Source organism: Bubalus bubalis, chromosome 9 (genome assembly GCF_019923935.1).
Source record: "Bubalus bubalis isolate 160015118507 breed Murrah chromosome 9, NDDB_SH_1, whole genome shotgun sequence".
Classification (NCBI taxonomy): Eukaryota; Metazoa; Chordata; class Mammalia; order Artiodactyla; family Bovidae; genus Bubalus; species Bubalus bubalis.
Genome location: NC_059165.1, coordinates 29,330,390 through 29,474,153, shown reverse-complemented (window position 1 = coordinate 29,474,153; position 143,764 = coordinate 29,330,390). Strand labels below are relative to the sequence as shown.

The 143,764-nt window shown below is 41.4% G+C and overlaps 4 protein-coding genes and 1 long non-coding RNA gene across 16 annotated transcripts in view; 4 read left to right on the top strand and 1 right to left on the bottom strand.

Moving 5' to 3' along the window:
* The window catches only part of RASGRF2 (Ras protein specific guanine nucleotide releasing factor 2), a 260,971-nt gene extending 228,730 nt beyond the window's left edge, over positions 1-32,241 (top strand). For 4 of the 5 annotated variants that reach the window (XM_006065110.4, XM_006065111.4, XM_006065112.4 and 1 more), the window contains 9 exons: positions 521-633; positions 9,371-9,431; positions 9,750-9,853; positions 12,825-12,909; positions 16,724-16,921; positions 22,214-22,293; positions 23,906-24,023; positions 24,593-24,661; positions 27,659-32,241. In XM_006065110.4, coding sequence (XP_006065172.3) covers positions 521-633; positions 9,371-9,431; positions 9,750-9,853; positions 12,825-12,909; positions 16,724-16,921; positions 22,214-22,293; positions 23,906-24,023; positions 24,593-24,661; positions 27,659-27,751 — 921 coding nt within the window. In that variant the 3' untranslated portion in view covers positions 27,752-32,241. The remainder of the gene's footprint in view (positions 1-520; positions 634-9,370; positions 9,432-9,749; positions 9,854-12,824; positions 12,910-16,723; positions 16,922-22,213; positions 22,294-23,905; positions 24,024-24,592; positions 24,662-27,658) is intronic. The other variant, XR_006553204.2, reaches the window with a different exon arrangement.
* Positions 32,242-35,820: 3,579 nt separating this feature from the next.
* CKMT2 (creatine kinase, mitochondrial 2) lies at positions 35,821-62,679 on the top strand. Its single transcript, XM_006065113.4, has 10 exons — positions 35,821-35,922; positions 48,126-48,297; positions 49,614-49,812; positions 51,672-51,767; positions 52,220-52,441; positions 54,072-54,157; positions 55,102-55,225; positions 57,859-57,993; positions 59,396-59,521; positions 62,417-62,679. Exons 2-10 carry the CDS (start codon positions 48,146-48,148, stop codon positions 62,534-62,536), a joined length of 1,260 nt encoding a protein of 419 aa, XP_006065175.1. The 5' UTR covers positions 35,821-35,922; positions 48,126-48,145; the 3' UTR covers positions 62,537-62,679.
* A 19,673-nt stretch (positions 62,680-82,352) lies between these two features.
* ZCCHC9 (zinc finger CCHC-type containing 9) lies at positions 82,353-115,841 on the top strand. 6 transcript variants are annotated; one of them, XR_006553201.2, is made up of 11 exons: positions 82,353-82,511; positions 84,255-84,661; positions 86,605-86,755; positions 87,076-87,168; positions 89,289-89,357; positions 90,614-90,717; positions 91,875-91,926; positions 101,217-101,367; positions 106,774-106,986; positions 109,649-109,993; positions 115,279-115,841. XR_006553201.2 is itself a non-coding variant. In XM_044947341.2 (8 exons), exons 2-7 carry the CDS (start codon positions 84,278-84,280, stop codon positions 91,890-91,892), a joined length of 819 nt encoding a protein of 272 aa, XP_044803276.2. In that variant the 5' UTR covers positions 82,353-82,511; positions 84,255-84,277; the 3' UTR covers positions 91,893-91,926; positions 101,217-101,378. The 6 variants fall into 6 exon arrangements, 4 of the variants coding, with proteins under 4 accessions (XP_044803276.2, XP_044803277.2, XP_044803275.2 ...); XR_006553202.2 differs by lacking the exon at positions 109,649-109,993; XM_044947341.2 differs by lacking the exons at positions 106,774-106,986; positions 109,649-109,993; positions 115,279-115,841 and having other exon boundaries at positions 101,217-101,378.
* Positions 100,768-141,699, bottom strand: ACOT12 (acyl-CoA thioesterase 12). Of its 3 annotated transcripts, none has more exons than XM_006065115.4 (15): positions 141,452-141,699; positions 133,238-133,307; positions 129,341-129,401; positions 126,036-126,137; positions 123,179-123,314; positions 118,866-119,022; positions 117,210-117,329; positions 115,223-115,373; positions 114,657-114,712; positions 114,314-114,377; positions 113,573-113,656; positions 105,901-106,034; positions 103,320-103,448; positions 101,251-101,377; positions 100,768-100,986 (listed from the first exon to the last, which is right to left on the bottom strand). In XM_006065115.4, the coding sequence occupies exons 1-15, from the start codon at positions 141,582-141,584 to the stop codon at positions 100,837-100,839; spliced, it is 1,674 nt and encodes a 557-aa protein (XP_006065177.3). In that variant the 5' UTR covers positions 141,585-141,699; the 3' UTR covers positions 100,768-100,836. The 3 variants fall into 3 exon arrangements, with proteins under 3 accessions (XP_006065177.3, XP_044803274.2, XP_025148052.2); XM_044947339.2 differs by having other exon boundaries at positions 141,351-141,473; XM_025292267.2 differs by lacking the exons at positions 129,341-129,401; positions 141,452-141,699 and having other exon boundaries at positions 133,238-133,288.
* A 29-nt stretch (positions 141,700-141,728) lies between these two features.
* Positions 141,729-143,494, top strand: LOC123335003. Its single transcript, XR_006553203.2, has 2 exons — positions 141,729-142,745; positions 143,206-143,494. It is a non-coding gene; the product is annotated as an uncharacterized LOC123335003 (long non-coding RNA).
* The last annotated feature ends 270 nt before the right edge of the window (positions 143,495-143,764 follow it).

Genomic DNA, 143,764 nt, shown 5'->3' with positions numbered 1-143,764 from the left:
CTTCGGGTCAACTCAGGAAGGCTCCTAGGATAAAGCACATCACCTCCTCACGCTGAAAGATGAACAGAAATAAACCTGGGGAGAAGGCAGTGCTCCAGGATAAGGGAAGCACACATCCTTTAAGGAATTCCTGTCTCTCAGGGCTCCCCTGGTGGCTCAGACAGTAAAGAATCTGCCTGCAATGCAGGAGACCCAAGTTCGATCCCTGGGTGGGAAAGATCCCCTGCAGAAGGAAATGGCAAACCAGTCCAGTGTTCTTGCCTGGAGAATCCCATGGACAGAGGAGCCTGATGGGCTGCAGTCCATGGGGTCGCAAAGAGTTGGACAGGACTGAGCACAGTCAGCAGGGCCCCACCCCAAACCAATTAAGTCAGGATCCCAGGAGGGGGAAGCGTCTAGTTTCCATACATTTTAATTTCCATACGTAGCTTCTAGAGAATTTGTTACGAGGAATGGTGTCGTGTGTCATGGAGCTAAACCCTTCGGAACTAAAATCTTAAAAATCCACTTCATTTTTTAGGACTTTGAACTCAACAACGAACTAAAGATGAACGTCTTAAATTTGCTAGAAGAAGTTTTACGAGACCCAGATCTTCTTCCCCAAGAACGGAAAGCCACAGCGAATATCCTAAGGTAAAAAGCACTTGCGGGTGCCTGTTAATTACCCTGGCTGATTTGTGCTGTGTTCACAGATGATGGGATCCTATCAGTCTGGAAGCATGTGTATTAGACTTCTGAAGTGCAGCTACAGTTCTGTCCTCACTGGTAAAGCTCCCTTGGAAAGACTTTGGTCTGGGCGACATACCTGTGTGCAGGACAGTCGCTCCTGTCTGTCGGGCAGACAGTAGTTTACTGTAGAACCAAAAGCCTGGAGGATAGTCTCTGGAGGGTCCGGCGGGTGTTGCAGAGGTGTTTTCCCCTCAGGTGTGTTCTGTTTATCACAAGCTCACGGTTATGGGGGGTGGTGGTTGGTAGCATTTCTATAGGAGTCTCATGTAGCTGGTTTGTGGCTATGCCATCATAGAGCCGCTATACATTTTCTTCAGCTTATTTCATTGGTCCCGAACCCATTTTACCATGAGTGTCTTCGTTTTTAATACTGTTTATTTTTTATTTGACTGCAGCGCGTCTTAGCTGCGGCACTCAGGGACACTCGCTGCAGCGCCCGCGCTCTCTAGTTGTGGAGCGTGGGCTCAGTAGTTACGTCGCCCAGGCTTAGTTACCCAGAGGCATGTGCGACCCTAGTTCCCCGACCAGGGATCTAACCTGCATCTCCTGTGTTGGAAGGTGGATTCTTAATCACTGGACCACAAGGGAGGTCCCTACCGTCGGCTTCTTAGGTGGAGATTTCCACATCCTGCAGGTTGTATGAATTCAGACCCTGCACTTGTGTGTGACAAAGTCTTCAACTTTGGGTTTTGCTCTGGAGGCTGCTTGTGTCCCATTACACCCAGTGGCCAGGCAGGTAACAAACTTTCTCGTGCCTCCTGAACTGATGAGTGAGCTTTTTCCAGTCCATTCTACATGAAGAGGGCAGCCATTAATGTCTCTGTGCGGACACTTCAGTTACAGCTTCCACCTCACTTGTGGCTGTGTGTCTGTCCCTGCATGGGGTAGGAAGCCTGGGCCTGCTCCTCCTTTATACCATTCTGACTTTTAGCTCCCTCTGCATCTGCAGTGGAAAGAACCCTTCCTTTCGTCTATACTTGGCTCTATTGTTTCTTCATTATCCTGAATGCTTGTGTGTAGAGGAGAATCCAGTTTAACTGAATCCATCGTGCTTTTGGAGACCTCTCCAAAAGAAAGAAGGCCGTGTGGAGATGGAGCAGAGCTTGGAGTAATGCAGCTGCAAGCCAGAGAGTGCCAACGATTGCTAGAAAACTTCCAAAAGCTGGGGAAAAGCAAGGAAGCTGCAGTCCCCAACCTTTTTGCTACCAGGGACTGGTTTTTTTGAAAGACGGTTTTTCCACAGACTGAGGGTGGGGTGGGGTGGGGATGGTTTCAGGATGATTCAAGGGTATTACATTTATTGTGCACTTTATTTCTATTATTATTACATCACCTGCACCCCAGGTCATCAAGCATTAGATTCCGGAGGTTGGGGACCTCTGCAAGGAGGGATTCCTCTTTCAGAGGTTTCAGAGGGAGCATGGCTCTGCCAACACCTTGTTTGGACTTCAAGCCTCTAGAACACTAAGACAATGAATTTGTTGTTTCCAGTCACTTTGTTTGTTGTACTTGTTTAGGGCAGCCCTAGGCGTGCTGCAGTCCATGGGGTCGCAAAGAGTCGGACACGACTGAGTGACTGAACTGAACTGAACTGAGGAAGCCGTTAAGGGTCTTCAGTTTTTCCATTCTATGAAAACATCTCAGTAAACTTTGAGACTCTGTTACTATGCTATCTTCAGATTTTAAAGTTCTAAATACATCTTCAGATAAAGCCTGGTGTTGGTGGATGAGTGGTTACGTCTTTGAGTGACTGCTGTTCTTCTTCTCTTCGTATAAACTGTTGGCTATGCTCTTTGTATTTAAAGCATGGATGATTGAAAACTAGGTTCTGGAAGTGTGGACCCCTAGTGACATTTGACCAAATAGCTGGCAGGAAAATGGAGGTGATCAGACTGGAAAGGCTGTCAGGCCTGGGCGATTTGAGGCCTTCGTGTTGCTTGTCCCCTCCCAGCACCCATGCCAGGCATCACCGATCAATCCTGAGCACTCTCTGCCTGTGCCCACACGTGAGCTCAGAACTCAGCTGACTGGCACTTCTACTTCAGACGAACTTTATTTACCATCCCAGGTCTTTATTAGTCATCAGGCTTAAGATGTACAATTTTTTGTCCTGAATAAGTGACCTAAGAATTAGAGGTGTAAAACCAGTAACGAATGGAAATTTTAATAGATGGTGCAGCCTGGGATTGTAACATCTAGCTGTCTGATTCTAGCTTTTGCAGGGGGGGTCACAGGTTTAAATCTTGGCTCAGCCACTAATAACTGTCGAGTTTCTTAGTCAATCTTAACCTAATTTTTCTCATTTATAAAATGGGGCTCTAAATACCTACCTCATGGGGTTGTTGTGAAAATCACATGATGTAATATGTGTGAAGAGGTTATACCTGAAACATACTTAGCACTCATGTTACTGCTACAGGCATTATTATTAGAAAACACTGACAGTAGCTCTTGGGAAAAATAGTTTCTGCTATCAGGGCTCTACAGCCCAAGTAAAACCAGGCTAGATCTTTAGTCAAACTCAATTTGCCTTGAGCTTCGTTATCGTATCTGTAGAAAAGACATCATAATAATTTTGAAAACCTATAATAGAATACAATCTGCAAAAATATTAAATCCCTATACCGTAGTATACCTGAAACTAACACGATATAGATCAACTACACTTCAATTAAAAAACTAATTTACTATTTTACAATAGTAAATAAATCAACAAGTGAATGCAATTAAAAAATCATTAAATATATACTTTAAATGGGTGGATTGTTTGGTATGTGAATTATATCTCAAAGTTCTTACCAAAGCAACCTCCACAGTCATAACCTACTTACTGCTATTTTGTAAAAGAAAAAACAAGTTAAAAAAAAAAAAAAGCAATTCCACCGATGGGGTGCCCCCTAGCTGCTCACGCAGAATTCTAGTTTCTTTTTTTTTTTTTCTTCTCTGAAGGTACACTGCTATTTATTGACTATCTTTCTTTTTTTTTTTTTTAATTTTATTTTATTTTTAAACTTTACATAACTGTATTAGTTTTGCCAAATATCAAAATGAATCCGCCACAGGTATACATGTGTTCCCCATCCTGAACCCTCCTCCCTCCTCCCTCCCCATTCCATTAAAAAGAATACATTTGAATCAGTTCTAATGAGGTGGATGAAACTGGAGCCTATTATACAGAGTGAAGTAAGCCAGAAAGAAAAACACCCAGAGGGATAGAATTCTAGTTTCTTGTAGAGTCTTTTCAGGTGTTCTGAAAGTCCCAAGAAATGTGCTCAGGAACGAACCCAGTGATTTTTCTGCCTCAGCACCTTTATTCACGCTCACAGCTCCCAGGCCATTTGAGGAAGACCCCTTCCAGCACCGCCACAGTTTCTGTGGAGATGCTGCCTGCAGTCTTGTGAAGTCACCATTTCCCTATTGAAAAGCTGAGAAAGACGCCGCCTGCCCCGTCCCTGTGCCCCTGGGCCCCAGAGCAGCCTCCCTCAACCCAGAGTCTCTGTCTTTTGTGAAAACAGCTCTTCCCACGTCTTTCCTAGTTCCACATCTTTCACTGTAAGAATTCAAAAGTCACTCATGGAGCCTAGCAGGGAATAGATGTTACACTCCCCTGTCCATTTTCCCACTTCTGACCATCTTTCTTCCCATGAAGCCCAAACAAAAGCCTTTGTTTAGCCCTTAACATAGGGACATATCAACTGAAGCTGACAGATACAGATACTGGTCGGTCACCAGCCCATCAGCTGAGCCAACAGCCAGATCCTGAGTCCTAGTTTGGGTCAGCTGAGCATCTGGGGCACTAACTTATCTTCCCAACAAGCTAGTGAATAGATTTGTGCAGTAAACCCTGCTACAAGAAAACAACTGGTATTTGATTGAATTTCTCCTGCCAAATAATTCATTCCACTTGCATCATGTTTGAGGATCCCTGGAAAATCCCATGGATGGAGGAGCCTGGTAGGCTATATAGTCCATGGGGTCGGTAGGAGTCGGAGACAACTGAGTGACTTCCCTTTCACTTTTCACTTTCATGCATTGGAGAAGGAAATGGCAACCCACTCCAGTGCTCTTGCCTGGAGAATCCCAGGAACGGGGGAGCCTGGTGGGCTTCTGTCTATGGGGTTGCACAGAGTCGGACACGACTGAAGCGACTTAGCAGCAGCAGCAGCAGCAGCAGCCCCAGCACATGATTATAGGAGGAATACATCATAGATTCGTTTTTAGGGTTTTTGATAATTTTCCATATCAAATACTTATGTGTGTGAAATTTATGTTTTTAAAAATCATACCAGAATAATTAGAAAGCATAGTAGGAAGTAAGACCTAGATAGAACCATCAACTGAAGGAATGTTATCGTTCATGAAATCTCTTTATGAAAAAAAAAGTGTGGGGTATAGGAGAAAGAAACAGAAAGCAAAAGGATTATTTAACAACTCTGAAAAGTGTGAAGATTTTCCTGTTCATTTCTTAATTTGAAAATAAACAGGGAATTACTTTCAGCTGAAACCGAGAGAATTTAGTAATAAACATTTCATTGCATTTATGGACAGCTGCCTTTAAAAAATGTATCAGAGCATGGATAGCAATGGGCTCAAGGAAGCCTGGCAGGAAGGAAAGTCATGCCTGAGAAAGCACGGGAAGGTATGAGGTGGTCTGGTAGGTCCCAGTAGCAACATGAGATTAACCCATTCACAAGGTGGGGAGGAGCAGTCTGAGGCAGGCCATGCCACGGACCCAGGCATCCAGTCACGGCAGCAAGCAAGCAGCCCAGAGGGTGTGGAACGCTTTGAGGGCAGAGGCCGGTGCTCTTGACTCTGTTTTTAAGACTACATGATTTCTACATTTGAAAGAGAAATTTTCTAGCTGTAAAACTTGCATAATCCCACTTCCTCTTAAGTTTTTTTTTCCCCTGGTATTGCATTATAGGTCCACAAATATTAAAATGATCATACTGCATGATAGAAACCCAGGATCCCGGAGTACTCATCAAACTCCAAAGTAGTCAGAAGACTAAGCAAATCCATCCTCTATTGGAACTGGACAGAGTTAGGGAGGCCTTCACATCCGACAGGAACTTTTCTGAACATACGTCCCAGCGAATATGTTAGGATTGGGAAAGGCAAAAAAAAAAAGTCCTGATATTAAAGATTTAGATGTATTCAAGTCATATAACAGTGAGACATGACACATGTATTTAAATGCATGATACATTAATACAGTACAGTGAAAACTTTCTGTGACGAACCATCTCCACCTCACACAGGGTCATGGAGGTTACTTTATGATGAAGAAGCTTGATTGGCATCAGTAGTGTGTGGCCCTGATTGTGAATAAAAACCTCCGCTGAAGACTTTCATATTCCTCCAATGTTGTCTGACTAGCTGGCTTCTGAATCTATGTAGTATAGTTTTTTGTAGACAACTAGCATGCCACTGAATGAAAAGAAGCAATGATTGACTTCTTGGATGGTCAACTGGAATGGCTTCAGTCATGACAAGGGGACCCACAAACCTCACACAGACCCTAGTAGCATCAGACTTTTTTGAAGAAGAACTACTTTATTCAGATTGTTTCATACAGTAAACCAGATATTCAAATGAACAGGCCAGGATAAATGTTTTCCTTGGTTTCATTGAATCAGTTTACCAGAATCAAAGGAAATTCAGGAGACTCTGTTTCTGTGAAACTTTTACATCCAGCTAAGGTACTCACATGTGGAGGTTTACACGTTACAGAGCAAGAGTATTTTACGTGTGGGTGTTTATGTCTAGCATTTATTTTGTTGAGACGCATTAGAACTTTTACACCAAAATGACATCTTGCCCCTATTCCAAATGGTTGTCAGGGGTTACCTCTCTTACTAGACAGAGTCTGTGCACCTCCTGGCTTGAGAATGTCTTCAAAGATAATCATCCATTAAGTTTTTTACTTTATAGTCACTTCTAATTTTGGTGTAAAGTGTTTTTTGACAGCTGGATCATCCTCACTTATTAAACACATTTCTACATTGTTTTGAGCTATTTCCTTGGTTCACATCTACCTTAAGAATTCAAAACTTGCCATCACTGATGAATTTATGGGTGGGCATCAAATTCTGGGGCTGGTTCCTTAATGATAACACAAAAATCTTTTGTAAAACAGCAATGTCACATGCTGTTTTATGGCAGAGTATACATTTCTATTGGATAAGGCAATGGCACCCCACTCCAGTACCCTTGCCTGGAAAATCCCATGGATGGAGGAGCCTGGTAGGCTGCAGTCCATGGGGTCGCTAAGAGTTGGACACGACTGAGCGACTTCCCTTTCACTTTTCACTTTCATGCGTTGGAGAAGGAAATGGCAACCCACTCCAGTGTTCTTGCCTGGAGAATCCCAGGGACGGGGGAGCCTGGTGGGCTGCCGTCTATGGGGTCACACAGAGTCGGACATGACTGAAGCGACTTAGCAGCAGCAGCAACAGCATACATTTCTATGGTTATCTTTAATCTTGTTGGGGATCACAGATTCCCCAAAAGAATATAATGTAAGCCATATCCTTCCCCAAAAAAGAAATGCATGAATATATGCACTCATTTGTATGTCATTTCAAAAAGGTTTATGGACCCTTAGAGATTATTTAGTGATACTCTAGGGTTAAGAGCTTTTGTTCTAAGGGGCCCTTTCGAAAGAGATAGCATTTATTTTGATCTATAGAGCAGAGATTCTTTTGAAGAGAGAAATATTAGGTAACTTAATGGGACCAGACATAGCTTGGAACATTAGGGTAAGATCACTGAGGAAAGGAACATTTGAAAGAAGTGAAATAACTTCTGGACCATTTCTTTCCAAGTAAAGAATATTGCCCAACCTCATAAAAAAGATCTTTTCCACAGCGACGCATAGTTATGTGGCCACTGATCTCTCTCCAGGAACCTAGACTTCAGTAGAAAGAATGACATGCACTTTGGGAGAGCTTTCCCCCTGTGTCTGACCCTTAAGTGTGAGGTAACAGTCTTTGGAGAAGGAGTTGTGTTTACTTATTTTTTCCTCACCTTCATCTGCCCCTTAGCATATGGTGACTTTTTCTTCTCACAAATGATATGGCTAATTGCAGACAAGAGGATTGCCACTCCTCTGAGCTAGGAGGATTCTGCTCCCTGGTAAATAGCCTAGAGCTTTTGTTAGAGAGAAGGAAGACAGAGGAAAGGGAACTGACCTTTTTTGGTGTGTGTTCTATGCTGGACTCTGGAAGCAGTGCCTTTCATAAGCCTGCTCATGACAAGCAAGAGCAACAGGGAAGCAAACTGAACCAAACCCTGAGCCAGTTAGTCCATTTCATTAAACTTTTGTTTCCTCATCTATAAAATGGATATAATAAAGCTTTACTTAAAGCAATTTTTTATGATACAGGAGAGAGTGTGTGTCAGATGGTTAGCACATTCCTGGCACATAATGGGCATGCAGTTACCCACCTCAGTTGATTTTGTATTTTTAAGGGGATAGTTTTGTTTTAATCCATTCAGAACACAACAGAATATCATATCATTGTTGCTTTTTAAAACTAGCATCCTCCAACAGACAGGCTACACAGCTGGGCAGTGTTTAAATTTTTTTAATACTTTTAACACGATTGTGCCTTCACTTTAGGACACCTAAAGTGTTTGGCCCAGATAAAAGTTATATAATCAGGATCTCTGATATATAATCAGGATTAAATAACCCTGGACTCTGAACTCCTGTCGGACACGAAGTGTCACTCTCACTCTGAAACCAGCACCTGCCTTAACTTAGGAATTCTTTTAATTCATTTGTCGCTGATCAAAAATATATTGGCTGACAGCTGAATAACACCAAGTGTGGGGATGGATACAAGACCAAATGTGTCTTGGGAAAGCCCAACTGGGAAGCAACAGGGAAGAGTTTGCCTGCTGGTCTTTGCCTGGCATTGTTCAAACTCTTGATACTTGGAAACTCTCCTGAGCTTCTGTTCTGCCTGTGCCTGGGGAGGGGGCAGCTCTGCATCTTCTGCCTCAGCACCAGCGGTGGGGGGGGGGGGCGGTGCAGGGCAGGGGCTGGAGGAGTGTGGACGGAGCACTCAGCCTGTTAGAAACCCTGACTGCCGGCAGCGCAGGGTGCCCGGATTCCTGGCGCAGGTCCTCTCAGTAAGGCAAAGCCCAGGTCACCCTCTGCTTCGCTCTCACGGTGGGTGTTTTACTTACAACCTTGGGCTTCCCTCGTGGCTCGGATGGTAAAGAATCTGCCGTTAGTACAAGGGACCCGGATTCAATCCCTGAATTGGGAAGATGCTCTGGAGAAGGGAATGGCTACCCACTCCAGTATTCTAGCCTGGAGAATTTCATGGACAGGAGCCTGGCGCCATCCATGGGATCCCATTGTCGGACACGACTGAGTGACTAACACAGAACTTTTGTGTACAGCGGGCTGACTCCTTGTTACAAGTCAGCTCTCTTGATGATCTTCTTCTGCCTTTAACATGTGCATTCTCCTGTTTTCTGGACCCCATGTCTTCAAATCAAGTCCCCACAGTCTCGTAGACCCAAACCCTCTGACTTTCCACCCTGGGGGAAACTGAACTGCATTTTTGTCGTTTCATTCCTGGCCTGTCTATGTTCTTTTCATGGAGGATACTTTGACTTTTTTTAGGGCCCTTTCACAAGATGATCAAGATGACATCCACCTAAAACTAGAGGATATAATTCAGCTGGTAAGTTGAGCCATAGTCTTATCCTGCACAATTAATTATGTGTGAGACTTAACCTCGCAAAGGCAGGCACTGTGCCCATGGCTGGTAACTGGGGTCCGGACTATATGTTCTATCCCTGAAACTGTGTGAAAGGGACCAGATTTGGCTCGGTGTTTAGCATCATGGTCCATGATGTTATTGCTGCCTGATATCTCTGAGCTCTCCACCTTTTTCTTCAGAGCTGGAATCCGGGGTGGACTTTGTACTTCAGCAACTGCATTGAGCTGACGGGTACCTGGCTTCTAGGTGTGTGCCATTCCCTGCCCTCATCTCTTGCAGACGGACTGTCCGAAGGCCGAGTGCTTCGAGACCTTGTCGGCCATGGAGCTGGCTGAGCAGATAACCCTCCTGGACCACATCGTTTTCAGAAGCATTCCCTACGAGTGAGTGTGCACCCACGGCCGCAGTGCCCCCCCCACCCCGCTGCAACCCCATGTGTGTGCACAGAGCTATGGCTTTTCATCTTATGATGGTTTGGACCCACTTGAATGTCTTTGGGTTCCAGTTTATGTTGAAAATATCAATACAGAAATATTGGAGACTCTCAAGATGGTCACTCTTATGTTACCGTATGTACTGCAGTTAAACATAGAATGTGAGTTTCTCTGACCACTCACATCCTAATGTTATAGAAACTTTCATGCAGCTGTAACAGTGGTTCTCAGACCTCATGGTGCCTAAAATCATTCGGGAGACTTGTTAAAAAAATGTACATTCAAAAAAAAGAAATGTACATTCCTAGGTGCCTCCCTCAGAGATTCTGATTGTGGTAGGTCTGAGGCCCAAGAAACTTCATTTTCAATGAGAATTCCAGGTAATTCTGTGTGATCCAGGACTATACTTTGAGAAACACGGATGTTGGGTCAATGCCATAAATTCCACATCCGTAAATCTTCAAGTACTGCTGACCATGGCAACTCCACAGCAAGACAGATGCCCAGGACAGTGCTTAGCACAGAGCGCATGTGGAGTGGGTGTGTGCCGAGTGGATGCTGTCACATAACAAGCATCATTGCCTCATGTATAGAGGATGGTGGCTTTTTCAGCCAGCCACCTCCAGCAGTCCTCCAGCAGGTCCACACACAAAGCTTCTGTTTGGACAAATAACAACTGTTGGCCCAAATCCTCTGTGAAGTCATAGCTAAATGGAAGGCAAGGGAGGGGCTGAGCAAGAGGTCTAAGTGTGGTCCATGTCGTGTGTAGAGCAGAGGGCACCCGTGATGATGGAGGCTCTAGCGTAGCAGGATGGGGGTGGTCAGAGTTACAGCTAGGTCAGAGGGGCATAAAGAGCAGGGCTAGGGATGCTCCTGCAGACTTTTCTGTTATACGTTTGTCTTATTTCTCACCTCCTCTTTCAGCACTTGTAGACCTGTCCATGACAGGGTGAAGTAAGTCAGGAAGAGAAAGACAGATATCATATATTAATGCATATATGTGGAATCTAGAAAAATGGTACAGGTGAACTTATTTGGAGGGTAGAGATTGAGACGCAGGTGCAGAGAACAGATGTGGACCCAGAGGGGAGGGGGATGAACTGGGAGATTGGGATTGACATATGTTCTGCCATGTGTATAACAGAGAGCTAGGGGAACCTGCTATATAGCACAGGGAGCTCAGTTAAGTGCTCGATGATGACCTAGAGGGGTGGGGTGGGTGGGGAGGGGGTCCCGGAGGGCGGGCTTGTATGTATACATATAGCTGAATATACATATTCACTTACGTTGTACAGCAGAAACTAACACATCGTGAAGCAACTATACCCCAATAAAAAAAATTAAATAGCATCTGCCATTTAAAAAAAGGAATGTGGCCCCATGGCCGAACAAATGAACCCATTAACTATTTGATGACTTGAGTTAGGAGCCTCTTCGCCTTCCTCCTGACGGCCCTCCTGTGCAATGAGGATTCAGGAGGGAGGGGGCATGACCTCTGTGGAGGAGGAGAAAGGGCAAAGCCTGGACCTTTGTGGCTGACTGTGTTGTGGAGTCTTCCTGGGGCATGTCGCACCTCTCCTCCTGTCCCCTCTGTGCCGCTGTGAACGGGTACCAGTTATTTGCCTCCATGGAGTTAGCACATCTTGTATGCAACGGCCTTGTGGGGCGGGAACAGCAGTACCGTCCACATCACGGGACAAAGGTCGTTGCCCAGGGGCTCAGTCAACGCTTCTGGATTGAGAATGTGTCAGAGTAATTTCATTTTAAGTTATTTTTGGTAGTGCCCTGACAAAATAATTCCTTTATGCTCCAGCTTGATTGTCCCTTGCTTGCTGTGATCCAGTGACCTGCTCATGAATGAAATGAAGAAGCGGGAATGTTATTTAGAAGACAGACTTTCCACCAGGCTGAGCTCCCCCTGCCATAACTGCCTTCCTCAAATGACCAGGCTGCAAAGTGCTAACACTGGTGTTTGTTCTTTTAGCCCTTACCACGTGTACTGTTCTGGGCTCTGGGGAGAGCAAAGGAAAGTCCCTGCCCATGGAATTGACATTCTCCTGGAGAATGTCAGAACAAAGTGGAGGAAAATATGCTGTTGCTGATTAATATTTTTGGTAGTGATGAATTTTTTGAGCCTTCTGCTAAGCCTTAAGATTTTTTAAGCTGATCCAGGGGAAATGGTCTTGGTTTCTGAGTTAGTACTTAGCCTCTTTATTCCTCTTGTCATTGTTTTCCAATTTCAGAGAAGCCTTTATTATGATCCTAATAGGGACCCAGTTGCAAACACTTATCCCCTGGAGAAGGAAATGGCAACCCACTCCAGTATTCTTGCCTGGAGAATCCCATGGACAGAGGAGCCTGGCGGGCTACAGTCCATGAAGTTGCAAAGAGTTGGACACGACTGAGTGACTATCACTCACTCACTCTAAACATTTATAAGAGAAAGCTGAAAACCAAAAAATCTCTTTCTTTTTGGCATCCAGTGGTGAAACAGTAGAATTGGGCTAAAATTCATTTGAGATGAAGCAGCAGCAGTTGAGCAGTGTCAAGTTTAATTTATATAATATTCATAATAGTTATTCAGGACCATACTGCTAAGTCACTTCAGTCGTGTCTGACTCTGTGCGACCCCAGAGACAGCAGCCCACCAGACTCCCCCGTCCCTGGGACTCTCCAGGCAAGAACACTGGAGTGGGTTGCCATTTCCTTCTCCAATGCATGTAAGTGAAAAGTGAAAGTGAAGTCGCTCAGTCGTGTCCGACTCCTAGCGACCCCATGGACTGCAGCCTACTAGGTTCCTCCATCCATGGGATTTTCCAGGCAAGAGTACTGGAGTGGGATGCCATTGCCTTCTCCAATTCAGAACCATAGATACCCTTAAAAAACTTAATTGATTTTGTGTTTTGCTTTGAACTTTCAGAGAATTTCTTGGGCAGGGGTGGATGAAGCTGGATAAAAATGAAAGAACACCGTACATTATGAAAACCAGCCAACACTTCAATGATGTGAGTAACCATAACAATGAAACCTTGTGCCGGAGTGTTACAGGAAGATGAGTATCAGGGACTTCAGACTCCTTCTCTAAATTAAAGGAAGTCTGCCACTCACTTCTACAGCAAAATTGATGGAATGTTAAAAAATAAGCTTAAATCTCTTCTATGAGTTGTAATAATGATGTGATAACTTCCAGTTACCTTTCAGTCCTAAGAGGTTCACTTTGATGATACACACATCCCATGAATGCTTAGTGATGCATAGGTGGTGGTGTTCAATTGCTGAGTTGTGTCCAACTCTTTGTGACCTCATGAACTGTACCCTTCCAGGCTCTCTGTCCTCCAGTATCTCCCAGATTTTGCTCAAATTCATGTCCACTGAGTCAGTGATGCCATTCAACCATCACCTCCTCTCCCACCCGCTTCTCTTCCTGCCCTCAATCTTTCCCAGCATCAGGGTTCTTTCCAATGAATCAGCTCTTTACATCAAGTGGCCAAAGTACTGGAGCTTCAGCTTCAGCATCAGTCCTTCCAATGAATATTTGGGGTTGATTTCCTTTAGGATTGACTGGTTTCATCTCTTTGGAGCCCAAGGGACTCTCAAGCATAGGTCGTTGCTTTATTTTTATCATGGTCGTCATTACTTCATGGTCGTAGATCGACTAATTCTGACTGCACTTTGTCACAGGTGGTGCTGGTGATAGTAAGGCTGTTTGGGTACAGTTCTTCTTCGTTATTACTGAACGTTCAGTACATTCCAGGGTGGGAAGGGACCTCTTTCATAATCACAGTGCTTCTGAGGCTGTGTGCAGTGGTTACCAGCTGTCGGTTCGTCTCCTCTATTCTTCTGCAGCAGTAAGATGGAGTTGCTTTTATACCCTCCAACTACCTGTTGGTGCTGTTCTAATGGTCTTAGTCCTGTGGAAGAACCACAGATGTTGGAGTATCTTCAGGTCTATGCGGGCAAAGGGAAGGCTACCGTTTCAATTCTATTAAACTATAGTAAAAGGGATAATGGTAATTAAAAAAAAAAAAAAAGACTGCCAGGGACCCTGTAGGTAAATTAGTAAATGATTCAGAATCAAAATACAAAACCGTGCAAATTCTCAGTACAGTTTTTCTGTTTTCTGAGGGTACATGTGTGTTAGATGTTATCACATAATGAGCATCAATGCAGCTGCTTCCTAAAGGATAGGACACATGACCTGTTTGGATCACTCTCTGAGAAACAGAGGCCCTGCTGTGGACCATAAACCTTTTTTTTTTTTTTTTGCCTGTGTTGTACATACACTTGGGATGTAATGCCTCTTAAATCAGAGGTTCAGATTGTGGGTCCCAAACTGTGTGTGCCAGGCTCCAGACCCACAAGTCTCTACTTAAAATAACTTGATTGGCCACTGTGTCCAGATTGCATGTAGAACTCATCACCAGCCCTTCCCAGACCTGCCAAACCTGCTTTTTCATCTTATTCTGTATTCTTGGTCATGGGTAATGGCCCTGCCAGCCACTCACTCACTCAACCTTGGGGTCTTCCCCACCCTGCTCACCCCTCAGGATACCAGTGAGCCCTAAGTCTACCCATGTCTCGGGTCCTTCTTTCCCCTCCTTTCCTATGGCCATAACCTTGATCTGGCCTTTCATTCTCTTCTCCATGAGCTCCTAACTCACCAATCCCCACCCCCACGCCATCTCGCTGCCACCCAACCCTTTCTTCACACAGTGTCACAGAAATAACTTCTAAGGCCCATCGAATTGTAATCCTGTCTGTGATGACATTTTGTCCATGGCCTTTCCTCTCGCCTTCTTGATTTGGCCGCAGCCTCTCAGCCTGGCCTGCAGGAGCCTGCCCACCTGTCGTCCTTGTCTCTCACGGTCCCCCGAGCTCCTCACACAACTGTCCGGCCAGGTCCCCCACGCCACCACACCTTCTCTCCCTGTCCCTTTGCAGATGCTCAGATGGGAGACAGTGGCTCCTCCTACTCCTCTTTCAGGGTTCAGGGCCAGGGCGGGCATGACCTGTTTCCAGAAGCCAGCATCTGTCCCACGCTGCCTCCAATTCTCAAGCTGCCCCCACCCCCACCCTTAGCTTTGCCTCTCACTGTGTGATATTTACTTGAGTCTGTCTGACTTCCCCTCACCTTCCCTCCTAACCAGGCCTAACCAGGCCCAGCACCCTAAGGTCAGGGAGACTGATTTATTTGTTTTTCCCATTCTCACAACCTAAAAGAATGCCTAGTCCTTAGTAGGTGCTCATTACAAAATAACTTATCAATGAATATGCACATGTGGAGACCCTGTGACCTAAGATGCTCGTGTTTGGGCTCAGTCATGTCTCCGACTCTCTGCAACCCCAAGGACTGTGGCCCACCAGGCTCCTCTGTCCATCTCTCAGGCAAGAATACTGGAGTGGGTTGCCATTCCCCTCTCCAGGGGATTCTCCCAAACCAGGATTGAACCTGCATCTCCTCCTTTGGCAGATGGATTTTGTTTTTGTTTTTTTTTTTTAATTCACTGAGCCACCTGGGAAGCCCATGACCTAAAATACCTATGGAATTATCAAAGAATGGGTGTACTCATCAGATTTAGTGTATGGATAGGAGATTATGGATCTTTTATTCCCCTTGTTAGTTATCAATCCAATTCTATCCTTTTCCTTTCCATTTTCTAAGTCTTAAGCATCTTAAGGTGCCTCTTTTTTCTCTTGGCTTTAACTAATAGGGGATTCCCTAATAGCTCAGTTGGTAAAGAATCCACCTGCAATGCAGGAGACCCTGGTTTGATTCCCGGGTTGGGAAGATCCACTGGAGAAGGGATAGGCTACCCACTCCAGTATTCTTGGGCTTCCCTTGTGGCTCAGCTGGTAAAGAATCCACCTGCAATGTGGGAGACCTGGGTTCGATCCCGGGGGTGGGAAAATCCCCTGGAGAAGGGAAAGGCTACCCACTGCAGTATTCTGGCCTGGAGAATTCCATGGACTATAAAGTCCATGGGGTCGCAAACAGTCAGACACGGCTGAGCGACTTGCACTTGCCCTTAACTATTAGAGTTATAGCGCTTAGCTTTGAAACTGTAGGTCCCTTTCACTGCTGGTGGAAAAAAAAATCAGCAAGAAGGTGAAAATGTTCTCTTCCCCTGCACGAAGCGTTTCTGGTTTGAGAGTTGGTAGGTTAGAATTTGATTTGATTGGAGGGAAATGTGTTTTCTTTCTCTGTGATGGTTGAGGTTTCTAGAGTGACTATCCCCACGTTGTTGGGACCCAGGGAACATGGGGAGAGGCCCCAAGAATTGAAACCTTTGATCTGCAAAGGCTGCCATTCCTCAGGGGAATAGCTCATCCTATGCCTTTCTTTCAATAATTTTTGGAAATGACTTCTTCATCAAAATTACTGATTAACAAAAATCACCTCTTCCCCCATCAAGATGATCCCAAACAGTTCCTTTCTTCACTCTCAGAATGAGCATGATTACTGTTAATAATGTTAATAATAATAATGTTATTATTACAGACTTTAGTCTCTTCAGAATCTGGATCTACAACGGACCATGTCCCAAAGGAGAAATCACAAATATGTACTTGTCAGTTCACTCAGGGCAAATTCTGTTGTACCTCCTCCTGAGGAAAATATACATTAATAAACACTTATACATTAATACCTTTCATTGAAAAACTAAGACTCAGTTAAGCCACTCAGAAACAAAGATGAACCATGACCTCGCATCCCTTGACCCTTGCTTTCCTGACGTTCCTGTAGGTGATTTGGGTACTGTCCCTGCATGAATGGCTTTGGCTCTTAGCTGGCCTCTCTTGGCTTTTCCATTGTCTCAGATGAGTAACCTGGTGGCCTCCCAGATCATGAATTACGCGGATGTCACCTCCCGAGCCAACACCATCGAGAAGTGGGTGGCGGTGGCGGACATCTGCCGGTGCCTGCACAACTACAACGGCGTGCTGGAAATCACCTCAGCCTTAAACAGAAGTGCCATCTACCGGCTGAAGAAGACCTGGGCCAAGGTGTCCAAGCAGGTGAGCGCCAGCGGGCGACACCTCCCGCTGCCGGGAGGAGGAGAGTCTGGGAGACCAGCGCCAAGATAAATATTAGTGATTAGGAAATAATTAGCTGAAATGAGCAGCTCCGTTGGCAAAGAAAGGTGCCAACATGGGTGATTACTGTGTTCTTACCACTTAATTGATTCCTCTCATGCGTGTTTCTAAATGGTTAATTTAAGGAGGGGAAATACAAACCAAAATATTCATTATAACATGTTTGGGGACATCTTCAGACACTGTGGTTGACAGTTAGGAGCTGTTCACTGAATTGTTTAGGGAGGGCACATTGACTCCGGGTGAGCACAGTCATGTCTCTGGATCCATTCTTTGTCCCTCAAGGTAAAGGTACAAGTACCTTAGGGCCAGAGACCAGGGACGGAGGGCCTCTGTGTTCACCTTTTTATTTGTCATTCTTGTAGTCAGGTTGTTGCATAATGACATGGGTGTGAAGAGATATAACTTTCTTAATTTTCTCTTAATTGGGCTCAGCTTGTTCATGCTTTTTGCTTTCATTCAGATAATTTGAAGATTCGAGTGACATCACCATTTTCCTCCTGGTCTTCGCCATGGTGTCCGTGGATGTCGGGTGTTGGGGAGGGCTTCTCTGGGCTCGTGGGAGGCTGTGTGCCCCCACTGATTCCCTGTTGGGTACAAGCCACTGTGAATTGCCTGTGCCTGGTGTTCGGATGGCAAGCCTACCCCATCAGGAACATGGCATGGTTATTGTACCCAGGGAGCTTGGCTGATCTCACCTCAGCTCTCACTGGCGCTGCTGATTCTCTGAGGTGGGGTGTGTATCACCTCTACTACAGGCTGCCCTCCCCCTTGCTGATCCCTGGTGGGCAGGCTAACTCTTCTTTACAATTAATAAATAACTTGTTTGACCCTCTCAAAGGGTGTTGGGGGAATTTTCTAGGCTCCTCTGTGTTCTGTGGGTACCAGAGGCTAGGAGTGTCTTGCCAGGGCCTCTCTGCATATCCTTCTTCCACAGACCACTATTCCCGCCTAATTATGGTTGCCTAGAGTTGGTGAGGGGCGTCTTCAGGGCGCCCACCTCCAGGGTTTCAGGCAGGAAGAAGAGCATATATTCTGTGACATTTCCTCAAAACTATCTGGTTTCTGTTGCTCCTGAGAGTTCAGTCCCCTCTCAGAGACACCACTTCTTACTCTATTCTATCTTCTTTTCTCTCTCCAAGCCTTTTAAATTCCTCCCTGTGTAGCAAGAAACCAAGCCTAAGCTATATCTTTTATTCCCTTCCCCACCATTCCTTAGAAAAAATGGAGTGCTTTGAGAATCTCAAATTTGGCCCCTAGAACTAGCGGACTCTTCTTCTATGAAAAAAGCCTTGCAAATAATATCCACAGCTTTTTAAAAAACTGTTTAAAAAAAACTTTTAATGTTGAGATCTTTGTAGGTTCATATGCAATTGTAAGAAATAGTAGAAATCCCCTCCACCCTCCACCCAGTGTCCCCAGTGGTTACGTCTTGTGTAACTATAGACAGTATCACAACCGCAAAATTAACCATTGGTACCATCCACCAGCCTTATTCAGACTTCATTTGTTCCACCTGTACTCACGTGTGTGTGTACATGTGTGTGTTTACTTTTACGTGCCTTTATTACAGGGGTAGATTCACTACAGTCAAGAGATTGAACAGTTCTATCACCAGGATACCTCCTGCCACCCTTTCATAGCCACAACCACCTTCCTCCCTCTCGCTCCCTAACTCCTGGCAACCACAGATCTGTTTTCTATCTCTATAATTTTGTAATGTCAAAAATGTTATATAAATGGAATCATATAGTATATGACATTTTGAGATTGCCTTTTTTTTTTAATTCAGCCTAGCTCCTTTGCGATCTGTTCAAGTTGTTACACATATCAGTACTTAGTTCCTTATTTGGTTTAACCATTCACCCCTTGAAGAACATCTGGGTTGTTTTTAGTTTTAGCTATTACAAATGCAATGGCAGCCCACTCCAGTCCTCTTGCCTGGAAAATCCCATGGACGGAGGAGCCTGGAGGGCTGCAGTCCATGGGGTCACTGAGGGTCGGACACGACTGAGCGACTTCACTTTCAATTTTCACTTTCATGCATTGGAGAAGGAAATGGCAACCCACTCCAGTGTTCTTGCCTGGAGAATCCCAGGGACGGGGGAGCCTGGTGGGCTGCCGTCTATGGGGTCGCATAGAGTCGGAGATGGCTGAAGTGACTTAGTATAGCATTACAAATGAGGCTTCCCTGGTGGCTCAGACGGAAAAGCGTCTGCCTGCAATGTGGGAGACCCGGGTTCAATTCCTGGGTCGGGAAGATCCCCTGGAGAAGGCAGTGGCAACCCACTCCAGCACTCTTGCCTGGAAAATCCCATGGACAGAGGAGCCTGATAAGCTACAGTCCATGGGGTCGCAAAGAGTCGGACACGACTGAGCGACTTCACTTTCATTTTATTACAAATGAAGCTGCTGTGAATATTCATGTGTAGGTTTTGTGTGACTATAACGTTTCATTTCTCTAGGATAAATGCCATAGAGTGCAGTCGCTAGATCATATGGTAATTGTGCATTGAGTTTCATAAGAAACTGCCAGAGTCTTTTCTAGCGAGGTTGTACCATTTTACATTCCTCTCGAGAAGGTATGAATGAACCAGTTTCTCTACATTCCTATCAGCACTTGGTGCTGTCACTGTTTTTAATTTTAGCTGTTTTGATATTTCATCACTGTTTTAATTTGCATTTGCTAACGGCTAATAATGGTAAACATCTTTTCACGTGCTTGTTTGCATCTTCAGCAAAATGTCTGTTCATGTTTTCAGATCCGTTTTTAATTAGGTTCTTTGGGTTTTTTTTATCTTTGAGATTTGAGTTCTTTCTAGACTCCTCTCACTTTATTCTTCTCTTTCAAAATTTTAGCTACCCTAGATGCTGTGACCTTCATATACATTTTAGAATAAAAACTGTCTTAAAAACTTAGCTGAGATTTCCATTGGAATTCCATTCAGTTCAGTTCAGTTCAGAGGCACTCAGTTGTGTCCAACTCTTTGCGACCCCGTGAATCGCAGCACGCCAGGCCTCCCTGTCCATCACAAACTCCTAGAGTCCACCCAAACTCATGTCCTTTGAGTCGGTGATGCCATCCAGCCACCTTTGAGTCGGTGATGCCATCCAGCCATCTCATCCTCTGTCGTCCCCTTCTCCTCTTCTCCTCCTGCCCCCAATCCCTCCTAGCATCAGTCTTTTCCAGTGAGTCAACTCTTCGCATGAGGTGGCCAAAGTATTGGAGTTTCAGCTTCAGCATCAGTCCTTCCATTAAATCAGTCAATTTGGGGAGAATTGACATCTTTACTATATTGACTCTTCCAGTCCATAAACACAATTTTTCTCACTAGTCTTTAGATTTTCTTTGAATTCTTAAATCAACATTTGAAATCTCCAACATATAAGTCCTGTATATATTTCATTAGATTTATGCCTAAATATTTCATTTTCATTGGAGATATTTTAAATGTAATTGTGGTTTTAACTTGGGTTTCCATGTATTCATTGTTAATATATACAAATGTAATTGATTTTCCTCTGTTCTTATATCTGTAATGTTGCTGAACTCACTGTTATTCCTTGGGACTTTTCTATAGATTCCGTGGGATTTTCTACATAGGCAGTTATGTCAGTTGTTTATTTCCAATTTATATGCCTTTTATTTCCTTTTCTTGCCTTCTTGCTCTGGCTAGACTTTCCAATGCTATGTTGAATATGATAGTAAGAAAGAACATTCATTCGTATTCTTGACCTTGGGGTGAAAGCTTTCAGTTTTTCACCATTAAGGACAATGTTAACTATATGTTTTTTGTAAATGCTTTTTTATAAAGTTGAGGAAGCTACCCTCTCTTCCTAGTTTTTGAGAGATTTTATGACAAGTGGGTATTGGAATACTATTTTTTAAATAGACTTCAAAAAGCTATATCAGAATCCAAAACCTGGACACTGATGCCTTTGTCATGGCTGGGTCACCTCATGCGAAGAGTTGACTCATTGGAAAAGACTCTGATGCTGGGAGGGATTGGGGGCAGGAGAAGAAGGGGACGACAGAGGATGAGATGGCTGCATGGCATCACCGACTCGATGGACATGAGTTTGAGTGAACTCCGGGAGTTTGTGATGGACAAGGAGGCCTGGCGTGCTGCGATTCATGGGGTCGCAAAGAGTTGGACACAACTGAGCAACTGAACTGAACTGAAGGCAGCGGTTGCCTCAGCCATTGGGCACTGGATGCAAAGAGCCTATTATCTTGTCATACATGCCACACTTCATCAGGGTCAGCAGGTCACTCCTCTGCCTGTTCTTTTCTGCATTCTGTTTCTTTTTTCCTCTGAAGTTGGCACCTCATTAAATCTTCTTTAGGCCTTCACTGTGGTTAACTTAAGCAATCTTCATGTCTTTGGCAGGATGCAAGGTTAGGAATAACTGAACTGACTATGGAATAGAGATGATAAGGCAGATGTTGAAATTATTTTTAAAAATTTGAATATATTACTTGTAGAGACATTAAATAGAAGCTACCATTTCAGTCACATATACAGATCACTCAAAGCAGCTTTCTTGTGAATAATGGGCTATACTCGAGGACCCAGTGCTTCAGACCTGTCATAGGCGGGGCCTGGTCGCAGAAATGCCCTGCTTCGGTCGCTTTTGTTAATATCACCAGCTGTGTAGCTGTCTTTTCTGCAGAACTGAGTCTAGTCTGGGAAACATCCAAAAGGCCTGGTAGAATATGTTCTCTGAAGCCCACCAAATTTGGTCTGTGGCTGTAGGACAGTTATTTCTGCAGCTTCTTTGAGGGAAGGGCCAGCCAGGGACCAGGCAGGAGGCCTGCCCAACCCCCCAACCCTCCACCGCTGTTCAAGCCATGCTGGCTGTCTTTTCCCAGAGCCCTCAGGAACCAGGATGGGAAGGTAGCCCTCTGAGTCACTCTGGAAGCTCTCATAGTGCCTTGAAGCTCCTCTCTAGACTGAGACAGAGTTGTCTGAGGAGCCTCACTCTCAGCTTCATTCCAGATGCTTCTCACAACCAAGCTGCCTGGATGTGGGTAATACCGGGAGTGAGTCTTTATCTCCAAGGCTCACCCTACCATTCTCCATTTCTCTAGAAGAACCTTTAGACCAATGTCATCAGCAACTGTATTTCTTGGTAAATACTAATTATTCTTTTCTAATAAATTGATGAAGATAGGGGTATTTTCATGACATACTGTTATTTGTTTCCTTCTAGACAAAAGCTCTAATGGACAAGCTTCAGAAGACTGTTTCGTCTGAAGGAAGATTTAAAAACCTCAGAGAAACCCTTAAAAAGTATGTCTATTTTGTTAAATTATTCATAATTCAGAAGTGTATTTATACAATTTTTATAGTATACAAATAGTGGCCTACCTCATACTTTGCTTTGAAAAGAAAACCAAATGGGACACAACTTCCATCATCAGGTGTTTTTCTGATTTTCCTTTTCATTTGGAATACCACGCATGTAGTAAGTGTCATGGATATATTCATGGTATGCAGAGCATTCCAAATAAGAAGAAAATGTCACCATAGTAAATCTTACTATATTTTACTATAAAAAGTTTCTTTATTTGGTATTTCCTAATCTAAATACACTGATTTCCTGTGATTCTTTATTTGAATATTCCAGTCCCTGTTGCTTTTGTTTGTTATTTTTGGCTTTTTATTGCTGGATCATTTTCTTGTTCTTCAGACACACAGAGAGAGGGAGGGAGAACAGAGGATATCCTCCTGCAATTAGTTTTCTTATGACCTGCCACATGGACTTCACTTACTCTGGAAAATTTTGTCCTGTGATGCCATGACAGAAAGAAAGACTTAAAGTAACAACAATAGTATAAGAACTATTTACTGAAGACTGAATAAATGATAGACTCTATGCTAAGTGTTTGATGTGTTTTATTTAAGCCTCATAGAAAACTAGAGATAAAAGTTTCATTGTCTCCATTTTACAGACAAGGAAACTGCAGTTCAGAGAGTTTGCCCACCACCACTTAGGAAGTAGGCAAGTGGGGACTCAAACTCAGTTCCCCCTGCATTAAAAGGCCGTGTTCTCAACCTCTAGACTCTGAGAATGCACCTTCCAAACAAAGAAGGTCTCACTTTAGTGTGCAGGTGTGATATTAATCTCCACCTTCTAAGACATTTAAATACTAACTAAAACAGAAAACAAGTTTTACAAGTTCTAGTCACATTGATTTTTCCACCCACTTCTTCAAGGTTGAATGTTTGCACTTAAATGAGGTGAGGGCATGGGGTTTCCTACATGCTTTTACGTCCCTAACGGTGTGGCCATTGGACAAGCACTGCAGGCAAATGCTTGGAGAAGGCAATGGCAAGCCACTCCAGTACTCTTGCCTAGAAAATCCCATGGATGGAGGAACCTGGTAGGCTGCAGTCCATGGGGTTGCTGCAAGTCAGACGCGACTGAGCGACTTCACTTTCACTTTTCACTTTCACACAATGGAGAAGGCAATGGCAACCCACTCCAGTGTTCTTGCCTAGAGAATCCCAGGGATGGCAGGGCCTGGTGGGCTGCCGTCTATGGGGTCGCACAGAGTCGGACATGACTGAAGCGACTTAGCAGCAGCAGCAGCAGCAGCAACAGGCAAATGCTACAAGCAAGTCGCATTAGCAAATGTTTTGTATTTGTCTATAAGACATCCTGTTGTTTGAAGTACCACTGTCTCAAACACATAGTAAAGCATGAGCTGTAATTTTGTATCACACTCTATTGTAAGACATAATTAAACCTCTGCATATTATGAGCATGCTTCTGAAGATGGAATTAAAAGAGTTTTTTTTCTTCAGGAGGGGAGCAGCACAGCTGCTTCCTGTTGAAACGGGGGAGGTGGGTGGACACCTGTGTGAATGAGCTTGTGAACAGTGCCTCTTGTTCTTTCAGTTGTAACCCCCCTGCTGTTCCTTATCTGGGGATGTACCTGACAGACCTGGCGTTTATTGAAGAAGGAACACCAAACTTTACTGAGGAAGGCCTTGTCAATTTCTCCAAGATGAGAATGGTGGGTTCGAGTTTTGTGTAAGCAGCCTGTCTTGGTGACCTCAGTGGGTTATAGAGAAGAGGCTATATTATGGAAGAGTGACTGTTTGCTTTTTCATCTTGACCTTTTTATCCGACACTGGGTCTGATACCTGATGTTGGCTGATTCAGGAGATTTTCACAGTCCTCTTTCAGCTGGCAGTCTAGACAAAGAGGGTGGGGAATAAAGCCGCAGGGATGACTTTCTGAGACTAAGCAGTGATAGACAGATGCTGAAGGCTTCTTGTTGGACAGCTGGGTTCTGAGCACTTAAAAGTGAGGAGCCCATGGACACTAGCACCCCATGCCTGTCACCTGAGGATACCCCGTGCCAGGTGTTTCCCTGATTGGGAATTCAGTATCTTCTTGCTGTTAGGGTTTCTTGTGGCTCATTGAAGGCAAAAAAGCCCTAGGGCTAGGTCATGATGGAGCAGGGCTCCAGGTACCTCATTGGATGGAGTAAGGGACTGACTGCTCTGGGACAGGCTCCCACAATACTGTGCTGCAACCCAGGGCAATGCTTATGCTTTGCTTCTGTTGTTCCTCCATCAGATATCACACATCATCAGAGAGATACGCCAGTTCCAGCAGACTTCCTATCGAATCGATCATCAGCCAAAGGTAATCTTGTATGGTTGTCAGGGAACTTGAAGAAGAAAAAAGTGGAAGTTAGTTAATTGGAAACAGCAGTAGAGTAGACCAATAATACCAAAAGCTAACTCAAGAAAAGACCAAAAAGACAGACAAACCTTTGGTAACTCTGATTAAGAAAAACAAGAAAGAAAGCAAAAAGAATATCAGTTCATTATCAAAGTCTATCTATTTTATATCCAGTATTTCTTGTGAAGCTGTCCACACCACCACCACCACCCCTGGTCCAAGCTACCAATATCTGGTACCTGCTGTACTGAATGCAAATCCATTCTACAAATTTACAGCCAAATAGGACTCTCTGAAATACACAGTGGGAGTTATTTGCCCCTTGCATAAAATATTTTATTGGCTTATCTTTGCTCTTAGGCTAAGGAAAGAAAAAATTTTTGATATATCCTAGAAATCTTGCATTATGTGGTCCCTACTCATCTTTCAAGATTCATCTCATGTCTTTATCCCCTTCTTCTCTCCATCCCAACAATAACTGATGTTTATTACCTTTTTCTTTCATCCTTTTCTTTCTTTCCTTTCCTCTTTTCTTCCTTTCTTTTTTTTCATTTTGTAATAGATGTTATTTTTTAGAATCATTTTAGCTTTACAGAAAAATTGAAATGGTAAGATAGAAGATTCCCATTTAACACACAGTTCATCATCCCTGTTATTTCATGGAACTTGACATACTTATTATGAAACTCATAAGGAAGCTTTGATAGGCAAAAAAAAATGGTAAGAACTTTTTGAAAAATAAGAAGAGTAAGGGAGAGCCTTCCCTACCAGATACAGACACTAACACTGCAGTGAATAGAAGAGGACTATCTTGGCAGAGGAATACAAACTCAGTGGAGTAGGATAAAGTCCAGATGCAGATTTTGTCTATATGAAAATTTAATATGGGATAAAGGAGACATTTAAAGAAAGTGACAGAAACTGACCATTGTGTAAATGAAATAGGGATTTTGGTTCTCCATCTTATACTATTCAAAAAATAAATTCCAGATGAATTCACTACCTTATTATAAAAAGAAACATTACATTATTTTAATGAAATAATATAGGACAAAATATTCATGATCTTTGGATTTGAAAGACCTTCTTAAACACAGAATGCGAAAGCTATAGAAGATGAGATTGATAAAGTTTGCTGAATCAAAATCTAAAACTTCTATTTGACAAAGGGCAATTGTTTAAAAAGTCAGAGTACAAGCAGTAGACTAGGAGACAATGTTTGTAACATAAAAAACAAAGATACAGAATAAAATTATTCCTATAAATTAAAAAAATATTCCTATAAATCTATAAGAAAAATCATAAACTACACAATATTGACAAAGCTATAAACAGGTGATTCACAGAAGAAGAAACAAAAATGTCCAATACATATTTGGAGAATGTTCAACTTCACTAATAAGAAAAATACAAATTACAAAGCATCATTATCAGCTATCAGACAGACAAATTTTTAAAATATTGTTAACAGCAAACATGAGTTAGGATATGGGATAACAGATACTCTCTGTACTATAGGCATAACAGTTTTGGAGGTTATTTTATATATTTTTTTTTTATTAAAAATTGATATACCAAGTAACCAGAATTCTCATACATTGCTGGTGAGAATAACATGGTACAACCTGTTTGGAAAAGTGCGTCCTTTGGAGGTTTCTGAAAATGTTAAATATGCATATTTAACTTAAATACCTTATGACCCAGGTATTTATCCAAGGAGGAAGTGAAAACATGCTCACAAAAAGTCTCGCATAAGATGTTGATGGCATTTCTTAATAATAGCCAAAAATTGGAAACAGCCCAGGTGTCCATAAACAGATGAATGGATAAACAAATTGTGGTGTATTTATACAGTGGACCACTACTCAGCAGTAGAAGATGACAACCAGTGAAACACACCACAACACAGATGAGTCTCAGCACATAATGCAGAGTAGAAGAAACCAGACACAGACGAGTACCTACTGTGTGATTCCACTTACATGAAGTTCTAGAGCAGACAGGACTAACACGTGGTGATAGAAATCAGAGCAGCGATCGCTTCTGGCAGTAGGTTAATGGGGAAGCTGCATGAGTGAACTTTCTGGGGTGATGAAATTATCCTCTAGCATGCTACATATGTAGCTTGATTGTTATTGTTTAGTCACTAAGTCGTGTCCAACTCTTTGCAACCTCATGGACTGTATCCCTCCAGGCTCCTCCATCCATGGGATTTCCCAAGGAAAAATACTGGAGTGGGTTGCTATTTCCTTCTCCAGATATATAAGTCACATGGGCATTTACTTTTGTCAAAACTAATCAAAGTATTTAATTTTACTTATATCTGCTATCTCTCAGTAAAAATAAAGAGATATTTTTATGGTGCTGACCCCTGTTCTAACCTGTTCATTTCCGTGTCCTTTCATTTCATTTCTGGTGTGGAACCATTCATGTGTGAGGACTAGGGAGTATGCTAACAAGGACTTCACCGTAACTTTGTGTCATAGTGAAATATTGATGGCAACCCATCAATATGAGATCATTAAATAAACTCTGATATGTCGCACTTGTAATACAGCACAGCAGTGAGAGCTCTTTGTATGACATGAGGAGCACTCCACAACTTCTAGTCTGATGAAAGCAGAATAAAATATACCCTTGTGATACCACGTATTAGAGGAAAAATGATTTCTGTAAGTACGTGGTAATGTCTGGAAAGATACTGAAAAATATCTGGGAGAATACAAGCCAACTGGTAACAGTGGTGCTTCTTGAGGGCAGTGCTAGGGTAGGGAGTGAAGAGGGGAACAGAGACTTTTTTTATATATACAGTCAGAATATATTCCTAATGTTTTTTAGTTACATAAAGTATTTCAGTGCTTGGGAGAAAATGTTGAATTGTGTCAGGCTCCATTCAGAAAATGTACATCTGGTGTTGTGAAGGAACTCAAAGCGGGTTTCTTCTTCTTTCTTCTCCAGGTCACTCAGTACTTGCTTGACAAAGCCCTCATCATAGATGAAGATACGCTGTATGAGCTGTCACTAAAAATTGAACCTCGGCTCCCTGCTTGATGATCTGACCTTGCCCCGCATCCGTGGAATTTTCATGGAAAGCAGAGCGGACAGAACTGTGCATGCCATGCCTCCCGCAGTGCTGAGAGGACAGGGGGATGGAGACAAAGCCAGTCTCCTCTGTTCCCCAAAGATGACGGAGCCAAACCAGAATTCTGTCTCCAGCCAGGGAAGCCCAGCTGGTTGGGATCAAGGATAGATGCTTCAGACTTGGGTGGGAAGCTGAAGAGAGTGGTGTTTGGTAAACTGAGGGCACATTTGCATGAGGGAGTATAAACTGGGAGGTGCTGGTAGCCATTTTAAAGAAGCAGGTTAAGAAGGGGAATTTCAAATTCTGCCCCGTGTTCTGTTAAGAACTCAGGGACAAAGGTCCATGAAAAGGCTTGTGATGTTTCACTGGCACTTAACTGGCCTGGGGCACCTCCCAGTTTTCTCCTAGGATTTAACTGCTTCTCTTACATTTCCTTTGTTACAGGCTTCCAGAAGAGCCGAGGCTGTCTCATAGGGATGGGCCAACACATAAGCAATTTCAGTCCTCAGCATGTGCATGGTTCTCAGTGCATCATAGATATTTATATTGGAGGAATGGCATGTTCTGAAGCTGCTCTTTCAGTCTTTAAGCAACAGGACAGGAAAGACATGTTGAAAGTTGAATGGATTTGTATGTAACATTTCCATAATTTAAAACCCAATCGCTGTGCCCCCAAAGAGTCCAGCCACGTGGGGGACTTCTTCCTGAGGCTGTGCAGTTCAGGAAATCGATGCCATTGGAGAGGCAGGTGCAGGCTTTGCAAAAAGATGCCCACGTGCCTCACGAACAAAACTGTGGAATACAACAGAAGGCCACCGAGGGGAAGAGTGGGTTTCAGTGCTAAGTGAAAAGATATACTTAAAAATCGTCTCTGCGCCTTTCTGCGCTTCTTTTCATCCCCTCCACCCCCTTGGTTATGTGGGAATCTGTTCTGATTTACAAGAACCATGTTTAGGCTCACTATGAACATTACTTGTGTTTTTTTTTTTAAGTTGTCTAGTGCAGTGGCCCCCAACCTTTTTGGCACCAGGGACCGGTTTCATGGAAGACAATTTTTCCACAGAGTGGGGCAGAGGGAGGGGACTTGGTTTCAGATTGATTACGTGCATTACATTTATCGTGCACTTTATTTCTATTGTTACCACATCAGCCCCACCAAAGATCATCAGGCGTTAGACCTTGGAGGCTGGGGACCCCTGATTTAGTGGGATTTTCTTTTTAAAACCCACCCTTCCATGTGCTATTAGTAGACAGTTCTTCTCCAGTCATCTTTGTTTTTAAATTTTGAGACATTTCTGAGTGAAAATATTATTAAGTATATGGGAAATGGGCCCAAGCACTCATGAGCTCTTGTGTCAGAAAACCAAATGCAGGGGTTCGTCCTCCTACCCTAGGCTGGGAAAGCGACTGTGATTTCCCCAGGATTGTTGGTTATTAAAGAAATAGGGCTAGCTCATGTTCTCGTGTTTACCTCCCTCTTCTCTTCTCAGGGAGACCTCTGCTTTCAAAGAAGAGAAAAGATATTGTTACCTGAGCCTATTGCATCTGGCATTATTTCTTAGAGGCATGAAGCATATTAATGCTGACATTGAAAAAAAATTGATCTTTTTGGCTGCTTTCTCTCTTTGCACTTTAATTATGTTGTTAGAGCTGACAGCTGACTAATAAATTCAACTTACTGGCTCATAAGACCCAGTGGAATTTATAATGTGCCACAGAGGTGAATGTACATTTTTCCTGCATGGTAAGGGCCATCTATGTACATAACTATATAGTGAAATATCAAGTAAGTAAAAGAAAATATTTATAATATTTGAAGACCATTCCAAAAATATTTTCAATAGCTCATATTATCTAACAGGATAGCACTAAACTCAAGGAGGGTGACTTATGGATGCTTAATTTTTCTTTCTTTCTTTTTTTTTTTTTAAATTGCTTGTTTTCTCTCTTTAGTTTCAAATAAAAAGTTGATGCATCTTGATGCATGATAAGAAGCATGAGTTCTTTGGATCCTAACAGTGCATAACTTATTTATTTCTCAGTGTTCAGAAACAAAGTTTGAACTAATATATGTCAGTTGCACCAAGCACCTCAAAGTCTTGCAAAAGAATAAGAAAGTAAAGGTTAACTTTCTTGGTGCAAAGACACAGTTTTGAAAGTGAATTAAAACCAGGACAGATCAGTGAAAAGACCACACAGATAGCAGTTTCAGGCAGAGCAACACGTGGAAATGTTGATATATCAGACTCTGGCCTTACGAGTCTCCAGAGTCTTCCAGAAGGGAGGGTGTGGGTCTGTGGGCCCTATCCCTGGAAGTTTGGACCCTTAATTCTCTGACCCAGTGGTTCCAGAGGCACTGCAGCCGTTCTTATTAGAGAAAAATAGAAACTAGAGGAATTTCCAAATGCTCCTTCCCTTTTGGCATACAGGTTTTCCTCAGCCAGTGACAAAGCCGGCAGGCCTATTTCCCGCAGAATGTTGGAAGAGCGCCCCCTAGCGGTCAACTGTGGGCACTGTCCGTCGTCTCTGCGGACCTTTAAGTATTTTTTTTTGCTGGTTACACACCTTTCCTGCTTCCTAGAGTGGGAAGCCTTTCCACCTCCAAGGGAGTTGCTTTTGATGACCTGCACCATTTCTGGGCCAGCTGGGAGAGGAAAGCCCATTTTTAAAAAGCTCAATTTGGTCACATTTAAAAGCCCCAAGAGCAATTTGTGGTTTCCTTTTGATTCTTTAAAGCACCCATCCTCTTCTGCCTTGCAGGCTCTGTGTGACGGTTGGAATGAGCGCTCCTGGCTGGGTCTGCTTGTATTCTATTACACGAGACCCATTTCTATGAGCAGATAGGAGGTCAGCCTCTAACAGCCAAATAGGGAACACCTGTATTCTTGCAAAATTAACCTAGAAAATCAGAAGTAAAATCCAAGTTCATGCTTTCAGATGAATACTCACATTTTGTACAGTCAATGAAATTATCTTGGGGATTTTACAGGGTGCCTTTGGTGATTAACTCAGACATCCAGTTTTGCTACAAGGACAAGTCTCTTATTTAAGGCAATATATTATGTGACTGATTCAGGCATGAAGTAGAATGTTGTCAATTTTCCTTAGTGTTTCTCTGAAGGAATTTAAAGAGGGAAATTCAAACTTACTGTTGCAGTATTTTCAACTGACTCTCACACCAAGTCCCTATTACTGTTTGTTAAATTTCAGTACAGATGTTGAATAACTTGGCAGAGAAAAATCCATGACGTTCCAGTTTGGAGTGTGTGTGATAATGGACCCACCTCTCTTTTTTTCTCACAGTGTTGTAACAGACAGGACCTAGGGTCAGCAATGATTGGACCGTTTTCAAATCCTTAACTAAAAAGAGTAACGCAATAGGGGGGTTGTTCCCAATAGAATTAAGTTTTATTTTAAATAAAGGATTTAATTTAGCTTTTCTTTTCAAAGGTTGATCTTATTCCCCCTGGAAGGGGTGGGGGGGAAACTTTCCCTTCATTTTAAACCATAAGATTTTTTTAAAACTAGCCTGTGAAGTTTATTATTTTTTCTGCTATTGAATGGTATAAAAGATAATATTTATGGCTAAACAATATAGCTATGCTAATGTCCACAGCCAGAAGGAATAAGTGAATAAGATTCATTTTCACTTCAGAAAGACAACAGATTGTAGCTTTAAATGACTTGATTACTGACACCACTATGTGAATCCTGGTAATAAGACTTGAATCAATGAAATCTAATCAAAGTGTCTTTTCTTGGTATCTGTTAGTGACTTAAAATTAAGGCAGGGAGGAACTAAAGTAGAAAACAACCATCTTGTAGGTATAAATACATGAAAGATCAGAAAATTATTCATCTTGGCTACCATCCCACATGATGTTAACATCAGGGTTGATTTTATTGTACTTGATTGCATTTGCTCAAGAAAAATACTAGTTCTACTAAATGATGTTGAACCACTGTCTTGTTACACCACCATTAATTTTTCTCTGGAAAGGCAGTTGTGAAAGAGCACTGGACTAGGCATCATAGCCCTAGACTCAGATCTACCCAGCTAAAGCTGGGAAGCCTTAGGCCAGTGCTGAAACCTCTCTGATCCTCAGTTTCCTCATCTGTGAAATGGAGTTAACAGTGATGCCCGTGCTGCCTACCTCACAGGCCTGTCATGAGGACAAAGTGGATCCGACTGTAAAGTGCTGTCCAAATGTGAGGTGATGTGATTACCATCCTCATTTCTCTTTTGCAGAGGATTTAAGTGTATTTGTTTGTTATTTGTGTGTGTGATGGACAAACCCATGTATTTCTTGGAGTACTATATTGTTTGTGTCCAGTTACTTTGCACATCTGCTGACATCTGTGACTCCGACAGAGGGGTTTGTGCTGCGGCCTAACACTTGCCAGGTGAGGTGTGGGTTACGCCTGTATGCAAATTAAACTTTGCCTTTTTCAAATTCTCCAAAATCTCCTTAGTCTCTTCATTTGATTGTTTCAGCATTTTTCTATATTGTCTTCTTCATAGCTGTGGGCTCCTTCAGATATTCTTTTACTTCTAAAGTTCAGGGAGGAAAAGGTTTAGAAGAAACCATGTTGCAGGTACTAAAATATCAGAGAATTTGAAGGACCTAGGGCTTCCTAAGTGGCACTAATGGAGAAGAATCCGCCTGCCCATGCAGGAGACTCAAGAGACACAGGTTCGATCCCTGCGTCGGGAAGATCCCCCGAAGGAGGAAATGGCAACTGACTCCACAATTCTTGGTTGAAAAATTCCATGGACAGAGGAGCTTGGGCTAAAGCTTGGACAGTGGGCCAAAGTCCATGAGGTCTCAAAGAGTCGGACACAACTGAGTATGCACGCAAAGATGACATTAAAGGTCTCCTAGCCCCACTGTCTTTCCAGGGTTTACAGCTTTCCCATGCCATCACCAGCCCAGGTTTGATTACCTCCAGGCACACAGAACTCGTTACTCTCCAATCAGCTCTGTTCACCCAATGGCAGCTCATGAACAGGCTGTGGAGAGAAGAGCTACTGAGGTTAGAGGTGGAGGTCTGAGGCTGTGCTCCTCATCTAAAATGGAAGCCTCATATCTGCCCCTGGAATTACTGCAGTGGCTGCATGGAATAATATATATGCAAACACTTCACTTTTGTCCAGTAGATGAAGTTGTCCTAATGTTTAGAGCTGAAGGACACATGATGTTGCTGTTGAGTCCAGGAGAAAACTGAGAAAAGGGAGAATATGGGTCCCTTCTGTCTCGTAGGCTTCCTTTTCCACTTCTGAAATGAGCAATCAGCCTGGTAGGGATTTGAGAACCCATGTTCCTTTCATTTTGTTACTTGGCCGTTCCTCATGGCGTTGACCTTGCCTGCTGGTCAAATCTGGGTCCTGTTATTAATACATCCAGGCTCTAGCCAGATTCAGGAACAGAAAAGAGAATAAGCCCACAACAGGAGGTTTCCTTTATAGCAAGTGATAGGGCACTTACACGCTTCGCTTCTGTTCCCATCCCTGTGACATGAGCTAGCCATGTGAACACCTGGCCACTAGGTATGGAAAGAGCCCCTGAACTTTGAAGGGAATTGGAGAAGATGAGAAGGGAGTATGTGGCCTATGACAGAGATCATAATTTGAAGAATTTTCAGAAATCTGGGATTTCTGTTGAGTTATCTATGGAGGTGGTCACTTCATCATCCCACCTTTATCTTAAGTATGAGGATAACTAGGCCCTCAAAAAAGGGGTGCCACACATTTTCCTCGAAAGTAGCCCAACTTCCCTTCTGACCTTACTAACATAAAATTACACTATAAAAGATGAGGAGTTGAGGTAAGGCATGGGGTGGGTGAAAGTGAAAGTGAAGCCGCTTACTCGTGTCCGACTCTTTGTGACCCCATGGACTATAGCCTACCAGGCTCCTTGGTCCATGGGGTTCTCCAGGCAAGAATACTGGAGTGGGTTGCCATTTCCTTCTCCAGGGGATCTTCCCGACCCAGGGATTGAACCCAGGTCTCCCACATTGTAGGCACACGCTTTACCATCTGAGCTACCAGGAAAGCCCTAATCTGGGCTTCCTGGTGGCTCAGAGGTTAAAGCGTCTTCCTGCGTCTACCTGCAATGCTCGAGACCTGGGTTTGATCCCTGGGTTGGGAAGATCCCCTGGAGTAGGAAATGGCAACCCACTCCAGTATTCTTGCCTGAAGCATCCCATGGACAGAGGAACCTGGTGGGCTGCAGTACATCAGGTTGCAAAGAGTCGGACACGACTGAGTGACTTCACTTTCACTTTCATGGGGTGGGTACATGCATGCATGCTAAGTTGCTTCATTTGCCATTTCCTTCTCCAGGGGATCTTCACAACATAGGAATTGAACCCATGTCTCCTGTATCTCCCATATTACAGGTGGTTTCTGTACTGCTGAGCCACCTTGGAAGTCCATGGGGTGGGTAGGTGGAGGCTAAATGTCTACTAATAAGGAACTGGAAAAAAAAAGGAAGCAGTTTCTCATTGTAACCACCATCTTTTAAATTCTATATCTCCATGCTCTTCAAAAGCCTCCCCATTCTCTGCGTCTGGGATCTGGGCTATTTCAGGCTCACTGGATTTGTTTCACCTGGTGCCTGAACTGCCATGAAACAGTTTGGTCAGCCCCACAGACCTCTAACTTGCTGCCTGTTCTGCCAGGGGAGCAGGAGGGACTATGGTCTGTTAGGACAAAATGTGCAAACTGGGAGCTCTAACTCTTTACAGGATCATGCAATTAGTTTGGTGGGTCCCCATCTGCAAATGTTCAATGAGATAACATAGGAGAACCTAGAAAATATCTGAGCATATCATATCACATGCAAAAAGGGTAAGTATCACTTGTATGCTAGGTTATAATGATAGCATATATATTAACTGAGGCCAATACACAGTACAGTGCTTGAATCTTAAGTATACAGCTTGAGGAATTTTTACACGTGTGTACACTCATACAACCACCCCTAAATCAAGAACCCTTCCAGCCCCAGAAGGCCCTCTGAGGCACTCTCCCAGTCAGTACCCCCATGCAAAGGTAAAATATTTTTTTTTTCTTTGGGTCATATTTAAAAGAGGTGGAGGCTCTGAAAGAGAACCACTCTAGGTGGGCTCCATGCCCTGGTCCATCATCCCCTCCTCGCATGGCTTGGGTCCTGAGAAGGAAGGGAAAGGAATCAGCTGGTGATGTGCACCTGGACATAGAAGCTGGGTACGTGACCGTCACCAGAGGCCTGGTCAGCTCCCTCTGAAATGCAGGCTGTGCTCCAAAGTCCTGGTGGGTCAATGCTATTTACAGTCAACCTTTCCGGTTTGCAGTGGATGTTCCAAGGAGGGCTATTTTTAAGCAGGTTGATGGCCTGCAGGACCTTCTGGTAGTAAATTAAGCTGTTGTGGATACAAAGTGTATGGTCTAGCAATCTACTTCAGACGACCTGATCTAGAAGAGAAGGGTGATTGCGCCTGATTCCAGCCCCCAGATAACTAGTTGGAAGGAGATGCCCTGGTTTCTGGTTCAGAATGTGATTAGAAACTGAGGGAGCTTTAGATGTCTTTCTCAGCTTGGAGGGGAAAGGGGAGGGTCCCGGAGAGCAGGGACCATTCTCCACAGCTAACCAGGAACCCAGGGATGGGCTCCTGAGGGAAGATAGAAACAAATTCCCAAATAGGTGCAGCAATTTTCCCGCGGTCCTCCCACTCCCAACGCAGGAGCCTGCAGGTCTGGGCAGCCAGTTAGCGGGCTGAGGGCCCAGGAAGCCCTCGCAGAGCCCTGGGAGAGACAGCCTACAGGACTGGACTTGGGGCAGGGAAACATTTCAGAGAAAAGATAGGAGCTAGAAAGAGGACAGGGCCCACCCCCTGACACTGGTGTAAGAATCAGAGGCCGGTGCTACAAGGGCAAGGCTAGGAAGCAAGTGCGTCTTTAGACCTGATCGGGATTGGCCGAGGGGGGCCCCGCCCCGCCGTCCCGGCCCCGGGCCTCCCAGGAACCCTTTCAAGGCCGGCCCCGCCCCGCCCCTCCGGCCCCGCCCTCTCAGGAGCCCTTTCAAGGCCGGCCCCGCCCCCACCCTCACCGTCCTTGGCTGTTCGCGAGCGGCGGGACGCAGGAGGCTTCGGCTCCAAGGTCAGTGTGGCTGTGAAACCCGGCTTTATTCCTCCAAAACTGGGGTCATTGCTAGAGCCAGGGTAGGGACCTTGTGAGCGGTGGACCCAGGGCTGTGGGCCGGGGTCTGGGCGATGCTCCTGTGTGAGGAATTCGTGGTAACTCTTGAGAAGGGCCGGCAGCGCGTCTGTCCTTGATGGAGCCGCTCCGCACCCAGGCGCAGGTGACCATTCCGTAGGCCAGCTCCGCGCAGGGGGCTGGCACCCTGTCAGCACCCTGCTTGCAGTGCCTGTGTTTGATAGTGAATCAGGACTTTTTCTTGATGGAAGAAAAATCTAAATGCCACAGAGTTGGGGACTGTAACTTTCAACTTTCTTACCGTTGTAATCTGTAGAAACTCATTAGTTTGAGGGATGGCTTCCCTCAGCAGCATCAGAAGAGATGCAGACCTTTAACTTGCGAAAAACTAACTGAAAAATGGATAGCTTGAAGCCCTGGAAAGGAGCTAATTACAGATTGGCCCAGGAGCTAGACCTGATTTAAACTGGTTAATATTATTGCTACAGAACTATTTTTAAAATCTCTACTCCATTAATAAATTAATAATTAAATAACATTAAAAATAATTAATTTAAATATTTAAATAAAGCAATTAAAATATTTATAAAATATTTTAAATTTTATTTTAAATCATTTAAATAAAATTTAAACAAAATAGCTAAAATAATTAAAACAAATAAAATGAATAAGTAATTAAAACCCAAGTAACTATTTGCACCACCCACAACCCCCCCACTGGAGGTGAAAATGCTACAGAGTTGGCCTACGTGTGTTTCATCTCTGGCAAAGGGCTGTTGTTTGCTTGTTTGGTTGGGTTACTGTCAGCCCTGTTTTTGTCCCTTGGGTAGGTGACATCTCTGCTGGGTGTGGAGAGTGACATTCAGCAGAATGAGGCAAAACCCTCTGGCCCTGCTCAGCGCTGCCCGGGGACCTTCCCTTGAGCGGAGCCTCCCTCCTTTGAGGGAGCCTCTGAGGCACCCTCCTTCACAGGGTCAGGTGGAATCAGCAGAGGTGGCAATCAGTGGCCTCATGACACGGCTTCGTGCGTTCACCTGGTGTGTTGTTTCCAGAAGTGCTGCGTTTCCTATCTGCAGCCATCCCGCTGCCTCTGTGTCAGAGCTTGTGTCCTTGGTCAGTTCCCCCTGTGCTCAGATAGAAGAACATGGCTGCCAGCAGAACTTGGCAAGGGGCTTCCTGAGCCTCCCAAGCTGGCTCTGGGGGTTATTAGGCTGTGTGAGCCCTCCGCTTCCTCTTCTACTTTTGTGGGCACCTTTTCCAGCCTGCCCCCTCAAACCTTTTGTGGGTTAAGGCACTGTTCCAGCAAAGGGCACGAGCACCACATGCACCCACAAACTCTTCCAGCTTCCTGAGCAAATCTACCCTTACAGCATGGACCAGGGGCCAGGTCAGTTTTCCTAAAGAGGAGGCTGAGGAAGGTCCTGGAAACTTGGGCTGGGGGACAGAAGGAATGGAGCATCCTGCGTGTTCCAAGGCAGGAGGAGGACTGGTTTGGAGACAGACTTTGCCCCTGGCTCAGAGGCTCTGGGACTCCATCTCTGCCACAGCCTAGAACAGGAGCCATTTGCCTTCCCAGAGGGGACCACATGGGACCTTGCATCAGCATTCTGGGAGTCCCTGCTCACTGAGCCAGGAATCCCACAGGGAGCCCATCTGAAGGTGACCGCTGGAGGTCACACCCACTGCTGCCTAGGAGGCCACAGTGCTCCTTCCCTTGGGCAGGGAAGGAGGCTTCCACTCCTGTACAGCATTTCAAAGAACTAGATGGTTCCTAGCTTCCTATTTTCTTGAAAGCAACTTACCCTTGAGAGATGAGCTTGTGATGGTTGTATGTCTTCATCACCAGGAGGCCTAGGAAAGGCCTCTGTTTTACAGGGAAGGACCATAGATTTCTCTGCTTATGACTTTCTACTTGTTAAATAGAATGGAGATGCCCAAGGGTGCCTCTTAGGGTGCCAGTACATTTGGGGGTGGAGAAGTAACTTGAACCCTTTGCTCCCTTAGAATTGGGATGGGACAGCCGGTCTCTGCTGGCCACGAGTGACATCAGGAGAATTTGTTCAGAGTGTTCTGTGGAGTTAGTCCAGCCTCAAGGACGCCCTCTATTTTGGGGTCACTCTCTCTGGAGGGAACGCCAACACGTGGTCCGACCCCTGGCCTTCCACTGCCCTCCAAGGAGCTCGAAACGCAGACGCCCTGTACAGCTGGACCAGAAATAACTCTGAGTCAGCAGAATGGCACCCATCGCGTCTCCCTCCAGTTACTCAGGACAACCTCCAGGAGGTCAGAACTGAGGCAGTGACAGAACTCAAGGCTGGGTTCTGTCCATAGCCTAGGATGTGACAGAACCAGACCAAACCTGATCCAGACTCCCAGTACGCCTGCCTGAGACAGACGTGGGGGGCTCTTGGGCATGATGACCGAAGGGCTTAGTGTCACGGTTCTTGTTTTTTCAGTGGAGAGGGCAAGTATATAACCACAGCACCATTGCTTTTTGGCTGTAATCTTGCACCCATTTAGAAATCTCACTGGCTTGCAGCCCAGCAGTTTGGCCAGAGTGTAGCCCTAATGATAAAAATCAAATCAGGAGTCATGAAGTGTTCCAAGTTAGGGAAACTGAGGCACGTGACTTCTGTGGGGTGAGAGCTAGAGACTACCTCCCTCCTCATCCCTGCAGTCCCTACTTGTGTAGGAGGGAGGGGAGAAGAGAGGAGGAGAGAGAAGAAAACCCCATGTCCTATCTCCTCTGAGAAAGGCAGGCTTGCCCAGCATCCCCGGCATGCCTGGCAGGCACTTTGGGCACCTGGCGTCAGAGTGGGGTGGGTGAAGTGGCACCTGGCATCTCGGCCACTTCAGCAGAAGCCTGAGGACAGGAGAGAGGACAGGCTTATAATATTCTGGGACGCTGGGGGAGTCACATGCTCTCAGGTGACAATCCCATGTCTAGAAGTTTCTGTGGTAAGTGCATTTCTACCGTCTTGTGGGCCTGAGTGAAGTGATCTGTGGCTCCCAGGTCCTGAAGCACAAAGGTGGTTTCTCTCCAATTGCTAATCAGTGCAGGGCTGCCTGTGAGGTGCTGTGGTTTGCAAGGAGCCTGGATCCAGGGCCAGAGACTAGCCTGTTTCAAATCCCAGCTTTATCAAGTGTTGGTTGTTAAGTCCCTTAACCTCTCTCTGTTTTCTCCATCTGCAAAATAATGCCTACTTGCCAGGATTGTTTTAAAGACTGAGAAAAACATTTGTATGGGCCTCTTGCATGATGCATGGCTCATGGTGGGAGTTTGGTAAATGGTAGTTAAATGAAAAAAAGATAGTATGGTGTGGTCATGCAAAGATGGAAAGGACATTCTAGGTGGAAGGAAAGGCCTGGGTAAAGGGTCAGAGTCTGGAAGAAGAACTTGGGAACCCAACTGAGGAAATCGACGTTGTGAGCCCTGACATTGGTTTTCAAAGGATGATCCGTGGATGCCGGCGTGCAGCCCCGGCTGATCCAGGGTATTCGAAGGAGAGACGGTGTAGGCAAGGGTCAGGAAACAACTGCTTAATTAAACGTTAATTAAGGATATAAAGAGTAATAGAATGAGGATAGCTCAGTAGGAAAATTCAGTGGAGAAAAGAGGCTGAGTAGCTTGGTTTACGCGGGAGACCAATAAAACTTCAAGACAAGAAGTTTGCACCACTTACGTAGGCCACAGGCGTCCTTCCGTTCTCCCGAAGGAGAGGAGACGCTGAGGCCTCCCCGGTCGGATCTTAGAAGCCCAGGCATAATTAGCAAGCATGGCGGGTTCCGCGCTCCAGATGGAGACTCAGCCAGAATTTGAAAGAGAGCGCGACATGGGGAGACCAAGTTTCAGTGAACAAGGCCCGCACTTTATTTTCCAAAGTAGTTTTTATACCTTAAGTTGTGCAAAGAGGATAATGGGGGAAGGAGTGGAGTCATGCAAGGACAGCAGTTCCTGGTCCTAATCGAAGCCAGGCTTTCAAACTTATCATATGTAAAAGTTCAGGTGAATTACATCATCTTCTGGCCTGGAGGCCTGTTAACATTTTAAGAAACTTATTTTTCTCTAAAGGTGATTATTCCAAAGTCAGGCACCAGCCTCCAAAAAAGCATTGGACAAAGCTGCATTTTACATTTCTATACACCCATTATATCAATCAATACACCGCCAAGGACACAGTAGGTAAGGAGTATGGAGACTTAGCAGCAAACATTGGCTCAATAAGTGAAAAACCCTTCACCAATACAATTTCTAATCAATCTTTTAACTACTCAAAAGAATCTGTGTTTAGACAGTTTAGAACATCTCCTGCCTCTCACAGTTGGGAGGCTCTGAACAATCACATGTGGCCGGAAAAACCTATTCAGGCAGGCTAGAGGATTTCCAAAGGAGTTTGTAGGTTAAACACTGTCACACCCAGGAATTATTAACTGGAGCTGTAAGCTAACTCTTTTTTTCAGAGAGAGGTAGTGGGGGACAGCCCCCTGTAAAGTCAGAGGTGTAGGTGAAAGCACAAAGCAGAAAGTAGGCAGACTCTGGTAGATGCTCGAGAATTTCCAGGGGGACTCCTGAGGCTCGATCCCGCCTTTGCATATGCCAAGCCTCCTTCCTCATGACCTTTGCCATGGGCGGAGTGCCTCACACTGGCTCCCGGCAGTGATAGAATTCCAGTTGAGCTATTCCAGATCCTGAAAGATGATGCTGTGGAAAGTGCTGCACTCAATATGCACTCAATATGCAATATGCTGGCTCCCGGCACGTGGATCTGAACATACATGATGGGCTCCATCTGGAATCAAGGCTTGTCCTCAGAGAGATTACAGAATAAAGCAATTAGATGAAACACTTTGAATGGTAAAACTGAAGTCAACAAACATTCAGAGAAGGGGCAGACCAGTGCTGGCTAGGAAAACCAGTGGTGGTTGTGGGAAGAGAGTAATAACTCCTGTAGCCTTAAGATCACTAGAGGGGAGAGACTCACATTTACTCAGGGCGTACTGTAGCCTGTCACTTAGTCCTCACAGTAGCTCGGGGAGGGGTCTCATCGTATACAATGGAGGAGTCCGTTATATAGAGGGGGTTGCTGAAGCTCAGGTAGGCAACTTGCAGGCTCCGTAGACCCAGCAGGGCCTGAGAATTGCCTGCTTACTTAATAGACATGTTGACAGTGCCATTCTTGCTACTCATTCAAAAGATGGAGCCTGAAAATGTGACTTTTTAACACACCTCACAGCTGACTTTTGTTTTAGTTTTAAATTTAATTTTTGATCATAAAGACAATCCATGCTGGTTTTTACAAGTGATGCAATAATACAGAATTCTATTAAGAGAAAATAATCTGCCTACTTCAAGTCTGTGGCTCTGAAGTAATGCTTTTTGCAGTTTGATGAGTAACCTTTAATACTTTTCTTTATGTTATACTAATATATGCAAATACATACATAGATACATCATTGTTATAAAATTGGAGCCATTCATATTCATTACTTTGAGATTTTTTTTCCTCTTTTAACCTAAGAATAGAGCATAGACATGCATCTAGGTGAAGTGGAGGCACTTTAAACTGATTCTTTAATAGCCATGGAATATTCCATTGTCTCTTTTATCACATTTCATACTGTCCTTCTTCCTCTGATAGACAGGTTCTTCTAGGTTTTATGCCACCGCACACAGTGCTTCACTAAGTATCGTTGTGCCTCTCTCCTTCTATGGGGCTTCCCTGGTTTTTTGGATGGTAAAGACTCTGCCTGCAATGCAGGAGACTGGGGTTCAATCCCTGAGTTGGGAAGATCCACCTGGAGAAGGGAATGGCAACCCACCCCAAATGTTCTCAAACATTCTGAGGGCAGCACCTAGAGGTGACCTCTAGAGTGAAGCAAAGTGCTAGTTACAAATGTGTGCATATATTCAGCCCTTCATAAGTGCCAGGCCTCATTCAGATTTGTTCCTAGTAGCTGCAAATGTTCTGGAATCTGGAATCCATCAAGGTTGTCCCTAGTCATGGCTTTTCTCTGCGCCTTTGGGGACAGGCAGCCACTATACCTCCTGGGCAGACTCAGTCCCACTGGACTTCAACTCTCCACATTTCAGGGAATTATTTTCTATAAATTCTCTCCAGAGCCAGATTTGGATGAGTGACAGTAGTCAAGGAGTCTGTGTCCTCATCTGGAAGATCCTGGACCAAGGCATAGAACAGGGCTAGTCAGCCCTTCTTCCTCTCTTTCTTTCTGCTGTATTCCAAAGTAGATTGAATGTAGTGTGGGCTGAGTGCAGTGGAGGTTCTCCCACCTGGAGGATGGCTGGAAGGCAGCTGGCCAGAGAGGTGATGCAGCAGGCCTCTGTGCTTATCTGTCTATGCACACGGGTGTGTGGTGTCAGGGCATTGTTTCTGCTCTCATCTTTGGTAGTTTGCGTCCTGGTGCCAGTCCAAGGGCAGCTGGAGGTAAACAATAGCTCAGACTGATTAAGACCAGACCAGCTTCCTGAAACAGTATAGCTGAATGAACTGGGCCAGTTCCAGTCCCTCCCAGGGGCTCCCACGGGGCTCTGGTTCCCCTGGAAGAACACTGACATTATAACTTGTAGTTGCCCAGGCAGGTGCTGGTTAAGAGCAAGGACTGTGAAAACAGACCACTAGTCCTAGACCACTAGACCACAATCCCCACATTGCCACTCACACACTGTGTGCTTTTGGACAAATGATTTTACCTTTTTTTTACCTCCATTTGCTTGTCTATAACATGGGGATAATAAGAACGTCCTCTGTTGTGAGGATTTAATGGGGGAATAACCATAAAGCTAATGGAACCATGTGCCCCCGCATGTAGTAAGTGCTATATGAGAATTTCCCCCTCAGACTATGAGCTCTGTAAAAGCTGCCACATACTAGATATCTAAATATTAATATTTATCAAACAAGTAAAAAGATACCTCTCCTTACCCTTTCATCACCAAATCTTGCCTCTCCCTCCATTGCTGCCCGCTGTGACTCCTCCCTCCATGAAGCATGTCAGTATCGTTCATGGTGATCATAACCTGCACTGCCTGATGACCCCTGGAAGTCTGTGGTCAGTGGTGTTCCTGGAGGGTGGCGGAAGCCCTGAGGGCCCACCCTCTGATTGCACTGCCCTTCAGAGCTGCCCAAAATGATGCCTGTGTGGCTGGATGGCAATTTGGCCCCATAATTATCCTCTGTCAAGCCCTTGGTGGAAACCCTGATTGAGAAGAACCAGCCAGGATCCCTGAGAGACCATGAGGAACCAGAGGCAACTAGAACTGTCTGGCAGAGGACTCCTTGGAGAGGAGAGGTTGACTCCATCCAAACATACTATAATATCGTTACTAAACCTTATAAGTGGGAGAAGGCGATAGCACCCCACTCTAGTACTCTTGCCTGGAAAACACCACGGATGGAGGAGCCTGGTGGGCTGTAGTCCATGGGGTCGCTAAGAGTCGGACACGACTGAGCAACTTCACTTTCACTTTTCACTTTCATGCATTGGAGAAGGAAATGGCAACCCACTCCAGTGTTCTTGCCTGGAGAATCCCAGGGACGGCAGTGCCTGGTGGGCTGCCGTCTATGGGGTCACACAGAATCGGACACGACTGAAGCGACTTAGCAGCAGCAGCAAACCTTATAAGTAAAAACAGGATCTTCCTTTAAAGTCAGTACATGTGATTTCCCTTAACTGACCCTTGGCTGTCAGTTAACCTCTCTGTTTTTGAGTTCCCTCATCTTTTTTTTTAAACTTTTTATTTTATATTAGAGTATAGCTGATTAGGTGGCTCAGTGGTAAACGTCACCTGCCGATGCAGGAGACCCAGGAGAAGCGGGTTTGATCCCTGCATTGGGAAGATCCCCGGAGGAGGAAATGGCAGCCACTCCAATATTCTTGTCTGGAAAATTCCATGGACAGAGGAATCTGACAAGTTACATTTAGTGGAGTTGCAAAGAGTCAGACACAACTTAGTGACTGAGCATGCACACACAGAAACTAAAATATGGATATGATAACATTTTAAACATGAATATTTTGAATCAGACACCTAGCCACAGATCACCTTCACAGGGAGAAGACCTTTAAAGACCACCAGTGGTTGGTGGGTTGCACGTGGACACCACCCTCTCCGCTTCCTCCTGACTCTGCCTTTTTGGATTTATCTTCTCAAACACGCTGATGTGAACACACATCAGTGCTAAACCAACTACAGCTGCTACTGCTAAGTCACGTCAGTCATGTCCGACTCTGTGCGACCCCATAGACGGCAGCCCACCAGGCTCCTCTGTCCCTGGGATTCTCCAGGCAAGAACACTGGAGTGGGTTGCCATTTCCTTCTCCAATGTATGAAAGTGAAAAGTGAAAGTGAAGTCGCTCAGTCGTGTCCGACTCCTAGCGACCTCATGGACTGCAGCCTACCAGGCCCCTCCATCCATGGGATTTTCCAGGCAAGAGTACTGGAGTGGGGTGCCGTTGCCTTCTCTGAAAGCCAACTAAGGAAAGAAAAATAAAAATCAACTGTTTGAGCCAAACTCAGAAACAAATGCACTTCTTGTTAACTTAGGGAGTATGTCTTGGCTTAAATTTTGACCCATATATAGTCTGGAAAGAGCTTGGGCCATGCTTCCCTTATTTTGGAGAGTTCTATGGTTAAATCAGAGAAGAAAGTATTGCCTCTCTGCTTAGGAAGCAGATTGGAGGATGTGAAAGCGGATACAACAGGTTTCAAAGATATAAGTTAGTGTCACCTGCTGTGTACAAAAGCCAGGAAGAATGGGTGTTGTTCCTTGAGGAACACTGACCTACCCTTGGAAGGAGATAGACAGCAGCCCAAAGTCTAGTAGGGAGCAAAGAAGTACATGTGTTCAGATGAATGTTGGGCCATTACAAGTCCCTGGAACAACTCTAAGAAATAGCCCATTTGTCTTGCCTGCTGATTACTAAAGTAATTCCTGTCTTTAGGATTGAAGGGGATTCTTTTTAGACATGGCCAGAGGAAAGGCTGTCTGACAATTTGATTTCCTGGGCTAACATAGGAAAATAACTCCCTAAATTTTTTTCAATGACTTTGATGCTTTAGGTGAGATGTTCAAATTTCTCCCTAGTGTTGCTCAAAAAGGTGTTAAATAAAGACTTCTAGGTGGCGATCCTGGAAGAATAACTGGGAACTGGGAACAGTTCCCAAAATGCAGTCAGATAAGAAAGTGGTCTGCAGAAGGCTACTGTTAGAATTGTGTGTAAAGCCATGCTGACCTTACCCTATTAGAGGAGTTTATTGTCTTCAAGTTTTCATCCTAGTTCACCTAGGTTTACATTCCATATCCATACTCTCAAGAGCCTCCTTGCAGCCATCCAACCCACCTATGCTTGGAGAATCCTGTAGCAGGGTCCTGATAATCTAAACACTAGGGGAAAAAATCCCACCCTTCGTTTGGGTATCACAGAGACCAGTATAATGAGAGGGTACTAAGAATTGCCTGCTGTATTGTTTTCCACTCATCAACCCATGGTAAATAGCTCCCCCATCCTGGATGATGCTGTGGATTAATATTCCATTCTGATCTCTGGGCAGTAGTAGACAGGATATCTGATTTTCGTCCCTGATGACTTTATATATTTATCTTGATTTATACATGTTCTCTACTTTATCTGGATCTCATCCTATCCATCTGTTGTCTATTTCCTACTTTGTAAAGCATACACTCCAGTACTCTTGCCTGGAAAAATCCCATGGACGGAGGAGCCTGGTAGGCTGCAGTCCATGGGGTCGCTAAAAATCAGACATGACTGAGCGACTTCACTTTCACTTTTCACTTTCATGAACTGGAGAAGGAAATGGCAACCCACTCCAGTATTCTTGCCTGGAGAATTCCAGGGACGGGGGAGCCTGGTGGGCTGCCGTCTATGGGGTCACACAGAGTTGGACACGACTGAAGTGACTTAGCAGTAGCAGCAGTAAAGCATATATTTTAGTAGTACCTTAAATTGCCGTTTTCATTATCAGGTTTGAAAGATACTTTGACTATATTCCCAAGTCTGGTTAATAATTATTATCTCTTAGCCCCTTAAAGACACCATTTCTCTGTCTTCCATTATTCACTGTTGAAAAATCAGCTGATGTTTTTTCTTTATAGATGAACTGTCTTTTCTCTTTAACTTCTTTGGATATCTTTGTTGCTGGTAATCTGCAGTTAACTATTATTCATGTATGTATGGATTATTTTAATTTTGCTTGGTTTATGTCATACCTCTTGAATCGTGGATTTTTGTTTTTCATCAGTCCTGGAAAATTCTCAGTCATTATTTCTCCTTAAATATGGCTTCTCTGTTTTCTCTATTCTCCCTTCTGAGGTCTCCATTAGATGTATCTTTGATCTTGTCATTCGATCCTTATATCTCTTATGTCTCATATTTTCCATTTTCTTATTTTCCTGTGCAACATTCTGGATAATTTATTATGTATATCTTCCAATTCATTTATTCTGTCTTCAGCTGTATTATTATCCGTAGTTCATTCTGGTTCTCTTTCAGATCAGGTTGATAATTCTTAGTAGTTTCCTGTTGATTGCTCATCACTGTGATTCCTTGCTTGCTCATCGTTTCTTTAAACATTTTATATAGAGCTACTCTACATTCTTGTCTGAAAATTACAGTATCTTCAGTCATTGGAGGCCCAAATCTGTGGCCCTTTATTCTGTTGATTCCCATTCATAGTACCTCCGTGTGCTTAGTGATCTCTGAGAGCTTGTTATGGTTTGATCTTCATCTATAGGAGAGTAGGGCCTGAACTGAATATACCTTAGAGCATTTAAGTGTGCTTTTGCTGGGAGGACTCCTGATCTTGGACCACTTTAGCCCCTCTCAAGGGTCCTAGTTCAGCTGGAGAGTCTTAGACTCAGCTTGCCCTTTCCCTGCTGATAGCCTGATCCTAGTGTGCAAATGGACATCCACACTCAAGATAACCCAAATCTCCTGGCTTCTTACCCTGAGTTCTGACACCAACTCACTTGGGGTGCGTGAAGTAGGAGAGTGCTCTTCAGAGACTTTGAAACTGTGCATAATGATTAGTGAAATTCATTTCACCTGCCTTCACCAATCAAGGTCAATTTAAGGCTTGTGTGTCTGCCATGCAGTTTCTGGCCTAAACAATAAGGTGTTTGCCCAAGTTATTTTCCAGGAACATGGACTCAGCTGTGTCCAGTTCGAGCTGAGCCGGTTAAGACTGGAAGGACCACTGACCTCGCAACTAGGCATGTGTGAGTGCCAAGCTCAGTGACCTTTTGACAGTGCAGGGCTGGAAACTCCACCCTCAGACCCTACAGAGGTAGCCTAATTACACCTGTGCTAAATGACAATTACCACACCTTTTCCCAATCACCTTTCTGCACACTCCCCACGCACTCTATGCTTCAGAGCGCCATGCTTCTTTGTTATCCCACAAATACTCCAGCCCCTTTACTTTCCAGGAGGTGAATTTGTGAGTTTTTTCTCCCATCTTCTTCCGTGGCTGCCTTGTGAATAAACCCTCCTAAGGGTTGCTGCAAACCTTAGTGTCTCAGCACTTTGGATTCCTGCGTGTTGGGCAAAATGAGCCTGGTTCAGTAACAGCTTCCTCTATCTCTCATAAGCCCAGCATGCCATTCTGTTCAGGGTCTAGTTGTGCAGTGGCAGAGCCCAAAGAGCACCTGGTCTGTCAAGCTGCCAAATGTGGAAAGCCTCCATTTTTTTCCTTGATATTATATTGGTGTAGAAAATGACATGGACTTCAAGCAGTTTGACATTCTCTCCATCTAAAACTAACCAGATTTTTCCAAGCAGTGTGAGGAGGGTGGGGAAAAGAGGGAGAAAGAAAAAAATAAAACAAAACAGAGGCTAAGTCTCCTGCAGTTTTTTCTCTCCCCTATTGATCTCTATACTGTGGTTCAGGGCCGTCCTGTGAGGCTGTCTGATCTTTAGCTTTTCAGGAGTTCCCTGGTGGCCCAGTGGTTAGGACTTGGAGCTTCCACTGTGGTGGCCCAGGTTTGATCCCTGGTCAGGGAACTAAGATCCTGCAAGCAATATAACACAGCCAAAAAATTCTTTTAAATATATATATATATAAATATATATATATATATAAAATAATCCTTAGCTTCTCTGTTTTCCAGACACTCATCCAAGAGGAAGGATGGCCAGTACCTTCTCAAAGTTGCTGACTGGCCGCAATGCCTCTCTGTTATTTGCTACCTTGGGCACCGGTGCCCTGACCACGGGGTACCTGCTGAATAAGCAGAACGTGTGTGCCGCGGCCCGGGAGCAACACAAGCTATTCCCACCAAGGTAAGTCCTCTTGGCTTTAAAATGATGCCAAATGCCAGCCAGAAATACACTTTGCCCTGCTGAAACTGTCAGCAAGGGCCCCGCTTTCATCTCTAAGGATGAGTAAATCAATGTGACTTGTGATGCACAGTGACCTGTGGTGAACTCAAGGAAGTGTAGTCTCATCATTCCTGCCCAGAGCGTGAGGTCTAGTGGAATAGTAATAACAAGACCGAACCTTTGTTGAACATGTCTAGGTGTGATGAGCACTTTACACAGAGTGTTTTATTCCTCTTAGCACCTCTCTGTGATGAAACGGAGGCTTCAGAAAATTAAGTAGTGCCTGAGTTCACGCAGCTGGTGTAGCCAGATATGAATCGAGGGCCCTTGATTCCAGACCTGTGCCTCGTACGTGCTGTACTGCCTTCTGGAAGCTATGATGTGATAGCAGTGATTTGAAGTATCAGCTTTAAAGGGACTTGCAGAAGGGAATTAGAGAAGTGGAATGAAGATGGAGTGTCTTCTCCGCTCTGGGGACCTTACCATGGCCGAGAGGTCTCACACTGGGTAGAGTTGGAGCACTGACTTGAAGGGATTCCGTATAGGCAGGTGTGCATAAAGACATGAGGAAAACCTGAGGTGTTTCTCAGAAATACTTACTTGGCTTCTGTGGGAATCAGGATCTCTGAGGAAATTGCTGGCACCCACCAGGTACCTCAGGAATTCCTGAGGTGAGAGTGCTTATGGTGGTCCTGAATTCCCTATTCAGTCAGTGCATATCCCAGGGTAAGATTGCACCCCCATTTGATTTTCCCCTATGTATTACTTTAACAGATATTCCCTGAATGCCTGTGTCTATAGGCAGGCGCTGAGCTCAGCATAGCAGATAGCCATAAATTTTGCATCATTGAGGACAGATAAATAAATGAATTTCTGTGCAGTTACGCCTGCAGGGACTTTAGCCTCTCTATCACAGACCTAAGGGATCAAAATGTGACTGTTGTAATTTACCGAACCTTCTGGGTTTAAAAAAAAAAAGCCTGCATATGACTTTAGTTTCTTTCCTAATTATCTTCATTCTATTTCCTCTGTTTATAGACATAAGTCACAGTCTGTGGGCTCCTGCAGCCAGCATCATAAACCTCTTTAGGTGGGGCTAGGTCCATTTCTTTGGCAGTTCAGGGATGTATGTTTTTGAAATCTGGCTTTCTTGAATCATGACCTAGCCAGTTTCCCTCTGCCCCCTGGCTGAAGAGAGCCTGGTCAGAAACAAAGCTCTTGTCTAGGCCCCGTCCCCGCGGGGCTGCTCGCTGAACCCCTCTCTCCTCCGCGGACAGCGCAGACTACCCTGACCTGCGCAAACACAACAACTGCATGGCCGAGTGCCTCACGCCGGCCATCTACGCCAAGCTCCGCAACAAGGTGACGCCCAACGGCTATACCCTGGACCAGTGCATCCAGACCGGAGTGGACAACCCTGGCCACCCCTTCATAAAGACCGTGGGCATGGTGGCTGGCGACGAGGAGTCCTATGAGGTAAACTCGCAGCTGCCGGATCCACAGTGTGTGTGTTGGGTGGGTGCTTTGGGTTCCCTCTGTGGGGCTGCATTCTCAGAACAGGTTCCCATAAAGGGGAGCCAACTTCAGTAGAACACCTGCGGTGCTTTCTGGAACAGCGAGGTCTATTCTTCCCAGGCACAAGGCTTCCTTTGCGACTGCTCTAGTATCCCTCCCCATAGAGGGATGAATCACATGACTCAGTTCTCTGAGCTCGTCAAGGGGTGAACTGGCACAGAAAAAATAAAATCTTTTCATTTTTTGTTGTTTCATTGTATTGGTGATGTGTATTCACCAGTGAGGCTTTAGGAGATGATATGTTTGTGGCTGAATTTTATTGAGGGGAGAGGATGGTTCCATGGGTGTTCGGTTTGGGAATTACTGATGACACAGTCCACTGTAGTCTTAGTGAATCATTAAGTCTCTCGGGGTTTCCCAGGTGGCGGTAGTGGTAAAGAACCTGTCTGCCAGTACTGGAGACGTAAGAGACAAGGGTTAGATCCCTGGATCAGGAAGGTCCCCTGGAGGAGGCTATGGCAACCCACTCCAGTATTCTTGCCTAAAAAAATCCCATGGACAGAGGAGCCTGGCGGGCTACAGTCCATGGGGTCACAAAGAGTCAGACACGACTGAAGTGACTTAGCATGCACACACTCAAATCTCCTGAAGAAACCCCATGATCCGCATCCCCATTCTAGGGGCAGAAGCCCAGGATGGTCCCCTGTTCTGGAGCTCAGCCACCGGTGCAACTTCTTTGTCATGGCAAACACCTCCAGCCCATCTCCCTCAGGTCTGCCTCCTTTGCACCTTCTGTTGCAGGAAGTGGAAGGCGGTTCCTTGGGAAGGCAGCCGTCAAAGGGAGTGAGGGGGCCATCTTGAATAGGCTAGATGGGCAGCTAACTCAAGAGTAGCAGCCCAGCTCTGAGCTCCCAGAGTCCCAGACTGGGGCTGACTCCTGGACTGACATGCCACAGCTCCCAGAGGCTGCAGGGTGCTCTGTTTGACCTCTCTTATCCTTATTTTACCTAAAGGATGTTTCCAGAAATTTATGGTTTTTTAAAAAGTAGATTCTACTCGAGTTAGTTTGGGTGGGAAGGTCCTCAAAGGGTAAGGGGTCCCTGCTTTGCCTTAACTGCTGCTGTGCACTTTTCTTTCTATGCAACTACTTTTCTACAAATGTATTGTGTTACTTAAACTCGAGAACCAGTTTTGACCACAAAACTGCTTAGCTTCTGATCTAGCAGCTTCTTTTATCCTTCGGATTCTTAAACACAAAATTTTCTTGCTTCATCTGCTGGTAGTGAACTTGGCAGAACCACTAGGGAAGAGATTACCATGACAGAGATCTGTATCTCTGCCCTCACCCAAGGGGCAGTGTGCCTGAGAGAGGTTTCCTCTGGCATTTGCCTACTACTACTATTGGACTACCTGAGTGGCTCAGTGGTAAAGAATCCACCTGCCAATGCAAGAGACACAGGTTCGATCCCTGATCTGGGAAGATCCTCCAGAAGAGATCATGTCAACCCACTCAGTATTCTTGCTGGAAATCCCTATGGACAGGGGAGCCTGGCGGGAAACAGTCCATGGGTTCCAAAGAGTCAAACACAACTTAGTGGCTGAACAACAACTGCTACTACTATTATTATAATTAGCCATCAATGCAGTCTCACACCTATTTCCTGCATGGTTGCACTGAGAATTTCAGAGAAGGAGGGCATCACCTTTGGCTTGGCGCTTAAGATAAAAAGAGCAAATGATGAACCAATTAAAGTAGTTGAACCAAGAAACATCTTCCTTGGTCCTTTCCAAAGGAAACAGGAGCCTCTTCCCTCCTGCAGGTGTTTGCCGACCTTTTTGACCCTGTCATCAAGCTGAGGCACAATGGCTATGACCCCAGGGTGATGAAGCACCCCACGGATCTGGATGCATCCAAGGTAGGCTCCAGCCACCTCTGTACCCTCCCATGAAGCTGGCACTCCAGAACCCAAGACGGAGAGAAGGAGAGAGAAGGGTCCCTGGGTCCAGCTGCCCTTGAAAGCTCTGTGATGGCCTTCCCACACCATGCTCCCTGGAGGACCACTGACACCATCAGGAAATAGCCAAAGTCAGTTTTCCTTGCCTCCTACCACCAGGTTAGTGGTGGTCACCGAAAACCTTCAGCCTTTCCTGAAACAGTTCCTTTTTTCACCCCAAATCTAGCCGGGATAAAGGACTGCAGAGGGCGCCCTGTGAAGTAGCTCCTCCGTTGACTTCTAAGACCCCAGCCCCCAGAGTGGCAGGATGGCTCCAGCATGCACACGTGCTCTGTGCCCGGGGGTCCCCTGGTTGGCGGGGTGGAGGCCACTGTGGCCACAGCCCCACAGTGACCCCGCGCTCTGCTCCGCAGATCACCCAGGGGCAGTTCGACGAGCACTACGTGCTGTCGTCTCGGGTGCGCACAGGCCGCAGCATCCGCGGGCTGAGCCTGCCGCCCGCCTGCAGCCGGGCAGAGCGGAGGGAGGTGGAGAACGTGGCCATCACGGCACTGGAGGGCCTCAAGGGGGACCTGGCCGGGCGCTACTACAAGCTGTCCGAGATGACGGAGCAGGACCAGCAGCGGCTCATCGATGTGAGTGGCTTCTGAACCACCTGGGCTGCCAGGGGCGGGGTGGTGCTGAGAGGGCCCGGAGTGGCTGCTGTGTGGCCTCTCCGGAGCCCAGGACCCTGCCCTGGTTGGGAGCTTGCTGGGGTTTCAACCCGGTCAGTCGAAGGCAGAAAGAGCAGGCCTTAAAAGTTTAGGTCAAAAGTGGAGATGGTCTCTGAATGAAGTCTGCAGAGGAAACCATAGGGTGGGCTGGGATTGGTGGGTGGGGGTGGATGGAGGATCCCGGGGCTTGTTGATAAATCGGAACAATTGGGCATGGAAAATCCTGCCTGTGTCTCCGCGGCCACACTCAAATCCAGAAAGCCCGGAACATCTGGAAGGGGAATCATCCAGGTCAAAGGCCTGCCCCCAAACCTGCCTCACACCAGAGCCCGCCTCTGAGATTCCTGCTGCCTCCCCAGGCTCTCCATGGCTTTGGTCTCACACTAGGGGAGACAAAACCCAAGTCCCTTTTTTTGGCCTGGCATTTTCACAAGTAACTTTAAACTCCAAGGAAAAGGAGAAACAAATTTTCTGTTATTTCAGAAGATGTGATACCAGAAAAGATGCCCCATCTCCAAACGAGATGGGCCAACTGAGGCCTTGCCTCAGTCTCCTGGTTCTCTCCACTTGCCCTGTTACAGAACAACTCCTCGGCCTCAAGTAGCTGCTTCTGGTCTCCAGCTTAAAGGCCACGCTGTTTCCTGGGCAATAACAGTCCCTAAACCTGTCCCAGCTCTTCCACTTAGAGACTGTAGAAGGACTCCCCTTCCCGTGTCCTCTTGATTTCTGACTGCAGTGTGATCATATTGGAATATATGGAATCCACATTCATATTCTTACTGTGTCCACACAAGCAAGAAAAATGCCTGTCTCTGGACGCTGATTTTGATTTGTGGCGTGGTATATTGTAGTTAGAGGCATACTTGGGAGTCAGACAGGTCTAGGTTTGCATCTAGATTTTGCCGTTTCCTAGCTGTGTGATAGGTTGTTTTATCTGAGCCTCAGTTTTCTTTTCCTATCACATAGAACGATTACATTTACTTCAGAGTGTTGTTGTGAAGATTAAAGGAAATAAAAAGTACATAGCATAGAGCCTGACACCGAGTAAGCATTAGACGAATGGTGATTATTTTTATTTACAGATCATTATTTTACATCTCGAGTAGTTTGTAATGAAAAGGATAATAAGAATAAGTAAACCTACAACATTAGAAACATGGAGAATGCAACTGTGTGGAACACTTCTTGGGACAGCACCCCCCTGCTCACTGCCCACTCTGCCATTGCACGGGGTTGGCGCTGGCTGGATAGACACACTCCATAGTGATTAAGGATTTCCGTCTGGGTTAAGCCAGGGGTTTTCAACCTTAGCTGTACACTAGAAAATACCAATGTCCAGGCCACAGCCAATAACAAGAATCTCTGAGAGATGGGAACTGGGCATTAGAATTGTTTAAGCTCTCTGATTATTATAGTGAGCAGCCAACACTGAGAAGCACTGCCTGAGAGACCTCAGCCATTATTAGTGAGTTGGAAATTGACCACCTGGCACTTGCCATCGTGTCTGATCTCATTAGTGTTGTCTTATTGCTTTGTCCTTTTTGGCCTGCAGGACCACTTTCTATTTGATAAGCCAGTATCCCCTTTACTAACTTGTGCTGGGATGGCCCGTGACTGGCCAGATGCCCGGGGAATCTGGTATGGACTTAGCATGTTCACATTTGCAGCGTGTGCAGTATTCTCCTTCACATCACTGCTTGTCCTAACGTAAAGTTGCTGTGACCTGCACTTGACAGCATGCCTGGCTTGAGAAGATAGAGTACTTAGAAATGGAGAAGATAGAGTTCGTAGAAATTGGTGTTTGTGTGTGTGTGTGTGTTTAATGTATAAGTATAGTAATGTTTCCAAGATGTGCAGGAATGCTAGCTGGTTTGCATGAATTATGCATGAGAAAAAATTGTAAGAAAAAATTAGCTTCATATTATTTGACTTTAGAGAATCTCTGTTTCATGCCATTAAAACAGAAGAGCAGAAAATGAAAAATAAATATTGAGGATTTAAGCAAAATCCTACAAGGAAGAGTGGCTATGAGTGTACACATATTTTACCTTGGCCAACTGTCCTCAGGCAACTTTGATTCTTATTCCTTGGTAGTTATTATGGCACTACCAGAAGGAGCCCAGATCAAAGTGTTGGGGAGCAGCCGTTCAGTGCGAGTTCAGAGGTAGGATCTATACAGCAAACATGTGAAATCTGTATCCCAAACATGTTGGGCTGCAGGTAAAATCTTTTATTAAGTGCCATATGATTTTGGTTGAATCTATTAGGAGACAGGACACTCTTGTTAGCAACAAAGCTGAAAGTTATCATGGCTGAATTATTGTCATCCTAGTCTGAAGAATGAGCGAGATTATGTTATTGTTTGTCAAAAACATGACATGAGGGTTGGAGTTGGTGTTACTCTTCATTCTGTCAGGGTAACATTATTTTGCAGTACTTGTGCGGGCACAGTGAAGAAATTAGGACCATCTAAGGCAATGAGTAAGGTGAAATGATGCAATCAAGTTACAGAGGTAATAGGAATTTTCATGTGTTGAAACAAATGTAATTAACACTCAACACCATATTTCTCACTTCATTAGGCATAATTATGACAAGACATTTCTCATCTGGATTAATGAGGAAGACCACACCAGAGTAATCTCTATGGAGAAGGGAGGCAATATGAAAAGAGTATTTGAGCGATTCTGTCGTGGACTTAAAGAGGTAAGATGTCATCAGAGAATTCTGAATATTCACTAAAATAAAATCTCTATATTTTTCATTCTTGAAAAAAAGTACTGTGGTGACTTCCAAGACAGGGCTAATTTTTTTTTTCTAGGGATCGTGGCACTCTTTTGGGTTGCGGCTCCCAGCAAGCTCCCATGCTTCCTGCCCCAATGCAGGATGGTTTAGAGAAGTCTGTGGATCATTAGCTATTTTCTGATTTCTTTAACAGAGCTCTTGGCTGTTCTAAGCATAGAAACAGTATAGGATGCATCTATGTTCATATGTAACCAGGCGATCCTAAAGGAAATCAACCCTAAATAGTCATTGGAAGGACTGATGCTGAAGCTCCAATACTTTAACTACCTTATGCAAAGAGCCGACTTACTGGAAAAGACCCAGATGCTGAGAATGATTGAGGGCAAGAGGAGAAGGGGGTGACAGAAGATGAGATGGTTGGATGGTATCATCGACACAATGAACATGAGTTTGAGCAAGCTCCAGGAGATAGTGAAGGACAGGGAAGCCTGGCGTGCTGCAGTCCATGGGGTCGCAAAGAGTTGGACACAACTTAGCGATTGAACAACAAAAACAACACGACCACAGCCTTACTTGCTGAGAACTACTATATCCTCCTACAATGCTCATATGAAAAAATAAGAGCAACTGACATTTATTGTTTAGTAAACCTATATGCAGGTCAGGAAGCAACAGTTAGAACTGGACATGGAACAACAGACTGGTTCCAAATAGGAAAAGGAGTACGTCAAGGCTGTATATTGTCACCCTGCTTATTTAACTTCTATGCAGAGTACATCATGAGAAACGCTGGACTGGAAGAAGCACAAGCTGGAATCAAGATTGCCGGGAGAAATATCAATAACCTCAGATATGCAGATGACACCACCCTTATGGCAGAAAGTAGAGAGAAACTAAAAAGCCTCTTGATGAAAGTGAAAGAGGAGAGTGAAAAAGTTGGCTTAAAGCTCAACATTCAGAAAACTAAGATCATGGCATTTGATCCCATCACTTCATGGGAAATAGATGGGGAAACAGTGGAAACAGTGTCAGATTTTATTTTGGGGGGCTCCAAAATCACTACAGATGGTGACTGCAGCCATGAAATTAAAAGATGCTTACTCCTTGGAAGGAAAGTTATGACCAACCTAGATAGCATATTGAAAGGCAGAGACATTACTTTGCCAACAAAGGTTCGTCTAGTCAAGGCTATGGTTTTTCCTGTGGTCATGTATGGATGTAAGAGTTGGACTGTGAAGAAAGCTGAGCACCAAAGAATTGATGCTTTTGAACTGTGGTGTTGGAGAAGACTCCTGAGAGTCCCTTGGACTGCAAGGAGATCCAACCAGTCCATTCTAAAGGAGATCAGCCCTAGGTGTTCATTGGAAGGACTGATGCTAAAGCTGAAACTCCAATACTTTGGCCACCTCTTTGGCGAAGAGTTGACTCATTGGAAAAGACTCTGATGCTGGGAGGGATTGGGGGCAAGAGGAGAAGGGAACAACAGGAGATGAGATGGCTGGATGGCATCACCGACTTAATGGACGTGAGTTTGAGTGAACTCCGGGAGTTGGTGATGGACAGGGAGGCTTGGCATGCTGCAGTTCATGGGGTCTCAAAGAGTCGGACATAACTGAGTGACTGAACTGAACTGATGTCCTAGGTACTGTGTTCAGTGCTTTACATGGTTCATCTAATTTAATTGGACCATTTTGATATAGTGATAGAAGAGGTTTAATTTTCTATTAATGAAGTACTATAGAATAAAGGATTGAAACGTTACCATTTGCAGCAACATGGATGGACTTGGAGGGCATTATACTAAGTGAAATATCAGAGAAAGACAAATACTGTTATGATCTCACTTATGTATGGAATCTAAAAAGTACAACTAACTAATGAATAAAACAAAAAAAGAAGTAGACTTACTGCTATAGAGAACAAACTAGTGGTTACCAGCGGGGAGAGCGGATGGGGGAGGGGTAATAGGGTAGGAGGAAAAAAAGGTTATTATGAGAATATATGAAATCACGTGTATGAAACTTTTGAAGATTGTAAAGCATTATAGAATTTAAAGAATCTTTCATTCAATAAAAAAATATTGGGCTTCCCTGGCAGCTCAGTGGTAAAGAATCCGCCTGCCAATGCAGGAGACATGAGTTTGATCCCTGATCCGGGAAGATCCCACATGCCGAGGGGCAACAAAGCCCATGTGCCACAACTATTGAGCCAGTGCTCCAGAGCTTGGGAGCTGGAAGCAATGAGCCCACATGCTGCAACTATGGAAGCTCAAGTGCCCTAGAGCCTGTGCTCTGCCGCAAAAGAAGCCACCGCACTGAGAAGCCCACATACCCCACTCACCACAACTAGAGAAAAGCCCTTGCAGCAATGAAGACCCACAAAAAATAAATAAAATTATTAAAAGGATTAAAAATAACTTTAAAAAAGGAACTGCAGTTAGTTTTACTTTTTCCTTTCCAAATATAGAAGTAGTACTATAAATTTACCTAAGTTTTATTCATGGCAAACTTACAGTACGCACACCTCTCTCTGGTGCTGGGGGCATGCTGAGTGAATGGCTCTCTGAGAACTTCATCATTTGCTCCCTGTTGTAGGTGGAACGCTTAATCCAAGAGCGAGGCTGGGAGTTCATGTGGAATGAGCGCCTGGGGTACATTCTGACCTGCCCTTCGAACCTCGGCACAGGATTGCGAGCTGGTGTCCACGTCAGGATCCCAAAGCTCAGCAAGGTACTGTCACGTAGCCTGTGGTCCTGTTGGGTTCCACCAGGATGAGCTCACCTGGGGCTGCTTTGTGGAGGGGAAAATGTCCCAGTCCATTCCTTAACCTTTACTTTCTGACAGATGAAAGAAAGTGACAAGAAAAGGTTGTTTGCTTGAAAAAACACTTGTGTCCATAGGATAAGAGGTTAAGGGGCTGTAAGAATGGGATGTGACTTTAGGAAGTTTAAATCCTCCATCATATCACAAGTAGAGATGGACAGGAAGGCTTCTCTGCTGCCTGGCCAGCCTTCCATCTCCTTCTCTCTCCTAGTTCAGATGCTCTCAGGCTTGAACCTGCAGCAGAATCACGTGGAGGGTTGTGAAAACCCAAAATACAGAATTTGCATTTCTCATAAGTCTCCAGGTGATGCCGATGCTATTGGTCAGGGAACTACACTTGAAGCACCACTTCCTTAAGGCCTGGTCACAGTCAGACCTCATGTTCAGTTTGTGGGGAGGCGAGAGAGCATGCCAGTGTGTCCGTGTGAAGATCTAAGGTCTAGGCCTGGCAGCGGCACTTGTCACTTTTGCTTGTTCCATTAGTAAGAACCTAGACAGTGGTTACTTCCTCAGCTCACCTGTTAAGATAGGAAAATGGATTCTGGTGGGCACCTGGGGGTTTCTCTGTCATAGCACACCAAGTGAATCAAATACTTTAAAACAAGTTTAGAAAATGTGATTTCGGCCCCCCCCACCCCAAAAAAAGTATGATGATATTATTCAAAATTCCAGTTCTAAGAAAATTATTTGATGTGACTTAATGTCTTGATTTTAATTGTATCAATAACAACTGTTATACAGATGAACAATAAGCTCACCAAAGGGTATCTAGATGCAAAAATAGGGGTATAGAAGTTAATAACAGCTCTGCTACCTTCTAGCTATGTTCTCCTTTTAGGCAAGTTAATTTCTCTGAGGCTTAGTTCCCTCATCTGTGAAATAGGGGTAAAAGTAATACCTTCTTCATGGGATTATTATAAGTTTTAAAAGTTCCAGCACAGGGCCCTGGTACATAGTAAGTATATGTTTGTGTTTGTGCATGCGTGCTCAGTCACTTCAGTCGTGTCTGACTCTGCAACCCTATAGACTGTGGCCTGCCAGGCTCCTCTTGTCCTTTGGATTCTCCAGGCAAGAATACTGGAGTGGGTTGCCATGCTCTCCTCCAGGGGATCATCCCAACCCAGGGATCAAACCCGCATCTCCTGCAGTCCAGGAGGATTATTTACCCATTGAGCCACCTGGGAGGCCCAAATATATGCTTACTAAATATGCATTGTTATTACTTCTCATTTTACATCTTTTCTATGTGTGCCAAGGATGATGAATCAGTTTTGCCTCTTATGACATCAAGTATTCTCCTTTGTCCCAGGATCCACGGTTTTCTAAGATCCTGGAGAACCTGAGACTCCAGAAGCGGGGCACAGGTGGTGTGGACACTGCAGCGGTAGCAGACGTGTATGACATTTCCAACATAGATCGAATTGGCCGATCGGAGGTAACATTTCTCTCACTTTCCAAAAATGAGCTAACAAAATCAGCCTAAGAGGAAAAGAAGTAACCTCAACAGCCCTTCCTTATTCCAAAATTCGAGACCTCCTCTAGGCCCGTTGAGTCCTGTGCCATGTTAGCATTTCATTCTGTAGCACTGGTCCTCCATGGGAAAGCACTGCATAAAGGTAAGAACCACGGGATCTGAGAATGTATAGACAAGCGAAGGAATTCACAGTGGGACTGCTGTCAGCCGCCTGCCCCCAGAGCTGTTCCAGCAATCGTGAGTGGCAGGAGCTCTGTTTTGCTAAAGGACAGCAGTCTTAGCACTGTGAAGTCAGAGAACACATGTGCTCTCCCTGAGTGGAGTGAAATAGTGGATTTTTCTCTTGATTCTGAGTTGCCTTTGATGAAGATCACATGCTATCATCTTCACTTGGGCATTTTTAGCTACTTGGTAGTTTGTAAAATTTTGTATTTAGTGCTCAAGATGGCAAATACGGTATGCACCAGATATGTGTAAGATTGTGCTCAGCAGATGGCCCTTAGGATTCTGTGAATATAAAGGATAAATGAGATTCATAAACTATAGGTAGGCCTGGAGTGACACGTGAGAAGAAGCACAAAGAGCACACATAATGAACATGCAGCAGAATCCTAAGCAAATCCCAATCTCTGTAATTCCTCCCAGTTTATCTCATTGAATATATGTGCTTGCTAAGTCACTTCAGTTGTGTCCAACTCTTTGTGACCCACAGGCTCCTCTGTCCATGGGATTCTCCAGGCAAGAATACTGGAGTGGGTTGCCATTTCCTTCTCCAGAGGATCTTCCTGACCCAGGGATAGAACCCACGTTTCTTTCATCTCCTTCACTGGCAGGACGGCTCTTTACCACTAGCATCACCTGGGAAGCCCTGAACATACTGTGCCCATCATTAATTAAAAGGCTCTTATACAACTCAGTGGCATCACTGACTCAATGGACATAAGTTTAAGCAAACTCCGGAAGATAGTGAGGGGCAGGGAAGCCTGGCATGCTGCAGCCTGTGGGGTTGCAAAGAGTCGGACATGACTTAACAACTCAACAACAACATACAACTCAATAACTCAGTGGCTGGTTGTTAAACCCATGGATCACTGATGCTCTTTCTTCTTTCTTGCCATCTTTTGCGTATTTCATTGTTAGTTGGTATTCCTACCAGCAAACTGAGGGAAGGAAGAGGGAAAACAAAACAATGAAATCAGCCTGCATGCTACCAGCTCTGGTAAAGTACTTGAGGAAGCAGCAGCTATAAATACCACACCTTCTGAAATTAGCTAAATAACGTATGGTGTAGTGAATAATAAAGAAAATCTGGGCCCTAGCCCTGTTTGCCTCTAATATTAAAACTTGATTTTAATTACTGGAAAGCTAGGTGGTCATCATTAAAAAAAAAACAACACCTATGATTTAGTAAGTGATCTTTTAAAAGGACTAGAAAAATTCCCAGAAGTGTTAAAAAAAAAAAATCCACTTATTTAACCAACAACCCTGTTAACCATTGTGAACATTATTCTAAATTGCCTTCCATTCTTACAATTATTCAAAAAAAATTTTTTTACTAAATTTAGTATTATTACATATGTTGGATATAAAACAGCTTTTTCCCAATGTATTTTTTTTCAACATGAGCATTTTTCTACAGTATTAAATATTCTTCAAAACATATCTATTTAACATCTCCCTGATTTTTTGATATTATGCTTGACCATCTCTATGTATAACTTTGATCACAACTATGATTAGTTAGTTAGGATATATTTCTAGAAAGGGGATTCTTGGGTTAAATATGAGAGTCCCGTACTTATGACCAAGTTTTCTATCAGAAGATTTATACCAAGAGAGTTCCACTGGCAGTAATGACCCCTCACCACATCCTCATCAACAATGGAATGGGTCAGTTGGATAAGTAGAAAAAATAAGTTTGTTTTTTTTTTTAATTAGTAATGACTAGCTTTTTGACCCAACCCTTTCTTAGAGCTTCCATTTCCCTCTGTATGAAAAGAAATGGGGAGGACACTAGACTCCATCATGCCTAAAATATGTTCAGCTGTAACACTTAACCATCTCCTCCATTATTGCTTGGCATTCTTGAGTTATATCATGTATTTTAGTGATGTCTGGAACTAAATAGTAATTACTTACTACCTTAGTTGGGTTTTTTTAGGAGCAGTGCAAGAAATTTGTTTGAGAGGTGATTCCCAGGGGAAAAATCATAGGTAAATGTACTCTAGTTTAAGAAAACCAATTATTTGTAAATGAAAGTTCTAACTTATTTTAAGCAGGGGTTTTTTAAAAAGTATATCTTAATGCAATTCACATAGTTTCCTTAAGTAACAAACTAGCCTGGTACATTGCAAACATTCTTTAATTGCCAAATATTTGAGTTGAAATATTGTTCAGAAAGCCATTCACTGTGTAAATGATAATATCTGAACTGTAGCATGTTTAGTGCTCAGGTAGCTTAGTGGCAAGTCAGAATTTAAGTCTGGGTCAGAGAATATCACGAGGGTGTCACTGTGTAGATATACTTTAAGACAAACTGTCATTTTTTAGCAGCGATTGATGGGGAAGAAATGTCTGAAATGCAAACTAATGGTTTTCATATTTTTTAAAAAGTTCTCACACACAAAGTAGTGACCTTATCTTAATGACAGAAAGATCGAGAGTAACCCTGTAATATCTCTGCTAGCTATCAGATACCTCTCTTCCCACAAAACTTTAGGGAAACAATGAGAAGAAATTGTTATACAGTCCATCTAACAGGGAAGGTTCTCATGTGTCCCAGTATTGTTCCTTTTGATCAAAGCCTTGCATGTGTCTTCTGTACAAATTAATCTTTCATCTCTTTCACTGTCAAAGGTCGAGCTTGTTCAGATAGTCATCGATGGAGTCAATTACCTGGTGGATTGTGAGAAGAAGCTGGAGAGAGGCCAGGATATTAAGGTGCCACCTCCTCTACCTCAGTTTAGCAGGAAGTGAACTTTCCTTTCCCTGATTTATAAATAACCTGTCTGCTGGTATGACAGACAAAGAAATTTCTACTCTGAGAGTTTTTGTAGACTTGGAAAAATATAAAAATTATAGGTCCTGTCTATCTTTACAATAAAACTCTCCTTATTATCTTTGGTGTGTTTTCCTGATTTTTTTTTTTTTTGATGCTATTAAGATGGGTAAACACATCCAATTACAAGTGGCAGGAAGTAAAAATATTTTAGGACAATGATAAATCTCATATTTGTAAGACCACTTCACACAAATCTAAAAACCCTCCAACTATCTAGATGCTAACCTTTCAGCAAATCCCTACAGACACCACTGGAAAATGAAGAACTAATGTAATCAGTTTTCTGGTAAGTAGAGTGAGAGGAGATTCATTTCTCTTGAAATAAAGACTATATGCTGCTGCTACTGCTGCTGCTAAGTCACTTCAGTCAGTGTCCGACTCTGTGCGATCCCATAGACGGCAGCCCACCAGGCTCCCCCGTCCCTGGGATTCTCCAGGCAAGAACACTGGAGTGGGTTGCCATTTCCTTCTCCAATGCATGAAAGCGAAAGTGAAAGTGAAGTCGCTCAGTCGTGTCCGATTCTTAGCGACCCCATGGACGGCAGCCTACCAGGCTCCTCCATCCATGGGATTTTCCAGGCAAGAGTTCTGGAGTGGGGTACCATTGCCTTCTCCGAAAGACTATATAGATGAGGACAAATAGAGGCTATTTGTGCAGGGCTTGCTGTAGCAAGGGAGTCAGCCACCTTCGCCAACTTAAATTTGGCAAAAACTCAAAGGCAGGCATAGGAAAGCTTTCTGGTGAAAAAGAAGGGTGTGCTCAAGTGTGCTCTGAGTGGTGTGGTAGGCCTGGGGAGATTGGAGGCAGACTAACTAGAAGCTGGATATCTAAGTAAGTGGTTGGGAAAGTATTATTTGGCTTTCTCTGGCTGGTCCTGAATTGGAAGCAGGGGCAAAAATGAGGGGAACTGGGAATCACTGACCAAGCCCAGTCTCAAAGCTGATGGCTTCAGAGATTGCGGTCTGGCTTCTTGAATTGGTTGCTGCAAAGGTTGTGAGTCAGAGTTCAGTTTTCATGGACAGTCTGGCCATTGTCTATTTGTACATTCGGTCTCAAAAACAATCCAAAATTTGATGTCTCAAACACTGAAAACATATTTAGTATAATTCGATAACTGAATTCTTCCCTCAGCATGCAGATACTTATCTCTCGAATCTTGTTATTCTTTTCCATCCATCCTGTGATGTCTGTAACCTGAAGAGCACAATAAGAGTTAGTGGGAGCAACTAACTCTGTAACTCTAAAACTGCTCCACATGAATAGAAAAATACCTTGAATTAATAGGAATGAGATCACGTTCTGCATTTTGTGAGTACTGTAGATGCTACAGTGAAGATATATCATTGCTATAATATAAGCATTGTTGTCCCTCCTTTTTATAAAGTATAAAAATAATCCACTTGTGCTGATGCTAATAGGCACCATACTAACTTTTGAGTGACAGACTGATATGTGGTCGAAATTTAGAAGAGGAAGGCACACCCAATTAGTTCAGGATATTGTGATATTCCCCTGAACATCCTCTGAATGGGATGGGTTGGAGGGCCATTCTACTCACCAATGCCCGTAGACGTAAGAGGGAGCATGACCTCGACAGTGAGTGGCATGCTGGGGACGAGGGATGGAGGGCTGAGAGGACTGGCATCATGGCCGAGCATGTTGACTCTACAGCACATTTCTTGAATACAAGTCCCAACTCTCCCATTATATGGCATTAAGTAATTGACTTAGTCTCTAAGTTCTTCAAGTTCTTTTGTGTAAAATGAGAACAATGATGCCTCTTTCCCAGGGTCGTTGGGAGGACAAAATATTTGTAAAATTCACTTAGGAGTGCTCAACACATTTTAAGTACCATGTAAAAGTTTGCTTGTTAAATAATCAAAAAGGAATCATTATTATGATAATAATCTATCTCTGAATATACCTTAAAACCATTCTTTAGGGCAAACAAACCAACAGATCTGACGATCGCTCCTCTGAAAGGTCTGATGAGATATGTGGTAAATGAAGGCAAATTCATGCATCTGAAGAACATAAGCATAAATGAGCTTGAAGAGATTAGATAGAAGTATATACCAGTTTTTTTATTTTTGTTTTATAGAAGAACTAAACAATAAGCAATGGTATAAAATTATATGCTATATATTAAAAAGAAAGCAAGCCTTGTCATCTATACTATGACATCCAAAGCAACATTATTAACAACAAGAATTAACTGAGTAAGCTAACATCTCTCTCCTTTTTTGTTGCATTTTTACCTAATTCATTGCTCATCTTTATTTCTAATCATCAATAACCGCACTGTTTGCATTTAATGTTGGCTTGACCATAGACTTGCTAAGGTTTAAATTATCTTGTTTACATTTGAAACTCTTGATTTGTGGGTCAGTACCCTTTATTGTATTACCAGGAATGTTCTTACATGTGACTTTACTCTTTCAGAGCAGGATATTCATAACTAAAGGCAGTCATTTAAACAAAGCTAATGGATTCCTAAATATTCAACCTAGCACCTCAGTTTTTGTTGACATCTTCCATATTCATCAAATATCCTCCTCTGACAGCTCTTCAAACAGTTTTCAGAGCATGTAATAGCACTTAAATTGGATACAAGAATATCCTTTCTCCTCAAATATTGCCAACTGTTTGAGTGATATGATCCTCTTTGCAGAAGTTGTGGTCTCTTTTGCTATTCAAGAAAGAAGCGCATTGGCAGTGTTACAGTGAAAATAAGAGATTTTATGTAAAAGATGAGTCAATTGAAAGAGATAAAAAGACAACTATTAATTAAAATTCTAATTGAATGCCATATCTTTCAGCTGAAGGCATCAGATCATGCAAATAGTTTCCATTTACTAAGTCTCCTTAAATCAATATTCATCAAGCAATGATGTGAACAGAGCGTGGTTTTGTGTCACGGGGCTTTTAAAATTTATGATGTTCCTTGTATCTGCGGCAGAATGCAGCTGGAGTAGGCTTTGAGGCCTGGGAAACCATTCTGGCTCTCTTCTTTGGGTCCTTATTTTTGACTTCTGTGCTGCCGCAGTATGTCTCCTTATGCAGAAATGGCTATTCTTCTTCAGGCCAAAGTTTTAAAAGAGCATGTTGTGAAAGCATCTGGAAGAAGTTTTGAGGTCAAAAGATCTGCCTTGAATTCAGCCTCAGCCACTATAGCTGTGTGACCAAGGGCAAATTATCTAACTCAATAGAGTCTTGGTTTCATTTGTAAATGAAGATAATTTGCCTTACAAAGTTTTTATGATGATTAAATAATATAAGACAGTGACTTACATTTTTTTTCTTTCACTGTAACCTCTGGGAAGAAATATATTTTTACCTTAGAATCCATTATAGATATTTTTCATATATGAGTAAGATAGTGAGTGTGTATGTTTATGTATGTAAAACCCAAATAAAAGTTTTAGGTAATAATACTTACCCTTACTATGTGAGATGCACTCTGATATTTTTCTATTCTGTATTATTCTTTCAGTTAAAAAAAAAATGCTGATTGTAGTACTCTAAATTGATCTCACAACACATTAATGGACTGAAATTCATATTCTTGAAGACACAAACCTAATTACCTGACTTGATAAACATTAAATTCTCTACTTTTACCCCCTTCTTTCAGCTCTAGTTTGTTCCACTGTTTTCTGACTTCTGTGGTTTTTGGTGGTTACCCCTTTCACAATGGTGATTCTTCTCACCTGCTGGTCCCCAGACATAAAAAGTCTTTTATTCCTTTTTGAATGTCAAAAATGTTTCATAACAACTTTTAATAATTTGACATTTAGGGACTTCCCTCGTGATCCAGTGGTTAAGACTCCGTGCTTCCACTGCAGAGGGCATGGGATTGATCCCTGGTCAGGGAACTAAGAATCTTGTATGCCGTGTGACCAAAAAAATTAGAAAATTTGATATTTAAGCAAGGCTAATATTTTTAATGTGAAAGGATATATAGTTGCTAGTAATTTTAATGGAGAAAAATTTTGGTACAAATTATGCAATATCTACTGTATTTAATCTAATAATCAAGGTAGAAATGAAATAATCACAATCTCTCTATGGTAGAAATACTCTTCTTCTCATGTGTAGGGAACTATACAAGGATTTAAAATTTTATTGAGGAATACAACATATCAGAGGGAGCCTCAAAACCCTCAAAAAAAGAGAAAGTAAATAAAGCTGCCCTCTGAGAATTAAACTAGAAAAATCTGCACATAATAGAGATTAGCCATCTGGAAGACTAAAAGACCTGCCTGGGATCTGAGACAAAACCAAAGAACCTCTATGCCCTACATTGAGAATATGGAGTCTTAACCACTGGACTGCCAGGGAAGTCCCAAGAAGTTTTTCTAAAAAGAGTTTTTTGAAACAGAGTTACAATGGAAATGCAGAACTGATATTCATTTACTTTTTAACATAGACATCAGACTCCCAACTTTTCAAAAATGCATTTGACTCATATCTATATTCTATATCTGTATTCAGTCTGAAGGTTTGGAGAAGAAATGTCATATTTTGGCATCTCCACAAAATCTTTTTTGTTGTTGTTTGCACAAAACTCAGTTTTTAGTATAAAGGCAGCTCTGAAAAATAAAAATCTCTACAGTAAGAGAAATTAAAAAAAAAGCCGCTCGGCTCCTGGAATGTAAAAGCTGTGCTGCTGAAGACATGGGCAAACAGGCCTAGAGTAGATGTAAACAGAGACACATAATTTGTGATCACTCTGCAGCCCTGGCTTGAATTACTTGGAGCTCATCAGAGCTGATGAGGCACTAACTGCATTCAGGTGCACTTCAATCAGAACTAGATTATACTATTAAAATTAATGAAGCACTAGAAGACTTTAGTGAGTAAAAGAGCCTTGGTTTTAAAGTCTTTAATGCATTTTACTCACATGACAACAATTTGGTTGACAGTGCAATCACATCTCTTTCTGCTAGGCAGGTAAAAAGTTTTGGCTATTGAAGGTTTAAGGTTTAATACATTGTGTTCAACATATTCCCTGGCACATCTCTTCAACCTTTACTTAAATGGCCTATGGGTTTGGCTTAATGAAAACAGAGGTTGATTTATCTGTCTTTTGCTATCCTGTTTTATTTTTTGTAATAGAAACTAATAGTTCTCTCTCAGATTCCAGATTTTCTTATTATACTACTGAGATGGCATTCTCCCCTGTTTTATGCTGCTAGCACTTTTATAAGCCAATGAGGCCTCTGTTTTTTTTATCTTTTCTAGGAATGTAGTCATCATGTCGGGTAGGGGGAGTTCCACCACCTCCAAATAGGACTTTACTATGAGATTCAGCAGAATTTGAAACTGAGAAGCAAAGATGAATGTTTACCGAGTGTCTATGCTTATTTTAATATTAGCCTGGCAAATACGAAATATTAGGCAACTATAGGAGGGTCATGTCTCTGAGTGGAGGAGAGGGAACAGATGTTTTAAAGCCTGGATACAGTTTTGACAAATTTAATGTTAAAAATTAACATTAACAAATTTACCTCTTAAGATACTAGTTTTTGTATCTAAGTTTCCCCCAGATGTCAATGAGTATTACTGTGCATGAGCATTCAGTTCAGTTCAGTTCAGTCACTCAGTCGTGTCCGACTCTTTGTGACCCCATGAATTGCAGCACGCCAGGCCTCCCTGTCCATCACCAACTCCCGGAGTTCACTCAGACTCACGTCCATTGAGTCAGTGATGCCATCCAGCCATCTCATCCTCTGTCATCTCCCTCTCCTCCTGCCCCCAATCCCTCCCAGCATCAGAGTCTTTTCCAGTGAGTCAGCTCTTCGCATGAGGTGGCCAAAGTACTGGAGTTTCAGCTTTAGCATCATTCCTTCCAAAGAAATCCCAGGGCTGATCTCCTTCAGAATGGACTGGTTGGATCTCCTTGCAGTCCAAAGGACTCTCAAGTCTTCTCCAACACCACAATTCAAAAGCATCAATTCTTCAGTGCTCAGTCTTCTTCACAGTCCAACTCTCACATCATACATGACCACTGGAAAAACCATAGCCTTGACTAGATGGACCTTTGTTGGCAAAGTAATGTCTCTACTTTTCAATATGCTGTCTAGGTTGGTCATAACTTTCCTTCCAAGGAGTAAGTGTCTTTTAATTTCATGGCTGCAGTCACCATCTGCAGTGATTTTGGAGCCCCAAAAAATAAAGTCTGACACTGTTTCCACTGTTTCCCCATCTATTTCCCATGAAGTGATGGGACCAGATGCCATGATCTTTGTTTTCTGAATGTTGAGTTTTAAGCCACCTTTTTCACTCTCCTCTCTCACCTTCATCAAGAGGCTTTTTAGTTCCTCTTCACTTTCTGCCATAAGGGTGGTGTCATCTGCATATCTGAGGTTATTGATATTTCTCCCTGGCAATCTTGATTCCAGCTTGTGCTTCTTCCAGCCCAGCGTTTCTCATGATGTACTCTGGATCTAAGTTAAACAAGCAGGGTGACAATATACAGGCTTGATGTACTCCTTTTCCTATTTGGAACCAGTCTGTTGTTCCATGTCCAGTTCTAACTGTTGCTTCCTGACCTGCATATAGGTTTCTCAAGAGGCAGGCCAGGTGGTCTGGTATTCCCATCTCTTTCAGAATTTTCCACAGTTTATTGGGATCCACACAGTCAAAGGCTTTGGCATAGTCAATAAAGCAGAAGTAGATGTTTTTCTGGAACTCTCTTGCTTTTTCCATGATCCAGCGGATGTTGGCAATTTGGTCTCTGGTTCCTCTGCCTTTTCTAAAACCAGCTTGAACATCAGGAAATTCACGGTTCACATATTGCTGAAGCCTGGCTTGGAGAATTTTGAGCATTACTTTACTAGTGTGTGAGATGAGTGCAATTGTGTGGTAGTTTGAGCATTCTTTGGCATTGCCTTTCTTTGGGATTGGAATGAAAACTGACCTTTTCCAGTCCTGTGGCCACTGCTGAATTTTCCAAATTTGCTGGCATATTGAGTGCAGCACTTTCACAGCATCATCTTTCAGGATTTGAAATAGCTCAACTGGAATTCCATCACCTCTGCTAGCTTTGTTCATAGTGATGCTTTCTAGACCCACTTGACTTCACATTCCAGGATGTCTGGCTCTAGGTGAGTGATCACACCATTGTGATTATCTGGGTCGTTCACCCAGATAATCACTATCTTTTTTGTACAGTTCTTCTGTGTATTCTTGCCACCTAGCCGGTGCCAGCCAGCAAAGTCGATCAGGTCCCGAGAACATGCACGGCGGGGCTGAGAAAAGAAACGAAAGCAAGAGAAATCTACAACAAAGATGAGGTCGAGAGGTTCAGACAAGTCTCCACGAAGGGACGCAGTCTGACACCAACTTTATTCAGCATCTCATATTTATACAGAAGAGCGTGAGAAAGACAAGACAGTTAACATTTTCTTTGTTTGACCTACACATCTTACAAACAGTCACAAGAAATCTTGAGAGCATGGGAATGGCACCCTGTTATTATTTCTTACACCAGATAACATTTCTCTGTGCATGAGAAGTTTGCACAGAACTCCAGGTGCCTGCAGTAAATAAGCGCCCAATCTCTGGGGTGGCGGGACAGAGAGCTATGTTTGCAAGCAAACCCTCAAGGACTGAGGCAGCTCCCAGAGCTGTGTCCTTCGGACAAAGGACCCCGTTCTCACGGGCAGCTCCCCACACCACCTCTTCTTAATATCTTCTGCTTCTGTTAGGTCTATACCATTTCTGTCCTTTATTGAGCCCATCTTTGCATGAAATGTTCCCTTGGTATCTCTAATTTTCTTGAAGAGATCTCTAGTCTTTCCCATTCTGTTGTTTTCCTCTATTTCTTTGCATTGATCGCTGAGGAAGGCTTTCTTATCTCTTCTTGCTATTCCTTGGATTAAGCATTAGTATTATATATTATGAATATTCATGACTATTTGGAAAGTTTTAGAGCATAAGATGCTTACTAATAATGGCTATATTTATTTTAAAAATGCTTTGTGCTCCACAACAGAACTTTCTAAATTTAAGTTGATGGCTGACTTTATGATTAGAAAGGAAAATTATACATGGATAACAACTTGCTTCTTACATTTAAGAACAGCTTCTTAAGTAGTAAATAAAAATGTAAAAAGTAAACTTCAAGAGAATCAAGGTCAAACATAAAAAGGTCAAACAGCAGTTTTTCTGTTTTTTAAATTGTGATAAAAATACATAAAATGTACCACTGTGAAGTGTACAGTTCAGTGGCACTAAGCACATTTACACTGCTGTGTAGTCATTGCCCCTATCCTAAATATAATTTTAAAACAAATACCCATTACAGGAAAAGCAGAAACACCTATAGATTGAAGACTGTTGAGAGGAAGAGCAATTTTGCTCTCCTTCCCTCTTAGTTCTTTTGGCTGGTGTCAACTTAAAAATGCACAAAGAGTTATATATTTCTTTTATCCAGGGATTTTTACTGAGAACTACAGCCTGAGATGGAGAAGGCGATGGCACCCCACTCCAGTACTCTTGTCTGGAAAATCCCATGGACGGAGGAGCCTGGTGGGCTGCAGTCCATAGGGTCGCGAAGAGTTGGACACGACTGAGCGACTTCACTTTCACTTTTCACTTTCATGCATTGGAGAAGGAAATGGCAACCCACTCCAGTGTTCTTGCCTGGAGAATCCCAGGGACGGGGGAACCCAGTGGGCTGCCGTCTATGGGGTCGCACAGAGTCAGACACGACTGAAGCAACTTAGCAGCAGCAGCAGCACAGCCTGAGACAGCCTCTCAGTAGCTCTGAAGAATTGCTCCAAATACATATAGGAAGAAATAAGTGCAAATATTGATACATGATTTTTGAAAAAGGAATCTGTCAAGCATATATGTTGGTAAAGGAATAATGCTAGTCACAAAGTACAGGTATCACAAGTTAATGGTTTTAGTGTATTTCTATATATGGGAAGATGCAAGACTTGAGATGTACCTCTAACTATCCATGGGGCCTGCTGTCCAAAGCATAGAGCATCCTGTTATCATCTTAATTCCCTCTGTCTGAGGCACAGAGTGCATCATCCTGTTATCAGCTTAATCTCCTCTCAGAGTACAGAGTTGGTCAGGGACTGCAGCAGATTATGACTTAATCCTAGCAGAATTGGGTGATGAATAGAAACGCTCTTTGTTCTTCTCTGTTTACACTGGTAATTAAAAGGCAGATGTGGGCAGATTAATATGAGAAAATCAAATGTATTGCATATGCATGGAAAAATCCTCATAAATATGAAAAACTCCAAAGATGGCAAGGCAAGATGAGGTAACACTGTTATTCTGGACTAAGGAGAAGTAGGTAGGGGTCGGGGACTTCAAAGGGAAGTAAGATAATTTGCAGGATGATAAAAAGACTTAATGTTGGGTGTACAAATGTTTGCCGGGCCATGCAAAGACAGGGGACACGGGACTTTGATCAAATGGGCCTTGCTAGGTTTCTTCCTGTCTACCTCTCTTGTTTTACAGGCCAGAGAAGTTAAGTAATTGTCATAGGACACACTGCTAGTGTATACAGCATACTTACGATAGTTGTTACTTATGGTGATAACTCCTCCTTCCCGGGACAGGCTGCCTATCCTAAATTCTTTTGGACACTATCAGGAATGTTCAGAAAATCTTCTCAAGTCTTCTGGGGCTTCCCTGTTTTTAGCTGAAAATAATCAGGAGGCCAGAGTGGAACATCTTGGCGCAACCTTCCCTAAACCGCATCACTGTACATTTGGAGCAGATCTTGAAAGAAATCGCTTTGTTGGTTTGCTCTCCTGCTCCAAGACACAGTTTAGATATCTAAAGCAACATACACGCTATGGCCAATTTCTATTTGAAAACTGGCTAATAATTTCCATATTGCCCTGCCTTGGGCACAGCTGGGTACAGCTCCACATTTGCCCTCTTTCATCTATTCCTTGGGGTACTGTTGGCACACCTTCCTATCTCCTCCACTAGATTACAGATTCCTCTGGGAATATGGGCGGTGCCCAATTCATCTTCATAGAGCTCGCCATCATATACTCACATCTTCCAGAATAAGTATAAATATGATGGTACATTTTCCTGGCCCATAAATGTTTCTTAAAATATTTGTGGAACCTCCTTTCCCATGATCATTTATTTGCCATGCCATACTTTTTGGAGGACTATTTCCCAACTCTGTGGTCCTCTTAAATTAATTGTTATTTTTTACTCAGTGATTTATAGGTAGATTGCTTATAGTAGTTAGTAAATCTGTTCTAAATATTTCAGTCATTTTATTGTGTTCACTTTGGTCCTGTATCAAGTATTGGCTTAAGTCTGTGCATGTGTGTGTGTGTGTGTGTGATTGTGCCTTATTTACACAAAGCATTTCAGCTTATTGAAGAAGATGGGTAGATTTTTTTCTTTTTTATCGACTCCTCCCCATCACTTCCCTAATCCCTCTTTCCAGTTGTCTGCAACACATTCTATTGTGAGAGTTTCCAAAAATCTCCCAGGAAGAATGACCTTATCTGTAATCTGTACTCCCAGGGTAATTCATTATCACCTTACTAGTGATTTACAGGTCTTCATGTCTTACCCTTATAGGTTGTTGGCTGCTTAAAGCCTAGGGCTGTCATTTTTATATATCTAGTCTTTAACAAGGTATTGGCAAACAGTAGATATAAAAAAGGCTTCCCAAGTGGCGCAGTGGTAATGAATCCACCTGCCAGTGCAGGAGATGCAAAAGATACAGGTTTGATCCCTGGGTCAGGAAGATCCCCTGGAGAAGGAAATGGCAACCTACTCCAGTATTCTTGCTGGGGAAATCCCATGGACAGAGGAGCCTGGCAGGCTACAGTCCATGGGCTCGCAGAGTTGAACACAAATGAGCACAGCATACACACACACACACACACACACAGAGATATCAAAAAATGCTTCTTCCTAACTATCCTTTTATAGAATTCCCTTTGTAACTACAGACCTCTCAGTGCTCCCTTAGAACGTAGGGCCGTACCTGGTAGCATTTCCTCAGGCTTTAGGAGAAGGGGAGGAAGTACTTCAGAGAGAAGAGCTTACAAATCTTACCACTTACTTATAATTTAGGTTTAAGTATTCATTTGAAGCACTTGACACTCTAACCACTAAAATTCTTGATTAGGAACTCAAGCTTGAGAGACACACCAGAAGAGGGTGAGAAGAGCGTCAGAAGACCATATCATTTTTGTGATTAATGTTTCCAGTGCTACTCTTTTTTCATGTTTAAACAAAGAATACGAAAACGATTCAAGCTTTTTCAGGGAAGAACACACACTTCATATTATTTCTTTTCCTTATTGCTTAGCAATCTCAAGCAACTTCCACTAGTGGGTTTCTGCTGTTAGGCACTTCAGGTCCTGCTTGTAATTTTGTTATTTAGTGAGAAAACCAACAATCAAATGAAAAACTAAAAATATAGGGCCATCTCCATGTGCGTGTCAGGTAATAAAACTGTGTCACTAGCAGGGTATTCTATGGCAATCACTTAACTTCTCTGACCCGTAAAACAAGATTTTTAAAGGTATATATTTCTATGAATCTATATATAATTGGAAATTCTCATGGGTTTGTCTCAAAACTTCCATGGATTAAAAAAAGCTCTTTAGTAATAATATTAAAGGTAATTCTTGTTCATTAAGGAGTAGTTGTAAAATAATATTTAACGAAGAAAAAAGGAACTCAGTTCTGTTACCCACTGGCCTTACTAAAAGGGCCTTCAGTCAGTTCAGTTCAGTTGCTCAGTCGTGTCTGACTCTTTGTGATCCCAAGGACTGCAGCACACCCTGCTATCCATCCAGCACGTCCCTGTCCATCACCAATTCCCAGAGCTTACTCAAACTCATACCCATAGAGTCTGTGATGCCATCCAACCATCTCATCCTCTGTCGTCCCCTTCTCCTCCTGCCTTCAATCTTTCCCAGCATCAGGGTCTTTTCAAATAGTCAGTTCTTTGAATCAGGTGGCCAAAGTATTGGAGTTTCAGCTTCAGCATCAGTCCTTCAATGAATATTCAAGACTGATTTCCTTTAGGATGGACTGGTTGGATCTCTTGTAGTCCAAGGGACTCTCAAGAGTCTTCTCCAACACCACAGTTCAAAAGCATCAATTCTTGGCACTCAGCTTTCTTTATAGTCCAACTCTCATATCCATACATGACCACTGGAAAAACCATAGCTTTGACTAGACAGACGTTTGTTGTCAAAGTAATGTCTCTGCTTCTCTGCTTGTTAATATGCTATCTAGGTTGGTCATAGCTTTCCTTCCAAGGAGCAAGCGTCTTTTAATTTCATGGCTGCAGTCACCATCTGCAGTGATTTTGGAACCCCGAAAATAAAGTTTCTCACTGTTTCCATTGTTTCCCCTTCTATTTGCCATGAAGTGATGGGACCAGATGCCATGATCTTAGTTTTCTGAATGTTGAGCTTTAAGCCAACTTTTTCACTCTCCTTTCACTTTCATCAAGAGGCTCTTTAGTTCTTCTTCACTTTCTGCTATAAGGGTGGTGTCATCTGCATATCTGAGGTTATTGATATTTCTCCCGGCAATCTTGATTCCAGCTTGTGCTTCTTCCAGCCCAGCGTTTCTCATGATGTACTCTGCATAGAAGTTAAATAAGCAGGGTGACAATGTACAGCCTTGACGTACTCCTTTTCCTATTTGGAACCAGTCTGTTGTTCCATGTCCAGTTCTAACTGTTGCTTCTTGACCTGCACACAGATTTCTCAAGAGGCAGGTCAGGTTGTCTGGTATTCCCATCTCTTTCAGAATTTTCCACATTTGATTGTGATCCACACAGTCAAAGGCTTTGGCATAGTCAATAAAGCAGAAGTAGAGGTTTTTTTGGAACTCTCTTACTTTTTCGATGGTCCAATGGATGTTGGCAGTGTGATCTCTGGTTCCTCTGCCTTTTCTCAATCCACCTGAACATCTGGAAGTTCACTGTTCATGTACTGTAGAAGCCTGGCTTGGAGAATTTTGAACATGACTTTGCTAGTTTGTGAGATGAGTGCAATTGTGCGGTAGTTTGAGCATTCTTTGGCATTGCCTTTCTTTGGGATTGGAATGAAAACTGACCTTTTCCAGTCCTGTGGCCACTGCTGAATTTTCCAAATTTGCTGGCATATTGAGTGCAGCACTTTCACAGCATCATCTTTTAGGATTTGAAATAGCTCAACTGGAATTCGATCACCTCCACTAGCTTTGTTTGTAGTGATGCTTCCTAAGGCCCACTTGACTTCACATTCCAGGATGTCTGTCTTTAGGTCAGTGATCACACCATCATGATTATCTGGGTCGTGAAGATCTTTTTTGTACCATTCTTCTGTGTATTCTTGCCACCTCTTTTTAATATCTTCTGCTTCTGTTAGGTCCATACCATTTCTGTCCTTTATTGAGCCCATCTTTGCATGAAATGTTCCCTTGGTATCTCTAATTTTCTTGACGAGATCTCTAGTCTTTCCCATTCTGTTGTTTTCCTCTATTCTTTGCATTGATCGCTGAGGAAGGCTTTCTTATCTCTCCTTGCTATTCTTTGGAGCTCTGCATTCAAATGGCTATGTCTTTCCTTTTCTCCTTGCCTTTTGCATCTTTTCTTATAAGAGCCTTAAAGCAGCTTAAAAAAAATTACGACAGAGTTTTAAGAAGGAACCTGTTAGAATGTCACTGGTCTGGATCTTATTTTTTATTCTCAACAATAGAATCATTATTTTTTTTCCTCTCCTGTGCTGTATTTGTGTTTAGTATAGTATATATTCTGTATGTATATTTGTCAATAAGTATATTGTCCAGTGTTGGAGAAGACTCTTGAGAGTCCCTTGGACAGCAGGAGCTCAAACCAGTCAATCCTAAAGGGAATCAACCCTGAATATTCATTGGAAGGACTGGTGCTAAAGCTGAAGCTCCAGTACTTTGGCCACTTGATGCCAAGAGCTGACTCACTGAAGAAGACCCTGATGCTGGGAAAATTGAAGACAGGAGGAGAAAGGGACGACAGAAGATGAGATGGTTGGATGGAATCGCCGACTCAATGGACATGAGTTTGAGTAAACTCTGGGAGTTGGTGATGGACAGGGAGTCCATGCGGTTGCAAAGAGTTGGACATGACTGACAGACTGAACTGAACTGGATATTGTCCAGAGGCTCCTGAGCACTGCATAAGATATTAAAACATTTTTCTACATCCAACCCTCTTCTCTCGACCTATTTTATGGGATCTACTGTATAATCTAAAAGACTATGTGAAGGTCTTCATTGTTTAAGCTCTAAAGGATAAACTATAAACACTTTGATTTGGCATTTAAAAAATCCTTTAACTTAGTAAAATCTGGTCCCAGCCCTTCTTTTTAGATTCTCTAACCTTCATTACAAATTACTCTACAGCTAAATAGCTGCTGGTGCTATTGTGAGACTCAGCTTGAGGGCTGGCTTATTCCTGTGGTCCTTGGACACTCCCAGCCCTGAAGCACCTACAGGTGACTTTACTCAGGCCGACAAGACTTCTTATTCTGAGAGAATCCAGGCAAGAATGAGGATTTAAAATTCTAATGGTAGTGGTTCCAATTCCAGGTAAGATGGAATGGGTACACTCTCCCCTGTCTCCCCATGATTGCAGCTGTAAAACACAATGCAGACATCAGCTCTTTGAGGACTCTGAAAAATAGTAGCAGGCAAATTAGGGAAGATCAGAATTCAAAGTACCGCTAAACCAGTGCTAAATTTACATTCTGGACTTTATCTTGGACATTATGGATGCGATTATATATATATTCTGAGTTCTGTTTTATTCCTTAGGGAAAAAAAATTAAGTGGGCAGTTAACGTGTTTAGACTATGTTACAGGCTTTGCCTCACTTTCTGTCAGTGAAAACTCAAATTTCAGTTCATTCTTTTAGCCTCTTAAGTTTGTCCTGTGCATGTGGGTTCAGGGACCAGCCTGAGACTTGTGAGGGATTCATAGACATATTGTGGGTCAGCCATAAAGTTTGTTCACGTTTTCCATAAGCATGAATGAACTTTTTGGACAACCCAATACAAACTACATACACATACAAAGAGAGCTTCACGAGCACTCTTTCTTCAGATTCTTCTCTCCTCGTTCTCCAGGAGTGGCTGTTGCATGCTTCTTTCCCCTGGTTCCTCATGCCAGAAAGTTGATGATAGGGTTTCTACTGCAGTTCTAGCTGCTCATGTACTTTGTGACTGTGGCCCTATCTTATGGCAAAGACACAAACACACATAGGCACACACAATCATGTGCTAATTGCTTCTTCAGATTTCTACTCCCCTCCACAAATGTCTGCTTTTATTTACTCTTCAGAATCCTCAGGTAGTTGTTTTATACATTTTGTCCAGAATTTATTGTTATCAGGATGAGAGATGGTTTGTAGAAAGCTTATATTAATATCATAGCAAACAATTTTTGTTTGAAACATTAAAAGGTACTGCCTCTGCAAAAATATTTACATTAATATGATTTCAAACAGTATCTGGCAATTGTCTGCTTCTTAAACTTGGCAGTGTTTATATGAACATGTGCTTTATAATTACTTCATATGTTTTATAACCTTTTCTGTATGCACTATATACTTCAAAATTTTCTAAAAATGAGGTACTTCAGTCCTTCGTAACCAGAACTTCAGTTTCTCACTTAACATTTACCCTTTGGATCATATTGTTTTGAAAATAACACATTTAATCAGTATTTTAATGATATCTGAATGAAAAATTTTAATTAAAAAAAATCTCTTGAAGTGTAAAAGTGAAAACATTAAAAAAAAAAAAAAAAGGCTCACATGGGCAAGGGTGAGTAAAGTCTGTTTTAACCCACATTAAGGGTTCAAGCCAGCAAACAATCCCCTGTAGTATTAATATTTCAACATACTAATGGAGCTCACACCTTTGAATTGAGATCTTGATATTTAAATCCTGACTCTTCTTACCAAATATGTGACCTTGGATAAGTTACTTTAGTTCTCTGAACTTGTTTTTCATTGTAAAATGGAGAGCATAATATTTTCTACCTCTCAGGATACTGGATGGATTAATCAGGTTATGAATGTAAAGCATTAAACACAGTTCTAGGTACCTATAAAATGTTCAATGGAAGTTAGCTATTATTAATACTAATACTTTCTTCTGAATCTCAAAGGATATCTATGGCCGATTTACTCAATTTCTAATTTTTATTTGATGCATTTCCACAAAAACAAATTGACATCATTTTCCTCCACTCCTTCACTTCCAGGAATGTACAACCTTCTACAGATTAAAATTCAGTACAATACTAAAGACGAGTTTTAGTTGAATGCACCCTCTAGTGGTATACACCATGTGCAAGAACCTGGTGTCTACAAAAGAAAACCTCTTATGAAATGTCAGGTTCTAGGTTAGCATTTCCTGATGGCTCAGCAGGTGAAGAATCTGCCTGCTGTGCAGGAGACACAGGAGACACGGGTTCAATTCCTGAGTCAGGAAGATCCCCTGGAGAAGGAAATGGCAACCCGCTCCAGTATTCTTGCCTGGAGAATCCCATGGACAGAGGAGCCTGGAGGGCTAGTCCATGGGGTTGCAAAGGGTCGGACACGACTAAGCACACAGGCATGGCAGGTTGACATTTAGAGCCTGAGACAGCTAGTTAAGAAAATGGTGATATAAACAGCACTCTCATACATCTTTTAGGCTTCCCTGGTGGCTCAGACAGTAAAAAGTATGCCTGCAATGCAGGAGACCTGGATTTGAGCCTTAGGTTGGGAAGAGTCCCTGGAGAAGGGGATGGCTAACCACTCCAGTATTCTTGCCTGGAGAGCCCCATGGACAGAGGAGCCTGTGACAGTCCATGGGGTCACAAAGACTCGGACATTGCTGAGCGACTACGCATGAATGCTTTCATCTTTAGGGAGGCTTCTTCTCTTCCAGAGCTGGAGGAATTAAAAACAATTTTTTTTAAACTTTTACCTTCATAAGACTTAGGATATTTGTGATATTTACCATATCAAATAACAATATTCCTGTAGCATTGACTTTAATCTTTCCTCTTAAAATAGAGTAATTTTCTAGCTTACTTTACCAAGCACTGCAAAATACTTAAGTCTTCATTTAGTTAACAAACCATACTGAGCATCAACTATGTACCAGGCAATGGGGATACAGCAAACAACTTATTACACAATTCACTATGAATTACAAATATGAAAAGCACTATTAGGAAGTATATATAGACTGCTGTGAGTGTGTATTAGGAATTGATCTAGGTTGGAGAGAGGGGCTTTGGAAGCCTTGCATGCATGCTCAGTCACTTCAGTCATGTATGACTCTTTTCAGTCCAGTGGACTGTATCCTTCCATGGGTTTTGCCATGCAAGAATACTGGAAAGGGCTGCATGCCCTCCTCCAGGGGATTGTCCCAACCCAGGGATCTTCCTGACCCAGGGAATTATGTTTCCTGCACTGGCAGGGGGGTTCTTTACCACTAGTGCCACCTGGGAAGCCCTCGGATGGCTTACTTGAGAATAAAATATTAAAAGTCTTGAAGGGTGAATGGAAATTAATTGGAAGAATAAGAGGAGGAGTACCCTACAAAGAGAACAGAATATATATAAAGGCTTGGAGATAACAAGGTGAATGTTAGACTCCTGTCATAGAGCTCAAAGAAGAGAGGGAACTTGTACAGGTGAGGCTAGAGAAGGAGGCAGGGACTTAACATCTCTTTGAAGTGAAGTGAAAGTCACTCAGTCGTGTCTGGCTCTTTGCAACCCCATGAACTATACAGTTCATGGAATTCTCCAGGCCAGGATACTGGAGTGGGTAAGCTGTTCCCTCCTCCAGGGGATCTTCCCAACCCAGGGGTCAAACCCAGGTCTCCCGCATTGCAGGCGGATTCTTTATCAGCTGAGCCACATTGAAAGCCCAAGAATACTGGAGTGGGTAGCCTATCCCATCTCCAGGGGATCTTCCCGACCCAGGAATCAAACCGGATCTCCTGCATTGCAGGCGGATTCTTCACCAACTGAGCTATCAGGGCACCACCTCCACCCAGTAAAAAGTGAAAGTTAGTCACTCTGTCATGTCTGACTCTTTTTGACCCCATGATCTGTAGCCACCAGGCTCCTCTGTCCATGGAATTCCCCAGGCAAGAATACTGGAGTGGGTAGCCATCCCCTTCTCCAGGGGATATTCCCAAACCAGGGATGGAACCCAGGTCTCCTGCACTGCAGGAAGCTTCCTTACTCTGAGCCACCTCCACCTAATAGGGCCCCAAACGTCTTTTTTATATTTTCATTACAGTGATCCATTCCCACCGTGCTAATAGTTTTACTTTACTGCTGCTTAGGAAAATGTAATGTCCTGCGACTGCATGTCCTAATTTCAGGCACAAGTCTCAGATTGGACCACTTTTGATCACAGGTGCCTGGTCCTGGCCCAATCAGCTGTGAGGAGTTAGTCACACGATATAAACATGGCTGCCAAGGGCCCACTCCTGGAGGTTGGGAATACTCAAGGTGTGGGAGAGGCCAGACATGCCAAAGGTCATGTACTTCTCTATCACCCTGCTTATTTAATTTATATTCAGAGTACCTCATCCAAGATACCCAGCTAGATGAAGCACAAGCTGGAATCAAGATTGCCAGGAGAAATATTAATAACCTCAGATATGCAGATGATACCACCCTTATGGCAGAAAGCAAAGAGTAATTAAAGAGCCTCTTGATGGTGAAGCAGGAGAGTGAAAAAGCTGGTTTAAAATTCAACATTCAAAAAACAAAGATCACAGCATCTGGTCCCATCACTTCATGGCAAATTGATGGAGAAACAATGGAAACAGTGATAGATTTTATTTTCTTGGGCTCCAAAATCACCGCAGATGGTGACTGAAGCCATGAAATGACAAGACATTTGCTCCTTGGAAGAAAAGTTATGACAAACCTAGACAGCCTATTAACAGGCAGAGACAATACTTTGCTTACAAAGATCTGTATAATCAAAGCTATGGTTTTTCCAGTCGTCATGTACTGATGTGAGAACTGGACAATAAAAAATGCTGAGCACTGAAGAACTGATGCTTTTGTACTGTGGTGTTGGAGAAGCCTCTTGAGAGTCCCTTGGACAGCAAGGAGCTCAAACCACTGAATCCTAAATCTTAGTTAAAGGGAATCAACCCTGAATATTTACTGGAAGGACTAGTGCTAAAGCTGAAGCTCCAATACTTTGGCCACCTGATGCCAGGAGCTGACTCACTGGAAAAGACCCTGATGCTGGGAAAGATTGAAGGCAGGAGGAGAAAGGGACGACAGAGGATGAGATGGTTGGATGGCATCACCTACTCAATGGTCATGAGTTTGAGCAAACTCCCGGAGATAGCGAAGGACAGGGACGCCTGGCCTTCTGTAGTACACGGGGTAGCAAAGAGTCAGACACGACTAAGCGACTGAATAACAACAAATGAAAATGTAAGTCCCTCCCGCTACCAATTCCAAGAAATGTTTGCCTAATTTTACGACGAAGTCCAGTACAAAGACCATTTCTTAGGGAAGCCTTTTGGGCCTTTCCCATCGCCAAGGATCCTCTCATTCGTCTCCCCCCATTATGCCTTGCGTTCTGCACAGCACAGATCGTACACTCTTCATCTTCGCGTCCCCGGCGCCCAGCGCGTGCCCTTCAAACACTGCGCCCTCCACATTTACTAATTAGCCACTTTTCCCAGAGCTGAGGTGCACCGCAGCGCCGGACAGGGACACGGCTGCTAATAAGCCAATTGCTCGCCGGAAGTGACGCACTGCAGGGACGACGTGCTTCCGGTCCCGGGTGTCGTCGTCTCCGCCGCAGGGGGAAGGGTTTTTTCTGGCCTGCTAACTCCGCTGCTCTGGAGGATCCTTTCCTGGTAAGAAGCTGCGCGTGGGGGGAGTAAGGCCCGTTCCCTGGGGCCCGGCGGGAGGGCGCAGGAACTGGCAGCGAGGGCCCCCAGCTGAAGCACCGCGCTTCGCGGCGGGCCCAGGCGGAGCGCGGGGATCCGTTTCAGCTGTAGTTGAGTAGCCGCTTGGGCCTCACTGGGGCCGGTCGGGAGGAATGGACGCGACCGACTGGATACTCAGAGCTCTCCCAGTTCCTTGTTCTCAAGAGAAGGATCATCCATCTCCCCTTGAACGGCCCCATTCCCCACCGTGACAGCCACAGGATCTGCGGCGACGAGTGTGCGCGCGTGGTGTAAAGTGGCGTGCAGAGTCCCACGCCTGTTTATTGGCTCCTCCCCACCGCTTGCGTTGAAAGGATGTTGTGGCCAAAGCTGAGGTTTTAACACTGGTTAGTGCAGGGGATCGGAGAAGGCAATGGCATCCCGCTCCAGTACACTTGCCTGGAAAATCCCATGGACGGAGGAGCCTGGTGGGCTGCAGTCCATGGGGTCGCTAGGAGTCGGACACGACTGAGCGACTTCACTTTCTCTTTTCACTTTCATGCATTGGAGAAGGAAATGGCAACCCACTCCAGTGTTCTTGCCTGGAGAATCCCAGGGACGGGGGAGCCTGGTGGGCTGCCGTCTCTGGGGTCGCACAGAGTCGGACACGACTGAAGTGACTTAGCATAGCATAGCATAGTGCAGGGGATGCTGCCCTAGAAGGGAGCGTGCTAATAGTCGGAAACGATGTGAAACAGCTGGGTTGCTGCTGCTGCTAAGTCACTTAAATTGGAAGTAGATTATACTCTGATTTCAGGAGACAGAGACAAGAAACAGACTTTTGGACACAGTAGGGGAAGAAGAAGGTGGGATGATTTGAGAGAATAGCATTTAAACATATACTTTACCGTATGTAAAGTAGGTAACCAGTGAAAGCTTGCTGTATGAAGCAGGGAACCCAAAGCCGGTACTCTGTGACAACCTAGAGGGGAGGGAGGGAGGGGATGGGAAGGGGGTTCAAGAGGGAAGGGACATATGTACACCAATGGCCCATTCATTTTGATGTATGGCAAAAGCCATCACAACATTGTAAAGTAATTATCCTCTAATTATAAATAAAATTTAAAAAACGAGGTAGACTCAGTATTATCATGTGACTGTAAACGAGTATGTTTTGCTTATCAATCTTCCGGAAGGAGTTGTAATGACAACGTCATGCTTAAGGACAAGATTTGTGTATACTTACTAATTTGCTGTACAAATTATTTGTGATGAAATGGCAGATGGTGCAAAAAGATTGGAAGAAAGTAGACCTGGGACTTGGAGATAGGCAAATAAACTAAGAAAACTGCAAAATTTGGGAAAAGTAACTTAATTTACTATTACCATGTGATTTCATTTTGGAAATAATTTGGTTTTTTGCTGAATTGTTTTCCAGTTTGAAGCAAGTATTTATATCTGTGTTTTTTTTGTTTTTTTTTTTAATTGTTGCTTTTTTTTCTTTTTAACTGGAGTGGTAGCTTCTCTGGCAAGGGCTAGATTTACATTGCAGGTATGTCTATGCAGCATGTTACAGAATTAAATATATAGATCTCTAAGTTTTTAAGTTAAAAAGTCTTCTAATAATTAACACTCAACATATGGATATCGTTGATATAGTGATATAGCATATATCTTTAGTTTCATTTTTTTCTTTGAAATGATGACTAACTGGCCATGCTTGTCTTAAAGATTGATACACCTCTGATGAAGCTATGACCAGGTGGGCACGAGTCACTACCACACAGAACAAACGACCCTTTCCTGCAACATCATGGGAGGACTTGAAGAAGGGGTCCTCTGAGGGACAAAGCCAAAATCTTCCAAAGAGTAAACAACTTGAAGCCAATAGGCTGTCCCTTAAAAATGATGCCCCCCAAGCAAAACACAAAAAGAATAAAAAGAAAAAGGAGTATTTAAATGAAGATGTGAATGGATTCATGGAATATTTAAGACAAAACTCACAGATGCTTCACAATGGTGAGGTGATAGCAACAGACAGTCAGAAAGTAAGGGAAGAAATTGAAGTTGCTTTAAAGAAAGACAGTCGCCGGGAAGGAAGACGATTAAAAAGACAAGCAGCAAAGAAAAATGCAATGGTAAGATTATCACTTCTCTCACATAATGTTGTATGGTTGGAAACTTATTCATATGCTCATATACATATTTTAGCAAAGTGTGATTGTGGCTGTATGCTAGACTTAGATGGCCTCTTTTTGGGGGCTAGTAGTAATTCTAGGATTTTTGTTTATATGCTCATATATGCTACACACTTGATGTACTGATGAATTATCACAATACACAAAGATGGTGGCATTATCTCCATATTTTGAGTAGAAAACATGAGTGTGCATATATATATATTTTAATTTCTGCATTCCCAACACCTAGATTCTAAGGTGTTTCAAACACAGGAAATTAAATACTGGTATAATTCTTTCCCTTCTCTAGCAAGAGATTCTTCTAGCAGGGTAATACATAAGAATCTACATTTGTTGCTATTTTACATTTTTATTTTTTAATAGACTTACTAAATGTAGAGCATTGTTTGCAACAATGTAGACTTGAAATGTTGCAGCTTCCATAAATGTGGTTTCTATTTGCAGGGTTATTTTTATGCAGTATCATATTTGGAGAGTCTTTTATAAGATTCTTTTATAAGCTAATACTGATAAAATATTCCTTATGAATAAATTGGGATAGAAAAGAGAATCATTTCTATTTGGATCAAGATAGTCTTGTTTAAATTGTGCAGTTATTTTAAAATATTTTAAAGTCAAGTTAATTTAACATGAAGATAATTTTAAGATAATTTTAGGACTTTTCTGGTGTCCAGTGGTTAAGACTCTATGAATCAATGCAGGGGGCCCCAGGTTCAAGGTTTGATCCCTGGTCAGGGAATTGCATCCCACATACCCCAACTAAAGATTCTGCAGGCTGCAAGGAAGATCGAAGATTTCGACAGCTGCAGTTAACACCCAGCACAACCAAATAAATAAATAAAATTTTTTTTTTAATTTAAAGATAATTTCTTTGACATACGCAGTGTGATGAATTGCATACTTTTTGAAAAAGTTTAGTATTATGACTTTAAGGGAAAATTTATGTTTTTAATTAAGGGGAAAGACATTGTTTTTCAAAACAAAAAAGGAATTCTCTATAGTAAAGCATATGCTTTAATACTATAAGGCTTGATGAGACCTTTCAATTCATTTTCTTACTTTTCTTAGTATCTCAGACTAAGCATCGGTTTTTAATTGTTAATTAAAAAATGATGAACTGTTTTATCCAAAAACTTTTTCCAGTTTAAATAAAATGTCTTAATTATCTACCATCTTCGATTATGACTGATACTTCTATTCATTGCAGCAAAAAAATCCTCCAAATTGCTAGGTATTATGTAAAGCATCGAAACCATTGTTCAATGTTATGCTGGAGGCAAATAATTCACCGTAGAATTATACCTTTAAAATGTGCATATATTTTAAGATGAAACCTCTGTTATAAATATTAAGGAACATGTATAAAAGATATAAAAATTATAAAGTATAATTTTTGGTATGAAATATATCTTATGATTTGAATCACAACTTAAATGGAATCACTTGACCCAAATTCATTCTATGATGTGAACTTTAAAAAGTGAAGGTATTAATTTTGAGTGATAATTTTTATGCTCATTGCCTGTCTCCTCCAGAAAACTCAGTTTAAGATACAGGCATCCCCATTAATGAAATGAAATGTAATGAGTCCATATTTGCTTAATTCTTTTAAGCAATTACCTCCTGCAAAGATTTATAACTTTGTCTCCTAGACTGATAGATTTATGAATTGAGGGTTTTCAAAAGCAATGAAACCTTTTGATGAAAATGACATTTCTTACAGTTTAGGAGAATGTGAAACACTTTTTTCTACAGATGAAATACGGAGAGTTCAAAAAACAGAACTAGACAACTTTAAAATGGGATAGTTTTTTTGATGACTAGAATTAATAAAGCCAGTGTCGTGTTGCAGTGTGGAAACTCACTTTTTGTTTTCTCAGGTATGTTTCCATTGTAGACAACCTGGCCATGGGATTGCAGATTGCCCTTCTGCCCTTGAGAATCAAGAAATGGGCACTGGAATATGTTACAGGTGTGGATCCACAGAGCACGAAATAACCAAGTGCAAGGCTAAAGTAGACCCAGCTCTTGGTATGTTGTTGTTGTTTTTTTCCTATCAGTTTTTTTATTTGGTTAATGAGCAAAGTGGCCAGTAAGTAACCAACTGGTTTTTTCATTGCTGACAGGGTTTGTTATGAGTGTGTCACTTAATAGTTTGAAATCAAATGTGATTAAACTTTAAATTACGTAACAACAAATATGTTTTCTTCTCAGAGTGTTTTAAAGTAATATGAATTACACTATATATATATAGATAGATACAGATAGGTATCTGTATCTATCTATGTTGATATATATACACACACATCCATACATGTATATAACTAAACAGGAACTGTTGATCATTACAGGTGAATTTCCTTTTGCAAAATGTTTTGTTTGTGGGGAAATGGGGCATCTGTCCAGATCTTGTCCTGATAATCCCAAAGGACTCTATGCTGATGGTGAGTACTGTTACTCTTGTATGTTGAAAATGGTGGTGAGTTATCATGCGGTTGTGATTTAATTTACACTTAAACAGTTTTTAAATTCCTGAATAAGTGGCAAAATCTCTAGAATTTCATTATTTTTATCAAGCATTATCCTATGGTGGCTTAGAGGTAAAGAATCCACCTGCAGCAAAGGAGACGTGGGAAATGGGGTTTGATCCTTGGGCTGGGAAGATCCCCTGGAGAAGGAAATTACAACCCACTCCAGTATTCTTGCCTGGAGAATCCCCATGAACAGAGGAGCTGTCCATGGGGTCTCAAAGAGTTGGACACAACTGAGCAACTGAGCACACATTCTATGTACTAGACTTGGTGTAATTTTAAGTTGATACGTCAAATCAGAAAAAGCTGACCTCTATATTTCAAACTATTTGTACTTACTTCAGTATCATTTGTGAGAATATGTTATAAATATCTACTTTTAAACCTAACAAGCAAAAAGATTATTTCTTAAACTAATATAAGATTTAAAAAATAGTGTGGTGAATTTAATCTCAGTATAGTGTAATATTTTGGGTAGAAGGGTTGGTACTCAGTATTCTGGATTTTTTTTTTTTTTCCTGAATGTTTTCCTTAGTTTATTGTCTGGCATGGACCATGTAATATTCTTACCTTTGGCTCAGCTAATGTCTTAAGGTGCCCACAATAAAGTCTGTGATGTTTAAAGCTTTAAGGAGGAGGTTGGCATCTGTTAATGTGAGTCATTTATTAATGTGATGCTGGTACCATTAGGTTCTAGACATTACACTCACATATCCTGGGTTCCCTTGCAGAAGTCCAGGAAAAACCATAGCTTTGGAGTTAACACTAGTTATAGTCTCAGCACTACCACTCACTAACTGTGGGACTTTGGCCAAGTTATTTAACTTTTCGCATCTCAGTTTCCTCACCTGTGAAATGGAGATGAGAAAATTTTATTTCACTAATTCTAAGATGCATGTTTTTTTTTTCCACATTTTAATATATCTGAACTCAATGTATCTTACTATTGGTGGGTGTTACATAATAGGCAGTTTTTTTTTTTCCCCAGAAAGGAATGAATGATATATCTTATAATCAGTGGTGTCTTAGATTTGATGAATTATGATATTTTACCTTGAAGAGTTATGAGGATTAGAGTAATTATTAAAGTGCCTCCTCTCTTTCACTGTGGCATCTACAGCAGTAAAGAGTCTTGGACCTGAAAGAAACTCAGAAGTGTCTTTCAGTTTTGAACTTAATAAACAGGCCATATAATATGGCTAGTGAGCAAAAATGCCTTTGTATGGTGAACCAAAATGACCAGATATAAAAAGTGTGGCAAGGGGAGTAAGTCACAGAAAAGCGTGAGTTCATCCAAGTTTATACCCTGTTAGGGTCATTTTTTGAGAAGTCATTTGATATTATGAGCATGATCATGACAATGCTTGACCATTAAGCAATAGTGTTTGACTATTCAGTGAAAGATTCCTTTTAGAAAAACTCATTTTAGGACTGTATTGTAACTCAGAGTCCTGGAATGTTGCTTAAAGTAGGCAAATAGGCAGTTTTACTTGAGTTAGGATGCCTGGTAGATAAAGGCACTGATATAAAAGTTAATTTCATTCCTTTTGTAACTACTCACACCCATCTGACCTGTATAGCGGGGCAGTGGTTTGTATACCTTTTTAGGGGGAGGGGACATTGATCACTAAAGAATCTGATTAAAAACTGTGGTCATTCTCCTCAAAAAATGCATCTGCACACAAATTTTTTATAGTTCACGAGCCCATGCCTTTCTAACTGTGGTTAAGACCTAGGCTTCCATGCCGTGGCTCCTGGACACTCTAGAGAACAAGTACCTTTTGTCATTTCTCACTTTCCCACATCTCCTTTGAAGGTCAGGGACAAGAAATGGTGGGTTGATACAGTTTAGTGCTCTATGAGATTAAGAGGAATGGAGAATAGACTTATTAATAGGAATAAGTCGTTCCTGGCTTCAGCTACCTTTGCAGCTAACAAGGTTATGAGGACCAAACAAGATATGAAAGTGCTTAGAGACATTAAATGCCCTACGTAAGTATCAGAGGTTTTCAGTGACTTTGTTTTTTTTATAGGTGGTGGCTGCAGACTTTGTGGCTCTGTGGAACATATGAAGAAAGATTGTCCCGAAAGTCAGAACTCAGGTGAGATCTCTGGGCCTCCTTTAGAAGGGGTGAGATTGAATATTCCTATGAGTTTTTGTTGAATTTTGTTATTAACAACTCCCTGAGGTACAACTGGTTTTAAGACTGTCTGGTTTCCTGTTTCAGTAATGACTTCATCATTTCTTTATCAGCAGTACTAAGTAAACATTAGCAGCTGTTCTCAGGTGGGAAAAAAAATGATCAGTAAGCCCCAGAGGACCCTGATTTTATAAAGCATCTTATTCATAAATATTTGTATTTGCTAACTTATGTGTTTAATAATAACAGCCAATTATGTTATTTAAAAATATTAATTTACTAAGAAATTGAATAGAATAAGTTGCAGTATTGTTATGATTGAGAATCCTCATGTATGTTCTGAAGTCAGAAGGATTACAAGTTGGTTGCAAAAACTTCCAGAAATATTCAAATTGTGTAATCCACATAGTATCTGGCCAGTTTATATTTTTTTCCTGACAAATACTACCGTTGGTCATCTAAAACTTCATAAATGTTCAACAAACCTAAGACAGATACTGGGGATTGTGGAGACCATTGTTAGATTAGTTTGCCTAGATTAGAATGATGACAATCTGTGTGAAAGGAGGCAAGACAGTAGGGTAGCCCAGTAGTGCTTCTTGGAGAAAAAGCACATTTCTTTCTATATCAAATGGTCATGGTACTATACAAATAAGTCTGCCCACTCTTACTTCCTACCCCTAGCATTTGAATTTGAAAACCAAGAGTTCTTGTTTAGACTCTTGTCTAGAAGAAGATAGTCTTTACTACATTATAGGCAGTGAGATTGAAATGAGAAGTGGAATTTGAATTCTCCCTCCTGGGAGGATTGCCACTTCCCAAATGACAAGACTGACAAGCAGATGTTGTATAATTTCACAGGTGGAATCTTGTGCATTTAAAACTGATGCTTCATAAGTCTTGCTGTTTACGGTCTCTTGGAATTCATTGACTCTATAATGATGAACTCTGGGAAAGAATGAAAGAGCTTTCTCATCAACTTGTGCATTGCAAAGCAGTTGCTGCATTTCCCTAATTGGGATGACAAATTGCCCGTGTACTCTGAAATCAAGGGTTATAATCAATTACAGAATTGCTCACTTCGCTTTAGTGATGGATTCTTCTTTGTGATTATTCATGTCAAAACTAGTTCCTTTGCTAAACCAGTACCAGTCAATCTAGGTGGGTGTATTTGATCACTGTCTTTCTTACATTTTGAGTTTTCTGTGTCTTTACAGATCGAATGGTCACAGTTGGTCGCTGGGCAAAGGGAATGAGTGCAGACTATGAAGAAATTTTGGATGTGCCTAAACCACAGAAACCGAAAACAAAGATACCTAAAGTTGTTAATTTTTGATGATTAGTACTGTTGTTTGTTCAACATTCTGAACTGGGCCTGCTTCACAAATTGGAGCTAGACTGTCCCTTGGAGGCCTGTATTATAGATATCAGTATAATTTAGGTGTGATCAAACCAGTTCCTGAGTTCTGTCCATCAAGGGGCACTTCTCCCATTGTTTGGAGAAGATCACTGAAAAAAGTGTAAGAGGTTTAAAATGGATTTTCTAAAAGAATATATTTTTGACCGATTGAACTTAGGTGTAACTAAGTGATTATATACCTGATTGTAACAATCATTTTTTTCTTAAAAACAAAATTATGCATTAATATGAACTATCCCTAAACATAGGGTAACTGCTTTGCATTTGGAAGGGAATTTGTGGCCCTGTGTTGGTTCAAAGTATCAATTTATCATTATGTTAGAAATTTATTTATAATTGCCACAAAATGTATTTTTAAAATAGTAAATAAAAATTCATTTGCTATTTACCTAGTTTTATGAATACCTAATTTTGGATTGAATGAGCCTTGGTAATGTCCATGTAACAATCTCTTTGGAAACATGATCTTTTATGAATCCTAAATGAGATTAATTTTGATTAATGTTTGTTTTAGTTTTGGCATAAAGATTTACAAATTATTGAGGTTAAAATAGAAGAGTACCTCAGCTTAATAGCAGCTTTCTTTGCCCCTGGTTTTCAAGAGAGAGATTCCAGCCAAAATTCAGTTTGGGATATTTAACCAGAATGATGATGGCATGTAACAGACTGTCTATCAAACTTAATAGCATTTTGTTCACATGTTTTAGATGAGTCAGGGTGAGATTCAGGCATCATCATAATAGAGTTAGAACACTAATCAGAGACCCATTAGCTTCTTTGTTTGATTTGATGAATACATGCATACTTAATACATACATTTCACAAGGCTTAAGGCTCCCATTGTACTGTATAATGGAATGACTTCGTTGGATTGTGTGTTTCATTTGGAATTTTACCTGATTGGATGCATTTTAACAAAAGGAAACAGCTGTGATTAGTTACTGATGTTTTCAAAAGCAAAATATTTACCAAATAAGAAAAGGAACACTTTTCTGTTTTAATGTCTGTACATCTCAATATTTCTAATCTTAATAAGAGCTGTTCTTTTTTTTTTTCAGCAACAGAGGAAAACATAACCCAATTTGGCTCAGCATACCAGAGCTTAAGGAAGTGAGTGTCATTTTAAAGGAATAGCACAAGCCATGCAGCTGGAAAAGGATAGGAGTGCTGTCCTAGTCCTTCAGCCTGAACACACCCAGATTTATCTCACCTATCCTATCTGGAGCAAAAGGCTCTGGAAAGTAAAAAACCCATCAGCTGCAAGCTAAGTCTGATGTTTTTTATATAGTCTTCAATGCAGGGATGTCCATTTTTGTTTTTTTTGTGGTTACTTTGTTTCCATTTTAAGGATCTATCTACAGTGAAACTAGAAATACATTTCAGGGCCCAGTGTAAGGTTGGAAAAGTATGTGGATGCTTTGTTAAAGGAACTCACCAGAGATGGAAATTCTGATGTCCTGAGAGATTGCAGGTTGCTTACTGTTGGTTATTTTCCTAACGACAAACGCTGAACAAGGAAGGCACACATTTACTTTTTCATTGTAGATTTCCCAAAGACAAGGACCTACTACATTCTTGGTACTCTTTGAGGCACTTGAGATTGTGGCAGTGAATAAGACAGATAAGGCCCCATGCATTCTGCTGAGGCTGAAGAATGGAAGGCAGACTTAGGCACAAAAAATACATATCAGAACTATCAGTAAAAATAATATCAGAATGTCAATGTTTATAACATTTTATAAATATTTTGTTGAATTCCCTAAGACTTAGTCGTTAGCACTCTTCTTCCTTCTAGTCCTTTGGAAATGTCATCTCTTCTTACAAGCTTGTCTTTCACTTCTCTAGGACTGACTCCTGAGTCTACATCTAGTCCTAAGATCCTTGGTTTCAATTCTGTGTGCTCACCTGCCTGCTGGACATTCTTAATTGGATGTTGCACTAACACCTCAAACTCACAGTAGCTTTAAATTGAATCACTTCCGCTGAGGGGAAAAATGAGCAAATTTTCTTTCTTGTCTCCATTTTATTTAGTACAATTATATTCCAAGCCTACAGGCTCGAATCTCAAGTTATTCTTTTCTTGACGTTCCCTCACCACACCCCAGATTTGACCCTCTCTGACTTTCTTTAGGCCTCTACTTGGCAGTCTGCATAGTAAAGAGTCTTATGACTAGCCTTATAGGAAATAGCTTTTTCCTCATCCCAATAACGTTTCATTCTCTTACTCTAAATTTTCTCCATAATGTAAGTCCCTGCCTAACACTATTTGTCCCCTCTCCACTGGATTATAGGTTACATGAGGGCAGGAATTTTGAGTCTTACTCATTATACTCAGCAGTGCTTGGTGCATACAAAGCATTCACCCTTGTTGAAGGAACGAATGAATTAAATGAATATGTGACAGAATTAGACTTAACAGAGAGATGACACGTGGCTGGATAGCTACTTTAGATTGGAAAATCAAGGGAAGGCCTCTGAGGGGAAGACTTTTAAGCTGACATCTGGATGACAAGAGGGAATCTGTTATGAAGATAAGGAAAAAGAATACTTAGGGACAGAAAATAGTCAAAGCTGTGAGCTTGCCATATTTGAGGGTCAGAAAGAAGATGTGATCTTTTTGAATGACTTCACTTAGCATAATGTTTTCAAGGTTCATCTGTAATAGTCCATTGGTACATAGGTGTACAGGGAAGTATTAGAAGCCTTGGACATCTTGATGTGAGATATTAAGTAAGGGCAATGATACTGAGGAAGGAGCCTGGTTGGTGTAGTTGAAAACTAGCAAAGAGGCCAGTGTGGTTGGAAAAGAGTTGGGGATAAGGTAGTAAAGATCAGACAGTTAACAGGGGTCACATCATACAAACTACCAGTTTCTGCTACATAACCACCACAAATCAGAAGCATATGGTAACAGTGTTTATTTAGCTCATGCCTGTGAGTCAGATCTCAGTTCAGTTCAGCTGCTTAGTGTGTCCAACTCTGAGAACCCTGAACTGCAGCACGCCAGGCCTCCCTGTCCATCACCAATTCCCGGAGTCTACCCAAACCCATATCCATCGAGTCAGTGATGCCATCCAACCATCTCATCCTCTGTTGTCCCCCTCTCCTCCAGCCCTCAATCTTTCCCAGCGTCAGGGTCTTTTCAAATGAGTCAGCTCTTTGCGTCAGGTGACCAAAGTATTGGAGTTTTCAGCTTCAACATCAGTCCTTCCAGTGAACACCCAGGACTGATCTCCTTTAGGATGGACTGGTTGCATCTCCTTGCAGTCCACAGGACTCTCAAGAGTCTTCTCCAACACCACAGTTCAAAAGCATCAATTCTTCGGCACTCAGCTTTCTTTATAGTCCAATTCTCACATCCATACATGACCACTGGAAAAACCATAGCCTTGACTAGACGGACCTTTGTTGGCAAAGTAATGTCTCTGCTTTTGAATATGCTGTCTAGGTTGGTCATAACTTTCCTTCCAAGGAGTAAGTGTCTTTTAATTTCTAGGCTGGGCTTATCTGGACAGCTCTGCTAATCTCAGTGGGGCTTGCTTATATCCATAAGAAGCCTGGTTTGGGGTCAGCTGATCTAAACTAGGCTCAGATGAAGCAGCTCTATTGCTTGTATCTCTCTTCCTTTTTCTGGGACCAGCAAACTAGTCCTGACTTGTTTTTCTCATGACAAAGATGTAAGAGGGCAGGTCCACTTGCAAAAACATCTGCAAGACTTTGATTGCATCATGTCTGTTGATGAAGAGGTAGAATAGTGCACTCCATTGGCAGAGCTGGGGATGGTGGCAAGGGAGTGAATATTTTTGAAAAATAATTGAATATACCATATCATACCCCAGACTGTTATAAATCTTTGGCTTTTACTCTGTGATATGCAAAATTTTTTACAGGTTTGAAAAGAAATGTGACACGATCTGATTGCTGAGTTGAGAGCGAAGGGAGGAGTAGGAATAGAAACAGGTTATATTTCAGATGATAGAAGACGATGTTTTGAATTAGGGTTATAGAGTTGATTAGAAGGAATCAGGTTCTGATTATATTTTTCACATAGAGTTGATAAGATTTCCTGAAGGAAGGATTTATGAAGGGAAAGGTGGCAGAATTAAGGGATCTGTTCTGGAAGTGTTGATTTTGAGATGACTATTATCTTAGTGGAAATGTCAACTAAGTAGTTAGATATACAGATGTGGAGTTCAGGAGAGTTTAGGGCTTGAGACTTAGATTTGGGAGTTATTGGCAAGTAGATACCTTTTAAGACCCAGTGACTGTGTGGACTCAATGAGGAATAGAGATAGAGGAGAAGAGACCAAGATGGAGCCCTGGGTGTCTGGTGGAGGAGGAAGAACCACAAGAGGAGGCTTTAAAAGTGTGATGTAGGAGGAAATCCAAGAGTGACATCGTGGAAGCCAAGAGGAGAAAATGTTGCAAAAAGAAGGAACTAGTCAGTTTTGTTGTTGCCGTTAGTTGTGGCAATGAGAGAGGTCTGCGGAGTAGTGGAGGGAGAAGTATGATTCATTGAATGAAATAAGGGTGTGAAGGCCACATTTATAGATAATTGGAGTAAAAATGGGTGGCCTTTAGGAAATAGGATCAGATGAAGTGTTGTTTGCTTTATTTTAAGATAAGAGATAATAGTGGTTATGATAATTATCCAGGAAAGACTTCTGAAATAGAGAAAAAAGAGAATTGAAGGAGTGAAGCCTTGGAGAAGGTTAGAGAAATAGTTCTTTGCTAGGGGTGGTTGTTGTTCAGTTGCTAAGTTATGTCTGACTCTTTGTGACCCCATGGACTACAGCATGCCAGGCTTCCCTGTCCTTCATCATCTTCCAGAGTTTGTTCAACCTCACGTCCATTGAGTCGGTGATGCCATACAATCATCTCATCCTCTGTTGTCCCCTTCTCCTCCTGCCCTCAATCTTGCCCAGCATCAGAGTCTTTTCCAGTGAGTCAGGTGGCCATCAGGGGCCAAAATATTGGAGCTTTAGCTTCAGCATGAGTCCGTCCAGTGAATATTCAGGGTTGATTTCCTTTAGGATTGACTGGGGGTAGAGATGTTTCATTTATTATGATAGGAAGGATGGCAAAGAATGGAAGGTGCATAGAGGGGGAAATGAGATGGCTCCTGGCTAAGAGTTTGTATTATACTCAGTGAAGTATTTTCTAAAGTTTATTAACTGGGAAAGAGTAAGACACATGAAAAACTTGAAGGAAGGGAGGGCAGTGTGAAACAGCAAGCTTATAGGAAACGTGGTAGGGTTATCAGAGCCCTTTTGAAATTTGTGGTCATAAATCTCAAGTGAGACCAGTCCACAGTTTTCAGGTGCTCAGTGCAGGGTTGAGGTTTTACAAATACTTTAATTCAACCACAGTTTTGTATTTGCCAGACAAGCCAAATGAAAGGAAAAGGTACAGGGAGTGAGATTAATGATAACCACGGACTCTAAGCCAGATAAGGAAAGGGGTGGGGGTGGGGGGGGACATGGAGAGGGATAATGAGCTGTGGGAATGATAGAAATATAATTTTGAACCTGTTTTCAAGTGTCCCTAAAAATGTCACAAAATGAGGAAGGAAAAGATGGCATCAAATGTGCAATTTTTATATGGTACTTTATATACTTGCAAGTGTACAATGAGAGAGGCATTTTATAATATTTTTCTGACTTTTGGGCTTCCCTTGTGGCTCAGCTGGTAAAGAATCCGCCTGCAATGTGGGAGACCTGGGTTCTGTCCCTGGGTTGGGAAGATTCCCTGGAGAAGGGAAAGGCAACCCACTCCAGTATTCTGGCCTGGAGGATTCCATGGACTGTGTAGTCCATGGGGTGGCAAAGAATCAGGCACAATTGAACGACTTTCACTTTTTCTTTTCTGACTTTTGGAGGTGGGTTACTATCAAGAATTATGAAGGGTCTGAGATTATTAATCTAGTCTGTTAACAGTTTCATGGATGTCAATAGAAGGCATGAGAATCCTGGTTCAGGGACAAAGGACATTATTACTCATGACACAGCAAACAGCATATCATGAGTATCAACTTATTTGTGTTGCTTCCATTTTCCTTTAGTCCCCAGGGTGACATGATGGGCCCAGCTGGATGCTGTGGACTTGGTGGGTTTGTGTCACAGCTGATGAACACGGGGCCAGCACTCTGAGCAAGTGGCAAAAATTGTACCACACAGCACGCAAGCCAGTCTTCTGCACCCTGAGAGTGAGCCGTTACGCTGAAGTCAGGCTGTGGTCACCATGACCTACTGAACTGCCTGTGGGACTAGCATATTGCCAGTAGATAAGTCTTGCAGTTTGGCACACTGAGCGAGAACATGCAGGACTCCTCTGGGCCCATGGTGAATTGTCTGATCCAGTAGTTAAACTACTTTCAAATGGGCAAAATGAATCATGAGCAAACTTCATAGTTTACATTTTAATAATTTATTCCAAACCATTAAAGTTACTCCTTAACATATACATTTTCAACACATTTTCAAAACTACTCCTACAAATAGACCAATAAAAATTTCCAAGGTTTGAAATTTGCAATAAAAAATATGAATAAAACCACATGGTGAGTATATATAAGAATACACTGGATTTCTTTAGATTTTTATTAAAATTATTCATTATTTCCTAGTGGTATTTGCCAGAGAAGGCAATGGCACCCCACTCCAGTACTCTCGCCTGGAAAATCCCATGGACGGAGGAGCCTGGTGGGCTGCAGTCCATGGGGTCGCAAAGAGTGGGACATGACTGAAGCGACTTAGCAGCAGCAGCAGCAGCAGTGGTATTTGCATATAAGGGTAGATATATTCTAAAGTATACAGATCAGTTTTCACATTTTTTTCTCTAGAATTCTTTAAAAATATGATAGGAAAACTGAATATAGATCAGAAACTCTGTTGCATTAAAACCAGGAAGAATTAATAGGGAAGAGTTTCCTTTCTTAATCAAAAAGCTTTCAGTCCTGTTAGAAGCACTTGAAAACCCTTACCATCAAGAAGGGCATGAAATCTCAAGTGTTCCTGGAGGATATTTTAGCACTCCAAAGGAGAAAGTAAGTCTGACTACATTTTTATGTTCCCTCTGTCCTTAAGTCTCCAGGGGCTTGAGGATGGCTGCTGATGAACCAGCTTCACTGCTTACTCTTGGATCGATCATGTTTGCTTAAAGCCAGGGCACCAAAGAAAGCCGAGGAAGGTTGTACTCAAGTCATCTGTTTTTAATTACATTTCACTCTATTCCAGCCTCTCCAGCATCTGCTTTCCCTGAAATATGGCAGAAACATTCCCATCTCAAAGACTTTGCATGGGCCAGTCATTCTATAGGAAACATGCTACATCCTCAAATCCTCATGGTTCAGTCCCTCTCTGCCTCCAGATATTCACTCAAATGTCCTGCAGTAGAGCCTACTCTGACCACCCTATTTTTTTTTAAATTTTTATTTTTTTCTTAATGTTTTCTTTATTATTCCTAAATAATCTATCAGGCCATCAATAACCAAAGCCCAAATCCTGGATGTATATATTTCTGTATTCATTATATAGAATATTTACTATCTTTCAATGTGAAACACCCACCCCCCACACACCTCCTTGTTGTTTAAAAGTCATGTCTCATGGCCAGAAAAATGTTATTAAATTTTACATCTTTAACTTGCAGTGTCTGTAAGGAGTAGATGGGAAGCTTCAGACTTCTGACCCCTAGTTCACATTCCTGCATTCTCAGGTATGAGGGCAACTCCTGGAAGCCCTCACCAGGCCCCTCCAGCCCTGGCCCAGCTGGAGTGAGGATGGCAGAGGTAAGGAGGGTGGGGGAGGCTCTGCAGCCCCACCTGCAAAGGACACACTCAGTGGGGCTGGGAAACCCCGGCCTCTGCACTGAGCCGCAAGCGCTGGCCTCTCAGCCCCAGGGGAGGGAGGCCAGAAGCTGTAGAAGCATTTTCCTGCTGCTTCTGGCAAGTGACCACCCTGTTTAAAATATGCCACCTCCAACACCTCCCCAGCATGCACATCGTTTACCCTGCCTTGTTTTTCCATTTAACACTTATCTCCTGAAAAGTAAAGTGAAAGGGTTAGTTGCTCAGTCGTGTCTGACTCTTTGTGATCCCATGGACCACCAGGCTCCTTTGTCCATGGAATTCTCCAGGCAAGAATACTGGAGTGGGTTGCCATTCCCTTCGCCAGGGCTTCTTCCCAGCCCAGGGATCAAACCCAGGTCTCCTGCATTTCGGGCAGATTCTTTATCATCTGAGCCACCAAATATCCTGTATTATTTATGTACTTTATTATGATGTGATCAGTACCCTTCTGTTACTTGGTGAACCCACAGTGCCCAAAAGTGTCTCATACAGAGTAGGTTCTTAATATTTATTGAATGAGTGAAAGAGCAATCAAACAAATTTCCATTAAAAAAGGAAATATAAACGTAAGGGCTGTTGTTGAATTTTACAATAGTAATGCCTTAGGCAGTTGTGTCATGGTTTCAGGCAATAAATTTTAAACTTTTTGAGATCCCCTAGGTAAAGCCTGAATGCATTGCTCTCTTTTCCAGTGTCATGCCCTCTTAAAGAATCTTTAGTCCAGTAGTCTGAAAGTGAGCAGTTCGGATTAGGCCATGATGACCTGATAATGTCATGTGACTAATAATATTAAAATGAGGCTAGTGTAGCTGATGATTAAATTTTATTTAAAAATTTAATGAATTTAAATGGTCTCATGTGGTTAGTGGCTACCATATTGGACAGTGCTGGTATGGACTGTGCCTGTGTTATAAGTTAGAGTGGGCAACATCTTTGTATCTAAAAGTAATCCAGCCAAAGTTACTCTATTCTTTGATTCAGAAAAAAAGTTTCAAAAAAAAAAAATACAAATTCAGAGATGTATGAAAGACAAAAGTGAAAAGCATTTCAGTTGTAGAAGAGGGCTGAAATTTTAGCATACAAAAAAAGCCCTCTTTACTGCTCATTTTTTAACCTTTTTTAAAGTCTAAAAATATTCTAAAAAATCTGCTTTTGGAATGTAATGTATAAGCATTTAAATCTGCCTGTCCACTCTTCTTATTGTATTTAAATGTTAATTCATAAGATTGGGACATAGTCCAAAATTCATATAAATGAAAACCTGTTGGCACAGATTAATAAAAATAATTACAACCAGGTCTGGACAGAGGTAAAGATTTGACAAACTAAAGCAAGATGTTTCTAATCTCTTAAGTGCTCTAAACTCTAATGTAGAATCCCTTCAAATTTTAGAAGTTGTCCCGTAGAGGAGGTTAACTTGATGTATGCTGGTTTGTCTTATGAGTCAAGACAAATCACAGAGTAAAATAATACATGTAAAGTCTAGGGAATAAAGTTCTAATGTAATGATTATGAAAGAAGAGCTCAGGTCATTCTTTCTCTACAATATCACATTTTGCAGGTACTTTGTGAGTGTATATAGCAATCGATACTAAATGGGTCAGCTACGTTGATATATGTTAAATGACACCAGGAAAGTAGTTCCTATTACTACAATTGATTGGATTCCATTATGTTTTAATGTCTTTCTAATTTAAAGCTCTAAAACATGTAATACATCTTGTCAGGTGCTTCTGACACAGTGATACCTGCTGTACATGGAGCAACCCCATACTACTAATCACCTAGCCAACGTATCATTTCGGATTTTATAACATTTTATAAAATTTCAAACAGAATATGTTTCACCCCTCTAGCCTAAAAATGTTTTGATTGTTTTAACCAAACTTTCACCATTTTATAGAACACACAATATTGATTATGAGAAATTTTCCATTGCCTGTGCCCCTGGCAGGTAGCAGAGCCACAGATGATCTAAAACAGAGTCTTAAAGCTCTTTTAATGTTAACCCAAATCACTGGTATTTGACTTGGGATGCATTTTGTTTTTTAACCTCTTCACAACTGCATTGTTCTTAGACTGATATGAAATTATTTGTGGCGGAGAAACTTGTCAAGTGTCAGGACTAAGGGAGTTTGGAATTGCAAGTGGGAAATAAAATGACAGATAATTTAAAGTATGCTTATCAACCCATCATCAGTAGCACTCTCTATGAACTGTATACAGGAGGCTGCTGTCTCTTCGATAGATTTTGACCAGCCACCAAGGTTTCCAGCAAAGTAAGGAAGGATGCTAGCAGAAATCTGGTTAAAGTAAGATACCTGTTTCAAGAAAACAAAGTGAAACAGAACAATTTTAATTTCTTATTCACTGGAGCTTTTTCAAGCAAGCATATCAATCTTTTTGGTGTAGGGGAGGCTATGACCCCAGTCCCTTGGAAATGGATCTGAAAGGGTAACCTGAGGATTCCCTGGTGGGTGTGGGTGGATACACATTACAGAATTACAGTTAATTTAGCAAATCCAGGTAAACGGTTTCTCTGCATCTGTAGGAGAAAATTAATGTGCACGTTTCATCGAACTTACGGTACACGAACTGCTGCCAGTAGCATGGATAAGAAATCCAGCACATTCGATTTCACTTCTGACATACTGTGGAGAAGGTGGGACTGACGGCAGAATAACCGACCTCACTGCCACCACGTAAGTGTGACTGAAAGACAAAAGGACATTTTCCAAGCTCTTGAGAGAAATGAAGAACAGTGAATGAAACAGCAAATGGTGAAGAAAAGTAAATTCCTACAGTTAATGCAACTCGTTTATATAGTAGAAGTAAAAGTATGAAGACCCAGATATTTTACATGAGTGATATGCATAAAAAACATTCTCTATGGCTACATTCAAGTATAGGAAATAGTAATAAGGGCCATAGATATTTTCTGCCTAAAAATTACGTATGCTTTGCATAACTGCAGAGCTGTAGTCAGACTCCAAACGTGTGTGTGTGTGTGCTCTAATGGGTTGTTATTTCAGTCTCGTCCACTTTTTTAATGGAAAAAATAATACCATTGTATTAAAGAACCTTCAAACAATAGGAACCCTGTACATTAGAAAACAGAAGTCATCCTTCAGTCTACCTTAACCACAGTATATTCCTATCCTAGAGAGGACCACCAATAAAATTAACATTTTATTGTGACCCTCCAGATCTTTTTATAAATAAATAACATTTATGTAAGCAAGTGGACATATTCATATTTTTACAAATATGAATATGTTTTTTCATATTTTTACAAATATGAATATGTTTTTTCATATTTTCATATTCATATGTTTATATCATAAATATAATCATTTTACAAATATTGGTCTATAATTTGATTTTTCATGTAGTGATAAATCTTTAGAGGTGTTTCCTGTATCAATACCTCTATAACTACTTCACCCCACTCCAGTACTGTTGCCTGGAAAATCCCATGGATGGAGGAGCCTGGTAGGCTGCAGTCCATGGGGTTGCTAAGAGTCGGACACAACTGAGCGACTTCACTTTCACTTTCCACTTTCATGCATTGGAGAAGGAAATGGCAACCTACTCCAGTGTTCTTGCCTGGAGAATCCCAGGGACGGGGGAGCCTGGTGGGCTGCCGTCTGTGGGGTCGCACAGGGTCGGACACGACTGAAGCGACTTAGCAGCAGCAGCAGCATAACTACTTCATCCTTTTTAATGCTGGTACGGTATTCTGGGTCTTCCCTGGTGGCACAGAGGTTAAAGCATCTGCCTGCAATGTGGGAGACCTGGGTTCGATCCCTGGGTCGGGAAGATGCCCTGGAGAAGGAAATGGCAACCCACTCCAATATTCTTGCCTGGAGAATCCCATGGACAGAGGAGCTTGGTGGGCTACAGTCCATGGGTTGCAAAGAATCGGACACGACTGAGCGATTTCACTTTCACTTTCATAGTATTCTGGTATAGTATGGTTCTACTATAATTTATAAGGGAAAGCTTCAGTTTATTTCTAATATCTTTTGCCATAGCAGATGATAATACACTGAACATCTATGTGCATTAATCCTATGTGGGCGGGATTTTTCTATAGGCCCGTTTTGACATCAGAAATAATGCTGACCAGTTCTAGAGGTAAACCATAACCACCCTGGAAGCTTCCATTTCTTATCCCTCTGAACACTTACTCTTGGGACCCTTCTCCTTAGAGCTTATTCTCTGAGAAGTCCAGTGCCCATGGAGAAGCCTGAACAGACACACTGATTGAAAGCTAGCCATTTTGGGTGTGTAGCACAGTACAGCCTTTGTAAATTCTGAACCAAAACAAACTCCTAGTGTTTTATTTGGCTCTCATTGCATTTTTAGCAGTAATAGAATGCTTCAAAGCTTGGCTAAATATCAGTTTTACATGTGCACAGAATAAAAGGAAAGGGAACTGCTTTAGGAGTCTTACATGATGCTTTGCACATGGCTGGCACTTAAATAGTTTTTTTTTAATGATAAGTAAAGCCTCATCTAGAAAAAAATTTATATGAACATCATTCAAGACCAGAAATGATTATTCCATTGACTTCCTTATTTTCGTATCAACTTTTACTTTCTACTTTATACTATAAGACCTTGCTGTAACACTTGAGTTACAAATACTCACCCATCTTCGAGCAGCCTTCTTCGTGAAACAAGTACTACCAAGTCTTTGGGTTTGTCATTATTTACCACAGGACAAGTGATATAATATATCTGATCATCTTCACTTATGCGGTCTATGACTTCACAGGACCTAGGTAAACAGAACAGTGACAGAAAGTCTACACTTTTCTACCTGATAGAATAAGGCATGCCTTTCTTTTGTTTCTTTGGGTAACTTCATTATTGGTGTCTGTATTCACCCTTCTGTTCACATAACCAACTCCTCAAAGCCAGCATCATTTCTTAAAGTCTATCTTTAGAGTTGTTTGGCCAGGAGGAATAATTCTGCCTGTGATAGAATGCTGGCCATCTGACTCTAAGGTCACTGCCTTCAACACTGCAGAGAAAGGCACTTTTCTTTTTTCCAGAACATTATTTTTCTCTAGGATCAATTAATATTAATCAATTAATTAATTTAATTAATCAATTTAATATTTTAAAGACTAGCAAACTTTATGGACAATCCTTTGTGGACTCTGAGGTAAAGGAATATGGTATATTGGGAAAGAGCACTAAGCTTGGAGTCAAACAACTTGCCTTTGAGTCCTAGAGTAGCTGTGTTGTGTTAGGCAAGTCACTTTTTTTTCATCCATAAAATGTAGATAATAATACCTATGGTGTATTGTATAGGTAATATGTAGATAATAATACCTATGGGCTTTAAATGAAAATACCTAGCACAGTACTGGAATCAGATAGATGCAGAAAAAAGTTAATGGAACTGGAATTCATTCATTCATTCCTCTATTCATTCACCTGGAATGTCAGGTGATGTAGAAAATAGTGGAGAGAAACATTTGAAAAGAGCAGCAAAGGTTAGACATTATTCTTGCTGAAAACTTTGTACTTATATTTACAGATACTGATGCAAGAAAATTGTGAAGTGTTTCTCTTCTCATGAAGTGTTTACTAATGATAACATTAACCAAGATGCATCCTTCTGGCATCTATGTGAATATAACACATGAGCCTAGAGTTGTTTCACTTTCAGTTCAGTTCAGTTCAGTCGCTCAGTCGTGTTCGACTCTTTGCGACCCCATGAATCACAGCACGCCAGGCTTCCCTGTCCATCACCAACTCCCGGAGTTCACCCAGACTCACGTCCATCGAGTCAGTGATGCCATCCAGCCATCTCATCCTCCACTGTCCCCTTCTCCTCCTGCCCCCAATCCCTCCTAGCATCAGAGTCTTTTCCAATGAGTCAACTCTTCGCATGAGGTGGGCAAAGTACTGGAGTTTCAGCTTTAGCATCATTCCTTCCAAAGAAATCCCAGGGCTGATCTCCTTCAGAATGGACTGGTTGGATCTCCTTGCAGTCCAAGGGACTTGCAAGAGTCTTCTCCAATACCACAGTTCAAAAGCATCAATTCTTTGGTGCTCAGCCTTCTTCACAGTCCAACTCTCACGTCCATACATGACCACTGGAAAAACCATAGCCTTGACTAGACGGACCTTTGTTGGCAAAGTAATGTCTCTGCTTTTGAATGTGCTATCTAGGTTGGTCATAACTTTCCTTCCAAGGAGTAAGCGTCTTTTAATTTCATGGTTGCAGTCACCATCTGCAGTGATTTTGGAGCCCAGAAAAATAAAGTCTGACACTGTTTCCATTGTTTTACTTTAGTGGTATTAAATTGTCTGTTATGGGCTGTTAATCATAGTGAGATTTAGACATTTAAGAGATGAATTTCTACCTATTCCAAATTAGGAAGTAAATGGTATTAATAATGCTGAATATAATAGGAAGCCCATCTTGCCAGTTCTTTCCTTAAAGCAAGGTGTCCCTAAGGCCTGAGCCCTGCAACCCAGGAACTGGAACTCCTTGGAGAAGGGAGTGTCACCCTGACAGTAGAGTTGGCCAGGTGCACAGCCGTGCATTCCAGGAAAGGAGGGAGAGTGGAGAAGTTTGGACTAGGGATGTGGGAGACAGGAAGTAACAAGAGATGTAGGTTGACATCAGTGGGCCCTGATCAGACAGGGAGGGCAGGAAGGAGTCTACTTACACAGCTGCTTCTCCCAGCTTCTCACCAGGGAGTGCTGTTTCCCAGAATAAGAAGGGCTACCAAGTAAAGATCAAGAGTGGGAAGTACAATTTGATAATCAGTTCCTCAAGAGTAATTGATAATCACTTCCTCAAGAGGAAGTCTCACTTCCTCATGAGACTATGTGTTAAAGTACAAGAGTGTGGAAATTTAGAGCCTAACAGACCTGGGTTCCAAATGAGGTCCCATTGCTTTACTGCCTGTGTAATCTTGGCGAGTCTTGGGTCCTCTCTCCTGTTAAATGGGAATAATATCAACCTTGAAGAGTTACTGGTAGGATTACAATAGATGTGGGAAAAGCATGTCAAGTAAATATAGATGAAAACTAGATGATTAGAATAATTTTTGTGCCTCTCCAACAGCTTCTGATACTGTGCTATAGCAAATACTCTTCAGTTAAAACAATGGGTCATACATTGGGCAATGGAAATGGACTGCAGTGTAGGGGTCATTTTTTACATGATGTCAAGGTTGAATAAGAAAGTATTATAAATTTATTCTTACATGTAGTGGGGGTCCCACAAAGGTCGCTTGGTAAAGTTGGACAAGAGATGATAAACCAAGTATGCCGGTCTTTTCACATGCTTTTCAACCCAAACAGATAAACTATCATGTTCTTCCAGAGTATATATTTTTATCTAAAATAAAATAACCAAAAAAATAAATTACAAAAGAAAAATGGATATTTTTACATTAAGACCACAGCAGGATTGCACAAGCTAAAGCATCTTGGCACCTGGATAATTATGAAGCCAATAATGGAAACTTCACTTTGAACATTTGGATGTCCAGAACTCAGACCAGGATGCTATACTCCTGTGTCATCTACACATTATGCTACTTGAGGGTAGGTTATTTAATTATTGGGCAGTAGTTTTTCTCATGAAAAATAAAGAGCTTTATCTCTTTCCCTCTTTATGTCTTTGTGATATTTCCTTGCCTCTATCCAGGAATGACAAAAAATATCACCAGACTTCCAGGCAAGTCAGTGCTTCCTTTCCCCATAAGACCTGTGCCTTCATTTGGGCTGAGGGGATCCAGGAAGTAAGCCAACACCTCTAGATCCAACTCAACCTCTCAACAGGACTGCTGAACCATATTGTTCCTTCAGCACAAAGCATTCTTTTTTTTTTTTTTTTTTTTTTTTTTTTTTTTGTGAATCACAAGGGTCACAAGGTCAGTTCCTGAGTGTCTAGTGCTTACTGTTCCTTAGAGAAGAGAAAGCTTGTCTTGGGGATTCATTTGACTTACACTTAAATATTAATGTACCCTTTGTGACTCTGAACTTTGCTTCTACTGTGTTTTCATCAATAATCAGAGATATATGTTCAGCTAAGAGCACATTTCTATCCTGCCCATTTACTCCATCTCTTTCAGGGTGCTTTGAAGATAGTGTTGAAATTTGCCATCTTATAATCATTCCCATGGCAACAAGCAATGAGAAGACAGACAAACAGGGTTGAGACTTCACTGCAGGAATCAAGCAGATGGAAAAATCAGGCTGGGAGGGAGAAAACCTTTATTTCAACACAAATATCTTTTAAGAAGAGAATGAAGAAATGAGAAACTGACTAAAAGCAGCTTAGAAAGGTAAGAAATGGCTATTTGCTTGTGCCATTTTACCTCGCCAGTTGACCTCAGCACCAAGCCTGCAAAGGAGGGCATGATGTAGGTTGTGGGCACTTAACAAACAGAAAGAGAACCATGAATGTAGCTCTAAGTTGAAGGCTGAGACTCAGCCCAGCCTAGACCTACCTACTTTTGCCCCCTATACTGCAGAAGTAGCAGGAGGTTCATTGATCCTGGTGTCCATGTGGCTCTTAGCCAGCCTGTTGGGGCTCTGCAGTCTCAGAGGAGTAAGAACAGGTGGCCAGAGTGAATTCTACCACCTCAGTCAGATTCTGGCCTTGGGGCAACCACAGTCAACCTTGGTGAAACCAGGGCAGAGTGGGATGTAACAGTGGGCTGAGTACTTTTTAAGGGTTGAATTGTGTCCACCCCCCATTCATATGTTAAAGTCCTAACCCCCAGTAGCCCAGAATGCGACCTTATTTGGAAATAGGGTCATTGCAGGTGTAATAAGTTACATGAGGTTCTACTGCAGTAGTATGGGCCCCTAGTCCAGTGAATGGTGCCCTTATATAAAGGGGCAGCGTGGGCAAATACATGAACACACACACTGGGAGAACCCCATATGAAGATGAAGGCAGAGGTCAAGTGATGCATCGCCTATCCAAGGAATGCTGAAGATTGCAGCAGAGTGCCGTTAAGCTAGGGGAGAGACCTGCAATAGATCTTGCTCACTCCCCACAGAAGGAACCAGCATGACCGATACCTTGATCACAGACTTCTAGCTCCCATAACTGTGAGACACCCACTCTGGTACTGTTTTGGCAGCCTGAGAAAACTATCACAGCACTTCTCCAGGAAGCTGCTCTCCAGGTTGGAGACACATGCTGCTTCCTGTCCTGGAGACATAACAAACTTCACACTAAGTAGCCATCATTAAATTCTGCCCTTACAGAGCTCACTAGACTTAGCCAGTGTCAACTACAGTATTGGATGAATGGATGGCATTTTGATCCTTTCCCCAAAGGTAAAAGTAACAGAAAGTCCTTAACATTCTGCTGTCAGAGACAATGACATTGATGCAGACGAGGAAAGGCAGCAGTTGGTGTTGGTTCTCTTTAAACTCTACTATTTTAGGAAAGCCAACTTTTGCCTAGTGAGAAAATTCTCCAAGACCAACTTTCCAAGAAAATGAGTTCCCTTTCATGCTTAGAAGAATACAGGTTACATTCCATTTATCATCTCAAATGTTTTATCATTTGAGAATGAATTTCAATTCTATGAAATTTTATTCTATGAAATGAAGCTTAAAGTAGGTTCAAAATCTGCTGGAGCTTGGTAACGTTTTATTAATGATATATTTTTTCATTCTAATAAGATTCTGTTTAATGAGTTTAGATCTTATACAAATAGCACAAGTGGAAATAGCTCAGTTTTAGAGTTTTATACTATCTGTTGACAGATATGTTATTGAGACTGTATTGTGCGAAGGAGGACAAAACTGGCTTTTACAGAGGTATGGGGAGAGGGTCGAGTCCTTGGAGGTCGATTACCCATAGACTAAGGGGAGGGGACATGGTCAGGTGCAGCTCTGGAGCCAGTCACTCCCCAGCTTCAATGAGAATAGATCTCCTCTGGTCTGTTTCCTGTGGGTTTTGTCCTGTGTCAAGGGTTCTTGCCATTCTGTCTTCCTGTCCTCTCTCAGGTACTGCCTAAATAAAAAGCTACTCCTATCAGGCCAATCTCTCACCCATGCTAATTTCCACCAAGATGTGGCTCAAGCTACTCACTGCCTAAAAAGCCTCTTTTACCCCTCCAGCAATTTATCCTTACACTGTCTTCAAGGAGGAAAGAATCGACTCCTCTCCAAAGTTGTCTTTAAACAACTATCTTCCCTGACTTTGAATTGCCGAAGAGCTGACCTTTGTAGTTTAAATACTAAATCTCACTCTTGTTTATAAACTACCTTAAAATTATCCTTCAGCTATGGTATGTGTATGTGTGATGCTTTCAGGATAGTCTAAGTACTTTTAAGATATTTTCAAGATAGACTATTAATATAAGCTCCTTTAAGATGAGGGCTCATCTTTTGCTCCTTGTATTAGTGCTATTATTAATTCCAACACTATACCTTGAAAATGAAATATGGATTAAAACAGTAAGTACTGCCCAAATTTCATTACGAATACCAGAAATTTTAGACTTTTGCCATCTATCAAAATTTATATCAAAATAAGTATAGATTTTTAAAACCCAAAATAAGTATAATTCTTAATAGTTGTGAAAATTTTTTCAGGTAAAAGGTAACAGAAAAAAAAACAACTATATTTTGAAATTAAAAGCATGATGGGTAAAGGGAGTTAAAAGCATAAAAGCTTTAAAAAGTGGGGGAGAAGAGGATAACCCAAAAAAGAAAAAAATTAGATTTTTATCATAAATATAATCTGAAAAAAAAGGAGGGCTTCAAATTCAACAGAGATAACATAAGAATGTTTCTTTAGTTATACAATGTTCTCTAGTAAGTAACTGTACAGAAAGTTAAGAATTAATTATTGGTGGCTCTCCTTAGACACTTGCAAATGCACATTTGTTCAGGTTGTTGGTTTTTGGTCCAAACTCCAAAAAAAAATGGAAATTTTAATTTATATGACTTCACTGAGTATGTTCTCATCCTTCATTCCAGACATGAGTTTGTCTTTTTACTAAGCTGCTCAGTGAGTACTCAGATGCCAGCAATGATGCAAGAAACAGATTTCATGTTAATAAAAGAAAACAAGGTCTTGAGGCATCTTTTATAAAGGGTAAATGGAAGCAAGTAACTTTGTTAAGTTAAACCTGTGTGCATCACTGAACCAAGCATAGATGGAAACCTAACTGGATCCAAAGAAAATAAGGAAGACCCTGAAAGGATTCAGAAGTGAGCACCAAGACATAGTAAAAGCAAACAACCAAGGCTAAAACGTGCGGAGGAAGTCAAAGTCAGAGTTGAAAACAAAGAAGTAGTATCTGAATTTGCTTCTATTTCAGGGTGAGTGGCCATATAATTTATTCAAACTGAAACACTTGGGCATGGTTAATTATGATGGGGCAACCGGGACTGTCCCAGGAAAACCAGAACATGTGGGAATCCTGTTTTAGAGGCTACTGTTTCAATGATGATGAAAAACAGCATGCACTGAAACGTGAACAGAGACAAAGTGTCGGCATTATTGAGCATCTCTTGAACGCCAGCTAGTGCTATGTTCTGCGACTATAGTGATGAACAAAGTGGTCCTCAAAGAGCTTATGATATGTTTAGTGTGGGCATCAGCTTCAAAGGGTCACCTGATATACCTCTGAAAGTAGATGAAATTCAAATGATACACATTTATTTAAATTTGATGACATGCAAAAGCATAGTAAAAGGTGCTGAGATACGAAAAAGTCAAGATAAGGCTGCTTTCTTAAGATGTTTGTAATCTAGTTAAGGTAAAGACCATTTGTAAAATTACTGTGTAAGACAAATATCAATTCAATGTGGCTATGGAGTAAGTGTCATGAGATAAGGCATAATTAATTGACAAGTTAATCATAAAGAAGTAATTGTTAAAGGAGTTCCTAAAGTGATAATTTCCTTCAGTAGGAGATGATTGGCTTTATGGAGAAGCGTTTGTCCCAGGTCTTGAAGACCAGGTAGGACTGGGGTAGATAGAGAAGAGAGGAGAAAGAGATGGAATATGAGAACTAAGCTTGGAGATAGGAATGTGTAGGGTGATTTGAAGGCCCTTAGATTAGCCCAGGTAGGGGAATAGAGACAGAGCTGGAAAGATACTTGACTCTCAAAAAAATTTTCCCCAAAGACTTTTTTACCTTTTAAAAAATTGAAATATAGTTCATTTATAATATTCTGTTAGTTTCAGGTATATAACATAGTGATTTAATATTTTTGTAGATTATACTTCTGTGTATATGACTATATATGAATATATATATATAAGTGTATATTTATGCACTACATACCCAGTAGTAGAATTGCTGAATCATATGGTGGTTCTGCAGTATTTTCAGTTTTCTGAGGAACTGCTATACTGTTTTCCATAGTGGTTGTACCAGTCTACATTTCCACAAACAGTGTAATAGGGTTCCCTTTTCTCTGCATCTTCACCAATATTTATTTGTGGTCTTTTTGATGATAGGCATTCTGACAGGTATAAAATGATAACTTATTGTGGTTTTGATTTGTATGTCTGATGATTAGGAGTGTTGAGCATCTTTTTATTTGCCTGTTAGCCATGTGTATGTCTTTGGAAAAATATCTATTCAGGTCTTTGCCAATTTTTTAATTGGGTTGTTTGGTTTTCTTATATTTCTTATATGTGAGCTGTTTATATATTTTGGAGGTTAACCCCATATAGGTTATATCATTTGCAAATATTTTCTTCCATTCAGCAGGTTGTTTTTTCATTTTGTTGATGATTTCTCTTGGTGTGCGAAAATTTTTAAGCTTAATTAGGTCCTTTTTTTTGTTGTTGTTGTTTCTGTTTCCTTTGCTTATAAGATAGATCCAAAAAAATGTTGATATGATTTATGTTAAAGAGTATTTCATTTTAATGTATTTTCTGCTAGGAGTTTTATGGTTTCCACTCTTAGGTCTTTAATCTGAGGTTACTCCTACATATAGTTTGAGAAGATGTTTTAATTTCATCCTTTTACTATAGTTGCACAGTTTTCCCAGTGCCACTTATTGAAGAGACTTTTGCAATTGTATCTTCTTGCCCTCTTGTCATAAATTAATTGACCATGAATGCATGGGTTTATTTGGGGGCTCACTATTTTGTCCCATTGTTATATGTGTCTGTTTTTGTGCCAGTACCATACTGTTTTGATTACTGTAGCTTTGTAATGTATTCTGAAAGCAGGGTGTATGATATCTCCAACTTTGTTCTTTTCTTCTCAGGATTGATTTGGCTATTTGGGGTCTTTTGTGGTTCCATACAAATTTTAGGATTATTTGTTCTAGTTCTCTGAAAAATGTCATGGGTATTTGGGCAGCGTTTGTATTAAATCTGCAGATTATTTTGATAGTATGGTCATTTTAACAATATTAATTCTTCCCATCCATGAACACTGTATTTTTCCATTTCTTTATATCTTTATTTCTTTATATCAAATTTTTCAGTGTTTTATAGTTTTCAGAGACTATGTTTTTCACCTGTTTAATTAAGTTTATTTCTAGGTTTTTTATTCTTTGTTATGTGACTTTAATGGGTTGTTTTCTTGATTTTTCATTCTGATAGTTCATTATTTGTGTACAGCAAAGAAACATATTTCTGTATATTAGTCTTGTATACTGCAACTTTTCCTGAATTCATTTATTAGTTCCAATAGTTACTTTGTTGGAGACCTTAGGGTTTTCTTTATATAGTATCATGTTGTCTGAAACAAGAGATAGTTTTACTTCTTCCCTTCTAATTTGAATGTCTTTTATTTCTTTTTCTTGTCTAGTTGCTGTGGCTAGAATTTCCAATAGTAGGTTAAATAAATGGTATCTTATTCCTGATTTTAGAGGAAAAGCTTTTACCTTTTTATTATTGAGTATGATATTAGCTTTAATTTTATCATATATGATCTGTATTATATTGAAATATGTTCCTTTCATACCAATTTGGATGAGAGTTATTGTCATGAATGGATGTTGAATTTTGTCAGATGCTTTTTATCCATTTATTGAGATGATCATATTATTTTTATCTTTCCTGTTGTTAATGTGGTATATCACATTGACTCATTTGTAAATATTAAACCATTTTTGTATCTCTGGAATAAATCCCATTTAATCCTGATGTATGATCCCTTTTTTATATATTTTTTGGATTCAGCTTGCTAATATTTTGTTGAGGATTTTTACATTTATATTCATCAGAAATACCGGCCTGTAATTTTCTCTTTTTTGAGTGTCTTGGTCTGATTTTGGTGTCAGGGTAACAATAGCCTTATAGAATGAATTTGGGAGTGTTCCCTTCAATTTATTTTGAGAATGCTAGGTATTATCTCTTTGTTGTATGTTTGATAGAATTCCCTATTCCAGTCCTGAACTTTTATTTGCCTTAGTTGAGAACTGCAGTGGAGCAGAGCCATGGGAGGTTTCAGTCTGCATCCTTTGCCTTGTTCCCAGGAATAAGGAAGCATTGATTCCTTTAAGAGTAGAGTTTAGGTTTCTTATACAGCCCTTCTGTTAGTCCCACTGGTTTTAAAACCAGCTAAGGGTACTCCTTCTCTCGGGGTGAGAACTCAGGGCTGGGGTGTCCTCTCCTAGGGACGCAGGTCCTGACCTGATGACGTTTTTTCTCTTCCTATCTGACTCTGTGTGGATCTTTCTTTATAGCCATAGTTGTTGTATAAGAGTCTTCCTGCCACTCTCGTTTGTTTTCAGTGTTGTGAATTGCTCCACATATAGATGTATTTTTGATGTGTTCATAGGGTGACTCGGTGTCCTTGTACTCTGCCATCTTGATCTCCATCTTTTACCTTCTTGAAAGCAGCATTAGAAGTAGCAGAACAACCTCTACCATGACAACTTTCATTCATGATGGGCAGTGAGTTATATGTATACCTGAATGCCTCCTACCTTTTCCACAGCACTGGTAACCTCCCATCCACTTTTGGCTGCCAGGCTTTTGAGAGCCTCCACGTTGCCATTACTCAAGGATACCTAAAGTATAAATAATTGAAAAACTGTGAGTTCAGTGCACAGATATGTGGTCAAATATTTTCTGCTTAGAAAATGGATACTGTTAGAGCCAAAGTGATGATGTTGAAGTTAGAACTAAGTTATAGAAACACAATTTCTGTCTCAGACTCTTAATTCAGAATTCAGATAAGTCATGTGAGTCCTATATGCTTAGGAAATTAGTATCATTTTAATTGATATCCTAAGTAAAGACAAGAATACCCTTCAGTGTGACTAGTAATCAATGTGTAATAAGTAAATTTGGATTTCCCTTTACATTTCATGGTCAAAACATTAAAATGACTAATACTTTTTTGTTGAGAAGGCATGTCATTCAGCACAGACCATGATGAGACACTAGATCTCAATGTCCTATGTTGTTTGAATGCATTTGATGCAGATCAACCAGAGTCTGTAACTCAGTAACTATGCAGATAATTCAAACAAGGCAGTGAAGCAGCTGGCTGATGACTAGTTACTCATAGATTGGTTTTGTTTCATTTTGAGATGACAGGTTGCTATAATTCACCTCTACATCTAACCTGTGTAGGCACAACATGAGTCAGTTAAATGAGGGGGTTCCCGTTTTTGTAATGAAGCGATTTTTACATGAAGAACTTCATATCATTAAACTGTCACCTGGTTGCCAATATCCCAGTATATGCAAAGTGGAACTTCTTCTTTGTGGGAAATGACATATTTTCTGGAAAAAAATGAAAATATTAAATAATAGTTTTCTTCCCTGTATCTAGCACATAGCAATAACTGTGACACTTTCTTGAAGTGAAATCAGCAGTTACAAAAAGCTGCCTTTACTGGTGGGACAATCAGGAAGAACAATTTTCATCACAGTAGCATCCACAGTCAAAAAATATCAAACCTTCTCTTTTTATATTATGTGGGAATAGAGACCCAGAGAGGGCTCTTTGCTATGTAATTTGTCAGATAAGAGTCCATAAAATCTTATACCTGAGTCCCTTACCTGCCTAGGCGAATTCTCTTGCGTGCGAGAGCTCCACGGTACCGTCGAAAATCATCCTTAAATAAATTAAAAAAAAAAGTAAAATCAATACATTCTTAATATTTCTGTGCTACAATCCTTAAGTCTGTCTCTTCTAAATCAGTTGAAAAGGCTAACTGGGACAAGGAGTCTCTACGTGAACTATCTTCAGGTCAGAGTTGGCAGTAAGGCAGCTTATTCCACAAGACTTAATTCTGATGAATGTAGAGCAGCATAGAGAACTGGATATAAAGCGGGAAAAGAGAGTCAGAAATGAGACATGGAAGACATATGCTTCCAACAGCAGCATGTGGCTGAATAGATGTGAGGTCTTCAGGGCTTTCGCTGTTTAAATAAAAGACCAGAGTGATTTGGAAAAAGAGGAAAAGGATCATTTTACTTTGTGAGGCAAAAAAGAAAGAAAAGCAAAAGGGGATGGACGTGGAGGTTGTTGCCAATGCAGGAAAAGATTCTGGGTGGAGCTCTGTACCACAGCTTCCCCCAGAATAAGTGATCTGATTACTGAACTGCATGTGCTAATAACTGACCTTTGACATGGGTTTGATTTTGGGAAATGTGATCAGTTCTTCCTTATCATCGACAGCATTATAAATGAGAAAAGCACTGTTGATGTGACGGCCCCGGCTCTCAGACCACTCCTGGCAGTCAAAGGCCTCCACGCGCACTCCAACTTCAACGCTGCAGAAGGGCAAGAAGGGCAGTGGGCAGAGAGCCTGAGCATGCTAGGCCTCCCCCGCCCACCACCCCACCAGCTCCTCCAGGCAAGGAAGAGAAGGAGGACCCTGTGTTGTTTTTTTGTTGTCTGCTAATCTACGCAGCAGTTAACATCCATTTCATCAAGTCGATCGATCTTATGTACAAACTCCTGGGAGCATGTCTGCTTTACTTTCCCACTTTCAAGTAGTAAAAAAAGGCCAGTGGAACCTTATATACATGCATGAGTAAATTTTGGTAATGGGGGGGTAGAGTGTTAAATTATGCCAAAGTCAAGTTTTCTCTCCTAAAACGGTAGTTCTATAATTTAAAAGCATCAAACACTGAAGTTGGATAGGAAATACAGATGTTCTTTTTTACATTAGGAAGAAAAAAATACCAAGTTAAATCTTTTCTTTGTGTGTCAAGAATAATAAAAATAACTGAAAGTGTTTTGGGCTTCATGGTAATAAATGACAGGTCCATTATGAGTTGTTGACCATATGGGATCCTTTTGAGAGTGAAAGGAAGAATTAATGATTATGATACACACAAACCAAGACCATCCTGGATCAAGTGGGAAATATAGTCAACCTTATTATGAGATAAAAACCAACTTATCATAACAGTGTAAGGAGGCCTCAGTGGAACAGAGGATTAATATGTATGTCAATAGATTTTGAACATGAAATTTCAAAAAAAATTAGGAGGAATGTGGTTATTTTAAAGTATTCCCTATACTCACCTCCAGGTTGAGATAAAACAAAGAACATTGCTTATGTGCAAGTTTGAATTCATTTTATAGCAATCTAAGAGCACCAGGTGCTTGAGAAATTTGTATGCAGGTCAAGAAGCAACAGTTAGAACTGGACATGGAACAACAGACTGGTTCCAAATAGGAAAAGGAGTACGTCAAGGCTGTATATTGTCACCCTGCTTATTTAACTTCTATGCAGAGTACATCATGAGAAACGCTGGGCTGGAAGAAGCACAAGCTGGAATCAAGGTTGCCGGGAGAAATCTCAATAACCTCAGATATGCAGATGACACCACCCTTATGGCAGACAGTTAAGAGGAACTAAAAAGCCTCTTGATGAAGGTGAAAGTGGAGAGTGAAAAAGTTGGCTTAAAATTCAACATTCAGAAAACGAAGATCATGGCATCCGGTCCCATCACTTCATGGGAAATAGATGGGGAAACAGTGGAAACAGTGTCAGACTTTATTTTTTTGGGCTCCAAAATCACTGCAGGTGGTGACTGCAGCCGTGAAATTAAAAGACGCTTACTCCTTGCAAGGAAAGTTAAGACCAACCTAGACAGCATATTGGAAAGCAGAGTCCATCTAGTCAAGGCTATGGTTTTTCCTGTGGTCATGTATGGATGTGAGAGTTGGACTGTGAAGAAAGCTGAGTGCTGAAGCTTGATGCTTTTGAACTGTGGTGTTGGAGAAGACTCTTGAGAGTCCCTTGGACTGCAAGGAGATCCAACCAGTCCATTCTGAAGGAGATCAGCCCTGGGATTTCTTTGGAAGGAATGATGCTAAAGCTGAAACTCCAGTACTTTGGCCACCTCATGCGAAGAGTTGACTCATTGGAAAAGACTCTGATGCTGGGAGGGATTGGGGGCAAGGGGAGAAGGGGACGACAGAGGATGAGATGGCTGGATGGCATCACTGACTCGATGGATGTGAGCCTGAGTGAACTCCGGGAGTTGGTGATGGACAGGGAGGCCTGGCGTGCTATGATTCATGGGGTCGCAAAGAGTCGGACACGACTGAGCGACTGAACTGAACTGAACTGAAGAGCACCAGACATGCTTTACCAGGTCTGAAATGTGTTGTTGACAATGGCGTTGAAAACAAGACGGTCTCCAACTGTAGATGGTCCCCTGAACTTAAACATGTCCACAGACTTCAGAACAGGATGCGCTCGACACAGGCGGCTGGTGAAACAAAGGGAAGGAGAGAGAGAGAGAAGAAAGTCATCATTCTCCAAAATGTTTTCAGGAGCTAGTGCTTTGCTTAATGGATGCAATAGACCTGTGTTTGGGGTGCTTTCTAATGAACATCTCTTTTAGCCCAAGAGGGTAATAAATAACTAGATTGTGTGTGTCGAGAGTGGTCCTGTGACATTATCTGCAAATATTTTAGGAAATACAGTGTCCCAGTCTGTGGGTGGCTTTCCCAAGATGCTGGTGCTTCTGCTCTTGTGGCGACAGTCGTGTTCTTGTTTTGTGCCCTATGGAAGTATCTCCAAGAACCAGACAACTGTCTTTGGTTCTGATTTCAGTTTTATTCCTCCCGACAGCTCAGGACTACAGTCACAGGAAGCTGCGACTCCCAGGTTGGCATGGGAAACCGTGAAGAGAACTTTCAGCTGATGACATTCACATGAGTTCCTTGGCTTCACTGTTACCTAAATTCACCCACATGTCAAAGACCAATTTTTCTTCCCCACAAAAAAAGTTACCTGCATTGCTGCACAAAGCCTTAAAGGCTGCAAGGTACACATTTTATAGTTTTTTGGTGTGCGAAGTTTTGAAAATCTATAAGGAAAATTTGATCTCAGAAAGTTACTATAATTGTCTACATTTTAGATTCCCACTGTAGTCATTCAGTTACTCTACAGAATTCTGCCAACGATAAATAAACGGATTCTGCCATAGTTAATTACATCGTAAGCCTTTATAGTAGAACAGGCTTAAATGTTTTATTGTCATTAAGAATGACAATGTCGTCTTAAAAACAAGCTCTTATATTTGTGCACAATTTTAGGATAACCACAGGTTTCTAATTATAGTCATAACTATAGACATATTAATAAATAAAATTCTTTTAATTTTGGGAAAATAAAACCTTAACAATTTTCAGTGGTTATAAAAATTGTCAGAAGGGCAGATCCTGTTCAAATGCATTTTCAGAGACTACAGTGTTCTTTAAAGCTGCCCAATTACCTACATGGCTCCATTAAGAATGAAATTACCCTTTTTGAAACTTAGCAGCATTTAAAAGTACTTTTCCAAGTTCTTGCCTCTTTCTTATCATACTTTTCAATTAATCCTTTGGCCATAATGATTCTAACCAGCACCTTCAGAGGTCAGACCTAATTGTGAACCACCTTTTAAAAAGTTTGTATCTTGACTGTTTTTAAGTGTAATGGCTGTCTTCTATTTCTGTTTTCCATCTACTTTGTCATAACTATCTTTACAAGAGTTGCAAGGTCAACAGTCATAATTCAGAATAACTGTAAGAACTGTCATTTCCTTTTATTTCTGAACAAAGAATTTAAACTTTAACCCTCAGGAAAGGAGAGAATAATTCTCAGGTAAACAGGAAAATGACTGATCATGTTCTCAGTTTGATAAAAGGCAACATTGTTCTCTACTTGTTCCCTTGACTCACCCAGTAGCCAGTCTTAGACCCTTCTGCCTTCTCCCGACTAGTCTCAAGATCACAAACCAAAGGTTAAAACCAAGAACCTTGCAGAAATAGTAGCCACCGCCTCCATCCAAGCCATAATCTGGCCACCAAATGTATTTCCATGATGGTTTGCATGGGGTGGGAGGACAAGTTCAATGCTCTGAACATAGGTGCCCTTTGTGGAAACTGTTCCTTCCTCTTCATCACAAATGGGATCTGAAAGGTAGACATAAACAAAAAAGGTAGAGTTAAATGTAGAACCTGAGGCTATAACCTTTCCTTCAACTCATGAGATTTTTATAAAAATTATTTTTAATTTTTATAAAAATTAAATATTATTAATTAAATAATAACAATTAATTAAAAATTAAATATTACTACCCAAGACTTAAAACTCCCGAGGAAATGAATAGGTTTTATTTAACAGTGAATTGGGTAAGACAAGAGATCAGAAAGGGCGTTTTAGAGACTGTATTCCAACCTATTTTATAAGTCAACCAGAATTTTGATCAAAAGAACAAGTAAGTTTAAATTTGAGTTGCTTCAGGTGGAGAAGGGGCAGATTACAGCAGGTTAGGGCAGAAAGAAATTTGGGGATTGACAGATATGTTATTGTCTTGATTGTGGTGATGGTTTCATGGGAGTACACATGTCTCAGCACCTATCAAGTATAACTTTAAATATGGGCCATTTATGGTATGTTAATGAAGTTAATGAAGAGAAAGGAATTTGAGCTTTAGGGGCCATGGACACTGAGAATCTGGAACAGTTTGCTATAAACTTCAGAATGGGAATATGGCCTCCCCTGGTGACTGCTTTGTAATGAAAGCAGTCACAAACAGAAAAGACACAATACGCTGTTCTTCTTTTAGTGTCTTTCTGCTTCTTTTGAATCATATCTGCTTCATTTACTGACAAATTGGTTTTTCCTCTCAACAATGGAGAAATCATTTACTTTGGCTGCAAAGCAGCAAAATGTATTCAGTTATACTTCCTGCATCATCAAGTGAATCACCAGCTAGGCTTAAATCTCACGTGCTGTTGTTGAGGAGATGGGGGAGGAATCACAGATCAGGGGTGCCATGCTGGTTGTACTCTTGGAGGCAGAGCTGAGCTGGCAGTGTGAGAACACAGATATGCCCAGCTGTTGCTGGTAACTGGGAATGGAGCCCTACTTGGCACATTTACATATAAGTCAGCAGAGAAGTGTGGTTACAGAGATTTTAGTTCCATTTCCTAATGTAAATTTTATATTTTTAATTAACTGTCTTTTTCTTTTACTTTTTCCCCCTGCATTTCACTGATCATTTCAGTCCCCTCCTTAAAAACATACAGTGACTTCCCCTTGGCCTATTGGAAAAGCCTGAATTATTCTTATGACCCCCAAGCCCTTCCTTTCTTATCTGGCCTATGCCTACCTCTCCAGCCCCAGCTAGTCTGAATGCCAGTGGCAAGCCTTCTTCCCCCATCACATCTTCTCGTAATCTCTCTCTCCCTCCCTTCCAGCCACTCCAACATTTTTCAGCTCCTATAACTAAAATGCCATCTTCAGCATGAGGGCATTTGTACATGGTCTCTCTCTGTAAGTAGCAGTCCCGCTGGCCACCACCACCTTCTTCCATTTACTTCCTGTTCTGTTTTGGCCCATCTCAGTTACCACTTCCTCGGGAAAGCCTTCTCTGACCTCCACAGCTGACTCCATTGTTATGAGCTCCTGCTTGTACCTTTCTTTCACAGTTACAGTTTTATGTTTATTTGTGTGATCTTTCATTATCTGACCTCCTAGATCCTGAGCTCCTTTGGGTAAGGACTGATTTTTTAAAATCCTAATAGAATTCCAGAATGTAGGTGCTCAGTCAGTATTTATTGAGTGAATTAATGGATGGATGGATGAATAAACTTAACTTTGCTGATTTATTCCACATTCACAGTCCTTACTATCAACAGGATATTTTTAGGTAACAAAATGATTGTACTGATTCATACTTCTATTTTTTACAGTAGTTTCCCCAGCTCCTCATTTTCACTTAATTAGTATTGTGGATACTATACTAATATTATAGTATTAGTATAGTATTCAGTTTTTCCAGTTGTGTGTGTGGGTGTGATATAGAGTCTCATGGTGGTTATAGTTTGCATTTCCCTGATTAATAATGAGGTCCAAAATCTTTTCAAATGCATATTAAACTTTCATGTCGCCGCTGCTGCTGCTAAGTCGCTTTAGTCGTGTCCGACTCTGTGTGACCCCATAGACGGCAGCCCACCAGGCTCCGCCGTCCCTGGGATTCTCCAAGCAAGAATACTGGAGTGGGTTGCCATTTCTTAATAAACTATCTATATTGTTTGCTTCAAATGTTACTTCTCTCCTATTCTTTCTCTCCTCTCTTCTTGGAACTTTGATTAGATGCTTGTTAGACTTCTTACTCCATTCTCTCTGTCTCCTAATCTCTTGTATAGTTTCCATTTCCTTGTTTATCCATCTCCATTCTAGGTAACTCCTTCAGATTTACTTTCCAGTTTACTGTCTTAGATGCTGTTTCATTATTAAGTTTTAAATTTTAATTATTTTATATTCTTTTTGTATAGCAATTCTTTTTGCTTCTTCATCTAGTGTTCTAGGTCATTGTCTTATTCCTACATAATACTTTTGATACTTTTATTTCTTAAAATATATTAACCTTTTACTTCATTTTCTTGATGTGGTAAATTCTATTTCTTTAGTTTTCATTGCAGGCTTCATTCTGTTGTCTGGTGCTTTTCTGAATTCAGGTGACTTACTTTTGTCTTATGATTCTTGTCTAAGAGCTCACATTCCTTGGATCTCTATCTGTGGGAGTTCTTGAGGACTAGGCTTAAAGTTGTGGATTTAAGGATTTAAATGCACAGAGGATTTGCATTTGTGGCTGCAGATCACCCGTGGGTACTTAACACAGTATGAATTCACACTAGGTTTTACTTGGTCTGTTTTAAGCCAAACAAATTATGTGAATTCTGACACCAAATATGCTTGAGAATGCAGTTGTGATTGAATCCTCAAAGAGAAACAAGTGTTTTTCCATTCCACATAGGGCTAAGTGGAAAGCATGCCAACCAGAGCTCTCAGAGGCATGGTTTTTCCAGTTGACCCACTGAGGGTATCATTTTGGAGGTGTTTCAGCTCCAGGTCTGGTTCCCTGATCACCTTCCCACTTGACTGTGCCTCCTGAGCTTGGGCAGGCCCCTTAAAACACAGCTCAGGGTCTGCCACCTACAGGGTCCTCCTTAGCAAATGCCAGCTCCTGTGTCTCCTTACACTGCTGCATTTGTGTTTCTGATCATTTGTGGACTTGAAGCCTCTTTCTTAGTTTTCTGCCTGCTGAGATGTGTTTGTAAATATTTTATCCAGAAATTTGATTTTTTTCAGACTGCAAGTCCACCATATTGCTGTAATCAGAATTGGATTGCTTCCTAAAGTAATCCTTAAAAAGCATATGAAATCTTAAATTCTTAAATCTTTCCAACTTCTGTCTTTTTTAAGTACTGATTTTGCTAGATAATTTTTTATAAACATCCCAAACTAGTACTGATTGAGATTTTTTTTAAGGTTAATTTCTCTTACTCAAATGGCACTTTTTTGGTTCAAAATAAATTAATATAAATTATCTACAATATATAGCTAAATTAAAAAAAAAAGAAAGGTGCGTAATTGTTTGAATATTGTGTTACCAGGATAAAATTAAAAAAATAAGAAAAGACCTTATACTGTGAGAGATATTGTAAAGACTCAGATATGAGGCAACTCCTTTTCTGATGGATAACTAAAGAAAAATTTACTTGATTCCTATGAAGACATACATGGCATACACTGGGGTACATAGAGCTGTGTGCTAGGGCAGGTCACATGTGTGTAAGGATCATCTAGGAAATGTATGCAGGAATGTATTGAGTATAGGGGACCTTGGTGCAGAAGTATGCCTATTTGGAGGTAATTGCCAATCGTTGGGGAGATGGGGCACTCCCAGGTTTAGACTAGAGACCAGTCTAGGCTCAGAGCTTTGGCTGTGCACCCATGTTAAGGACAGTAAACAAACCTCATCCTTTCTACAGGTTTCCAACTGGGACATACTCATCTGGAGGTCAATTACAGTTCTTGTACTTTGGATGTTTATAAGTATTTTGTCATTCCTCTTGGACAATGTTACATTTATCCCACATTTTTTCGGTCAGGAACTTTGACCTGAATTGAGGTTATTCTGTCTTTGATTTTCTGTCTCACTACCAGAAAGGATCAGGACAGCAGCAGAATGCACATTCTTTTCAAGGGCACATGGAACCTTCTCCAGAATATGATCACAATCATATAATTAAAGTTCCTGTAAATAGATTTACTAACCATCAAACTTGCCACCTTCCTTCATCAAGTTTTTAAAGGTATCTTCATGTTGTAATCGAACTTTCCTTCTCTCAGAAGCCAGATTGTGTTCCACATGATCTTGTTCAGTTAGAAGTGTGACTGGTTTTAATTGAATCTAGAAAAAGAAAAACATTTATCTTTCATTGCCTTGTTTAATTATAAAAGCACAACATGAACTTTGCAAAAGCAAATAATATGCCACATTATTTTCTAACTCAAAGTAAATAGAGCATTTATGGATATGTGCATTTAATGTACATATAATGGACGTGTACATTTTATTTTGTCTTAATTTTTTTCTTAAAATATTTTTAAACTAAAAAAAATCAATGTAGGCTTCATAATTTGTTCATATAATATGTGCCTTTAAAAAGTTTTCCAAATATTAATTTTCCCTGATTTAAAAAATTTTCAAAAGAATTACAAAATAAAATATTCTTCAAATTAATGAATGAGGAGAGGGACTTTGACTCCACTAAATTCTTATCAAGAAATGTTTTCTACCTTTTGAAAAATTAAGATATCAGAGGGAGAGAAGAAAGATATTCTAGAGAAAGCTGTCATGATGTTCCCTATTTGGAAATTTCATCACATGATGCGAACATGATCTAATAAGCAAACTGAAAGAATCAGTATATCAGACTAAAGCTCCAGCTGACCTCCAGAAACCTAGAAATGTGATGCAACAGAGCACGGGCTCAAGTTCTTCCAGAAATGCCTGAGTGCTGTCCTGTGTGTGAGTCACCTTGCAGCTGGACTGGGAGAGCTCCATGCTTATTTACAGGCCATGTAAAGGCTGACCCTTGACCAAGATAATGATGAAATAGGTAGCAATTTCTAATACATGGTTAAAGTCAAACTCCCCTGGATGACTTCATCCAACTTGTTTAGGAATGTAATGACTAATAGCTTATACTGGTTTAACTAATTACATAGCTTTATTTTAGTTGTGTGACCAGTGGGGTGCAGACGACCACCTGGTAAACTAATGTTTCGGCTTTCCAATCTGCGGATGAAGTACATTTTGTGTGCTAAAGAGATCCCTAAGAGCTGTGGCTGGACATCTTGAACCTCTCAGATATTTGCTTTCTTTCTCCTGCTGTGCCATTTCCTTTAGCTTCAGTAAGGCCTTGCATGAGCATACCCTGTGGAGTTTTGGGAAGCGTTCTATGATCTGGCCTGTGTCGTTGTTGAAATAGACTGAGTTAATCATTGCCCATCTCATCCTGGAATGAACTCACTATGGACAGAGACCCAGGTAGCCCTGTCGGTTCAAACCACTGATTTTTCATGGCTCTCTTAACGGTGTGCTACTGAGTAAGGATGTTACCAACTAGAAAATAAGGTGCTTTACGATTAAGGTTATCTGAGCTAACCAGTTATGGCAGCACTTAGGGCACTTGCTTTCTCAGAAGCACTGTTGGAAAACAGATCTTTAGGCTCAGTAGAGACTAGTCTGAAGTGTGTCTATTCTATTCTTATTCCACGAGTCCCTGAAGCTGGAGGGGGAAAATGATGGGCTTCGTTTTATCCTCCATGTGAAGGAATGATTTGGGGAGGTGGATTCCTTTCTGTCACTTGCTCTCAGATATGAGAACTCTGCAACCACCTCTATATTCTCTCATTCACAAAAGTTTGGAGATTCAGAGGGGATTCCAGGAAAAACAGAATGTTTGACAAGACCTGTCTCAGTGTCTCAATGATTTTAGTGAACATAGGATCCCTAGGATGCTTTGTCAAAGTACAGATTCCAAACTCCTATACTAGTGATTCTAATTCAATAGGTCTGAGATACAGCCGAGAAAGCTGCATTTTTATAATACAATAAGTGTTATGAACTTCAGTTTGAAAAAACAATGCTCCTGGGCAATGGGGATTTGCTTTGTGGTCTATTTTATATCAGAGAGTGGAAGAAGTGGCCCAGTATACAAAACTGCAGAGACACCTGCCACCCAGGCACCACCATGGCCTAACTAGGCCCTGGCCCATCTGTGTGCCTCCTGTGAGGCACACCAAGTGAGGAGTTGCTGGTGACTGCTTCTTTTGGGTACAGGGAAAGCTTTGCTTTGTCCCAGCTGGTTCTTCCATGGGAGGAAGACTTTTGCAGAGTGAATAGTACTTGTGGAGCTAGGAGAAGCCACTGTGCCCACTTCTAAAGCGATCCTTCAAGTGAAAGATTTGAGTTCTAAATTGAATTATTACATTTTAAAATGCTTATACTAAGTGTGGGTCCTCCCCTAGGTATCCTGGCTCTAAAAAGAAAATCCAAGAAATTATAGTAAGTCTGCAGTAGACAAAGGACAAGCTGCTCTGGGCCAACGCCAGGCAAGCCCACTGGAATCCCCACATCAGGCCAACATATCTCTATTAAGGGTGTTTGTACACCATATGGCCTGTAGCTTATTTTCAAACTTCAGTAACTCAGCAGCTTTGACATTATTCCTTTAGGTTTGAAAAAGTGATTGGACCATAATGCACAATTGGTAGCTAAAATGCTCTTGCTTTAAAAAATATTTTAACTCCATTTTGAGTTATATAACCATAAAAGAACCAAACCAGTAAGCAATATTTTTGGGAAACTGATATGACCTTCAGACCACTTAAAACACAATGTTTTTTCCCTCTTTCACAAACTGGCTACATGTCTCATTTTCTCTAAGGTGGTTAATACTGTGGTATTGGTGACAGTTACAGTAAGTATTGGTGAAGAACAAACCTTGGGAAGTGTATTCCTGGTAAGAGAGAAATGTCCCTTACCTGTAACAATTCTGATGCTGGTAATTCTGTTAATGAGTCCCTGAATCCTATGCTAGATACTTTTCAGACAGAAATTTACCTTTTCTTTTCCAACTGGTTTGGCTACAAAGGTAGAGAAAGCCACACTAACAAGTTTCTCAGTGCCAGTGAGCATGTCCTCTACTGTAACCTTGATGCTGATCTGCAGTGGAAAGAAAAATAAAATATTTGCAGTCATCCAGACAACAGATGACACTGCGGCATTCAACATTCATTTATGCGCTTCACCATTGTTTTGTTTTTTTGAATAAAACCAGTATTTTAATTTACTTTTAGTCAGTATTGTCCTCTCCATGATTTTCTATTAAGCTGAAAAAAATATCTTCTCTGATTACAGAAAATAGTATATTTACCATGGAAAATTTTGTTAAGTGTAAAAATAAATGGTAAAAATGGAATCTGACTATCAAGAGTAAATATTATCACTAATCCCGTCACCCAAATTAATAATTACTAACCTTTATATAAATTTTCTCCCGGTGTTATACATATATATGAAATGTGTCTCTATGTATATAGATGTGTATGTATATGTATCTGTATACACACACACACACACAAAAGACTATCATACTGTATTTACAGTTTTATATTATATCTTACAACTTTGGGGCATTTATTAAACATTTTCAAATCTTATTATTACTAAATGTGCTTTTGAAAATAAGATATTAACAAATGCCTTATAGCCCATCAGAGAGGTGTACCATAACTATTTTTAATCTTCAGTCTCAGTTTTATAACCAAGTTGACATGGATAGAATGTTATTTATAGTCATGTTATTTGCAGCTTTGTTTCCTCTTTCAGGAGTTTTCTTTTTCAGGATTAGCAAGAATTGGCTAAGACACGCTATGGTGATAGCACAGTGGACTCGATGTCCCATATGAAGAACTCTGAAGCTTAGGTCCTTATCATGTCACACTCTGCAGAAGTATAGGTAAACTTGGGAACACAGCCCAGAGAAATAATACTATCTTCTTGAAACAGTGGGCAACCTCGCCCATCTTAGTTCAGCACTGTGTTATCAATGATAGTATCTATTTCTTCATCTTCACCAAGTACATCATGTACAGAAATAAACAGTCAGTGAGTCACTTAACTTATGAAACCAAATTAGTATTTGCATGGTAAATGTAAGTTAACTAGATGGTGATTAACCAGATTTAAACCATCCATTCTAATTCCCAACAACTCTCACCCACATAACTTTCTACTTTCAGAGAAATAGGCAAATGAAAAATAGACAACTAACAGTAAAAACAAAGCAACAGTTTTGGAGAGTTAAAGCAAGTTCTGAACCTTGTCTTCTATTAGAATAGTTAATGACCAAATGTCTCAAAAACATATGCCAGGGAGAATTTCACTTTTTGTCATGACACAGTAGGTCAGTTTGGAACTATGTCGTATGAAAACAACTGGAAAATCAGACCAAGTATAGGAAGCAACTGTTTTCACACCTAGGACAGCAGGCAATGCAGAGCTGGATCTCCACGGAAAGGGAGGATAAATGAGGGGAGCACTTGCTGGGCTCTCATTCTGCAGGCAGTTCCCAGACGATGACCAAGGAGGGGAAATGGGAAACACTGAAATGAGGACCCAGAAATCAAGATCAAGGCAGCTGAGACTGTCCCAGAAAGGAAGAAACTACAAAAGGGAAGAATCCCAGGTATGTACATATTGTCCCTGTTGAGTGTTTGGGTTGATACCAGTCTGAGCCTGTGTAGGGTAAAATTTCACAAAGCCAGAAAAGAACAGTTTCTGAGAAACGATTGTAAATTGAGCTCTTGTAAAAATTCCAAGAGTTCACAACCTGGGAATCTGGTATTTCCTCCAGCCAGACCTCACTGAATACACAACACATTCATAGAGACCACAGAGGACCACAACTTTGTAGAGGGGCTAGATTAGCCCTAAATGGGGCTAGTATTTATTTTTCTTCAGATCAGAAATCTATGCTTTCCACTCACTGGGTGTTTTGTTTTGTTTTTTCTCTTTTCTGTTCTTTTCTTAGCTTTTAGTCAAACTTCCTTTGGAAATTCTGGCTGGTCTCAGGGAAAAGGACAGGAGAAAAGAAAGGAAACTTTCATCTATGCATGGGCTGAATAGAGGGAGAGTACTATCAGGAGAAAGGCCAGGCCCAGAGGCTACTGTGTGCAGAGATCAAGAGCCCTATAGTTGAGAATCAGAATCCAGAAGCACTGTTATACTGTCCGACATGGCTCATTTTATCCACAAGTTTGTATAACCTTTCTGATTTCTTCAAGTTTTTAGTACCCTGTTTATATAAATACTAGGGGAAAGTGAGGACTAAATCAGGGTAAAGTCATCACCATAGGTATGGTTATTACCAAAACAGTTCTGTTATGGGTTAATTTGTGTCCCCCACCAAATCTGGTACCTCAGAATGTGACCTTATTTGAAAATGGGGTGTAATTATTTAAGACAAGGTCCTTCTGGAGTAGGATGGACCTCTAATCCCATATGACTGATGTCCTTCTGAAAAGGGAAAATGCGGACACATCAACACAGGGAGAACACCATGTTCAGACAGAGGCTGAGATCGGGGTGAAGCAAGTCACCGGCAAACCACCAGGGTCAGGAGACAGGATGGGGGCAGATTCTCTCCCATAGCCCTTGAAAGGAACCTCCCCTACTAACACCCTGATTTAGGCTGCTAGCCTGCAGAACAGGGAGGCAATCAGTTTCTGTTACTTAAGGCACCTAATCTGTGAAACTAAGATACAAATACATGTCATTTGTGCCCAGAGAGCAAAGGGACTGCTACTAACCAACCTGCAGGTTGCAGTGTGGGATCCAGGAAATCCTTTGCTGCTATTTTAACCTGTATTGAGACTTCTGTATTTCTGAGAATTTTGTATTCATAACTATAGTAAAGAAAAGAAAACTAAGTAGATGAAGAAGAAAAGTCTAAGCTTCCCTTCTCGCTCCAATTACTCTGCCTTTCAAAAACTAGTTAATTGTGGGGCTGGTTTTCGTTAGGGGTGAGGAGATGGAGAAAAAGTAGAGTTAGAATATTAACAGGGTCAGAATAATTAAGAAATAAAACCCATACCTGGCAAAGAACCAAGGGTGCCCTTCTCCCTTGTATGTTTACTTTCTGTGTATCCTTCTCTGTAAAAACTGTTCATTGCATCACATTTAATTTTAGTAGCAGGGAAACATAATCTCCTTATTTACCTGTGAGCCTGACTACAGATTCAAGGCCCTTCTGAAATTCAGAATCCCATAAATGTTTAAGTTATTCCAGGCTTCCTCCTCTGCCCTCTGTAAACAATAAAGAGATGAGCCCCAACCGGCAGTAGGAAGAAAAGGGAGCCTCTTACCTCCATGCTTGTGCTGAACGCTCTACTAACTTTTGCTTTGATGGTTATAACTTGTCCAACTCTAGTGAAAAACAAACAAACAAGCCCCTCAGTAATTCTAGCACATCTCATTTCAGACTTGAAGATTCACTTAAATATGTGTGCCATCGAACAGTTCCATCTTACCATGTTGATAATGCTCATGCATGAAAAATGCAAACTAATGATAACATAATAAGACAGCAGCAAAAACAGATGCAGATCTTTGTAAACCGTACATGTGTCAGCTGACTAGCCTCTTAACAGAAAAGGGCCTTTGCTAAGATGATGTGCAAAATGATTTCCAAATCTACACCTTGTACCACAGCTGTTTCCTAAACAGAAGTTACAACAAACACATGCAAACCTATGCAACTGATATTTTAAAATGTTGGTCAACAAATAAATGGATAGACATACAAGCAAGCAAGCAGGCAAACAAATGGAATAGCTTCACTAGGTTTATAGGAGCACTCAGTGTTGCCAGATGATTCATTCACTCCACATTATTTCTGGAACTCTGATCATGTAACCACAAGTTGTTTCAAAGCTTTTGTGTTTAGGCCCCTCGCTCACCTAAGAGTCTATCAAGCCTCCTCAGCTTTTCTCCCTTACTTCAGAGGTGAACTGCATTCTCACTGTTCTTCTCAATCTTTTCTTTCAGAGGAAGAAAACTAGATCTCTTCCAGACCCCTTTCTTTACCTGTGCCCTTGATCCCATCCCTCTCTTAACCTTTCCTCCTCCACCCATGGCTTGGTTTAGAGAGCTCTTTACTCTTGTAACCTCAGTCTCTGCCCCTTCCTCGACTCCTTATCAGTCTCTGAAAATGTTCAAGGCTTTTCCTTTCTAAAAAAGTTCATTCTATCTCAAGATTCTTTTCTTTTCCCCTCCATATTCAAGCTTCCTATAATAATCTTTTTCTTTTTCCAGCTCATAACATTTAACTGAGTTCCAACTAGTCCTGGCACTAAGCTAAGACCTCAGGATACAGTGATTAATAAGACAAGGTTGCTGACATCAAGGAGACTGGTCTTCACTTGGGAAACGAGGATATAGATGAAGTGTGATGCTATGAAATTGTTCAAAAAGAAGAAAAAAATCAGGTATTACAAAAACACCCAGAAGCGACTAATTCAGAAAGTCAGGGAAGAAGTCATAGAAGAGGTAACATCTGAGATGGGTCTTCAAAGATTAGGGTTTTGCCAGGTTTAAAAGTTTGGGGGTTTCATCCCTCATTCACTCTCAGTCACTCTTGTGATCTCTGCCCTGCCTTTAACTGCAGGAGAAATTCGTAGGACTTGGTTCTCCACCAAACTAAATTTCTGACACTGAATTGTCAAATGAATGGAACGGCTAAAGTCCCAACTAAGTAAAATCAGTTTCATGGCATGGCATTCAAGGCTTTCTGTTACCCAGCCCCACACTACTGCTAGGGGATCATCTTAGCACACCAGGCCTTTCCTAAGCGCACCCACTTCTTCCCAACTTAGGCTCTTACATGTACCTCATCTTGTGAAGTCCTTTTCCTATTCACCAGTGAAAATCTATACCTCATTTAAGGCCCATATTAAATACTACCCCCATCATGAAACACTCATTGGTTCTCTAGTCAACATGTACCTCCCAGAACTTATATCTCACCCTAGGCATGCATCTTCTATTCTGATGACTATATATTTGTCTGACTTTCTTACTAGACTGAATGACTGCCACACTCCAGAATTGTGTCATAATCATTCACATATTCTCTTGAGCCTAGACCAGTACTTTTGGTATATGTAATATATATTTGTGAGTTAAAAATATCTAATATGGCTTTTAACCAAATTATATGGCTTTCTATAGGTAGCTTTCAATTTTCTTATTTTTTAATGGTGTGGGTCCCATGCGTTTTAGTGGCCACAAGTCCTTTCTGATAACACAAACACATCATGGTACAAACGGCAAACTACAATTCAATGCTGAGATTACTTGTTAAGTCTAAGTTATAGAATTTAGGATTGGAAAGTATATAATAGATATTTTATTGTAATATACTGTTGGCTTTCCTAAGCTTAATAATGGTGCTTCAGTGTGTTCTCAAATAAGTTTGCATTTTCAGTAATCTGTAATTTTGTTGAGATAAAGACACATGTCAGCTTTTTCTACTTGAGAGAAAAAAATCACATAGTGTCTGCACTGAGTCAGCAGACCTTCATCTGTATCTACAGATCTTCATCTGTATCTGTATCTGTCAAAGGCTCTTTCCGACACTGCAGCAGACTATGAGAACAAGTGTCAGGGGATGTTCAATAAAGGTTGCTGATCACAAAGATAGAAGTGGGTTGGGGAAAGCACTGGATAGAGCGTAAGAAGATCCAGGCTGTAAGTGCCCTCTGACCTTTGGCTGCCCTCTGACCTTTGGCTGGCTATGGGGCTTAGGTCTCAGGTTCTTATCAGTACAAAGACGACTGCACTGAGTTCTAAAGGTCTCTCCATATCTACAGTTCAAATGCCTACTAAAAATTTCTTTTGGATTAGCTTTGAAGGTATAATTTTTTATGCGTGTGGTTTTATTTAACTTAATTTTGTTTGTATATAAATGGATAAGTGCCAGATAGATAAATGTAAGCTGAAGACTGGAGAGATGAACTGGGCATCTCAGTGGACAGATTCTCTAGGGTTTGAAAACTGGTGGCAACTACGCCATGGTCCTTGGGAAGATCCCAGACTAGCAGCAGACAGTCTCCTCTCTTCCTTTTTTTTTTTTCCTAAGTTATGTTTATGTCTTTTAGGATCAAGATATTAAGAAAGAAAAAGAGATACAAACATAAAATCAAATAAGTTAAATAAAACTATATGACCGTAGTTCATTAGAATTACTTATATGACCTCTTAAAAAAACATAATTCCCAATTCTGCCACCGGAAAGGTATAGAAATAATGACCAACCCTGTATCAGTGAACATGTTAAACAGGGAGACAGTGAGCAGATACAAAATGTAGTACCTGTATAGGACAAAAGACCAGATTTCTTTAAAAAATAAATTGCAAGATAAAAGAAGAAAAGGCAAATTTTATGTTAAAGGTCATATCAGCCATATTGGTTCCTGATTCAATAGACCAATTGTTTAAATTAAAAAACAAACAAACAAACATTTTTTTAAGACTATTGGGAATGATAGTTTTTGTTAATGCTATTGTGTCTATGTTATTATGTTTTCTAAAAGAGCCCATGTTTTTTAGAAATATATATGAAATGTTCAGAGATGATTATGGGATTTGCTTAAAAATAGTCCAGGTGTGTGGGGGATTATGGAGGGGTATTGATGAAACAATATCATCCATGAATTGATTATTGTTGTTGTTAGGTGTTGGGTCCTTGGGGATCCATGTTACTATTCTCTCTTCTTTTGTATATGGTTGAAAGATTTGTATATCTTGAAGTTTTCTACAATAAGAAATGGTAAAACATACACAGTCCCACATATAAAATGTTTTTCATAATTTAACATCCCTAATGAGAATAATTAATATTTACCCAACAACCTAATGATGAAATTCATCATTATAGAGATACTTATTGTCATTAATTATTCTTAGTAAAGGAAGGAACCATTTAAGAATCAGCTTTTATAAATCCTGTAATGCCTTATATCAAAAGGCATTTAATGCTGAGACCTATTTCTTAACAAATCAGGGCTATAAATTTTACACTGAGTATTTACTAAAAGCAGGTCCTGAAATTATTATTATCTACTGATTTACATTGGCTCAAATATTACTTATTAACAAATTGGATCCCTGACTGCAAATGAGTAAGCTTAGGTGCCACAAATACATGTTGTAAATGAACTAATAAACCCAGGGGAAAGGCATGATAAAGCAATGCCACTTACCTAGCTGTCGCTTCAAATTGTATGTCATCCACTGAGGCTGTGACACAGGAAACGCCAGCATGTTTTTCAGCTTCAAAAAATAGGTTAAAAAAAAAGGGCTGGATTAGTTATGTTTAAATACTTCAGCATGCAGGAAGAGGAACAAAACAAGTGGGTTTATTCTAGTAACTCATCCCTCTATTCAGTACAGGAACACTGTACCCACACTTCTGAATGAACTGGATTGATAACAGTTCCTTTGCTTGAAAAGTTATTTTTCTACTGCGTGGAAGTTACTGTACTTCCTGCAAAGTTTTAATTTACACTGTCTTTGATTTGAAATTCAATACCAATACCCAGCATATCTAGCTACTTGAATAGTAACTTCAGTAAGTTGGTGTCAACTTCCATTTTGTCAAGTACTACCCTTCTTTAAAAAAACAATGCAAAACACCAATACAGTATACTAACGCATATATATGGAGTTTAGAAAGATGGTAACAATAACCCTGTGTACGAGACAGCAAAAGAGACACTGATGTATAGAACAGTCTTATGGACTCTGTGGGAGAGGGAGATGGTGGGAAGATTTGGGAGAATGGCATTGAAACATGTAAAATATCATGTATGAAACGAGTTGCCAGTCCAGGTTCGATGCACGATACTGGATGCTTGGGGCTAGTGCACTGGGATGACCCAGAGGGATGGTATGGGGAGGGAGGAGGGAGGAGGGTTCAGGATGGGGAACATATGTATACCTGTGGCGGATTCATTTTGATATTTGGCAAAACTAATACAATTATGTAAAGTTTAAAAATAAAATAAAATTAAAAAATAAATAAATAAAATAAAATTAAAAAAAACCAATGCATCAGAGCTGTATCTATTGTCCCACGTAACCAGTAGCTGAATATATTTAAACCACTTAACCAGTGTAAGCACTGAACAGTACAGAAGACCTCAAGGTCATATCCCAAATCAGAGAGAAACTTGTCTCGGCATCAGAGAAATAGAGATGGGCATGTAGTAAGTATTTAATCATTATGTACTTATTACTACTAAATCCATATGAAATTCACTTGCATTAATTGTGCTGGAGGAGGAGAGCGTTGAATAGGGTGAGAGGTTAGGAAGGAGCTCCAATCATTTCCATGGTCCCTGTCTGCATTATTTAATTCGTTTTTTTTTTTTTTATTGTTGGTTTTACTTTATGTAAAAGTATCAGAATTTATCCTCTTTGGGAAAAATTTTGACATGTGCTTTTTCCAGAATTTCATTCTGAGGAACAATTAAAACCTAAGCAGACTGACTGCATTAGCTTTTTAAAGAAATTTTAACTCCATTTTAATTTTGCAGACTTCACTCCTAGTGCCGTATTATGAAAAAGAAAGAGATAGTGAATTATACTGAATCTGCATTCTCTGTGTATAGAGGATTACTTTAATTGTAATATATATTGACAGTCCCAGGTAAAGAGATATGATAAGGTACTCCAGAGAGCAAGTATGTGAAACATTCTTCCCTATGATCTAATTCTGTAGAAAATGGGACATTCTGTTTTACTCACTGGAAATAGCTATTCTTCCAAATATGCACATGACCTAAACTGAGTTACTAGAAAATTAACCGTAGCAGAACTGTGTATGTGAGTGATGGAGAGGGGAGAATGGGCTTCCCAGGTCTGAAGTTCAATTAGAGAAAAGACACATAAATATATTAGACTCTAGAAATGCTCAAGGTGGGCTCAGTTTAATTCAGTGTATCAAATATTTGTTAAATTCCCATTGATTTTCAGACACTTTGAGCTGAATCAGTCCTATCTTTTAATGAGTCTACTCATTAAAAGTCATAGTCAATGCCCTTTTTCTGGAGAATGATTGGGACTCTTGCAAATATATGCTGTAAAGTGTTAACTAAATTCATTCTGGTTACCTGACATGAGGGAATGATATGTTTATTAAACTACTGTTGTTGATAAAGTGTAACCCTGTAGCCAACCAATTTGGTAACCAACATGAGTTACCAAATTTTGAGTGATTTAAATGATGACTGAAGTGCAAAAAATACTTTTTATTGTATATATTGGGCGTCTTCTATGTGTATGTAGCACTATACCAGATTGCATTAGGGATCACAAAGAAACATAATCATAATAATTATCATTTATTATTGGTCTGGCACTGAGCTAAGTATGCATGCTAATTATATGAGGTTGATACTGTTAATAGTTCCATTTTACAAATGAGGCAATTTTGGCTTAGAAAGATCAAATACATTGTTCTAAATAGTCATTTTGACTGTAGAAGCAATAGGAACTCTGAGAAAAAAGGCCAACCAAGGAATATTCCCTAGAGAAGTTCTTGGCTGAATATGGGCTTTAGGGACTCAATTGCCATGGTCTATATTATAGACTTTCAAGGGCCATTAAATTAAAAATGAAAAATTAAAATATGGGGAACCAGCATAGGGCCACAAATTTTACGTGTGATCATTTTTCTTTGCAAGTGTGACAGATATGAATTAGGACCAATCTGTTCTGGTTCTTGGTTTTAATTGTCGTTCATGCAGTATGCCAGTAACAGTGGAGGACCTCTAAAGCTATTTCTGATTTCCTGGGAAAACTGAGAGAAGCTGAGGAATAGTAGTAGCTAAGTGGATGTAATCCAGGAATGATGACTGATCAAAACGATGGTGACTTCTTCATTCCTTCTTTTAACTAATATTGATTAAATTCTTGGGCTCCAAAATCACTGCAGATGGTGACTACAGCCACAAAATTAAAAAAACGCTCCTTGGAAGAAAAGGTATGACAAACCTTAAGATATTTTAGGCAAGTTAAAAAGCAGAGACATCACTGCCAACAAAGGTCCATATAGTCAAAGCTATGGTTTTTCCAGTAGTCACGTATGGATGTGAGTTGGACCATAAGGAAAGCTGAATGCCAAAGAATTGATACTTTTGAATTGTGGTACAGGAGAAGGTGCTTGAGAGTCCCTTGGACAGCAAGGAGATCAAACCAGTCAATCCTAAAGGAAATCAACCCTGTATATTCATTAGAAGAACTGGTGCCGAAGCTCCAGTACTTCGGCCACCTGATGAGAAGAGCCGACTGTTTGCAAAAGACTCTGATGCTGGGAAAGATTGAGGGCAAGAGGAGGACAACAGAGGATGAGATGATTGGATGGCATCATTGACCCAATGGAGATGAGTTTGAGCAAACTCAGGGAGATGGTGAAGGACAGGGAGTCCTGGTGTGCTGCAGTCCATTGGGTCGCAAAGAGTCGGATATGAGTTAGCGACTGAACAACAACCTGTGCTGTGCCAGCCTCTATGTAAGGTCCTGGAAATGTAAAACAGCCACTGTCCTTATTCTCATGGAGTCTAGTGGAGAACCAGACATTAATTAAACGAGTACATAATAACAAAATGAGTTAGGTGATCTGAAGAAAACATGGATATTTTGAGGGTCTGTAACTGAGGAACCACACCTGGGTGGGATGTCAAGGAAGGTGTCCATGTGGAGAGGATGCTTGAAGTGAGCTCTGAAAGATGAGAAGAAGTAGAAACAGATGTGTGTTGTGGAGAAGGGAGCAGAGAAGGGAGGGCTTGCTGGGCAGAAGGAACTGTGGTTACAAAGGTCTCGATGAAGGCTTTTGTGGAAAAAAATGAAAAAAGCAACAATATGAGTAGGTAAGAGAAGGCTGAGGATAAACCAACAGGGCCTTGAAGTTCTTGGTTGACAATTTTTTATAATATTTAGTATTAAAGATATTGTTTAAGATATTTCAGTATCTTCGGGCCTCCAGAGGCTAGTAGCTAACTCTTAATAAAAGTGAAAGCGTTAGGTGCTCAGTCGTGTCTGACTTTGTGACCCCCATGGACTGTAGCCCGTCAGGCTCCTCTGTCCATGGAATTCTCCAGGCAAGAATACTGGAGTGGGTAGCCATATCCTCCAGAGGATCTTCCCAACCCAGGGACTGAACCTGGGTCTCATGCATTGCAGGCAGATTCTTTACCACCTGAGCCTCAAGGAAAGCCCTAATTCTAATGAGGTCAGTGGCTAATTCTAATCGTTGTTTTCCTATATATCATAAAGTGTTTTTCTCTAATTTCAAGATTTTCTGTTCACCATAGTTTGATGATGATGTGCATAAATGTGACTTTCTTTGTATTGATTTTGCTTGGTGTCCTATGATCTTTTTGAATCTGTGCATGTATGTCTTTTACCATATTTGGGAAAATTTCATCTATTATTTCTTAAAATATTTGTTTTTTTTCCCATGCCTTCTCTTGTCTATGGGACTTCAATTATAAAAGGCATTTTATTTTTTTCATAAATCCCAGATATTTTATTTTTTAAATTCATTTTTTCCCCTCTGTTCTTCAGATTGGATAATTTCTATTGATCCATCTTTATGTTTAATAACTTTATTCAGTCACCTCCATTCTTTGTTTAATCCTATCTAGTGAGTTTTTAACTTAAAATTCTATAATTTTCAGTTCTGGAATTTCCATTGAGTTATTGTTTTTATAGTTTCTATTTCTGTGCTGACATTTACTGTGTCTTTTGTTATAATCATATTTTTCACTATATCCTTGAGCAGAGTTATGACACCTGGTTTAAAAATCCTTGAAGCTTAATTCCAGCATTAAGTCTTCTAGGGATTGGTCTCTACTGACTGTCTCTACTCTTAAGAATGGGTCGTGCTTTCTGTTTCTTTGAATATCAAGTAGTTTTGGATTGTAGCCTAGTTATTATGAGTGATATGTTATAGAAATTGTGGGTTCTTATATGATCCTCTGAAGAGTATTGTGCTTTTTTTTTTAATTGGGTAATTTGATCAAACTCACAGTATAAAACTCTGTCTCCCTTGAGGTGGGATCAGCTCGTTTAATTCTTTTGGCCTCAGGAAGGAAGTCTGGAGTCTTCCTGTATATACATGACTCAAGGTTCACCAGAGAGCTGAGCAAAGATTTTAAATATATTTTAGGGCTCTACCTCTCTGGCTCTCTCTTGTCTTGAATTTTCCCTCTCATATTCCAGTAGCCGTATTTCCCCCAAATCCTCTGGCTCTTCAAATCAGCAAGTCTATGGGTTTCCCTCAAATTAAGCTGGGAGAATATTAGATTCTTTCTAAGGAAAGAAGATCTTAAAATTATTAAAAACAAAACAAACAAAAAAAGACAAAGCTTCTTAGCACCATTCTGTTCCTCTGAGAGTTGATTTCCAAATGTTTTAAACCTACTTTTGTTTGCTTTTCAGTTCCCTTATGTGGCTTTTGTTCAGTGTTTGTTCCAGGGATTATAGTTATCTGTGCGAGATATTTTTCTAATGGGAGATACTTACTATGTTAGAAGAGGAACTTTTATAGCCTTTGGTAAGGAAGACAGTGGGACAGGATGAACAGGACAAGTGACATGATCAAATAAGCACCTTCAAAAAGTACTTTAGATGCAGTGCAGAGAAGAGACCAGAATGAATGGAGAAGACCCGTTTGGAAACCACTGCTGAAGTCCACATGAAAGATGATGTTTATCCTGCAGAGGCTGTGGCAGTGGAGCCTAGCAAGATGCTTGGGTTTGAGAGATTGCTTCCAGGGAACGTTGATAAGACTTGGTTCATAGATTAGATATATGGAGGGAGAAGCAAGGTACAGAATCAAGGATGGTTGATGCCTAGATTTTTGGCATGCATCACTGGATATTTGGGTGCCTTTCCTGAAAGAGTGAACCCTGGAAAAGATACACAAATGAAATAGAGAAGGAAAGGTGAGACTGAGATATTTTAAAATATGGAGGGTGGAGAATGACTCATAGATGGCTTAAAGCCTCTAGGATTAAGATACGAGAAGAATAATGGGGCCACTGACAGAAATGAGGTCTAATGGCAACGTGATAGTGAATGTATGTAATCTTCCTTTAAGCATTGAGAAGGCATTTGGGGATCTGGCAGTGCCTGTGTCATGGGAGTACTTGGGGCCACACTTGTGATCATTATTTGTCACAGTAATGTGTCTATACAGACGTGTGGGTCACTAGGAACTCTGGTTGGAAAAATGCCAGGAAAAAACAGGTTTTGTGTTTTTTTTTTTTACTCCTTTTGTATTAAATACAATACCATGATGGAGCATTTCTCTGCCAAAGATTCAGTTACATCTTGGATGTAGGTCAGTTGGTAAAGAATCCAACTGCAATACAGGAGACCCTGGTTCGATTCCTGGGTCAGAAAGATGTACTGGAGAAGGGATAGGCTACCCACTCCAGTATTCTTGGGCTTCCCTTGTGGCTCAGCTGATAAAGAATCCACCTGCAATACAGGAGACCTGGGTTCAATCCCTGGGTTGGGAAGAGCCCCTGGAGAAGGGAAAGGCTACCTACTCCAATATTCTGGCCTGGAGAATTCCATGGACTGTATAGGCCATGGGGTCACAGAGAGTTGGTCATGACTGAGTGACTTTCACTGGCTAAATAATGTCCTTTGCTTATGTAGTGTCTTTTCTTACTGTGGAGTGTTTAACAAAGGTATTAAGCATGTTTCCAAACCAACTTTATCATAAAGGTTTCTTCAATATTGTATTATTAATAATATAACTATTAAGGTCCACAGTAATTGGTTATCAGTTGACTCCTGCTGTGGTCTGAGTTTCCAAAGATGTAAAAGCATAGACATTTTTATGAAAATTGCAAGAGGGCAGTTGTTCTTTCATTATAGGACAGAAGCACTGAGTGAGGTAACTTTAAAAGTCACTTCAGTATTCACATGATGAATTCAGTTGCCATGGAAATAGGCATCGTTATTATTAGCAACCTCCATAATTTCTATACTGGTTTCTCCTCCATGTGAATTACATTTGTATTCATGTCGCCATTATTATGTTATTATAACCAACCTCAAATCCTGATTAAAACTGTTAAGACAGAAGCCAAACATTCCTATCAATAAACAGAAATCAAACAGACTGGCATCGGATATGACTGAATTTTGTGGGTGGTTAACACACAGGGGATTAGAAATTGTATGAACACTCATTCAGGAAAGCAGGGATTTGTAATTAGTTGAGCTTTACTTTTGTCCTCTGTAAAATAAGAATCCTGGGATACGTGATCTTAAGCTCCTTCCAGCTCTAATATTTTATCCTAACATAGTTTACTTAAAATGTACATTTGCTGGGTCTATTAAGTGTTGTATGCAAAGCCTGGCTTCCTAAATAAGATTGCAGGCTCTGGACACATCCATTCAGTTACCCATCCATATAATCAGGAGGTTTTTGTGTAGTCCTTAATAAGCATTAGAAAACTAGCTTTAGTTTACTTGCTAATTGGCCAGTCAGGAAATCAAAGGTGAACCTACTAACACACAAAGTAATCGCAGATTGTGTTAAGTGGTGTGAAGGAATTTGGAAAGGGTGTTGTGACAAAAGCGATGAAGGGTGCAAGTGTACAGCAGGTGGTTAGGATAGACTGCTCTGCAGAAATGATGTTTAGTGGAGACGGAGCGCAAGGAAGGGCCAAGAGGAAAGTGCAAAGGCAAAAAGAACAGTAGGTGCAAAGGTCCTTCGTGGAGACTACGCGAGGGCATGGAAGGCAACAGACTGACTTCAGAAGCAGATATGGGAGATGGGTGATGTACTAAACTAGACATTAAAGAGATCTGCAGAAGTGTAAGCCAATACCACTTCTCTAAGTACATTTATGTTCTTGTTGAAAATAGTTATTTTACAATAAAACAATGTAATGGATTTTTGTTATTTTGAAAAGAATTATTTTTAAAAATTTCACATATGGTAAATATGCATACAAAAAAGAACCCTCATGAATGTTCTCTTGGGGCCTCGCTTATTTAATGGGATAAAAGACTAAGAGGTTTAAGAACCAGTGGTCCAGGACTTTCCTAGTACTGGATAAACAATCTCAATCATTATTTCCCAGCTGCACAAGGCTTAAAACTCTGTAAATACCCTCCTCTCCTTCCTTCTCCCTCCTTACCCATTCCGGGTCCTGGGGTGGCACAGACCCGCACCCCACTGCCTCAGATCTTTTGACATCCTGACTTCTGCCTTACTGACACCAGCCATCCTGCATCTCCACATCCCAGCCCGCTAAGGGGCCACTCTCCGCCATCCCGGACACTCACCTACCCAGCACAAACTGGGCCCCTCAAGTAGGGCTACCCCCATTCCGGACCCCGGCACCCTGGGTCTCCCTGGTCTTACACCCGCCTTCCAGCACTCCTACCCGCCAGGCAGGCTGTGGTGTCGATCCACTTGAGCAGCTGTCCTGCGCTCAGCTCGCCCCGAGGGTTGGCGTGCGCAGGCTGGATGGCCTGGCTCATGCGCACCTCCGCGGGGGCCGGCCGCTCCAGCTCCATGGCTCGTCAAGAGTGCGAAGCGACCGGGCCTGGGCGCCGCCTGGCCACCGGCCGGGCCCGCCCCAGCTCCAAAGGGCACTGAGCCGCTGTCCCCAGCCCGCATCCCGCGCCCTGCTGCACCAGGAGGTGAGATTTAAGGGGCCAGGAATGTCGCGAGGAGAGTGAAAGGGAATTCTTCACTGAATCTGGGGCGACCGAGGTTGGCAAAGCTGGAACCAGCTCGGGTTTCTCACCTGTAAAGGGGAGATAGCACTTATCCCAGAGGACTGTGCAGAGAATTAGTGAGATGTAGTACAAAACTCACGGGCTAAGGGGACATGGGTGTTTGCCAAGTAAACTAGTGAGGTTACTGTCTGCCTGAAGAACTTGACAAGTGATGGGGAGTTAATAATTAATTAGTTACATTTTCTCCAGAGAAGGGTAGACCTTTGGCTTTAGAAGTTGATTTTTAAAGTATTTGACTTTTCTTTCTTTTTTTCTGCTGTACACTGCCAGGTAGGGGTGGGCAATCACTCCTCCCATCCCTAGTTCAAAACCCACCTTCTGGTTCTTAGGATAATATAATGGCTCAAAAGAAGCCCATTATTCATCATTTTGTTACGAAATACGCCCACAGCCAAACACAGAAAGAGGGGCTGATTTTTGCTGGCATATCAGAGGCACCCAATAAGGGAAGGCAACCTTTTGATTTTAATGTAGAGAATAAGCTGTTGCTGCGTTGCAAATGAGCTCAACAAATCCCAAGAGAATTTCTTCTTGATGCGAGACAGAATCTAGAATATTAAATAAGATTTCTCATTGTCAACCTTTAGTACACATAAGCTTTGTAGAGCTGAAATCAGTGATTCTACAGAGCACTCCCCATTAAGGAAACAGTGACACCAGAAAACCTACAACATGTTATAGAGCCAGAGATGCCGTATTAGGAGGACTGGCTGCATCTGGGAGGGCATTCAGGGGTGAGGAAATGGGCGCCTGGAGGGTGTGTCGGGCAGGCAGCTGATGTAAAGGAGCAGTTAAGGCAGTTGAATACCTGACTTGAACTCAGGGCTCCTGACTTACCACAAAGTCTAATCGACTCCAACAAATCAGTGCTGCTTTTTCATCCCTTTACAGATGGCCTGCTAAGCCCCAGCTTGGAGCATCTGAATGGAGATTCTGGTAATTTTGCTTCTTTTTTTTTAAAGCGCTTTTAACATAAGAGAGGAATGAAGGAATCATGGACATGATAGCTTTTCAGGATCCTCTGTGGGTAGGTTTCTGTCCCATATGAGCTTAAGAATTGGATGCATTCAGTTGGGTAAGTAGGAAGTTTGACTTCTATAAAGTGACTTTTTTAAACAAAGTAAAACTTATGCTTCCAGGATGGTCCCCTTATAAGTTGCTTTTCAAATAACAGTGTTATTAGTTTCATCATTTTTGTCATTCCTCATTAGAAAGTGCCTCTAGAGTTCTTTATAGCATTTTGGCAGATTGGATTATTATTCAGCAAATACTCACTCCATCTACTGATAACTCCATGGGAGGCACTTACTGGTGTGTGGCTTGGTCATGTGACTTGCATTTTATAGAATGTGAGGAGGTAACGGTGTACCAGTTTGAACCTAGCCCTTATTTTTAGGGACATCTGACCTCTGCAGTGAGAAGATGCTGTGCCTGAGCCGCTGCCCCACAAGCATCTGGGTGCCGGGCTGCATTCGCGTATTGCAGAGCCATTCCAGCCGACCTGCAGACTTGCAGCCTGAAGCTGAGCCATGCAGAAGACATGCAGACTCCTGAATGGGATCTGACTATTTATTTGTGTCCGTCACTGTGATTGGGGGACTGTTACATAGCAATGCCTAACAGTTACATGTGCGAATTTCATTTATTAATATTTTAGAAAATTTATTAAATTATTGGAAATAAAACATGTGTTTAGGCTGAGTTTTATTGTTTGGGGTAAAAGAAGTGGTGACTAACATAATAATATGTATGTACTTGCTTTATATGTATACTTGACTTTCCAAAATGATTATCTGGAAAAGGACAGCCTGTGTCTGTATATGTATGTCTAGGAATGTATGACCAAAGAAGCAAAGTACACAAAGTCACCATTATGCTTTGTTATATGTATTATCTCCTAATTAGATGTCTTGATTATGGTTTCTTAGCTTTTGTTGGCTTTGCACCAATTTTCA

Excerpts from the sequence above, each read along its gene's own strand:
- CKMT2 (XM_006065113.4), top strand. The coding sequence starts at position 48,146 with ATGGCCAGTACCTTCTCAAAGTTGCTGACTGGCCGCAATGCCTCTCTG. Across the intron at positions 52,442-54,071 it reads ACCAGCAGCGGCTCATCGAT|GACCACTTTCTATTTGATAA; the intron begins GTGAGTGGCTTC and ends TTTGGCCTGCAG. Across the intron at positions 55,226-57,858 it reads TCTGTCGTGGACTTAAAGAG|GTGGAACGCTTAATCCAAGA; the intron begins GTAAGATGTCAT and ends TCCCTGTTGTAG.
- ZCCHC9 (XM_044947341.2), top strand. The coding sequence starts at position 84,278 with ATGACCAGGTGGGCACGAGTCACTACCACACAGAACAAACGACCCTTT. Across the intron at positions 84,662-86,604 it reads CAGCAAAGAAAAATGCAATG|GTATGTTTCCATTGTAGACA; the intron begins GTAAGATTATCA and ends TTGTTTTCTCAG. Across the intron at positions 86,756-87,075 it reads TAAAGTAGACCCAGCTCTTG|GTGAATTTCCTTTTGCAAAA; the intron begins GTATGTTGTTGT and ends TGATCATTACAG.
- ACOT12 (XM_006065115.4), bottom strand. The coding sequence starts at position 141,584 with ATGGAGCTGGAGCGGCCGGCCCCCGCGGAGGTGCGCATGAGCCAGGCC. Across the intron at positions 133,308-141,451 it reads CACCACAGCCTGCCTGGCGG|CTGAAAAACATGCTGGCGTT; the intron begins GTAGGAGTGCTG and ends TATTTTTTGAAG. Across the intron at positions 115,374-117,209 it reads AACAACACATTTCAGACCTG|CGTTGAAGTTGGAGTGCGCG; the intron begins GTAAAGCATGTC and ends GCCCTTCTGCAG.